This window comes from Ranitomeya imitator, chromosome 2 (genome assembly GCF_032444005.1).
Source record: "Ranitomeya imitator isolate aRanImi1 chromosome 2, aRanImi1.pri, whole genome shotgun sequence".
NCBI lineage: Eukaryota > Metazoa > Chordata > Amphibia > Anura > Dendrobatidae > Ranitomeya > Ranitomeya imitator.
Genome location: NC_091283.1, coordinates 600,483,352 through 600,627,530, shown reverse-complemented (window position 1 = coordinate 600,627,530; position 144,179 = coordinate 600,483,352). Strand labels below are relative to the sequence as shown.

The 144,179-nt window shown below is 44.7% G+C and overlaps 3 protein-coding genes across 3 annotated transcripts; 2 read left to right on the top strand and 1 right to left on the bottom strand.

The window, feature by feature from the left end:
• The first annotated feature begins 53,217 nt into the window (after positions 1 to 53,217).
• LRRC59 (leucine rich repeat containing 59) lies at positions 53,218 to 80,777 on the top strand. The gene is made up of 8 exons (XM_069752393.1): positions 53,218 to 53,319; positions 54,460 to 54,568; positions 57,871 to 57,930; positions 58,059 to 58,217; positions 58,405 to 58,509; positions 59,198 to 59,270; positions 59,349 to 59,522; positions 79,975 to 80,777. Exons 2-8 carry the CDS (start codon positions 54,464 to 54,466, stop codon positions 80,214 to 80,216), a joined length of 918 nt encoding a protein of 305 aa, XP_069608494.1. The 5' UTR covers positions 53,218 to 53,319; positions 54,460 to 54,463; the 3' UTR covers positions 80,217 to 80,777.
• Positions 80,778 to 81,731: 954 nt separating this feature from the next.
• EME1 (essential meiotic structure-specific endonuclease 1) lies at positions 81,732 to 91,572 on the bottom strand. Its single transcript, XM_069752391.1, has 8 exons — positions 91,161 to 91,572; positions 90,537 to 90,664; positions 90,306 to 90,392; positions 90,097 to 90,206; positions 89,905 to 90,025; positions 87,995 to 88,110; positions 84,138 to 84,327; positions 81,732 to 83,476 (listed from the first exon to the last, which is right to left on the bottom strand). The coding sequence occupies exons 1-8, from the start codon at positions 91,570 to 91,572 to the stop codon at positions 83,306 to 83,308; spliced, it is 1,335 nt and encodes a 444-aa protein (XP_069608492.1). The 3' UTR covers positions 81,732 to 83,305.
• Positions 91,545 to 105,111, top strand: MRPL27 (mitochondrial ribosomal protein L27). The gene is made up of 4 exons (XM_069752394.1): positions 91,545 to 91,684; positions 102,144 to 102,263; positions 102,648 to 102,715; positions 104,858 to 105,111. Exons 1-4 carry the CDS (start codon positions 91,651 to 91,653, stop codon positions 105,062 to 105,064), a joined length of 429 nt encoding a protein of 142 aa, XP_069608495.1. The 5' UTR covers positions 91,545 to 91,650; the 3' UTR covers positions 105,065 to 105,111.
• The last annotated feature ends 39,068 nt before the right edge of the window (positions 105,112 to 144,179 follow it).

The window sequence follows — 144,179 nt, the reverse complement described above, 5'->3', positions numbered from 1 at the left end:
TGACGGGGAAGATTGAATTGTACGTGTCAACGGCGTTAACTTCTGGGGTGTAGATACAGCGTGTGTCTCACTGTTGGAAATTTTTAATTCATCTAAAAGCTTCCTAGTAGCGGGGTTACCCACAACTGTAGACGGCATATTTAGCTCGGCCATAGCCTGCAGAAATGAATCCCAACCCGGCGGTAAATTTCTGCTGGTCAGAGCATGACTCTGTGTTGTACTACGTACCAAATCCAGTAAGTTAGACCCTGGTATTACGGATCCTTTGAAAATAAATTCAGCTTTATTATTCCAGGCTGTGACATTTTTATTCTGCAGCAACCTGTTTAGTAAAAATTCAGCATTCTTTTTATATCTTTGGTTTATATGGCTGACAATTTCAGCGATCTCTTGATTTTTATCAGAGTCGGTATTTGGCAATTGTTGCTGACCAGGATCAGGAGTGCTAACGAGATTTAAAGCCGCTACTTCTTTTGAGCTGTGCCTCGTATGTACCAAGTAGCGTTGTAGCACAGAGCTATACATTTTAATTTTCACATCATCGGGAATGTCACGACGCTGTAAAATGTCGCTAATTTCACCATCAAGGCGTCGAATAACACTGTCGCGTATGTTATCTGCAGCACCGGGTCTTAGTTTGTCTAGCTCCTGTTTGGGCACTAGATACATTTTCTCTGCATGCTCCATTATCTTCCGGCGAGCAGGCTTGTTATTATTGGAATTGCAAAAGCTAAAAGAGGGCCGATAAACCCGCCGGCCTGCTTTAGTAGTCGCTTCTTTTTCTTTATGGGCTGAGATCTGTCGCTCAGGGTTCTTATAGCTTTACGCCACTTCTTTAATATACCTTTTTGACGCTCTTTCAGCGGAATCCTGCCTTTTAAGATATTTAAAGCAATCTCGCCTATGGCTGTAATTAAATCATTGCTTGCATTGCGCAAAATAGACTTTCTGACAGCGGGGGTTGCTTTCACCAGAGTTTTTAAGAGAGCCCAGTTACGCCGGAGCCTCTCAGACATCTTTACATCACAACGCACACAGCGTAGAATGTCTGATACTGGGTAAAATTCACTTTTTAGAAGTGTTTTTCTTTTGAACATAGACAGCGGGCAACGCGGGTGGAAACAACCCAGTCCTTAAGCGCAGATCCTCAGGGGTATTAGCTCTCAAATCTACAAGCAAATACCCGTAAGGGTCCCGGGTGGCATCCTCAAAAGCTTCTAGGAAAAAACGTGTTTTTCCGGGATACATCTGACGAGCTACAGTTAAAATTTGTAATTTATCTCGGGGGTTATTAAAAAGCACCATGTACTTTGTGTTTAAATTTATCGTACGGCTTTTCTTACCCTGACAAAATATGTTTTGCACCAGGTAGAAAATGCTGAGATTTCTGTGGTGCACATACTTGGTAAAGGCTTTTTCTATCTCACAATTTTCACTAGCACTCTCCATGAGATCATCAACAATCGCCAAATTCACCTTCTCCAGTGGGAATAATTCGTCATCTACGAATGTATTCGGCAGACCCTCCACAAATCTGGCGTGGGGAAAAGAGAGAGAGATTTCATCATATAGTTTTTGCCAACACGAATAAAACCATACAATATTATCAGGTTTCTGAGAAAAATTAGCTTCAATATTATATAGCAGCTGTTTTACAAAATAGCTCTTTCCAGAATTAGACGGTCCTGCTAGAATGCATGAGAATGGGTGCTGCAGACGCGTATCCATCACAATACTCGACTAATATCTAAAAGGTAATGTTGTGAAATCGTCTAATAGTCGCCGCTTTGTATAAACGCACTTTTGTGTTTTGCGTAATGGCCTTGTTTCAATATCCCAGTACTTTTTATTTCTCACAACGGACGCCTGCTGTACGACAATACGTTTCTGCGTTTCTGCGGCAGAATTGCGCGGGTAGTCCAGAACTAGATCTTTTAGACTGTTGAAATTAATAGATTGAGAGTTACCGACATTTAGTGTTATTCCCTTAACTTTTAAGACAGTTTTACCGGTGTTGAGTTTGTATCCGTAAGTTTTGGGGCCCGCGGATACAAATTCTGTGATGTGTGTACCATCGGGTATTTCACTGGTCAGTTCCCCCAGGTAATCGCCTAAAGGCGGTTGCCACTCACCATCTCTCTGTACAAAAATAACTGAATCTGTGTCGTGATAAAGGCACCGCTCCTGCAGCCGGTCCAGCAGCGAATAGAGCTCTAGCCGAGCATACGCTGTTGTAAAACACGCTATAAAAATGTTTGTGTTTTTGTTGAGTGTGTGGTGGCCTTTTGCATATTTCCAGTTAACGGTTGCGGTGTCATCATCAAGGAAATGTAACATCGAAATGTCATAGTAAGGCAGGAACAAATACTTAAAAAGTTCATCTGGATCCCTAACAATGCTGGTACATGATAGATTAGATCTCTGAGCAAACTTTCCCCATAAAGAATTTAAGAAAAGCTTGGAGATCTGTCTCTTAGCAGGATTGACAGCTATATTTTCAGGCCGTAATTGGACACCTTCTTTTTCAAGAAAAGAGTCAATGTACTGGCGCTTCTTGGCGTTATCAGTGCACCAGCTAGGATAACCAGAGGCTTCCTGCTTATCCCTAAGATGTAATTTAATGTAGGGAGCAAACAGTTCATCAGTGGTTTTAGGAAAATGCCATATTTCATAGATGTGCGCGATCCGATACCCTTTTTCTATAGCCATCTCGAGCTCTATAGTGCACCAGGTCCCTGTCAACGCTCGTTCTTCATCACTATGAGAACAAATATCTGCCTGGGAATTTGCATCGCATGTGTAGCAAAGGGGAAACATTAATTTTTTGTTGAGTTTTACCGGTAGAACTGGAAAAAATAAATCTCTCGGCGGGTAGACCTTGACTCTAGCAATGCCTAAGTATTTTTTAATGAATCCAAAATTGTCATAGATGATGTCTGGATGGCCTACAGGGTATGTTTTAGTTTTGTTTACAAAAGGGTACAGACTGGTGAAATCGTAGTAATGTAAAGTCTCCCCTTCTTCCAGATGGTGATAGAGCTTAATGGCGTTAGTTCGGCCCCCATAAAGCGCATCACGGGGGTCTAAAGGAACGGGGAATTCCATCTGGTGGAGAAATGCTTGAAGGTTAGAATCATTTTCAACCATTTCATTCCACTCATGCTCCCACATCAGTCTTACTGTGTACCCGCAGCACTGTAAGTAACGCTTTTTAGCTAAAAAGGTGTAATATAACTGGCCATAGGACGTACTTGTGACCTTATTTGTGTCATTTTCATTATAGCACACGGGACATCCGTGGTAAAAACACCCCTGAAATTCAAAGGCTATGTGCTGGCCGCTAACATAGGCATAACCATCTAGAAAATACTTCCCGACCTGTTTTTCACCGCCTCTCAAAGCGTGCTGTATGTCGTTGTTCTCAGAGTGGGCTACATACATGAGCCACTGTATAGCGGGTGTCGAGTAGCGCTTTTTTGCCTTGTGATAATTATCACCAGGTAAAATGGCGATTGTCTTTTTTGGAAGAAATTTAAACCGGTACATTGTCATACACACCGAGGCCAGGGTGATGACCTGAAAAGGATCAACACATCTGCTCACTACAATCCTTTGCTTTTGACGCTTACAGTATTTTTTAACATTTTTCTGCGTCATCTGCATAATACGCTCTCTATAGATCTCGCAGGCGTGTCTCAAAATTTCAACATCTTGTTTGCAATAAGATTTTAGCTCGGCCTTGAAGTCAAAAGTTGTATTTACCTGTGTCTCATACCACTCCAGGAACTCTACCTTCTCACCAGGTGACATGTACTCCACCCCATAATATTTTACATCAGGTATGGGGCCTACATAATTATGGTTTTCTCTGGTATTGAAAAAGTGTGGAAAATGTCCTTTGCCGCCTGAAAAGCCCATGGCCTGTGGTAATTTACTGAGTTTCATGGGGATAAAATTTAGAGAGTCTATGAACCTTATAGACAAATCGGGTAGCGACACACACAAGAGACGTCCACCTTGGGTTATCAACTGTACTTGTAGTTTTTTAGAAATCAGTTCCTTAACAATAAAGTATGCGTCGTATCTTCCACCATTGTGGGCAATAAATGTATGATCTGAAAATTTGCCGCTTGTAAAGAACTGTACAAAGTCATGTGTACAGGTATCACCCTCAAACTCCCAGGAGGGGTGGCCATACAGCGTTGTAGCATAAATGTAATTCGGGATGTGCGTGCCTGTCTCCTGCATACATTCAAAATCATAAAAGATATAACAATCTGACTCATCCTGTGCTACATACTTCCGCATGTAACAAAGATGGGCATCGAATTTATTTATATGTCTGCGACATACAGGGCAACGCAAACCACTACATTTATGCTCTGTTTCACTATTTCTGAGAACAAAGCGGTTGCATTTATCACAAAATGTTTCAAGTCTGCAGAATGCTGGGTCACCTACACCCAATTGTTTGTGATAATCTAAGCACTCGCTCGAGCAGCAATAAACTCTGCAAACAGGACACCTGGGCTGCTGGTCGGCACTGCTTTCTTCACAATTCTCTCTCTGACAGGTTTTACAAAAATACTGGCAGGAGTGGTTGTTTTTGTGGTGAAACACTGAATTGCAGAGCTCACAAAAGTAATTAGCACCGATAAAACCCTTCATATTTTTGATACCGTAGTAGTGATTATCATGGAACAATATGAATACAGTTTTACCATTAGCTGTATTGCCGCTCTGAAATTAGCGCCAATCACCCTGACTATAGTACAGTACTTTAATGGTGACCCCCAAATATTTTTAAAATGCCGGGATGTCGCTAAAACTCACTAATTGACCATCAGGGATGCCCAGTGCTGTGTGTATGTTTTTAGAGCGGCTCAGTTAAACAGCATCAGTGACATCCGTGTCGTCCATCAGGGCGCACACACTAGCAGCCAAACACAGATTTGTTGTGTAATTGTTAAAATCATACAGCCATTGCCGCTTTTGTTTAATGATCTGACTGCTCGCTATAGATTTCAAGCGCCTTTTTACACCACCGCGGCGGTTTTTAATGATGGTGACGACTAGCTTTAGCGAATTGGATGATATGCATTCATTGTTACTTTGAAGTGCGCTGACAACAGCATTTAAAAAAGATTCAGAATTAAAATCTTCACGGGTTTGTTTTGTAGTGAAAATAGGGTCTAAAGTATCGCCGGCATCAAACCTTAACTGTACAAAGTCGCCAGGTTCAATGTCCCTGATGATTCTATCCAGTAATGCCTGAATACCTTCATGAACAATATTCACGCCCTCTTCAAATGATCGTACACGCTCCAAATTTACAAATCTAAAATGATCTGTATGTATATGGCCGTTGAAATTGCGGAGGGCCCTTTGATGATGATGGATGTGTTGCAAAAATACTGTATGATCGGGGCCCCGCACATTACCAGCAGCGCCCGCGGCTGAGGCTTGTGAATTTTGTGTAGATGCATGCGCGGCATCTGCAGAGCTGTCTGGGCTATGTGAATGCTGTTCTGACTCTTGTGATGACGGCTGGGAAGTCTGTAGAGGTACTGCAGGACACATGCCACCATGCCGCCTCCTAGCGCATAGCGCCCGTCTAGCGCTGACCAACAATTTTAGAGCCCTCTTTATAACTCTAGCCCTATTATACCTGGGTAGTGTTAGTTTAGGTGGTTTATGTATGCCGTAGCCGACCATATTCAGTCATAATGGGGTCGCTGTAGTTGTTATCTCGCCATCCAGTTGCAGGTTCCGGAGTGCGTATAGTTCGACCTTATTAGCATGTGTTGGGATTTGTGTTGATAATAATTTTTCAAAAGTATCACCAAAAAACATTATTTTGGGGGCCCAGAGTTTGTAGCGTAAGTAGCGGGCGAAGTGTTCCTGAAACACAAGCATTTCAGCTGTGCCCCAGCTGCGGGAATCATGCGGCAGATTTGTAGATGCCGCCTGAATCCGTGGCTTTTTACACACCTTAAGCTCTTTACACACATTAACATCCGCTGGTAAAGACCCCTTTGACCGTTTCTTAACATTAACAGAGTTAGATACACAGACATGAGATGGGCCGCCCAAATTAGAGGCTCCTGAGGGACCGGCCCCAGAGGAATTAGCAGGTACAGTTAGACATGTCGCTGCCGGTTGCATAGTGTGGGGCATACGTATAATGAGCGGTTCTACGGATGATTGCTTACCATCAGCGAGCTGATCAATCTCGCGATCAAGCTCTTCACGAGTCATCGTGGCTGTGGCACCCACGGCGCAGGATGTGGTTGGTGGCTCTGTAATATGCTTTGTTTTTTGCTTATGTTTTCGGGGAGCCTCGACCACTTCTGGATATAGTAACGCAGTGTCATTCACACGGATGGTCGATGGCTGTCCGGTACTTGAATGGAGTATTTCACGATGGTCCGACGGTACAGGGTATCCTGCGCCCTGCACCACACAGATCGGTGATAGCGGAGATGTTCTAACAGCTCCATTAGCCGTCTGTATTGCCGTCCACACTGGTACTGCGCCATTCTCGGAGAGCTGTAGCGGCTGTAGAGGTGCTGGAGGTGTTTTTCTCATGACTTTGCGTTTAGCTGCAGGAAAGATTATACATGTGTCAGATATGTGTGAGACCGCCGCAGGTCGCTGCGCTTAGTTGCAGGAAAGATTATACATGTGTCAGATATGTGTGGGCCCTGGATCACATTGGTGATGCACGTGTATCATTGATTGTACAGAGACTGTGCATGTATATCAAAATATACACTTACGGGCTAGCGGTGTGTGCTGAATGATTGCCGCGGCGTCTTCTGGAGCTTCTGTGAGGCTCTCCATTAGCTGCGGTATATTCTCTTTTGTGAAAATTCTTCTAGGCTTCAGTTTACACGCTATAAATAAAGATACAGGACTTAGTAGAGGCGTGGTGGATTTTCTCAGAGCGGTTGTGCAAAAAAAACACGTTTTCATATGATTGTCACCTTTTCCTTTCCGGCTCCCCGGTCCACGCTGTTTTTTAGGGGCTCTAGAAACAGGGCTGTTTCTTGGTGTGGGGGTCTGGTACATCAGTTCCTCAACAGGCATCTGATTGTGTTCCGAGGTGATTGGTTCTGGAAACATGTTGACATCTGTAAAGAATTAAAATATATATATATATATATTGTAGGGGTTCCACTCACTCAGCTGCGACGGCTGACACACAGGAGACGTGTTCCTTTAAAGTTCACTGGGTTTATTGCTTCATAAACCATGTGGCGAAACAACAGAAAACAAAATAGCCTTTGGTTCAGGCAAAGAAAACAAGTGTCCAGTTCATCCGGCTCAGTCCTGAAGCCGTAACACACTCAGGAGGGTTTCACCTCCACACATATCTACCTGTGTTAAGCATTAGGCTTTCTTTTATATGTCTAACCACACCCAGAACCCATCACATGACCAGACATGTGGTTGTGACATCACCACAGGTCCTGAAACACATATAGGTAGCTATGGTTACATCACAGCAGCAAGCCATCTATAAGACACATATCTCCCATCGATTAGACATCCTTTAGCCACGCTACATACCTCCCCCCTCTGCCTAAAGCCATGGGGCTTGGCACTTTCTCCCACTAGACAAGGGATTCTTGACAGGGCATCAGCATTACCATGCAGCTTTCCGGCCCTATGTTCCACATGGAAACAGAAGTCCTGCAGGGCTAAGAACCAACGGGTGACCCTAGCATTTCTACCCTTCGTTTCCCTCATCCACCTAAGTGGGGCATGGTCGGATATCAGTCTCTAAATTTACGTCCCAGCAAATAGTACCGTAATGTGTCGACTGCCCATTTTATGGCCAAGCACTCCTTTTCAACGACTGAGTAGTTCTTTTCAGACGAGGACAGCTTCCTACTCAGATAGAGAACAGGATGCTCCTCTCCATGTAGTTCTTGGGAAAGGACTGCTCCCACCCCAACATCTGAGGCATCTGTCTGAAGAATAAACTCTTTCTTGAAGTTTGGGGCCATCAGAACGGGTTGCTTACATAAAGCCTCTTTCATTTCTTGGAAGGCTGAATCTGTTTCTTCGGACCACTTAACCATTACTGATTTTGTCCCTTTTAACAGGTCAGTCAGAGGCGCCGCCATTGTGGCGAAGTTTGGGATGAACCTCCTGTAATATCCCACGATTCCCAGGAAGGCTTTAACTTGCTTCTTGGAAACTGGTTTTGGCCATGTTTGAATTGCCTCCACTTTACTGATTTGGGGTTTTATTTCTAAATGACCCACTATGTATCCAAGGTACTTAGCTTCTTCTTTACCCAATGCACACTTCTTCGGGTTTATTGTAAATCCGGCCTCTCTTATAGCATCAAACACCGCTTGGACTTTCTCCAGATGACTCTCCCAGTCCGGGCTAAATATGACGATATCATCTAGGTACGCAGCAGCGTATGCCTTGTGGGGTGCAAGGACTCTATCCATAGCCCTTTGGAAGGTGGCCGGAGCTCCCTGTAGGCCAAATGGCATCCGGACAAACTGGAAGCATCCATCTGGTGTAGAAAACGCCGTCTTCTCCTTGGCTTCCTGTGCCATGGGGATCTGCCAATACCCCTTCGTCAAATCCAAGGTGGTTATGTACCTGGCGGGCCCAAGCCTTTCGATGAGCTCATCAACGCGGGGCATGGGATATGCGTCGAACTTGGAGACCTCATTCAACTTCCTATAGTCGTTGCAAAATCTCCACTCCCCATCAGGTTTTGGGACCAGGACAATTGGGCTCGACCAACCGCTCTTGGATTCCTCAATGACTCCAAGCTTCAACATACGCTCCACTTCCTTGGAGACTATTTCTCGACGGGCCTCAGGAATTCTATAGGGCTTCACGTTCACGCGCACATGGGGCTCTGTCAGGACCTCATGCTCTATGACCTTCGTGTACCCAGGCAACTCGGAAAACAGGTCCCTGTTTTTCTGGAGTAACTCCCGGCATTGCTGTTTCTGGGACTCCGATAGCGTCTCCGCTATAGTAACCGCTCCAACCTCATCTTCTGGGTTGCTTAACAACGATGGAGTTACTGTCGGCTCTCTATCTTGCCACGGCTTGATAAGGTTGACATGGTATACTTGGAATGGTTTCCGTCTTCCTGGTTGGTGAATTTTATAGTTTACTTCACCAAGTTTCTCGACCAGCTCATATGGCCCTTGCTATTTGGCCAAGAACTTGCTTTCCACTGTCGGAACTAACACAAGAACTCGGTCTCCCGGATTGAATTGCCTCACTCTTGCAGACCGGTTGTAGACCCTGGCCTGAGCTTCTTGTGCTTGGAGAAGGTGTTCTTTCACGATAGGCATCACCTTTGCAATCCTCTGCTGCATCAGGGCCACTGTTGTGAGTCTGTTTTTGGGCTCCCTCTGGTGGTTACTGATGGTACTGGGTGACTTGTCTTTCCTGGGTTTCTGGGTTCCACCTGTTCCATCAGCATATGGGAGTTTCCTATTTAACCTGGCTTTGCTGGCATTTCCTCGCCGGTTATCAATGTATCCAGTGTGTCTTGTTACCTCTGCTCCCTGCTCCTAGAACCTTCTGGTCAAGCTAAGTTTGGATTTTCCTGTTTTGGTGTTTTGCTTTATTTGGTTTTTAGTCCAGCCTGCAGATATGTGATTCTTGCTGCTGGTTGCTCTAGTGGGCTGAAATTGCTCCTCATGTACCATGAGTTGGCACATGAGTTCAAGTAATTTCAGGATGGTTTTTTGAAGGGTTTTTCGCTGACCGCGCAGTTCACTTTTGTATCCTCTGCTATCTAGCTTTAGCGGGCCTCATTTTGCTGAAACTGTTTTCATACTGCGTATGTGCTTTCCTCTCATTTCACCGTCATTATATGTGGGGGGCTGCTATTTCTGTGGGGGATTTCTCTGGAGGCAAGAGAGGTCTGTGTTTCTTCTAATAGGGGAAGTTAGATCTTCGGCTGGAGCGAGACGTCTAGGATCATCGTAGGCACGTTCCCCGGCTACTTTTATTTGTGTGTTAGGTTCAGGGTCGCGGTCAGCTCAGGTTCCATCGCCCTAGAGCTTGTTTGTATCTGTGCTTGTCCTTTAGTGATCCCCTGCCATTGGGATCATGACAGTATAACCGGCCCACAAAGTGTTAATTGTATTGGCTGAAGTAGGAGGATAAGTAGTCTGAGGAAGTTTTTTTTTTTTTTTTTTCTTTCTCTTTCCCTCAGAGTTTGCTGCCTAGCCTTATTGCAGCCTGGCTACTTCCTCCTCCTCTTAATCTTTGAATGGCTCTGATCCCAGCTGTTTATCATGGACGTCCAGAGTTTGGCTTCCAGCCTGAATAATCTTGCCACTAAGGTTCAAAATATACAGGATTTTGTTGTGCATGCTCCTATGTCTGAACCTAGAATTCCTGTCCTAGAGTTTTTTTCTGGAGATAGATCTCGTTTTCTGAATTTTAGGAACAATTGCAAGTTGTTTCTTTCTTTGAAATCTCGCTCCTCTGGAGACCCTGCTCAGCAAGTCAAGATAATTATATCTTTCCTGCGGGGTGACCCTCAGGATTGGGCATTTGCATTGGCACCAGGGGACCCTGCGTTGCTTAATGCGGATGCGTTTTTTCTGGCATTGGGTTTGCTCTATGAGGAACCTAACCAAGAGATTCAGGCTGAAAAAGCTTTGTTGGCCCTCTCTCAGGGGCAAGATGAAGCAGAAATTTATTGTCAAAAATTTCGAAAGTGGTCGGTACTTACTCAGTGGAATGAGTGCGCTCTGGCTGCAAAGTTCAGAGATGGCCTTTCTGAGGCCATTAAAGATGTTATGGTGGGGTTCCCTGCGCCTGCTGGTCTGAATGAGTCTATGACTATGGCTGTTCAGATTGATCGGCGTTTACGGGAGCGCAAACCTGTGCATCATTTGGCGGTGTCGTCTGAACCGTCACCTGAGATAATGCAATGTGATAGAATTCAGTCCAGAAGTGAACGGCAAAAGTATAGGCGGAAAAAAGGGTTGTGCTTTTATTGTGGTGATTCAGCTCATGTTATATCAGCATGCTCTAAACGCACAAAAAAGGTTGATAAGTCTGTTGCCATTAGTACTTTACAGTCTAAGTTCATTCTGTCTGTGACTCTGATTTGTTCATTATCATCCATTTCCGTCGATGCCTATGTGGATTCAGGCGCTGCCCTGAGTCTTATGGATTGGTCATTTGCCAATCGCTGTGGGTTTAGTCTGGAGCCTCTGGAAGTCCCTATTCCTTTGAAGGGAATTGACTCTACACCTTTGGCTATGAATAAACCTCAGTACTGGACACAAGTGACCATGCGTATGACTCCCGTTCATCAGGAGGTGATTCGCTTCCTGGTACTGTATAATTTGCATGATGTTCTAGTACTTGGTCTGCCATGGTTACAAACTCATAATCCAGTCCTTGACTGGAAATCAATGTCTGTGTTAAGCTGGGGTTGTCAGGGGGTTCATGATGATGCACCTCCGATTTCTATCGCTTCATCTACTCCTTCTGAGATTCCTGTGTTTTTGTCTGACTATCGGGATGTTTTTGAGGAGCCTAAGCTCAGTTCGCTTCCTCCTCACAGGGATTGCGATTGTGCTATAAATTTAATTCCAGGCAGTAAATTTCCTAAAGGTCGTTTGTTCAATCTGTCAGTGCCAGAGCATACTGCTATGCGGGATTATGTTAAGGAGTCCTTGGAAAAGGGACATATCCGTCCATCTTTGTCCCCTTTGGGAGCAGGTTTTTTTTTCGTGGCCAAAAAAAATGGTTCCTTGAGGCCTTGTATAGATTATCGTCTTTTGAATAAGATTACCGTAAAATATCAGTATCCTTTGCCATTGTTGACTGATTTGTTTGCTCGCATTAACCCTGCTGTTCTGTTCGGTCTGGGGAGACCTATTTTGAACTTTGGTATTTTTTGGGGTGTTCAAGATGCGGTTCTTAAACTTGTGGTTGATTGACTTAAATGAGGATGGGTCGGTCGGCCACGGGTTTCAGAGCCGCATCTTGAATATTTTAAAGAATATTGAAGTTCAAAGTCGGTCATTTTTGACCAACAGAACAGCAGGGTTAAGGGGGCTAAATGGTTCACTAAGATTGATCTTCGGGGTGCGTATAATCTTATACGAATAAAGCAAGGTGATGAGTGGAAAACCGCATTTAATACGCCTGAGGGCCATTTTGAGTATTTGGTAATGCCTTTTGGACTTTCTAATGCTCCTTCAGTCTTCCAGTCCTTTATGCACGATATTTTCCGTGAATATCTGGATAAATTTATGATTGTGTATTTGGATGATATTTTGTTTTTTTCTGATGACTGGGAGTCTCATGTTCAGCAGGTCAGGAAGGTGTTTCAGGTTCTGCGGGCCAATTCCTTGTTTGTAAAAGGCTCAAAGTGTCTCTTTGGAGTCCAGAAGATTTCTTTCTTGGGGTATATTTTTTCCCCTTCTACTATTGAGATGGATCCCGTCAAGGTTCAGGCTATTTGTGACTGGACGCAGCCTACATCTCTTAAGAGTCTACAGAAGTTCTTGGGCTTTGCTAATTTCTATCGTCGTTTTATAACTAATTTTTCTAGTGTTGTTAAGCCTTTGACGGATTTGACTAAGAAGGGTGCTGATGTTGCTAATTGGTCTCCTGCGGCTGTGGAGGCCTTTCAGGAACTTAAGCGCCGGTTTTCTTCTGCTCCTGTGTTGTGTCAGCCAGATGTTTCGCTCCCTTTTCAGGTTGAGGTTGATGCTTCCGAGATTGGAGCGGGGGCGGTTTTGTCACAGAGAAGCTCCGATGGTTCAGTGATGAAGCCATGCGCGTTTTTTTCTAGAAAGTTTTCGCCAGCTGAGCGGAATTATGATGTTGGTAATCGGGAACTTTTGGCCATGAAGTGGGCATTTGAGGGGTGGCGTCATTGGCTAGAGGGTGCTAGACATCGTGTGGTGGTCTTGACTGATCACAAAAATTTGATTTACCTTGAGTCTGCCAGGCGTCTGAATCCTAGACAGGCTCGTTGGTCACTGTTTTTCTCTCGTTTCAATTTTGTGGTTTCATACCTGCCAGGTTCAAAGAATGTGAAGGCGGATGCTCTTTCTAGGAGTTTTGTGCCTGACTCCCTTGGAAATTCTGAGCCCTCTGGTATCCTTAGGGATGGGGTGATTTTGTCTGCTGTCTCCCCAGACTTGCGACGTGCTTTGCAGGAGTTTCAGGCGGGTAAACCTGATCGTTGTCCGCCTGAGAGACTGTTTGTTCCGGATAATTGGACCAGTAGAGTCATCTCCGAGGTCCATTCTTCTGCGTTGGCAGGTCATCCTGGAATATTTGGTACTAGAGACTTGGTGGCCAGGTCTTTTTGGTGGCCTTCCTTGTCGAGGGATGTGCGTTCTTTTGTGCAGTCTTGTGAGGTTTGTGCTCGGGCTAAGCCTTGCTGTTCTCGGGCCAGTGGATTGTTGTCACCTTTGCCTATCCCGAAGAGGCCTTGGACGCACATTTCCATGGACTTTATTTCGGATCTCCCTGTCTCTCAAAAAATGTCCGTCATCTGGGTTGTGTGTGATCGCTTTTCTAAAATGGTTCATCTGGTACCCTTGCTTAAGTTGCCTTCCTCCTCTGAGTTGGTCCCTCTGTTTTTTCAGAATGTGGTTCGTTTGCATGGGATTCCTGAGAACATCGTTTCTGACAGGGGATCCCAGTTTGTGTCTAGATTTTGGCGGACGTTCTGTGCTAAGATGGGCATTGATTTGTCCTTTTCGTCTGCATTCCATCCTCAGACGAATGGCCAGACTGAACGAACTAATCAGACCTTGGAAACTTATTTAAGGTGTTTTGTTTCTGCTGATCAGGATGACTGGGTTACCTTTTTGCCGCTGGCTGAGTTTGCCCTTAATAATCGGGCTAGTTCTGCTACCTTGGTTTCTCCTTTCTTTTGTAATTCGGGGTTTCATCCTTGTTTTTCCTCTGGTCAGGTGGAACCTTCTGATTGTCCTGGAGTGGACATGGTGGTGGATAGGTTGCATCGGATTTGGAGTCATGTGGTGGACAATTTGAAGTTGTCCCAGGAGAAGGCTCAGCAGTTTGCTAATCGCCGTCGCCGCGTGGGTCCTCGACTTCTTGTTGGTGACTTGGTATGGTTGTCTTCTCGTTTTGTTCCTATGAAGGTCTCTTCTCCTAAGTTCAAGCCTCGGTTCATCGGTCCCTATAGGATCTTGGAAATTCTTAACCCTGTGTCGTTTCGTTTGGATCTCCCGGCATCGTTTGCTATTCATAATGTGTTCCATCGGTCGTTGTTGCGGAAGTATGAGGTACCTGTTGTTCCTTCGCTTGAGCCTCCTGCTCCAGTGCTGGTGGAGGGAGAATTGGAGTATGTTGTGGAGAAGATCTTGGATTCTCGTGTTTCCAGACGGAAACTCCAGTATTTGGTCAAGTGGAAGGGTTATGGTCAGGAGGATAATTCTTGGGTGGTTGCCTCGGATGTTCATGCTGATGATTTGGTTCGCGCTTTTCATAGGGCTCATCCTGGTCGCCCTGGTGGTTCTCGTGAGGGTTCGGTGACCCCTCCTCAAGGGGGGGGTACTGTTGTGAGTCTGTTTTTGGGCTCCCTCTGGTGGTTACTGATGGTACTGGGTGACTTGTCTTTCCTGGGTTTCTGGGTTCCACCTGTTCCATCAGCATATGGGAGTTTCCTATTTAACCTGGCTTTGCTGGCATTTCCTCGCCGGTTATCAATGTATCCAGTGTGTCTTGTTACCTCTGCTCCCTGCTCCTAGAACCTTCTGGTCAAGCTAAGTTTGGATTTTCCTGTTTTGGTGTTTTGCTTTATTTGGTTTTTAGTCCAGCCTGCAGATATGTGATTCTTGCTGCTGGTTGCTCTAGTGGGCTGAAATTGCTCCTCATGTACCATGAGTTGGCACATGAGTTCAAGTAATTTCAGGATGGTTTTTTGAAGGGTTTTTCGCTGACCGCGCAGTTCACTTTTGTATCCTCTGCTATCTAACTTTAGCGGGCCTCATTTTGCTGAAACTGTTTTCATACTGCGTATGTGCTTTCCTCTCATTTCACCGTCATTATATGTGGGGGGCTGCTATTTCTGTGGGGGATTTCTCTGGAGGCAAGAGAGGTCTGTGTTTCTTCTAATAGGGGAAGTTAGATCTTCGGCTGGAGCGAGACGTCTAGGATCATCGTAGGCACGTTCCCCGGCTACTTTTATTTGTGTGTTAGGTTCAGGGTCGCGGTCAGCTCAGGTTCCATCGCCCTAGAGCTTGTTTGTATCTGTGCTTGTCCTTTAGTGATCCCCTGCCATTGGGATCATGACAGGCCACATGCTCAATGACGCTTCTGTGGGGCGTGACTTCGGCTTCCCAGGTTTCCTTGGCTATATCCAGGAGTCCTCGTGGATGTCGGCCATACAGAAGCTCAAACGGTGAGAAACCTGTGGAGGCCTGTGGAACTTCACGAATGGAAAACATCAAATAGGGTAAGAGACAATCCCAGTCTCTACCGTCTTTCTCTATAGCTTTTCTCAGCATGCTCTTCAGTGTCTTGTTAAATCTCTCAACAAGGCCATCTGACTGGGGATGGTACACCGAGGTCCTCAACTGGGAGATTTTCAGGGCTTTGCATAGTTCCCTCATCACCTTGCTCATGAAAGGTGTCCCCTGGTCAGTCAGGATCTCCTTCGGCAGACCTGTCCGGGAAAAGACATGGACCAACTCGCGAGCTATACTCTTTGAAGAAGAATTTCTCAAGGGAATTGCCTCAGGATAGCGTGTGGCATAGTCCAGGATGACTAATATATACTGATGGCCCCGGGCTGATTTAACTAAGGGACCGACCAAGTCCATGGCAATTCTCTCGAATGGCACCTCAATAATGGGCAGTGACACAAGGGGGTTTCGGAAATGAGGAGTGGGAGCAGTTAGCTGACATGTAGGGCAGGACCTGCAATAGTTCACTATTTCCCGGTGGCACCCAGGCCAATAGAACCTCTGCACAACCCGTTCCTGCATTTTTTCCACCCCTAGGTGTCCACCCAAGATGTGTGAATGGGCCATGTCCAACACCTTCCGTCTATATGGACCCGGCACTACCAACTGCTCTACCAACTCCTCCCTTATTTTCGTGACCCGGTACAACAACTCCCTGCTCATTAGAAAATGGGGAAATCTTGTGTCTGCCCCCGGCTCCTGTACCACCCCGTCAATAACTGTGACATTATTAAAGGCTTCCCTCAGAGTGGGGTCCCTATGTTGGGCAGTCCCAAAATTTTCACCGGATACCTCTAACTCCAGAATGTCAGATGCAGGGGACGCTTCCTCCTCATCTCCAGCCAGGACATAAAAAGGAAACCTGTCTGACTCTGGGTGTGGCACCACCCTTCCAGGGTTCACTGGTTCCCTACTCTTGCTAGGGAGCTCAGAACCTTTCCCCCACAAATCCCAAAACAAACAGAAATCCCGGCCAATAATTATAGGGTGCAACAAGTCCTGAACGACGCCGACTATGTGGGACTCCGTGCCACATGTCGTTTCAATGTTCACACTGGCCACAGGATAGTCCTTTGCATCACCATGTATGCACCGCACTCCGACCTTCTTTCCCGGGAGCAGGTGGAGAGGAAAAGTGGCCCTCACCAGGGTCACTAGGCTCCCCGAGTCTAACAGTGCCGTTACTGCTCGACCGTTCACCTTTACGGGACACGCTTGAGGTCCCTCGTTGGGCGGAGAGTTCACACTGCAGGCTGGATACGCATAGTATGAACAACGGCGTCCCATGCTGCAGTCCATCTGCTCAGTGGTCTGGGAACAACGGGCAGCTATATGTCCTGGCCCGTGGCACCTCCAACAAATAATATCACCCGTAGGGACCTTGGGCACCACCTCCCCCGCCCTTGGTGACCTTGGACGCGCCACCCCTTTTTGGGGCTCAGCTCCCTTCTGGGACCCCCAGTATGGCATGGGCTGCCTCCTGAAGGAGCCTTCCAACCCTTGGTATCTCTCAACCAGTCCGATCAGCTCGTCGGCATTCTGGGGATCACCCTGGGCAACCCAAGTCTGTATAGGCCTCGGGAGGGAATGGACAAACCGATCCATCATCACCCGTTCTACCATTTGAGCAGGCGTAGATGACTCTGGCTGCAGCCATTTCTGGACCAGGTGCAACAGATCAAACATTTGGGAACGAGGTGGTTTGTCCCGGTGATAGGCCCAGCAGTGAATTCGCTGTGCCCTGACAGTCAGTGTCACCCCCAAACGTGCGCGAATCTCGGCTTTCAACTTGTGATACTCCTTGGCATCCTGCAAGGTCAAGTCATAGTACGCCTTCTGGGGTTCTCCCGTCAGGTATGGCGCCAATACCTCTGCCCACTGCTCTGGCGGAAGTTTTTCCCTCTCAGCGACCCTCTCAAACACTGTCAGGAAGGCCTCAACATCATCCCCGGGAGTCATTTTCTGCAATGCGCGTCTTACCGTCTTCCGGACGTGGGTGTCATCAGCCAAACCTGGGGTTGGGGCGCTCGCCTTGCCCTGGATGGCGGTTGCCAGAAGCTGCATCTGCTGCTGATGCTCCTGTTGGCTCTGCTGCATCTGCTGCCGTTGCTCCTGCTGGTTTTGCTGCATCAGCTGCCGTTGCTCCTGCTGGCTCTGTTGTATCTGCTGCATCAACAGCCTGTTGGTCTATTGCTGCCTTTGCTCCTGCTGGACCAAGTGTTTCAGCAAGTCCTCCATTTTCTCCGGAAATGCTTGCTGGCTTGCAACAGCCTTGACCCAGGACATTCAAAAATAAACTCACGTCTCCGCTGGGAACGCTGCCCGCATTCTCCACCAATTGTAGGGGTTCCACTCACTCAGCTGCGACGGCTGACACACAGGAGACGTGTTCCTTTAAAGTTCACTGGGTTTATTGCTTCATAAACCATGTGGCGAAACAACAGAAAACAAAATAGCCTTTGGTTCAGGCAAAGAAAACAAGTGTCCAGTTCATCCGGCTCAGTCCTGAAGCCGTAACACACTCAGGAGGGTTTCACCTCCACACATATCTACCTGTGTTAAGCATTAGGCTTTCTTTTATATGTCTAACCACACCCAGAACCCATCACATGACCAGACATGTGGTTGTGACATCACCACAGGTCCTGAAACACATATAGGTAGTTATGGTTACATCACAGCAGCAAGCCATCTATAAGACACATATCTCCCATCGATTAGACATCCTTTAGCCACGCTACAATATATATATATATTTACACGTCTAAATACTTAAAAGCTATATACACACACACACACATACACACACACGCAGACACACAACGCACCTATGATGTCCTGAGTCAAATCCCACACAGCAGCGTCACCTTCATTAGTATTACGATACTCAGCACCAGCTGTATCACACTCCAGAGCAGGCACGCTGAAGCTGTTTAAAAAATCATCACTGATGTTCCTGATAAATTCATCTTCATCATTGGAGGTGTTCCTGATAAATTAATCTACATTATCGGGGATGTCCCTGATAAATTCATCTTAAACAAGAAAGAATAAACAATATAAAGATAATATACAAAACAGGCCTTACTTAGAATGGGACACTAACAGATACAGTTATATAAATCTTGAAACATACCTAATACCGAATCCTCAACTTGGCTGGAAAAAGTCGAAAAATTTTGGGATTCCATCTAAAATAACTTATCTGTGTAAATTTTTTGTGCAATCTATATTAACCACACACCACCACTCGTCAAACTCATTTATATACTCCAACAAATAAAACTGCGCCCCGTGTATAAATATGTTTATACTAAGCAAATCATGGGTAATACGGATAAGTCTTTCTATATTAATTATGTACCACAAATATGGTTTATGCAGTAAAACTATATTATACAGCGCAACTAAATATGCAGCTACTGTGTAAATATGACTATAAATATGTCTATGTTAAACAAAACATAGGTAGTATGTAAGCGCTGAATACGTTAGTTAAGCTGCATTAACAGCTATTAACTACTGTATTACACAAATTATGTCATAATAGCTGCCCGCGGATAAGTCTTTCTATATTAATTATGTACCACAAATATGGTTTATGCAGTAAAACTATATTATACAGCGCAACTAAATATGCGGTTAGCTTCCAGTATAACACTAACTTATTAAACAAATAATATCCTTAATTATGGTTTTAGAGATGCATAGATAAATATAATTAAGCATTTTCGAATAATAAGACAACTGTCTTATATACTTACATTTAGAATAGCACTGCTTTTAGTCCAGTCTGTCTTCTGGTGGATGTCTGCTGTACTGTAGTGGTACAGCCAGCTGTATTTATCCCGAGTGTCAGAAAACAAGCCAGCTGTTAACACCCAGAAACACACCCAGTTACGCCCCACCACATGCCTTCTGTTAACACCCAGAACACGCCCATACATGCAATTATTGCATGTATTAACTCACACATGATATAGCCGGATTAAAACCGGAAATTTTATACAGCTGAATTTCTGAAAGAAGCAGGCTGTTGATTAACGAGACACAATCATTTTAATCAATCATGACGTCTAAATCGTATGATGACATATTAGAAAAACAATATTTTACAACCAAGGCTCCCGGATCATTCTACAGAATTTACAAATTATTTAGAGCAACGAGAGAGCGCGGAATAAAGAAATCTGATGTGACTGCTTGGCTGAATAAGCAAGACGCCTACACGCTACACAAGCCTGCTAGAAAACACTTTTTGACAAATAAAATTTACGTCTCGGACATTGATGCGCAGTGGCAGGCGGATCTCGTAAGTTTAATTGACTATTCAAGGGAAAATGATAATGTCAAATACATCCTGACGGTGATTGATGTTCTATCGAGATACGCATGGTGCGTGGCCTTGTCAAACAAGACCGGCGCTAGTGTCGCCAGATCGTTCGAATTAATATTTCAAAATGATAAGCGCATACCGAAGAAACTGCAGACGGATCGCGGCAAAGAATTTATAAATTTACCACTCAAGCAACTATGTAATATTCATCACTTTTTTACAAACAATGATGTAAAAGCCGCTATGGTCGAGCGTTTTAATCGCACATTAAAAACCTGTATGTGGCGCTATCTTACGCAGCATAATACCTTTAGGTATATTGATATTTTACCAGATTTGCTGCATAGCTACAACCATACGTACCACTCAACGATCCGCTGTAGTCCCGCGTCTGTGTCAGAGAGAAACGTGATGCAAATCTGGTGCAATATTTACAGTTCTATTATTACTAATAAACCGATTAAACCGTCTTTAAAGGTTGGGTCTCATGTCAGAATATCGCGCTATAAGGGGCCCTTCTGTAAGGGCTATGAGAAAACGTACAGCGAAGAGATTTTTTTAATTACCGCCGTCTCCAATAAATTTCATAAGCCCCTTTATAAAATCAGTGATTTAGCCGGAGAGGCTGTAGAGGGGTCATTTTATAAGGAAGAGCTGCAAAAAATACCTATGGATGAGAATCGTGTCTACAGAGTAGAAAAGAGGGTGTGAGTCACTGCTTTGTCAAATGGCTGGGCTACCCCGAAAAATTCAATAGTTGGATCCCGGCCTCGGAGTTGACAGATATATAACCATGGAAGCGGGTTCGTTTTTCGTCACATTATCCAGTAATTCTTCAATTAAAATCTACCCCAAAAACACCATATCGGACTACAATACCAAGTTAGCGAGGGCCGTTCATCTTTCAGCAGATTATGAGGTGGCGTTAACGGAAATACAGTACCCCCATACGTGGAACACGTTTGATGCTTGTGAAGGGAGCTTCTACGCGGCTAAACACGACGAGCCGTTAGAACAGTATCACATAAAATCAGGATTTTACTCGACCATTCCTAAGCTAGTTGGTGCGGTCAATGCCCGAATAGAAGCGCTGTATTTATCCACGCCTGCCTACAGAATACGGTATGATGAGCTACGCCGAGAGGTGATCCTGCCCGACCCATCCCCTATACAGTTTGCTCTGGGTACTAAGCTAAAATTTATTTTCGGCCTGCAGACCGTCGATGACTCCCCCGTTGCTTTAATGCCGTGGAATCGCCGCTTTTACCCTGATTCAAAGGCTGGTTTTTATTCGCTTTTTGTATACACTGATATAATTCAACATCAGCTTGTAGGGGACAGTTACGTTCAACTGTTACGAACCGTAGAAGTTAGCGGCGATGATAATGATATTGTCACGGTGCGCTACTCACGGCCCGATTACATACCGCTGTGCAAGCAACACTTTGACTCCATAAACATTACAGTCATGTCGGACCAGGGTACGCCGGTTAAATTCAGATACGGCAAGTGTATAGTACGATTACATTTTAGACCTCGCCAGCATTGACACGAAAAAATGGTGTCTCAAAGGGTGTATGGAGATCCTGCTGTTTATGCCCGCTACTATACTGCCCAGTCGGGGCACGGGCTAGAGGGGTTCCGCGGGAGCGAGTACATGTATGGTTCTGGCCTGGCCGGGATATTTAAAGGCTTATTTCGCCGCGCCGTGCCGCTTTTCAGAAAAGGCTTAGAATTGGTAAAACCACACGTTCGGACGGCTGCCCGGAACATCGCGGCAGATGCCGTCACATCAGTATCGACGGCCCTTATGAAAAGGATAAATACACCAACCCAGCAAGACGGCTCTGGGATAATCTATGTCGCTAAAAAAGCCCAAAAAAGAAAGAGGCGCGTTTGCCCGCCTTTACCGCCGATGCTCATGAATAAAACTACATCCAAAAGACGCCCCCGTCAGAAACGAGTAAGACGCTCTGCGGACGACATCTTCCATAATCAGTTATCATGGCTTTCCTGCATGACGCTTCTGTAGAGTGCGCAAAATCTGAACTGGATATTTTTGCCGTACCACCGACGCAAACAAGTATAGAGAAATCTCTATTTGTAGAAGTACAGCCGGTTGCGGCTCTGTCAGACAATGGCCCGTTGGAATTTTACATATCTGGTAGCGGCGATTATTATTATGATCTGAACAATACGCTGCTGTACATAAGCTGTCGCATCGTGAAGCAGGATCATACGGCCATCGCCGATGGTGCGCGTGTGGCGCTCACAAACTACCCTCTAGCCACTCTTTTTAACCAGGTCGATATTACTCTGGGAGACCGGCTTATCTCACAATCGGACAATCTCTACAGCTATAGAGCGTACATAGAGACCCTTTTAAATTACAGTTCACAGACGCTGGCATCACAATTTACAGCCGGTTTGTTCTATAAAGACACTGCGGGGCATCATAATGACAGGCGCCTGGATGGCGCAAATGCGGGATTTATCAAAAGAGCCAGTGCCACTTCTCGTTCAAAACCCATCGACCTTTTGGGGCCCATTTTTGGGGATATATTTAACCAGCCAAAGTTAATATTGAATGGCCTTGACCTTAAGGTTAAGCTGTCAAGAAATAAGGATACTTTCTGCCTCATGTCCGCAGAAGCCGAGCCGCTGAAGGTACAAATCTCGCAGGCGGCTCTCTATGTGAAAAGAGTGCAGGTGTCTCCGGCTGTCCGAATCGGCCACAGTCAGGCCCTCCTATCCGCAACAGCCAAGTACGCTGTTGACCGAACATGCCTGAAAGTGTACAGCATCGCCGCAGGGACACGGATCACGAACCACGAGAACCTCTTCCTAGGACAGATACCAAAAACTGTTATATTGGGGTTTGTAGATAATGAGGCCTTCAGCGGTTCTTATACAAAAAACCCGCTGGACTTTCACCACTACCACGTCAACCACGCGGCATTATATCTGGATGGTCAGCAGATACCCGCGAGACCTTATAATCCTAATTTTAATGATGATTTATCCATCAGAGAGTATATGGCGCTTGCCCATATATCGGGCAAGCAAAAGGCTGATTGTGCCATGGCGATAGATCGTGAAGAATTTATGGCTGGATTCACGCTATTTGCTTTTGATTTATCGCCTGATCAAGAGCCTGGAGGCCATTTCTCGCTCATTAAAACAGGTAACCTGCGTGCTGAAGTCCGCTTTGCGCTAGCGACACCCCACACGATAAATATGATTGTCTTTGCAGTCAACCACACCATTCTGGAAATTAATAACAGGCGAGAGATCTTGTACGATTTTAATTAAGCAACGATGGACAGTCTGCAGCTTACAGTTGTAGCGCGGGCCGATAATTATACAGACCGCATATTCGCCGGTGTGTTTCCGTGTGATTTGCTGCCGGAAGAAAGAGTGACTCAGAGACCCGCGGCATATTTTGTGAATACAGACCCGGCGAATCAAGCTGGACGCCACTGGATATTAATCATACTCTGCGATGATAAGACGGGCATATTTTTTGATAGTTACGGCTTCCGCGCGGACAATATTATCTTTCCACGCGATTTTGTGACTTTCCTGAACAAGAATTGTTATTCTTATTGTTATCAGAGCGCCCAAATTCAGGATTTGTATAGCCGTGTATGCGGTCATTATTGCATATATGTATTATACCATTTAGCGCGAGGCTTTCCATTTAAGAAGGTTTTACAACATATCATGCCTGACTTACAGAATAATGATCGAATCGTATCAAATTTTGTGACATCAAGATTTTCAGGCTTAACCCTTTGTTCACACAGTCGTTATTAGATTCCGCAAAGATGTCGTTGTCAGCATTATGCTGTTAGCTAACTAAGCTATCATGTATTTTTATCTTCCTGCACATATGCTTGTGGCTATTTTTGCTGAGTGCGGCCAACCTCAAGTAAAAGTGTGAAATTTGTATAGCTGTGTATGCGGCCATTATTGCATATAGAAAGCTGGAATAATATATGTGGTTGTGGCCGCGCTAAAAAGTTGTACATTTGTGTAATCCACATATAGTGTGTAAAAGTGCGAATTACAGTGCCGCGTAAATACACGACTAAGGTATAAGCAGAATTATAGATAGCGCAGCCCGCTGCGAAATTAATATGTGATAAAATAATGTAGAATTAAAGAAAGATGGAATAATATATGTGGTTGTGGCCGAGCTAAAAGTTATACATTTGTTTGTTGTGCTATATTAAATCACATCAGTGGCGTATTTTCGGATTTGAAAGTAGCTATTTGGCTCTCAGATTAAGAAAAAATGTACTTGCCTTTGCCACCTTCGTTGATCTAAATGTCTGACCAGGACATAACCCCCCATTGTTAGCTAGCATCTGCTAGCAATTAGTTAAAGCTATCTTATAATGTGTTTTTCCTGTAGTTGTGGAATGTGACAATAAATATTTTAACCCACTCTGTGTGCTTCCACATCTGTTTTTTGTTGCTTCGGTCACGCTTGTGTATTGCCCCTGTTTGTGTGTAACTGTTTGATGTCTGCAGAAATTCTGAATGTCTAGTTCCCAATTTTATCGGCTGTCATGTTTAGTTTATGAGCCGTCTCTTTTGGTGGATTGATTGCATTGTGTTCATGCAAAAAACTACATCTGGTTGTAGTTATGTAAGGAGTAGCCGGATACTCTGCGTAAATGAGATGACCATCATTTAGTTAATGGTTAGTAGAGACACATTTTAGCAGATGCTAGCAGTTATAGTATCAGACTCATTCCTACTCATAGCACCTACAGCAACTTACATATAATATGAAAAATTTAATAGGATATAAAATAAACAAATTAAGAAAATCTAATATAAAAAGAATCTATATCAAAAGGGGAAATCAACCAAGGAGGGACAGCTGGCTACCAGCTGTCAGACAAGGGGAGGGGAGGGGTTACACACTTTGATACACTTTGATAGGGGCGTGTCCACCTGTCAAATTGAGTTTGACGAATAATCTGAATGATACACTACTCACATGGTTTCATCAAAGAACCATCAGACTCCCTCTGAGACAAAACGGCCCCTGCCCCAATCTCAGAGGCGTCGACCTCAACCTGAAAAGGAAGAGAAACATCCGGCTGACGCAACACAGGGGCAGAAGTAAACCAGTGTTTAAGCTCCTGAAAGGCCTCAACAGCCTCAGAGGACCAATTCGTCACATCAGCGCCTTTCTTCGTCAAATCAGTAAGGGGCTTAACCACACTGGAAAAGTTGGCAATGAAATGGCGATAGAAATTAGCAAAGCCCAAAAATTTTTGAAGGCCCTTCACAGATGTGGGTTGGATCCAGTCATGAATAGCTTGGACCTTAACAGGATCCATTTCTATAGACGAGGGAGAAAAAATAAAACCCAAAAAAGAGACCTTCTGAACACCGAATAGGCACTTAGACCCCTTCACAAACAAAGCATTATCACGAAGGATCTGGAACACCATCCTGACCTGCTTCACATGAGACTCCCAATCATCGGAAAAAATCTAAATATCATCCAAATGGGGGCGTGTCTAGCAGCCGGAGAAGAAGGACGCATGGTGGAGAGCTCCTCCAGCAAAAAGGAGGAAAAAGGTCTTCCCCCAGACCCTACACAAACGTGGACCACCAAATTTTAGTGGGCAATTACATATGGACTAAGGGAGACCCCCAGCGGGTGATCCCCCATCCACGAGGAGCCGTTGCACTGGACCCACGGGCTTGGAGCGGCCTTACAGCTCTCCACTCCGGGCACAGACTGACACAGCAGGCGGTGCAGGACGAGGTGAGCGGCGGTTGTGGGAGGCCCGCGGACCCCAGCCGAACTGAGGGGGCAGTGAAGAGGGGACCCTCCCGCCCTTGGATTCCCTGCGGCGCCCGCCGAAAGAACATTGCGGGCGAGCCCAGTTAGAATCCCCGCAGGTGAATCCCAGAGAAGCGCGCGGTTCGCGCTCCACCGGTTCCATCAGGCTCTGCAGGGGGCACGGTGCGACTCGGCGGTCTGGGCGCGGTGAGCATCTGCGGGGAGAACGCCGCGGCCGTGCTTGGTCGGAGCCCCTGCGGGTGAGTCCCTGTGGAGTGCGCGGGCTGGGCTCCACTGATCCCCTCAGGCTCTGCGGACGGCTCGAGGAGGCTCGGCAGGCGCGGTGTGCACTCACAGAGAGAGCGCCGCGAACATCCTGGAACCCCTGCTGGGAAAACCCTGAAGTGCGCACCTCACTGAAGAAGAGGACAGGGAAGGTAGGACTCCTAAAGGTGGGATAGGAGAACCTCCCCAGGGTACCCACCATTGTGCCGCCAGTGTAGATTGGTTTCCCGCCATTGAGAGGGTGGACGCCATTTTGGGGACGGGACTCCTCATAAAGAAGCACCATTTCAGGGCGGACGTGCATAAGTTACCTGGCACTCCTGCATATTGTTTTGCTTGTCATCCTTGCTGCAGAAGCGGTGCAACCACCCTACCATAGCTCCTTACAGGGTTGTCATTGTGACTTATTTACATTATTATCAGAAAAAAGAACTGCAGCACACCGTGTAACAAGCCTATAACTTACAAGCCCAGACCTCTGGTGACACCTAGTGCTGGTATTGTGTATAACAACTAAAGGTTCCTTTTCCTAGTCCAGGACATTGTATATGCCCCACTAACCTCAAGATCATAACTAATGCACCTCGGAGGGGGCTTGCTGATGGGGGGCTTTGTCTGATGTGGTGACCGCTGCACCCCCATGCTCCCCTGAACACTACCACGGGCAATTAATAGCAGCAGATACATATGGGTAAAGCTAAGAAGACTTCTGGACAACCCATAAGCTTACACAAGGAACCTCCTATAGAGGACATGGATCGATTCTTAAACCAACCACTTCAAACAAGGAACACCAGATCAGCAATGTCGCAAACACCGCACAAAAATAGTTCCTCCCCAAAAGAATCACAGACCTCACACGTCTCTCCTAAAAAAACAACAGACAATGGTGGGGGAGATGTAGACATATCGGAGGACATGAATATAGCTGAACTGAGTAAATACATTAAAGCTCTTCCAACTAAAACGGACCTGGAAAGTTTTGCGTGTAGGCTTGAGAACTCATACAAAAAGGAGATACATAACTTACAGACAGAATTCACATCGCGTATAGAAGATGTGGAAAAGACACAAGAGGATATTTCACAGGAACTTCAGGCGCACAGAGAAATTTTAATGGACCACACCATGAAACTGGAGGAAATGTCATCTGGCCTTGAGGATCTGGAGAATCGCAATAGGCGCAACAATATCCGTATACGTGGCCTCCCAGAATCTGTCAGTCCTCGGGACCTAGACCGTACAGCTCAGAGAATATTTCTGGACATTCTCGGCGACCACGAGGACAACACCATTGAGTTTGACAGGATCCATAGATCCCTTGGTCCTAAACCCACGTCTGAGGCGCGCCCTAGAGACGTCATCTGCAGGGTGCATTATTTCAGAATTAAGGAGGCCATCATGATGGCCTCTAGGAAAAAGGGATCCCTCCAGTTTGAAGGCCAACCAATTCTACTTCTATCAGACCTATCCAGGCGCACCCTATTTCTGCGCAAAGCTCTGAAACCCTTGCTGGAAGTTCTCAAGGAAAGAGATATCCCTTACAGATGGGGGTTCCCATTTCAACTAACAGCATTCAAAGGTGGCAAAAGTGCATACTTTCGCCGGATTGGGGACCTGGCTAACTTCTTAGGAACATTTGAACTCCCATTAATAAATCTTCCAGATTGGCCTCAGGCTCCGACACTTCCTGATGCTCCTCCGAGGTGGCTTAAGGTTCCCCGTTCCAAGAATCGTCATACCAACGAAGGCTCCTCAGATCCCCCATGAAGTTCTCCTCTCTTCATTTGTTCCATCTTCTTCTTAGTTTCAATTAGTTTCTATCCATTGTTGCAATATGCCCAGATACTTTGCTGCATCTGAGTGGTCCCATGATCACTTATTGTTATTGGGCTGAGTCTCCTGGCGGGGCGGTTTGTCTCGCCATGGGCTCGCCTTAGAGGTTTGATCCTAATTTTTTTTTTTTTTTTTTTGAGCACCCGAGTGCGTGGCGTCTTGTCTGTCATCGGTGAATTTATTCCCCCACCTTTTTCCCCCCTTTTTTTTTTGTGTGTTCTCTGATGGCATGCGGGACGTCTCGCAGGTGCAAGGACTATTATTCAATCAGACATTACATGTTTGCAAATCCTCATTTATGGGACATATCAAGTTCGGGGGGGTTGGGGGGTTCGGTATCTCCCTTGGCTTCCCTTATCCACCTAAGGTGCACGGGCGAAGGGAAGGGAGGAGACTTCTTCTTCTCCATTCTTTTGCCCTAACTACACAGATGCATAGTCTAACCTGGTGCGTCAATCCTAACGCACCTTCTTTTATGTTTTCCATGCTCTATTATTTCTTCTTTACCCCACCTTTTTCCCTCCCCTCCTATTGTTTCTTCCCTACTACCCTTGGCTGTCGCGGGTTCTGGCGGACGGGGCTCATGGTGTTGCGGGTTGGCGTGGGGATATTTGATAATGGATGAAATTAAATTTTGCTCCTTCAACGTTAAGGGGCTAAATATACCAGAAAAAAGACGTCGGGTCCTATTTGAGAGTCACAAACAGAGGGTCTCTGTGCTACTGCTCCAAGAGACACATTTCAAAACTGGTGTGGTTCCAAACTGTATCACGAAAAATTACCCCAAATGGTATCATAGCCCGAATCCATTTTCAAAGTCAAAAGGCGTCTCAATAGCCTTCCACAAATCCTTTGTGCCTGAGATCTTAGACTCACAAATTGACAAAAACGGCAGATATATCTTCCTACTCATCACATGGGCAGCACATAAACTTGTAATTGCTAATGTATATTTTCCAAACCAAGGGCAACAGAAGTTTGGAGTCGAATGCAAAAGACGTCTCGAGGAGTTTGCTGGTTCCTCTCCTGTGATACTTGGGGGCGACTTTAATATTCCTATGAACCCTGCGGTGGATGTCTCTTCGGGTAAGTCCTCATATCCTGCATCTTCTATTAAAAAAATAAGATCCCAGCTGCGCAACATGAGACTGGTAGATGTCTGGAGGGTTCTTAATCCAACAACTAGGGACTACAGCTTCTTCTCACAAATACACAACACTTATAGTAGAATAGACTATTTTTTCGTTTCACATAAGTTACTCGACATGCAGGTAAAGGCGGATGTGGGGTCGATACTGTGGTCAGATCACGCTCCTATTTACCTAACAATCTCACTTCATTCCGCCTCGAGACCAGGCTTCTCGTGGCGTCTGAATGAAAATCTGTTACAGGATCCCATATGTAAATCCAAGATTGATCAAACAATTACAGATTTCCTGACTGACCACGAGAAAGACACCACGTCCCCCACTGTAAAATGGGAGGCTTTGAAAAGTGTAGTAAGAGGCGTCCTCATCTCTCATGGCGCTAGGTTAAAAAAAGTAAGAGCGGGGGGCGTGGCTTCGGTGCTGATGGAGAAGCACCTGTGAAGAGGGAGCTCCTGGGGTTTTGTCCCAAATAATCTACTTCCACCGCATCAAGGAGACCCCCACGCCACAAAGACCCTTTATAACACTTGCTGATGCACCAGAGACCCCCTCCAGCCAAGCTACGGGGCAACATTTCCACTTTTAGGGCTCAAAAGCCCCAAAGCTGCACCAGCACATCTAGGCCTCAGGCCTGCCGCCCAGTGGATCCATCCGCGCTGCCAGGAGGACTCTCTGCCTCTTGTACACAGGGATAAACTCCCAGAACGGATTCATCCCCTCCTTCCAGGGTCCTCACGACCGACCCCCGGACATAGGAGCAAACAAAAGCAAGGCTCCGAACTTTTGGGACCCCAGCGCCAGCCAAAGTCCGCAACTAAAGACCACAACCAAAGTAGTCCCTTCTCCCAGACTTGCAGAGCCACCGGAGATCCGCCCTCAGCGACCGCTACTTGTAAGCAGGGAGAGCGGAGCTGCGGCGGCGTCTACAAGCAACGCACAGACGGCCGGCCGGCTTCTCCGGCGTAAGACACAGCTGCCACCCCCGAAAGACCGGCTCCGGAGCTTCGGCGACAGAAGAAGACAGAAGCCTCCCTCCACGCCAGGATCAGCGCCGCCGAGACTCCTCCGCCGGCGCCTGTCAGGAGCCGACGGATAGTACAGAGCCGCAGCGGCGGTGAGCACCTCTCCTGCAGCAGCGGCCAAAGGTCCTCCCGGCCGACGCTCCCGGGGTGACCCGGACCGCTCACACTAAAGAGCCAAGTACCGGAGCTCCGGTCTCAGACCGAGACCCGAAGCTCCGCCCCTCCAATCCCGGGCGCCGCCGAGGACTTCACCGGCGACTGAGGGGCCGAACTGAGCCGCACTGACAGATACGGAGCCGCAGCAGCTCCGTGACAGGTAAACTACACCAGCTCCTGATCCCTCCTGATCCCCCTGCTCTGAGCGCTGACACGCCAAGCCGCCCCTTCACTCTGGTGGCTCGGCTACTAGCTGTGCCCCAGCTACAAGGGAACCGCTCCATACCCCAGTAACCCAGTGATCCCCTGGAGCACAGTCCATAACACACCCTGGTGGGGCACCGGTTCGATCCCCCTTTCACTCCTCCTTTCTAAACACTAAGCCTCCCTACAAGCATAAAAACTCCCCACAACCAGAGGACATTATTATTCCTCATTACAATCGTCCACCTAATAAATAAAGTATTAAACAAACAGTAAACTAAAGACTCAAGATCCCATAATAGCTGCCTATAGAAAGTAGTCCCGGCTACACCATCCAGGAATTCATACGCAGGGGCCATTTTGTTGTTTGTTCCCTAGACTGACAACAGAGAGCAATAGCTCTAAATCTCAAGCTCAGTAAAAATTTAACCGTTTAGAGTCTCTCACAGTATTTTCCCCTCTGACCTTTTGTAATAAGAAACAGTATTTCCTACACTAATAGATAACTAAGGGGAAAAGGTTGAAATTCAGTGCCATTGTATCCAACTCTAATACTCTAAAATAAATTTCAGCCAAGGCACTAACGGCTTCTACACCTCTTATCTGCTAAAATGAGCGGCACTAAACCCAAAGGAAAAACCGCCATGTCCGCGCCACTAAGATCCCAATACAGCCAAAAACAGGAAAAAACCCTAAGTCGCAGAGACCAGGAAAAAACCAGGCATAATTCCTTCACATCTCCTAGGCCCAGATCCAGATCCCCTAGGAGAGACCTACCTAACCTTCTAGAATACGAGTCTTTTTGCAAATCTCCAACCAGTAAACCTTCCCCAACAAAAATGGACTCATCGTCTAGCCTAAAAAGATCGAACCCAGGCGCAATAAGCGAGAAGTACACATCCACAGGAAATTACTCAGAAGTAGAAGACGAGATTGACTCTAGTGACACTTCTCCTAATCCAACCCCCATGAAGAGCAAAGTTAAATACGACAACCCAGGCCCCTGCGTAAGCTCTAATCCACCAGACTACGAAAATTTACTTGACAGATTAGCATCTAAAATGGACGAAAGATTAAATATCGCCGTCAAAACACTAAAGACGGAAATGGATATTAACTTCCAAAAATACTGCGACAAATTAGACGACAAACTAGACAACATAGACAGACAACTATCCAAACATGAGGAAAGGATCAACCGGCTTGAACACAGGTCATCAATCTCATTCGACGAATTTGACCGAGTTAGCACTGAATTGAAAAACTTACGCTCCAAGATGGCCGACTTGGAGGACAGAAGTAGAAGGAATAACTTAAAAATCAGGGGAATCCCTGAAGACGTGCCTCAAGACCAATTATCTCAACATATAAAAGGCATATTTAAATCAGCCCTGCCTGACCTATCAGACTTAGACCTAACAATTGACAGGGCCCACCGTCTGCCAAAACCTCCTAAAGTCCCAGCTGATTTACCAAGAGACACCATTCTCAAAGTTCATTTCTTCAAGACTAAAGAAGCCATTCTCTCTTACCTGAGGGAGAAAAAATCATTCCCAGACCCTTACAAAAATCTGAAGGTTTTTCCCGATTTTTCCAAAGACACCCTGGAGGGTCGCAGAGAGTTCAGGCCTGTCACATCAGCCCTCCGCGACAAAGGCATAAAATATAGATGGGGCTTCCCGCTCAAACTTCTTGTTTCCTTTCGGGAAAAAATCATCCCGATCTATTCGGTCGAGGAAGGAATGGACTTCGTCAGATCACTGAGCCGTTGATCGTTTATATTATACATATGTGGTTAAGCTCTATTGTAAGGGGTCTCCTTTTCCCCTCATCATTTTTTTTGGGACAAACCCCTTAATCCCGCCCACATGTACTAACCCCCTTTCTTCTTCTTTTAGGTAGTTCTGTGGACCTACCAGTTCTGTTCTAATTTTTCTTCTCCCTAGGTACCCACCAAGTTTCGGCTGATTTGTAGATATACTAGAGAAGAGTCCTATTCAGGTCTCTGTATTACCGTTTCGATCTATGCTTGTTTCCTCCTAGGTTACATCAGTTCTTGTGGTTCTACTTGTAAAAATGTCATTTAAGATAATCTCCTACAATGTTAGAGGGCTGAATAGCCCACAAAAAAGACATGCTTTGTGGAGAGAGTTGATCAGCCTTCAGACTGACATTGCATGCTTACAAGAGACAAAATTCCTGGCGGGGAATCACCCCTACTTTAATCATCGTAGCTTTCCTCATATTTTTGAGGCCTGTAACTCCAGCAAAAAAGCGGGGGTGATTACCCTGATCAGGAATAGTGTACCTTTCGAATTCATTGAGGAATATGCTGATCCAAAAGGTAGGTACCACATCCTGATATGTAATATTAATGGCCAAGAATGCACCATAATTAACACATACGCCCCAAATAAAAACCAGATTAGCTTTCTGTCCAAGCTCCTGAAAAAAATCAATAAGGTTAAGAAGGGTAACCTCATCTTCCTAGGTGACTTTAATACCATCCCTGACAAAACGCTTGACTCTTCCTCTGGCTTGAGACCAGCCTCAGAGGCCCTGAATTGGTGGCTGGATAAAAATGAGCTCTACGACACCTTTAGATGTCTTAACTCCACATCAAGAGAATACACTCATTTTTCTTCGGTCCATCATTCAGCATCCAGGATTGACCTGATATTATCTGACATTTTCTCTCTCGATAAATTCAAAAAGGTGGACATAGGGGACAGGACACTGTCGGATCATTCCCCTGTCACTGCAGAAATTAGCCTTGGCCCCTCCCTAAAAAACTCTAAAGCATGGAAATGCAGCTCATTTATCATTCATGATCCCATCCACGCGACAACGATCCGTAATAACATCTCCCACTTTTTCAATGAAAACCCTCCAGAAATCACTAACCCCGCAACCAATTGGTGCGCCCACAAAGCGGTTATTAGAGGCACCCTAATAAGCATATCCTCTAAAATAAAAAGGGAAAAAAGAGCAAAAATCCAAAATCTTCAAAAAGACATTCGTGACCTGGAAAAATCTTTAATTAGCCTCCCTTCCCCCTCATCCAAACTCCAAACTGACTTAAACTCCCTTAGGCAAAACCTAAGATCCCTCCTGTTCTCACCCTACGAAGCAGCCCTCAATTCCTCCAAATTCAAGGTATATTCCTCCCTGAACAAGCCAACCAAATATATGGTAAATAGAATAAAAAAATTTAGAATTCACAACAAAATTAATAGAATTTCTTCCCTCTCTGATAATTCCACCTTGTCCCATCCCCAAGATATAGTTAATGAATTTTCCAAATACTACTCTAAATTATATAACCTAAATCTAGACCCATCATCACCCCCACCAAAAGATTCGGACATCAAAGCCTATCTCGCCAAAATCAACCTTCCTTCCCTTACAAAGGAAGAAATTGAATCTCTATCGGCCCCTTTCTCCTCTTCAGAAGTTGAAGAGGCCATCAACCACCTTAAATCGCAAAAATCCCCAGGGCCAGATGGCTTTTGTAATTCTTACTACAAAATCTTCGCAACAAATTTAATACCTCACCTGGTAAAATTATTTAACTATGCATCCAATTCAGGTTCCTTTCCTCCAGAAATGCTGGAGGCCTCAATCGTCCTTATCCCAAAACAAGCGGCCAACCCTATGGCCACTAGTAGTTATAGACCCATATCCCTTCTGAACTCAGACACCAAATTGTTCTCAAAAATTCTGGCCAATAGACTTAGCGTTATCCTCCCCAGACTAATAGTCAATGATCAAATGGCGTTCATAAAAAATAGGCAACCTGCTGACGCCACCAGAAGGATTTTGAACCAAATTAAACTCACTAATAAATTCAAAACCCCTACAGTTTTTGTTTCCTTAGACGCTGAAAAGGCCTTTGATCGTATAGATTGGAACTTCCTCAAACACACCCTCAAAAAATTTGGGTTTAACGACAAACTTATTCTCTCACTCATGACATTATATCAAGGCCCTACAGCTAAAGTCACCTGCAACAACCATATCTCTGACCCCTTCCATATCAACAACGGCACTAGACAAGGTTGCCCCCTATCCCCTTTGCTCTTTAATTTGGCTCTCGAACCTCTGGCTGAAAGCATTAGACAAAATTCTTCCATTTCAGGCATACTCACCAATAAACGTCACCATAAGCTAAGCTTATTTGCAGACGACATAATTTTAACTCTAACCAACCCAGTTGTCTCCACTACAGAAACTATCAAAGAACTTGAAAAATTTGCATCCCTTTCCAAATTCAAAATTAACGGTTCAAAATCCAACATCCTACCCATCCACCTCAGCAAAAAGGATACCAACTCCTTAAAAAACGTAATATCATTCAAGTGGTGCAATGAAGAATTCTCATACTTAGGGATCATAGTTAACAAAAACCTTGATAAGACTGCCTCCTCAAATCTGGGGAAGATAGATGAAATACTTAAAAAGGATTGCACCACTTTTAATGATAAAAGTTTGTCCTGGTGGGGGAGAAATCTAACAATCAAGATGTTTACCCTACCAAAAATTCTGTATATCCTGAGATGTATCCCCCTTCCTATCCCCACACCTTCCTTGTTGAAGATCCAATCAAAGCTAAATAAATACATTTGGAATGATAAAAAGCCCAGAACAAGTACCAGGTCCCTCTACAAGACAAAAATCCACGGAGGAATGGATCTCCCAAATATTATGGCCCACTATAATACACTCCTACTTAAACAAAGCTCGCCCTGGTGGTCAGACCAGAGCGACCCTGCATGGCTCGACTTGGAGGAAGAGATTAATGGAAGAAAACCCCTTAAATCCATCATCCTCAAAGCTATTTCCAGTTCCCCCAACAAAACACATAACCACCCAATTTTTCAGGCGATCTCCCTCGCTTGGTTTTCAACTCTAAAAAAGGGGAATAACACTCAAAGCAGCCCCACTCATCCCAAATTACCCTTGTCACTTGTCTACTCAATTTTGAATCTTCCCCTACCCCCTATATGGGCCGACTTAAAAATTCAAACAATTGGCGATATTTACACTGGGTCTAAACCCATGGACTTCAGTTCACTAAAAAGTAAATTTAATGCCCCCTCATCTCTTTTCTTTGAATATATGATACTGAGGGAAAACCTAAGCATGTTTCTCAACCTCAAACTGAAATTCTCGGAGTCTTCTTCAAAAATTCTATCCAATCCAAACCACTCTATTTTCTGGAGTCACAAGTTCATTTATAATACTTTCAATAAAGACGAATCATTGGTCAAAAGCGCAGCTTTCATAACCTGGGAAAAATCCTTAGGTCTCTCCGCCTCCATAGACGAATGGGAGGAGGCCTTTTCGGCATCTTACCAATCTACAATTTCAATGTCCCTTCTGGAGTCGCACTTCAAGGTGTGCTCCAGGTGGTACTACACCCCAGCAAGACTGTCCCACATCAGCCCATCCAACTCCCCCTTATGTTGGAGAAACTGTGGTCATAAAGGTGACCTTCTACACATTTTTTGGAGCTGCCCCACTGCGGCCCTCTTTTGGCTGGAAATCTCTTCAATCATCTCTAAATTGTCAGGTTCCCTTTTCACACTCTCCTCACAACTAGCCCTTCTCTCCTTGGACACCAACCTTGTTGACAGATCCTTACTGCGTATAGTCTTGCATATCTGTCTGGTTGCAAAAAAATCCATTGCATGTCATTGGAAAAAGGCCACTCTGCCCAACGCAGCTTTTGTCATCAAGCTCATGATGCAACACAGAGAGCTAGAGCTCAAATTTGCCTTACTCAATAATGATTTTGGCAGATTTTACCAAAAATGGCATATATGGGAGCAGCATTATCCTCCTTGAACAACCAACATTCTCAAATTGGTTTATGTCTACATAACTGTTCACAAGTTCTTCTCTCTCCTTCCCTTCCCACTCTAATCTTCGATTTTGTAGCTGTAAATGTTGGATATCTACAAGTTCTCTTACAAGGGTCGCCCCCTTGTATTGTTTAGATACATCGATGTTGATTCGTATTCTGCCTATTTGCCTTCAAGGGCTACGTCCCTTGCATTACTCTTCGTTGAATTGTTACTATTCTTCAAAGTTTTTGTCTTGTATTGTCTTTGCCCTCCCTTATTTTCCCTTTCTCATATCCCCTCCCTCCTCCCTCCCTCCCTCCCCCTCCCTCTCTATTCCCCGCCCCTCCTCTCCAGGTCAAGACACAAAATTCTAATAAAGTTCTTTGGAAAAAAAAAAAAAAAAAAAAAGTAAGAGCGGCAGAAATACTTAGCTTAACAGAACAAATCCACCAACTAGAAAATAAACACAAACGAGACCTTGAGGCCAGCACATTTGCTAGGCTCTCCTCGGCCAGACAAAAACTGCTATCTTTAATAGACCAAAAATCTAAATGCCTCAGAGAAAGACTCAAGAGCCGCTTTTACCAGCTAGGCAATAAAAGTGGTAGACTCTTGGCCAGAGCCCTTAATCAACGTAATCCCAATACCTACATTTCTTTTATTAAAAACAAAGAGGGGAAGAAAGTGTTTAACACCAAAGATATTCTCTCCAACTTTAGCGAATACTATAAATCTCTATACAACATAGCGGGTCACTATAAAGAGGCCCCACTACATTCTCTCCGTAACAAAATCAAATCATATTTACAGGAACATAAACTACCCACTCTGCCAGAAGGCGATCTACTAGATCTTGAAAAGGAATTCTCAGTGGAGGAGGTGTCTGAAACCATTAGCGCCCTGAAACAGGGCAAGAGCCCGGGCCCTGATGGGTTCTCGGCAGGCTTCTACAAGTCGTTCAACTCACTGCTTAGTCCAATACTTCTGAAGGCTTGTAATTTTGTCTCTCTTGGGGGCTCTTTCCCTACACAGGCACTCATCGCTCACATAACAGTTCTTCCTAAGCCTGGCAAGGACTCTTCTATGTGCGAAAATTACCGCCCGATCTCTTTAATAAATCTGGATATCAAAATATATGCAAAAATGTTAGCCAATAGATTATGCCCTCTTCTACCAAAACTAATAAACCAGGACCAGGTGGGCTTCGTCCCAGGGCGAGAGGCAAGGGACAACACAATCCGAACCATTTCTCTAATTGACAGAGCGGGCAGAGAGGGGGACCCCCTGTGTATCATGTCAATAGATGCGGAAAAGGCCTTTGACCGGGTCCATTGGGAATTTATTTCCCAGACCCTAGAGGAAATTGGCCTAAAAGAAAACATGCTGCGTAGGAACTCCGCCCTATATTCTTGTCCTACTGCCCAGGTCAAGATAAACGGTACGTTATCGGAATTGTTCCCGATCAGGAATGGTACAAGGCAGGGGTGCCCTCTCTCTCCCCTCTTATATATTCTAACAATGGAGCATCTAGCTGTGGCCCTGAGAAACAACCCATCAATCACTGGTATAAAATTACGTTCTGAAGAACATAAACTAGCGCTTTTTGCAGATGACATCCTGCTATACATTACATCCCCCTCTACGAGCCTACCAAATATCATTTCGGAGCTACATAAATTCGGCCACCTAAGTAACTTCAAAATGAATTCCCATAAATCCGAAATCCTAAACATTTCACTCCAACTCCCCTTGGTGGATCAATTAAGGAGGTCCTTTCCATTTAAATGGTGCTTTGATTCCCTTACTTATTTAGGTATTAAAATAACAAGCAAAACTTCTAAACTGTTTGAAACCAACCTTACACCAACCCTACAAAAAACAAACTCAGACTTGGAGAGATGGCACAAGCTCCAATTGTCCTGGCTGGGTAGGATCAATGCAGTTAAGATGGACCTCTTACCTCGCCTCTTATATTTTTTCCAAACAATCCCCCTATACCTACCAGCTTCCTTCTTTTCCCGCCTTAAACAAATAATTACTCGTTTTATTTGGTCTCATAATCGGGCACGTATTTCATATACAACATTAAGTAGATCTAAACTGACAGGTGGATTGGGTCTCCCGGATCTAGCGATTTATAGTTATGCATCAATAGGAACCTGTATCCTAGACCTTTATCACAGTAAAAACAACAAAAAGTGGGTAAACCTGGAAAACGATCTTAACGGATGTGACCCCCAAGTTGTTCTTTGGACAGGAGGCAGGGGGCTAGGATCGGGCACCTACATACCTTTCCTCACGCGAAACATATTGCTTCTCATTAAAAACCGGAACAAAGACCTTCAGATCACAACTCTCCCAGGCCCCTTAATTCCAATTTATGACAACTCTGCTTTTCCAGCAGGGCTGAATAGAGAGACATTTCTAAATAAGAGAAAAGACTCCAAACCCATCATCCATGATTACTTAAAAGAAACTGGGATGAAGTCCCTTCGGGAATTATTCCCGGAGGAAGAATCTCACTCTACCGATTGGTTCTTCTATGAACAACTAAAAAGTTATATCCACTCAATCTCTAAACAAACCAATATCTACAGGCCGCTAACTCCCTTTGAGATGCTTTGTACATCAGCAAACCCCCCGGATCATACTGTCTCGCTGTTATATAAAATTTTCCAAGAGGGGAGGGCTCCACTGCAGGGTTGGCCATTGTTTTTCTCGAAATGGGAGGGCGATCTGGGAAGGCCCTTGTCATCTGAAGACAGGGAAAAAATTCTTCTCTTCCAGATCGTCATTATGCGCGGTATCACAGGAGAGGAGCTATAAGATTCTAGCAAGATGGTATAGATGCCCCGCCTAGGTGCATGCGGTGTTCCCCACGACCCCTGACACTTGCTGGAGATGTTTAAAGGAAATAGGCTCTTACATGCATATCTGGTGGGATTGCCCCCCCGTAAAGGATCTGTGGTTGGCCGTCTTTGAACTTCATAATAAGTTGTCTATCACACAGATCCAACCTTCAGCAAGTCTAGCATTGCTGTCTCTATGCGACCTATCAATATCTAGGTTCAAGAGGGGTATCCTCAGACACTTTCTTACCGCAGTCAGAAATCTAATCCCTAGGTTTTGGAAACAAGAAAAATTTCCTACCCGTACAGAATTTGTGGCAGAACTTAATAGCATCTATAGAATGGAGCAGTTGATAAACCAGTCACCAGGTAACGTAGAGAAAACCTACAACATATTGGCCCCTTGGATCGCTTTTAGGGAAACTCCTGAACTGGATCTCTGGGTTTCCAGAACCCGACACACTATGTAGCTTATTGTCGTATGCCTTCGGGCCGTTTCTCGGCATGTATCCTGTCCGCTAGGCTACGGGGGTAGCCACACTCCTTCCCTGAATTCCTCACCCCCTCAATTACCCTTCTCTTCTCCTTCTTTCTACCCTCTTTTCTTCCCTCTATCTTACTTTCTATGTTTGTCCTCCTCATATCCAGTTTTGATTACACATATTATATTTTAAATATTTACAAAGGAAGCTCAGAATTGTTACCAACTGTCCCGGTAGTTCTTTAATGTTAATAATTCATAATTTCGGGATAGTCAAGAGCATTATTAATCAGAAAAGTATATCGCAAGAGATAAATGTAACTATGCTCTTCTTGTTTGACTTAAAATTATTGCCTATCATTGCACTGATTTATAAGTTTGTACGGTTTACCTTTATTCTTTACTGCTGTGACCAATAAAAATGATTTATACAAAATATCATCCAAATATACGACCATGAATTTATCAAGATAATTGCGGAAAATATCATGCATGAAAGACTGGAACACAGATGGAGCATTAGAGAGCCCAAATGGCATCACAAGGTATTCAAAATGGCCTTCAGGCGTATTAAATGCAGTTTTCCATTCGTTACCCTGTTTAATACGAACAAGATTATATGCCCCTCGGAGGTAACATAGTAACATAGTAACATAGTTAGTAAGGCCGAAAAAAGACATTTGTCCATCCAGTTCAGCCTATATTCCATCATAATAAATACCCAGATCTACGTCCTTCTACAGAACCTAATAATTGTATGATACAATATTGTTCTGCTCCAGGAAGACATCCAGGCCTCTCTTGAACCCCTCGACTGAGTTCGCCATCACCACCTCCTCAGGCAAGCAATTCCAGATTCTCACTGCCCTAACAGTAAAGAATCCTCTTCTATGTTGGTGGAAAAACCTTCTCTCCTCCAGACGCAAAGAATGCCCCCTTGTGCCCGTCACCTTCCTTGGTATAAACAGATCCTCAGCGAGATATTTGTATTGTCCCCTTATATACTTATACATGGTTATTAGATCGCCCCTCAGTCGTCTTTTTTCTAGACTAAATAATCCTAATTTCGCTAATTTATCTGGGTATTGTAGTTCTCCCATCCCCTTTATTAATTTTGTTGCCCTCCTTTGTACTCTCTCTAGTTCCATTATATCCTTCCTGAGCACCGGTGCCCAAAACTGGACACAGTACTCCATGTGCGGTCTAACTAGGGATTTGTACAGAGGCAGTATAATGCTCTCATCATGTGTATCCAGACCTCTTTTAATGCACCCCATGATCCTGTTTGCCTTGGCAGCTGCTGCCTGGCACTGGCTGCTCCAGGTAAGTTTATCATTAACTAGGATCCCCAAGTCCTTCTCCCTGTCAGATTTACCCAGTGGTTTCCCGTTCAGTGTGTAATGGTGATATTGATTCCCTCTTCCCATGTGTATAACCTTACATTTATCATTGTTAAACCTCATCTGCCACCTTTCAGCCCAAGTTTCCAACTTATCCAGATCCATCTGTAGCAGAATACTATCTTCTCTTGTATTAACTGCTTTACATAGTTTTGTATCATCTGCAAATATCGATATTTTACTGTGTAAACCTTCTACCAGATCATTAATGAATATGTTGAAGAGAACAGGTCCCAATACTGACCCCTGCGGTACCCCACTGGTCACAGCGACCCAGTTAGAGACTATACCATTTATAACCACCCTCTGCTTTCTATCACTAAGCCAGTTACTAACCCATTTACACACATTTTCCCCCAGACCAAGCATTCTCATTTTGTGTACCAACCTCTTGTGCGGCACGGTATCAAACGCTTTGGAAAAATCGAGATATACCACGTCCAATGACTCACCGTGGTCCAGTCTATAGCTTACCTCTTCATAAAAACTGATTAGATTGGTTTGACAGGAGCGATTTCTCATAAACCCATGCTGATATGGAGTTAAACAGTTATTCTCATTGAGATAATCCAGAATAACATCCCTCAGAAACCCTTCAAATATTTTACCAACAATAGAGGTTAGACTTACTGGCCTATAATTTCCAGGTTCACTTTTAGAGCCCTTTTTGAATATTGGCACCACATTTGCTATGCGCCAGTCCTGCGGAACAGACCCTGTCGCTATAGAGTCACTAAAAATAAGAAATAATGGTTTATCTATTACATTACTTAGTTCTCTTAGTACTCGTGGGTGTATGCCATCCGGACCCGGAGATTTATCTATTTTAATCTTATTTAGCCGGTTTCGCACCTCTTCTTGGGTTAGATTGGTGACCCTTAATATAGGGTTTTCATTGTTTCTTGGGATTTCACCTAGCATTTCATTTTCCACCGTGAATACCGTGGAGAAGAAGGTGTTTAATATGTTAGCTTTTTCCTCGTCATCTACAACCATTCTTTCCTCACTATTTTTTAAGGGGCCTACATTTTCAGTTTTTATTCTTTTACTATTGATATAGTTGAAGAACAGTTTGGGATTAGTTTTACTCTCCTTAGCAATGTGCTTCTCTGTTTCCTTTTTGGCAGCTTTAATTAGTTTTTTAGATAAAGTATTTTTCTCCCTATAGTTTTTTAGAGCTTCAATGGTGCCATCCTGCTTTAGTAGTGCAAATGCTTTCTTTTTACTGTTAATTGCCTGTCTTACTTCTTTGTTTAGCCACATTGGGTTTTTCCTATTTCTAGTCCTTTTATTCCCACAAGGTATAAACCGCTTACACTGCCTATTTAGGATGTTCTTAAACATTTCCCATTTATTATCTGTATTCTTATTTCTGAGGATATTGTCCCAGTCTACCAGATTAAGGGCATCTCTAAGCTGTTCAAACTTTGCCTTCCTAAAGTTCAATGTTTTTGTGACTCCCTGACAAGTCCCCCTAGTGAAAGACAGGTGAAACTGCACAATATTGTGGTCGCTGTTTCCTAAATGCCCAACCACCTGCAGATTTGTTATTCTGTCAGGTCTATTAGATAGTATTAGGTCTAAAAGTGCTGCTCCTCTGGTTGGATTCTGCACCAATTGTGAAAGATAATTTTTCTTGGTTATTAGCAGAAACCTGTTGCCTTTATGGGTTTCACAGGTTTCTGTTTCCCAGTTAATATCCGGGTAGTTAAAGTCCCCCATAACCAGGACCTCATTATGGGTTGCAGCTTCATCTATCTGCTTTAGAAGTAGACTTTCCATGCTTTCTGTTATATTTGGGGGTTTGTAACAGACCCCAATGAGAATTTTGTTACCATTTTTCCCTCCATGAATTTCAACCCATATGGACTCGACATCCTCATTCCCTTCGCTAATATCCTCCCTTAAAGTGGACTTTAGACAAGACTTTACATAGAGACAAACCCCTCCTCCTCTCCTATTTTTACGATCCTTTCTAAACAGACTGTAACCCTGTAAGTTAACTGCCCAGTCATAGCTTTCATCTAACCATGTCTCGGTTATTCCCACTATGTCAAAGTTACCTGTAGATATTTCTGCTTCTAGTTCTTCCATCTTGTTTGTCAGGCTTCTGGCGTTTGCGAGCATGCAGTTTAGAGGATTTTGTTTTGTTCCAATCTCCTCACTGTGGATTGTTTTAGAAATGTTCTTACCTCCCTTCTGAGTATGTTTTCCTGGGTCGTCTTTGTTCGAGTCTAATGTTTTTCTTCCCGTCCCCTCTTCTTCTAGTTTAACGCCCTCCTGATGAGTGTAGCGAGTCTTCTGGCGAATGTGTGTTTCCCAGGTTTGTTGAGGTGTAGTCCGTCCGTTTACTAAGGTCAATCTTAGTAAACCAACTAGCCCCCTTAGTCTGAGCAAACATCAGTAAGCAAAGGCAAGGGGTATTGGAATTTGACCGTGATCTTATTAAGAAGACGATAATCAATACAGGGTCTCAAGGAGCCATCCTTCTTAGCAACAAAAAAGAAACCCGTTCCCAATGGTGATGAAGAGGGACGAATATGCCCCTTCTCCAAAGACTCCTTAACATAACTCCGCATGGCGGCATGCTCTGGCACAGACAGATTGAAAAGTCGGCCCTTAGGGAACTTGCAACCAGGAATCAAGTTAATAGCACAATCACAGTCCCTGTGCGGAGGAAGGGAACTGGACTTGGGCTCATCAAATACATCCTGGAAATCCGACAAAAACTCAGGGACCTCAGAAGAGGGGGAAGAGGAAATTGACATCAAAGGAACGTCACTATGTACCCCTTGACAACCCCAACTAGTCACCGACATAGTTTTCCAATCCAGCACCGGATAATGTTCCTGTAACCATGGAAAACCCAGCACAACAACATCATGCAGGTAATGCAACACCAGAAAACGGCAATCTTCCTGATGTGCTGGAGCCATGCACATAGTCATCTGTGTCCAGTACTGAGGTTTATCCTTGGCCAAGGGTGTAGCATCAATACCCCTCAAAGGAATAGGGCTCTGCAAAGGCTGCAAGGAAAAACCACAGCGCCTGGCGAATTCTAAGTCCATTAAGTTCGGGGCAGCGCCTGAATCCACAAATGCCATGACAGAAAAGGACGACAATGAGCAAATCAGGGTCACAGATAAGAGAAATTTAGGCTGTACAGTACTAATGGTAACAGACCTAGTGACTCTCTTAGTACGCTTAGGGCAATCAGAGATAACATGAGCAGAATCACCACAGTAAAAACACAGCCTATTCTGACGTCTGAATTCCTGCCGTTCTGTTCTAGTCAAAATCCTATCACATTGCATAAGTTCAGGACTCTGCTCAGAGGATACTGCCATATGGTGCACAGCTTTGCGCTCGCGCAGACGCCGATCAATCTGAATGGCTAGAGACAAAGATTCGCTCAAACCGGCAGGCGTAGGAAAGCCCACCGTAACATTTTTAAGGGCTTCAGAAAGACCTTTTCTGAAAATAGCAGCCAGAGCCTCTTCATTCCATTTAGTGAGCACAGACCATTTTCTAAATTTCTGGCAGTATAACTCTGCCGCTTCCTGACCTTGACACAAGGCCAACAGGGTTTTTTCTGCATGATCCACAGAATTAGGTTCGTCATACAATAATCCGAGCGCTTGAAAAAATGCATCTACATTCAATAATGCCGGATCCCCTGTTTCAAGAGAAAAAGCCCAGTCTTGAGAGTCACCACGCAGCAAGGACATGATGATTTTTACTTGCTGAATGGGATCACCAGAAGAACGGGGTTTCAAAGCAAAAAACAATCTGCAGTTATTTTTAAAGTTCAAAAACTTGGATCTGTCCCCAAAAAACAAATCAGGAGTAGGAATTCTAGGCTCTAAAGCCGGAGTCTGGACAACATAGTCCTGGATACTCTGTACTCTTGCAGCAAGTTGATCCACACGAGAAAACAAACCCTGAACATCCATGCCAAAGCATATATCCTGAACCACCCAGATATCAAGAGGAAAAAAAAGACAAACCAGAGCACAGAAAAAAAAATGGTTCAGAACTTTCTTTTCCTTCTTTTGAGAAGCATTTAATTCATTTTTGGCCACTTGTACTGTTATGATACGGTGGTCTAGGAGCAACATGGAACGAGCTCTGAAGGAAGTGGTAACTGTACTGACCGCAGTCCCTAAGCTCAACACAACACTAGAAGTAGCCGTGGGATGCTCCTAACTCTCCCTATGCACCTCGTCACAGCCTAAGAGCTAACTACCCCTAAAGATAGAAGCAGGAAAGCTATCTTGCCTCAGAGAAAATCCCCAAAGGATAGATTAGCCCCCCACAAATAATGACTGTGAGTGGAGAGGGAAAAGACATACACAGAATGAAACCAGGATGAGCACAGGAGGCCAGTCTAGCTAAATAGATAGGACAGGATGGAATACTGTGCGGTCAGTATAAAACACTACAAAAAATCCACGCAGAGTTTACAAAAAATCTCCACACCTGACTAAACGTGTGGAGGGTAAATCTGCTTCCCAGAGCTTCCAGCAAGACAGAATTAATTCATACTGATAAGCTGGACAAACATAGAAAGCACAGAATGGATTAGTCCACAATCTATGGACAGAAAAGAGCAAGCAAAAACTTAGCTTTGCTGAACTGGTCAGGATAACAAGGAAATCCAAAGAGATGTGAATCCAACCAGGAACCATTTACAAGTGGCACTGGCTGAAGGAAAGAGCCAGGCCTAAATAGCTGAGCAGAAGAGACGATAAGTAGAGGCAGCTGATGACAGCTAACTCCAAGGAGCAGCCATACCACTTGAAACCACAAGAGGGAGCCCAAGAGCAGAACTCACAAAAGTGCCACTTACAACCACCGGAGGGAGCCCAAGAGCGGAATTCACAACATGACCCACAGTCTACAAAAGCCGAACTATGAACAAAGCTGTTCTCCACACCAAGTTCCACCTTTAACAGTATCTTTGCAAATGAAGAAAATGGTACCTGAGAGTCTGAGTGACCTCCACGATGATCACCCAGACTCAGCCGCTTGTTAGGCCGGCCTCACACTAGCGTGTTTTACGGACGTAAGAGAGGTGCTGAAAATATGGATTGCATATGGTACAATGCTTCTCTATGCCCCAGCTCCTATCAGCCGTATTTTACTGATCCGTATTATACGGTCTTCTACGGCCGTAGAAAATCGCAGCATGCTGCGTTTGTCACCGTATTGCACAAAAAATACGCCAATGAAAGTCTATGGGGGCCAGAAAAATACGGATTACACACGGACCAGCAGTGTGACTTGGCGAGAAATACGCAGCGGTGTTCTATAGAAAAGCCGGCAATTCAGTGCGGTGTACAGTAAAATCACACTGACAGGTTACAATAGAATAGCTAAAATAAATGTCTACACATAGTATAGGGGTATATATATATATATATATATATATATATTTATATGTCAGTGAGACACATATATGTATATATATTAATATTTCATGCAGCGCTAGATAGCTTAAAAGCCGGTAATTCAATTGCCGGCTTTTGCTATCTCCTTCCAAACTCGACATGATATGAGACATGGTTTACATACAGTAAACCATCTCATATCCCTTTTTTTTTTTGCATATTCGAGCGTGGGAAAATATTCTGAAAAGTTCCCAGGCTCGAGTTCATATGAGGACATCCAGCAGAGGGCGCATCACCGCAACTGAAAGTCATTGACCTACATTCCATTCATTCGCTGGGGTTTTACTGGCATGAGCACAGCTGCATTAGCAGAGCTCCTGCTTGTAAAATTAGTTAACCCCTTCAGATGGATTTACAGCGTGGGACGAGACTGATCATCGGAAGGTATGGGATATTGTTGTTTTTTTATTTTACCTTTTTTACAGAGCCAGGGTCTTCAGGTGGATTACCCGTATAATAAACTATTCCAACAACCTGTGTATTTATTTAATTAAAAGACTTTGTAATAATGTGTGTGTATGTTTTAACCATTTCATGCTATTGGATTAATAATGGATAGGTGTCATAATTGACGCCTCTCCATTATTACTCTGGCTTAATGTCACCTTACAATAGCAAGGTGACATTAACCCTTCATTACCCCATATCCCACCGCTACACGGGAATGGGAAGAGAGTGGCCAAGTGCCAGAATAGGCGCATCTTCCAGATGTGCCTCTTCTGGGGTGGCTGGGGGCAGATGTTTTTAGCCAGGGGGGGGGGGCCCTCTCCAGGCTATTAATATCTGCCCTCAGTCACTGGGTTTACCATTCTGGCGGAGAAAATTGCGCGGGAGCCCACGCCAATTTTTTCTGCGATTTAACCCTTTAAATTAATAGCTAGAGCGCCCAAATTTTGCACATACACACTACTAACATTAGTAGTGTGGAATATGCAAAAAAAAGGGATATGAGATGGTTTACTGTATGTAAACCATGTCTCATATCTTGTCGGGTTTGAGAAGGAGATAGGAAAAGCCGGCAATTGAATGACCGGCTTTTAAGCTATCTAGCGCTGTATGATAGATTAATATATATATATATGTGTGTCTCACATATATAACAGTATATATGTTTTTACGATTTTTTGAGAACAGGGATCCATTGTATGTCCGTATGTCGGTTTTGCAAGCCTGTGAGAAAATCTCGCAGTACAGATGCCACACGGATTACATACGGAGGATGCCATGCGCAAAATACGCTGACACACCCTGCCTACGGATGAGATACGGACCACTATTTTGGGGACTTTTCTGCGTATTACGGCCATAAATTACGGACCGTATTTTTATACGCTGAGTGTGAGGCCGGCCTTAGACGAAGGACAGGAGGGGCAGTCCTTTTTCCAGAGTCCGGGATCTCCACAGAAAAAACACAGCTTTCCATCACGCCGCCGTTTCCTCTCTTTCTCTTTGAGGTCGGTGGCTCCCACCTCCATAGGTTCAGATGGAAGCAAAACATCAGGGTTAGCAGGGAACAACGGAATCTCTCGTTGTGTAAGACCTCTTTCCCGTAGCCTCCGATCCATACGGATAGCCTGAGTCATAGCCTCCTCCAAAGAGTAGGGACGTGGATGGAGAGCCAGAGCGTCCTTCAAGCAATCCGACAGTCCCTTTTTGAATAGACATCTCAGTGCGGAGTCATCCCAGGATTGGGGACCCTTCCTAAGTAGGGAGATAATAATCCCTACCCGCTGAGTCTCATCCCCAGATGATCGAGGTCTAAGAGAAAGCCATAATTTACAACTCTCCCTAAAAATGTGAAATTTATCTTTTTCGCCAGAAAACGTGTCTGGAAGTTTAACCGAGGGTTCTGGAGAGTGCAAAACAACATCCACAGAGTCACCAGGTAGACTAACAACATGAGAGGTGTTTCCCTGCACGGTCATAACAGCCTCAGTCAGTTTTTTCTGTAAGTGGGTATGAGACGTGACAAGGGACCGATGTTTCACAGAAAAATCCTGCACCATCTGTGTCAAACTGGACACTTGATCTGCCAAGTTATGCAGCGGATCCATGACAAGAGGGGGGAGGGGGGAAAATACGAAGTCCTGTTTAAATGTAGGATTAGTGATAATGTCGTGAAACCTCCACCAGGGGGAGCTGGTGAGGGAAGAGAGGTTAAACACAAAGCGTAGTAACACAGAGCACAGGTGTCACAGGTAATGAGAGAAGTCAGACAAGCCAAAATCATACACAGAGATATCAGCACTGTATACAGGGGCAGTCAGGAGAATAGTCAGGGACACGCAAGAAAACAGAGCCTACCGGGAACGTGGTAACCAAAACGTGAGACGTAAGACAAAGTCGGGGTACAAGCCAAAGTCGGAACCAGGAGGGGAGCGTGGTGTCAGAGACGGAAAACAAGAGGCGAAGTCCAGAGATCAGATCGAGTCATACACGGGTACAGGCAGACAGAGACACAAGGATCACCAAAACCAGGATACAGGTCAGGGGCTCAAGCTGGGAAGCATGAACCATCACTAACTCTGATCAGCAGGCTGGGAGGGACTGAAATAGCCCAGCTAGCTCAAGAACTAGGCTGAGGAGATTAACCCCTGCATGACCAGTCCCAAGAGAGGAAAGATGATAATAAACTCCGGACTGGACCATGACACCAGCAATTTCTAATTTTTACAACAAAATCTGCAAAACCATTTTTTTAGGGACCTCATCACATTTGAAGTGGCGTTTAGGGGCCTATATGACAGAAAATACCCCAAAATGACACCATTCTAAAAACTGCACCCCTCAAGGTGTTCAAAACTACATTCAATAAGTTTATTAACCCCATATGCTTCACATAAATTTTTGGAATTTGGAAGGAAAAAATAAACATTTACCTTTCTTTCACAAAAATTTACCTTTAGACCTAATTTTTTTTACTTTCACAAGGATTACAGGAGACAGTGGACCATACATTTTGTTGTACAATTTCTCCTGAGTGCGCAGATACCCAACATGTGGGGGAAATCTACTGTTTGGGTGCATAGCCGTTCTTGGAAGGGAAGGAGCGCCATTTGACTTTTTGAATGTAAAATATGCTGGCATAATTAGCGGTTGCCATGTTGCGTTTGGACAGCCGCTGAGGTGCCTAAACAGTGGAAACTCCCCACAAGTGACACCATTTTGGAAACTAGACCCCTTAGGGAACTAGATGTGTATTGAGCACCTTGAACTCACAGGTGCTTCACAGAAGTTTATAACGTTGTAACACTAAGGAAGGATATCCAAGAGTGGACCCTCAAGGTCGTGGTACCGAACCTCCCCATGGCGAGCTAACTCTTGTTGAGCCAACCCCTATACAGAGACCGTCAGGGACAAGCCCTGGGAATTCTAATACCACGATAGCTGGTGCTGAGGAGACAATTGGCAGGGACTAGGGTACAGAGGATGGGAAATCGAGGAGTGGAAGCAAGGGAGAAGGAGGCAGACGAGACACGAGTACCATTACACAGGAGGTAGCAAAAGGAGAGAACACAGGACTGGGATGGAGGAGATACGTGGGGGACTGGATAACGGAGGATAGACACTAGACATAACAAGGAACCAGGCGGGGTTGGAGGAGCATCGGGAGACTGGAGCGGAGATGCAGAGTCCTGGGAGCACCAAGAGCACAGAGAACAGGAGGCACTGTAGGGAAGATAGGAATTAGGCAGGGTAAAACCAGATACAGGGAATGCACACAGAGAGTGATAACGGGGACCTGAACTTACTGTGCACAGACGCGATAATCAGGCATGGCCCAAGGGAGATGGTGGCAAAAAACACCTGGTACATGCTCGCAATTAGAGGAGAGACACTTCCGGGTAAACTCGCGGCAGACCTCTAGAACGCGAGAGTCGCGCACCCCCGCTTCTTCAGCCGAGCAGGGAACGCGCTTGCACACTGGAACTCAGCTGCCGGCCGGGAGGCAGGAAGCATCAGAGAGGAACAGGAACGCCCCCAGCCAGCAGCACACCGAGATGCTGGAGCAGGCGAGGAGCGGTGAGTGTCCGAGGACCTAACAAATGCTAAGCCGTGGAAATAAAAAAAAATCAAATTTTTCTCACATAAATCTTTTTTAGCTCCAAATTTAACTTTTTTATAAGGGTAACAAGAGAAGTTGCTCCATAAAATTTGTTGTGTAATTTCTCCAGAATGTGCAGATACCCAATATGTGGAGGAAAACAACTGTTTGGGCGCATGGCAGGGCTTGGAAGGGAAGGAGCGTCATTTGACTTTTTGAATGTATAATATGCTGGAATAATTAGCAGACGCCAGGTCGCGTTTGAAGAGCCCCTGATGTACCTAAACAGTGGAAACCCCCCACAAGTGACACCATTTTGGAAACTAGACCCCTTAGGGAACTTATCTAGATATGTATTGAGCATCTTGAACCCCCAGGTGCTTCTCAGAAGTTTATAACGTTAAGCCATAAAAAAATCACATTTTTCCTACATAAATCTTTTTTAGCTCAATATTTTGCATTTTCATAAGGGTAACAGTTGAAATTGCTCTATAATAGTTGTTGTGCAATTTCTCCTGAGTACACCGATACCCCATATGTGGGGGAATACTACTGTTTGGGCGCACGGCAAGGCTTGTAAGGAAAGGAGCACCATTTGACTATTTGAATGTAAAATTTACTGGAATAATTAGCGGATGCCATGTTGCTTTTGGAGAGCCCCTGATGTGCCTAAACAGTGGAAACTCCCCTCAAGTGACCCCATTTTGGAAATTATAACCCTTTGGGAATTTATCTACAGATGTAGTGACGATTTTGACTCCATGCGTGTTTTCCAGAAACAGGCAGCAGTTGCTTAGTGAAAATTGCAACCTGCGTTATAGTGACCAGTGCATTATACCCAGCTCATGCTTCTTGGGACACGCACCTGTATATTATGTGGGCTCTCTTCACTACAGAAATGCCAAACATGTGGGCACTAAATGTTGTTTAGGCACACTGGTGCTCAGAATTGAGGGGGCATTTGAATTTGGGAGCGGAGAATTTGCTGAATTTCTTTTGGCGGGTGAGGAACCATTTTGCTTTTCCAGAGCCTTTGTGCTACTAGTAACGTGGAAGCCCCCTAGATTTCCGTTAACAGATGACAGACCTGAGTGGGGACTTGCTTTTTTTGTGGATGGAGTTGAAGTTTTTATTGGCAACATTTTACATAACGTTTGGGATCACATTTATTTGGCGCTCTACACTGACCACTTACTTTGGGGTTTCCATCTAAATCTCTGAGGGATGTGACAGGTGAAACCCCTGAGGGATCCACTCACTATAATGAGGCAGCAGATTTACTCTGGACTCCGTCTGGCTTCTGTTCGGCAGTGCACAAAACTGGGCACTCTTCTGAGTGAGAGTCTCACTAGTTGGCGGGTTTAGTGTCTTTTTCTATAGATTTTGACCAGGTTTGATTAAAAAAAAATTATATTTCAGGCTGTATTTGAAAAAAAGGTCAGAATGAAAGATGATTTAAATCCAATCAGCTTGGTGTATTATTGTCATAACTGTGACGTTGTGGTTGGGAAGTCAGGTGGAAGTGGGCGACTAATTTACATCACATTTAGGAAGAGCTTTAGTGGACACCCTGAAGGATGTGATAATGGTAAAGTCATCCAGGGTGGCTTAGCTGTGAAACACAAGAATGAGGACCTTCAGTAGGGTCATTGGGGCCCCTGAAGACGAGTGGCTTTGCTTGTGTGGCAAGTTAGAGGGTGCTACCCCTGGATTGCTGTATGTCAGGCAGTGGGGGGATCTCAGGTATTCGTGAATCTCGGCATATACTTGCCTAGCATTTCACCTGACCCTTTCTACAGTCATGTGATTTTAAATAAAGCTGTGGCCTTTTGATACCAAAATAATGTGTTGTGTATTTTATTTTATTAGAATTTATTGGGCTACAGTTAGTGTAGTTTAGGTCAAGTTCTAATGAATGAGGGTCCATCCCATATTTAGAAGTCATAAATAACCTAAAACACAGACCAAACTTGTACTTAACACACTTTTACATTAGAACATAAAATGGTAATAAGCTGATCAATATTACATCATACGGAGGCAGGGAACTGTAATCCACCCACAAGTGCTGACATTCAGAATCCTGTATTAACCTTGGTTTACGGCTGATCCTGGTCTAGCATTATTACTGTGCACTTATTCACCTTATTAACATGAAAAATCTGTAGCTCCAGCTCCAGGTAGTGGTGTATCGCAGCCCGCAGTGCACTCCATGACCTGTACTACTGGAGAGTGCACGTGCTGTTTCTGCAAGTTCAGGGACCTGATTATCTATTACACAGAACTATGCACATCATGTCAGGTCATATTGTGCCTTTAGCCTACCGCTGCCGATCTCACCTAATGACCCACCTCCCCTTCCCATCACCTCATGAGTCGTCTTTGGGAGGAGTCTAGCTTTCAGCGGATTTGATATCTGCAGGGCAAAAACGCTGCGTTTTTGCTGCAGATTTATTGCGGATTTACAGCGTTTTTTTCTGCGGATTTCACTGCGGTTTTACAACTGCGCTTTTCTATAGGAGCAGCTGTAAAACCACTGCGGAATCCGCAGAAAGAATTGACATGCTGCGGAATGTAAACCGCTGCGTTTCCGCACGGTTTTTTTCCGCAGCATGTGAACAGCGTCTTTTGTTTCCCATAGGTTTACATTGTAATGTAAACTCATGGGAAACTGCTGCGGATTCGCAGCGTTTTCCGCATCGTGTGCACATACCCTAATATGTGGGATTTTCCGCACTGGTTCCCTATGACAATACGTACGAGCAGCCCCCAGTGGTTACAGTAACCACAGGGCATTTCAGGCGCTGCACTCTCCGACCAGCAGGTGGCAGTCTCCACACACCTCCGTCCTCCAGTCGCGTCTATCCCGCCCCCGTCTTGTTGGTTTGGACAGTGTAGATGTGACGTGGATCTGGAAGCCGGTGCAGAGCTGCGCAGGGAGGAACCGGGGAGAGCCGCTGTTGTTCTAGAGGAAGGGAGACTGTGAGTGGGCTGCAATGGAGAGGCTGGTGGGAGAATGGGGGCCTGAGCGGCCAGACACACAGAGTACATGGAGACACAGCACAGACATGTATATATTAGTGAGGAGTCACAGAAGAGCCCTCATTCTAATTATTGCTGCATGTGTCGGGATCTCTAATGTCTGGTATGATTAAGCCCTTAGAGGGATTTTCCATAAGCCATAAAGGACAATGAATGGAGACAAGGTGTAGCATGACAGGACTGCAGAGCACTGATCTCTTGGGATTGCTGGGGGCACCAGAGATTGGACTCTTGGCCGTCAGCAGGTACCGCCATGCCCGCAGGATAATGGTTCTTGGAGGACTCCAGCCAGTGACATGTGTCACTCCTCAGGGAGGGTCCGGCCACTTCCACTCAGGTCTCCGGTGCCGAAGATCATGACCGATAATCCGCATGTGTGGCAGCTGTCCACCCGCTATCACACATCACATTATTGGTCTATCGCCACAGGAAACCATTGGGCCTGCCATTCTTGGGATTGTTGGGTTACACATGATGTCTATGGGGATGGACTGTGTCCGCCCAGAATGACTGTACAAACCCAGTACAGGAGCTCAGGGCATCATGGCGGGGCCCATCTGCTTGGTTTCCGTCTATCTCCTCCCATCATTGGCTCAGTGAAGCCAGATCTGTCAATCAAAGAAGACGGGGGGGGGACAAGCAGGTGGGAAAGTGTCGTTACATTTGGCCCCGCCATAAAGCACCGAGCGCCTGTTCTTGGTTTGAACAATCATTCTGTGCTGATAGAGGCCCTTTATATTCCTCCGTAGATGAGGTGGTGGTTTTTTGAGCTCCCAAAGACACTAGAAAGATACTCCTTCGTGTCCGCTAGTGATGAGCGAGTGTGCTGAGTGTTTAACAAACAGGCTCCCCGCATGTGAGGCGGCTGTCGAACAGCCACGAGACATGCAGCTGCGGGGATTCGAATATAGTATTTGAGCACGCCGAAGTCACTATTAGCACTAGAGCATGCTCAGATAACACCTTATCTGGGCACGCTTGCTCGTCACTAATGTCCACCTCTCCATACCTGACCATAACTATGTGTCCTGGAGAGAGGACATCCCCTTTAAATGACACCTGTATTTTCCTTTTATGTAGGAAGATGTCTCGAGCTGCTGGAAAAGCCGGAAACCTGAGGGACAAACTGGATGGGAATGAACTGGATTTAAGTTTAAGCGATCTGAGTGAAATCCCAGTGCGGGACCTGGTAGGTTACTACTCATCTAACATGTCCCACTAACTGCGCTCCATCCCACCGACAGCCACCTCTCCTGGTATTATACTCTTACTGCTAGGAATGCCCAGCCATTTGTGACTGCAGACAGTGCTCATGAAGATTACTATATAATGACTGTAATTTCACCTCTAATTAGAGGATACAGTCTGATCAGTGAGAGTAAAGTCCTTCATCTCCATTTTCTCATGGCTTAGGCCGTGATCTGGCCATTTTGAGAAAAGGGGAATATTGATATTAGAGCTACGACTGTCTCTTGTCAGCTGGCACCAGTTGTGGCATGGTGCGTCCATGTTTGTATAGGTCTATGACTAGTATGCTTGCTTGGCCTTTGCTGTGACTATGGGGGTAGAGGCCTTGCTGGCATATCTTGGATCAGGGCTACTATTGGGAAACGAGGGACCTGCTGCGACTACTGGTGATGTTGGGTGATGGGGTCACCTGCTGTCAATGCTGCTGAAAAGGAAATGGGCACTGCTTGAAAGCAGCAGATTCCAAGAATAATAGTGATCACTGGTTATCTACTAGATTAGGAGGGGTCTGACTGCTGAGACCCCATGTTCAAACAGAGTGGTGATCCCAAATGCATGCCTCTCCACCAAATTTCTAAGGGACTGGCAGGGATAAATGGGCATTGTACAGTTGTGGCCAAAAGTTTTGAGACTGTTTTAGTGTTTTTAAATTTTTTTTTTTTGTCCGATCTTTCTATGGTTACTGAAGAACAGTTATAACATTCCATAAGTTTTACACTTTTATTGATAAATATATCAAGTTTTTATAAAAACTCAATAATTGTCGCGTTCTCCCTAATTTATGAAGACATCTGTGGTTTGTTGGACCGCTGGATATCCGCTTCTGGGCCCAATCCTGACTGATTACAACCCATTCTTGTCTAATCAGAGCTTGGAGTTTATCACAACTTCTGTAATTTTGTTTGTCCATCCACTTTTTGAGGCTTGACCACAGGTTCTCAGCGGGATTGAGATCTGAAGAGTTTCCTAGCCATGGACCCAAAGTATCAATGTTTTGTTCACTGTGCCACTTAGTTATCACTTTTGCCTTGTGACATTGTACTCCAACCTGTTAGAAAAAGCATTGTTCATCATCAAATCGCTCCTTATCGTTAGGTGAAGTTGCTCTTGGAGGATGTTTAGATACCGTTCTTTATTCATGGCAGTGTTCTTGGGCAAAATTGTGAGTGAGCCCACTCCACTGGATGAAAAGCAACCGCACACATGAATGGTGTCAGGATACTGGCATGACCCAAGACTCATGGTTGTAAAGTAAGCTGCGGAGACACCATCACGTGTTTCTCGTAAGCTTACTTTACATGCATTTGCATATTTCCCATAAGGGATGGGGGCAGTGTTCTGGATCACTGCGTTGAGAAACACGTGATGTGTCTCCGCGGTGTTGGATGTTTTGGTTTCCCCGAGGTCATTTATCTGTACCTTCACAGCCTTTTACTATGCACTGCTCCTAATAGCCAGTTTCCTACTCCACACTGATGAGGGGCAAAAACCCCGAAACAGCGATCTGTGGATGGATACCATGCTTGGCATAGGTGGTTTTCCTTTATTGGATGTTTTCCTTTATTGGATGCTGCCCTTCCCGTGGTTGTTCCTTCCCGGGGAAAGGCCTGGCTATTCATTGCTTGCGTCGAGAAACACGTGATGGTGTCTCCGCAGCTTACTTTACATGCATTTGCATATTTCCCATAAGGGATGGGGGCAGTGTTCTGGATCACTGCGTTGAGAAACACGTGATGGTGTCTCCGCGGTGTTGGATGTTTTGGTCTCCCCGAGGTCATTCATCTGTACCTTCTAAGACTCATGGTGTCCTCCTCTGGAACATCATTCTTCCAGATAGGGAATGGGTCTTCATCTGAGAAAATAACTTGACCCCAGCCCTCTATAGTCCATTTTGTTTGTTCTGATGAAGCCCGTTCAGACTGGGACATCTGGAAGAATGATTGTCTGGAGAAGAAAAGGTGACCTTTACTGTGAGTCTTGGGTCATGCCAACAGTAGAGCATCCAGAGACCATTCATGTGTGGGATTGTTTTACATCCAAAGGAGTCGGGACACGCACACAATGTGTTCCACTTCCTATTGCTGACCCAGCTAGTTTTCCCATCCTTCTTGACCTCTCCACTCCTGATCTTGGCTACTCCTGCTGATCCTTTGCTGCCTGCCCCAATATTGGACCTTCTGACCACATTTTGTCTTTGCCCTTCTGTACCATGCACCTGTGCCTCTGACCCTCCAGTCAGCTGCTGCCGTCCGGGGGACTGCTCTGGAGTGGTACCTGGCAACTACCTGTGGCCCAGCCTAACCTCACCATCAGAAGGTCTAGCGAAAACCAGGTAGTCACTTAGTTGCGCCCCATATTGATAGTGAATTTAGATTGTGAGCATCAATGGAGACAGTGTTGATGTCTGTAAGTCACTGTGGAATTAATGGCGCTATATAAGTGAATAAAATAAATATAATAAACTCCAAGCTTTGATTAGGTAAGCATGTGTTGCCATCAGTCAGGATTTGGCCCAGAAGCTGATAGCCAGCATCCCAGGGTGAAGGGCAGAAGTCCTGAAAAATAAGTCATCACTGTAATTGAGTCTTTGCATAAACTTCATGTATTTATCAATAAAAGTAAAAATGCATGGAACGAACGCTATGTACTCCTGTAACCGTAGAGACATCTGAGTAAAGCATAAAAAAACACTGAAGCAACAAACTTTGTAAGAACCAAAGGTTGCGTCAGTCTCAAAACTTTTGGCCACAAATGTAGTCAGCAGTCTTCATCAGTGTCATTGACCTGAAATTTGGCAGTAGTCCGCATATGCAACCAATGCTCCATTCACACAGAGGACACTGAGAGCCCACCAATCCAGAAGTTTTCGCTTATCTAGTGGGTAGGTTCTAATTTATTCCCCGAATACTGCTCTAGATGGGGCTCTATTCTGATTATTAGGGTCACTGCTGACTCCAAACTTTGGAAGCTGGCTTCTTAGGTTTGCTAATCTTCTGATTCTTGCTGCCTGTGATTTGGGCAGCATAATTGAGTGACAGGTACTACAAGTATATTGGAACAATCTTTTGAAGCCATTACTGGAATGACGTGAAGACACATGAAACCATTCCGGACAGAAATCGGGAAAGGTTAGGTGTCTCTTGTCAGCACTATATATACATGAGCTCGTCTTATTGTCTCTTGGAATATTCCTCTGAGTTGGAATAATTTTTCATTGATCCGTTTTCCATGTTCTGCCCTCAGGCTGCTCTTCCCAAGGCGACAGTGTTGGATCTTTCTTGTAACAAGCTGACCATGTTACCGGTAAGATGCTGCATGGTGAGAAATCATTGAGTGACGACTCACGGTGAACTGTATGTCTGCTGAAGAAAAAAAAACAATCTAGAGCGCTAGTCTACCCTAGTGTACGAATATCTTCGCTGCTTTTACAGGGTGAATTTTGTTCTCTCACTCACATTGTGAGGTTGGATCTCAGCAAGAACCAGTTGGTACAACTTCCATCAGAATTTGGTAGATTGGTGAACCTACAGCACCTTGATTTGCTACAGAACCGGCTAAAAGCTCTGCCTGTCACCTTCGCTCAGCTGAAGGTAAAGCCCAATGATTGATCTTTGTGTAAGGGGAACATCTTTTCCATTTTCTTTCATTCATGTTTGGGGGGACAAATCCACATGGTCCAGCACATACAAAAATTGAAACCGATTTTCAGTGATAACTGTACAGTGTCTGAACCACAATTGTAATGCTAGAACACTGCCATTTCTTATTGTTACATAGAGCTTAAAATGGTTGGACTTAAAGGACAATCCCCTGAACCCCGCTCTGGCCAAAGCTGCTGGAGATTGCCTAGATGAAAAGCAGTGTAAAGAGTGTGCCCAGATGGTGAGTAAGAAGCTCTACATTCAGGATAGGGGCATAGATGGCTTATTTTAAGATGTGCTACACAATAATTACTAAATATATACTATTGGTTCATAACTTAAAGGTTTGTATCAAGTTAGGAAGTTGTCCCCTATCAGATAAGGGATAACTTCCCAAGACTGCTGGGACTCCCAGCAATTCTGAGAATTGGGCTTTGAGAAGCCTGACCTGTATGTAGCGAAAAGGGAAGTGTTAAATTGTGCCAAGTTAAGAAGTTGGGATGGGAGACATCTTCCTGGTCACTGGGGGGAGTTCGTCCACTGGCACCCTCCTGTGATCCAGAGAATAGGGTTCTGAAGAGCCCCTTATGAATAGAGACGATCTGAATATACTTTTAGGCCTGTAAAATGCTGTAATAGTCTACAAAGCAATGTATGGGACTCATAACAGGCATTATCTAGTACAGCGTGCTGCCACACCAGAAGCTGAGCAACAATGGTGATGTGGCGGCTTATGTTGGTCACCTGCCAGACATATACGAGACCCGGCAAGTGGCTGATAAGCACTACTGAAGCAGAGTTCCTCACCACCTTACCTTCCTGCAATAGTGAGAGGTGCCTTTAAGGGATTTCATGCTTGTCTGTTATAGTGAACGCTGGTTGCCATGTGAATCCCGTATCGTACTCTCTAGTCAGTGTTTTTTGCACAGGTTTTGCAGTACATGAAAGTCGTCCAGGCTGAACAAGAACAGGATTTACAACGGAAACTTCTGGAAGAGCAAGGTTTGTTCATAAAGTTGTGTAGGGGATTGTGATCTGGTGTGGGCACACTTTTCAGGTTTAAAATTTGATTTATTGTAGCCCTGAAACAGAAGCGTGAGGCTGAGCAGAGGCAGAAAGAGGATCGGGAACGGGAACAGCGGCGCAAACAGAAAGCTCAACAAAAAGCCCGGAAGAGGAGGGACTACAATGCTCTGCAGGCGGCTCAGCAAGAGATGAAGAAGAAAAAAGACACTGAGCCTTCAGACAACCACAGTGAGTTAGTCTGTCACTAGTTACCATTTTGTATTCTTGTACTTAAGTGGAATCTGTCAGCAGGTTTTTGCTATTTAACCAGAGTGTTTAACCCCTTTCTACCATCAGACGTACTATTCCGTCCATGTGACCGGGGCCCTAATTCCCATGGACGGAATAGTACGTCATACACAATCAGCCGCGCTCACGGGGGGAGCGCGGCCAGGTGTCAGCTGACTATTACAGCTGACATCCGGCACTATGTGCCAGGAGCGGGCACGGACCGCTCCCGGCACATTAACCCCCAAAACACTGCGGTCAAACATGATCGCAGTGTTCCAGCGGCATAGGGAAGCATCGCGCAGGGAGGGGGCTCCCTGCCTGCTTCCCTGAGACCCTCGGAGCAACGCGATGTGATCACGTTGTTCAGAGGGACTCCTACCTGCTCCTCCATGCAGGCCCCGGATCCAAGATGGCCACGGGGCTCCTTCCGGCTCCTGCAGTGAGGTGGCTTGCTGGCGCCTGCTGAGAGCAGGCTCCGGCAAGCCTGCAGCACTGCCTGTCAAATCGCTGATCTGACGCTGTGCACAGTGTCAGATCAGCGATCTGACAATATATAGTGATGTCCCACCCTGGGAATAAGTAAGAATGTAAAAAAAAAAAAAAAAAAAAATCATATGTAAAAAATATTTAAAAAATAAATCCTAAATAAAGAAAAAAAAAATTAAATATTGTTCCAATAAATAAGTTTATTTGAGTAAAAAAACAACAAAAAAACAATAAAAATACATATATTTAGTATCGCCACATCCGTAACGACCCGTTCTATGAAACAGTCCCACTAGTTAACACCTTCAGTGAACACCGTCAAAAAAATAAGTAAACGAGGCGAAAAACAATGCTTTATCATGCCGCCAAACAAAAAGTGTAGTAACGCGATCAAAAAGACGGATATAAATTAACATGGTACCGCTGAAAACGTCATCTTGTCTCGCAAAAAACAAGCCGCCATATAGTGTCATCAGTAAAAAATTAAAAAGGTTATAGCCCTCAGAATAAAGCGATGCAAAAACAATTATTTTTTTATATAAAATAGTTTCTCTATCGCCTTTCATTGGGGGACACAGGAACCATGGGTGTATGCTGCTGCCACTAGGAGGCTGACACTATGCAAATAAAAAAGTTAGCTCCTCCTCTGCAGTGTACACCCCACCGACAGGAAGTAGGATATTCAGTTTAGCTTAGTGTCAGTAGGAGGTGGACACGGGTCTTTCATTAGACCCTTATCTACCTCAATGTGCGTCGTTCCTTTTCAGGTTTTTCCGGAGGGATACAGGGTGAACAGTCACACCTGTACTCCCACAATACAAACTATGAGTGCGGCGTGTACTGCCACCCCGTATCCTCATAGATCCCTCAGCAGGACCATGATCCTGGCACACAAGCGTGCTCAGAAGTCCGGTCCTGCATCCGTCCCCCACCCACTCGCCCACCAGAGCCTGTCGGTTGCGGAGACGAGGACGTCCATCAGCTCCCTGGACGTCTCATCCCTTGCAGGTTAGTACCGACGTGGGATGTTTGAGGTAAGTATTTCCCGCCTAGATCCACAAAGGGGGGTGCCTTAGTTCAGATGCAGGTCATCTTACCTGCAACTCAGAGGTAAAGCTTTTTCCCCGTACATTGGGTCCCATCTCCTTCAGCTCCGCACCGCTTACGCCGTTTCTGACTACGTGACCGCGCTTTCCGGCCGCTCTAACAGCGGCCACTTTGCTCCAGCGCGGCCTTCTCTGGCCGCCGCACTGCTCCGTGGCTGCGGCCGCCCTGTTCCGGCGCGGCTGCCCTTTCTACTACCGTGCCGCTTCTTACTAATTTACCGCGCTGTTTTGGCCGCTCTATCAGCGGCCACCTTGCACCAGCGCGGCCTTCTCTGGCCGCCGCACCGCCGGCGGCTGCCCGGCTCCGGCCGCTGTATGCGGCGCTTTCTCTCCTTTCTTCAGTGCGGCCGTACATCCTGTCTCCTTCGGCGCCGCTGCTCCGGCTGCGGTGTGCGGCCGCTCAGCTGCCGGCCGTTTCCTTACTCCGCGGCCTGTAAGGCTCCCTCTCCGGTCACCTATCTAATTTAGGCCCCGGCTTCTGCCCGGGCCTACTTCCGGTGCCGGACTCCGCCCCCTTTCTTCTCTCATCGGGCGGGCTTTTCTCCCGCCCGACATTTTCACTGCGGCCCGCCTTCTCTCCGCCCACCGGCGCCATCTTGGGACTCCTTTACATGCACCTCTCCTCCACAGACATCCGTCGCCACATCTCAGGAGCCCATACCGCGGTCACATCCGCAGATCGGTCCAATTTGCGGCAGGAGCCCATATCGCCCTCCTGCCTAAAAGACGACTTCTTACCAGAGGCCCATCCTATCAAGCCGAACAGCGTCCTCCGGATCCCGTTTTTCGTCTACCGTGAGTAGCTCTGCTCTGCAGACTGACACTCCCCTCTGCCCCCACCCCCCCCTGCCCCCTAACTACTCGGGCAAAAAAGGGGGCCATTCTCGTCTTCCTACTCCTGCGGCAACCCGATTCTGCCCACCGCCCAGGATCCCCCGGCCGATCCGCCCGAGAGTGATACCCCCATCCCAGGCTGGGCCTCCTCTCTGTCTCAATCGGTGGCCAATCTAACACGGGTGTCTCAACCCTGGTGTCTGTGCTGGATCGGTTGCCCCTGCAGTAGCCACTGGGTCTCAGGAAGCTCCGTCCGAGCCCTCCAAGGCTAGCTGCAAAAGGTCCAGACAGGAATGCCAGTCTTGAGTCCTCTTCTCGCTCCATCTCGACACTCGGTCCTCCTCTGCAGTCGGCGTCCTTCCGATCCTCCTCCCCTGAGTCAGGCGAGGCTTTCTCCGATACGCCTTCGGAGGATAATTTGGGGCCGGATTCGAACCAAATCGCTAACATGAGGGATATGGTTCAAAGCCTCATTGGAGCGACCAGTCAGATTTGTGGCATCAAAGATTCCTCTACGAAACCCGCAGATCAGGCGGTTTCGTTTAGACGGTCTAAGCTACCTCCTAAGGTATTTGCTCCTCATCCTGAATTCAAGGAGCTTCTGTCCAGAGAAAGAGCGAATTCGACCAGACGTTCTCAGAGACAACCGTCTTGGAGTCTCATATCTCTTTCCTCCGGATCTCATTGCCAACCGGAATGAGAGGCGTTAGAGAACGACCTCTCCCCCGTGGATCCGTCGGCTGCTAAACTTGCCACCAACACAGTCCTTACGCTGTCCGGTGGGCGGCTCTGAAAGATTCCATCGATAGGATCAGGGAATCCTTCGTGAAGTCAGCTTTCAAAACTGCCGCATCATCCCAGTGCCCAGCTTTGGCTTCCACTTGGGTTTCGAAGTCTGTATCCGAGGGGCTAAACAACTCCGTTGGGGCATTCAAGCTGGAGCTCCATCAGGCCGGCTGGCGGAACTTGCCTCCCAGATTACTCACGCCGGGGAATATGTTCCCTGGACGTCGCGTCTTCTGCCGCACAGGCACCCAGTAATGTCGTTGCCAGCTGTCGCACTGTTTGGCTCAAGAGTCATCAAAGTCCCTTACGAGCCTGCCTTTTCAAGGTTCACGTCCTTTCGGTTCCAAGCTGGACCAAATTTATTAAGGACGCCACTGGCGGCACCAGTCCCCTTCTCCAGACCTCGCCTACTTCCCCTTAGGCGGCTACTTCGGTATTTTTGACCTTCTTTTTTTGTAGTTTTGCGGCATCAGATTCCTCTTCGCAACAGCAGAGGCCACAGGCACGTTAAGAGAAGAAGGTATTCTTCAACTCACTCTTTCCTGGCGTGCCCGCTACTCCTAAGGTGGATTCTCCAGGTCCAGGACTGGAAGTTCCACCTAGGCATGACCCACGACCAGACCCCGGCCCGTTTCTCAGGCTGGGCAACCGTCTCCTGTTCCTCAGGGACGTCTGGGTCTCCTCAGTAGAGGGCGCATGGGCCAGGGCACTTGTATCCTCTAGATACAAAATCTTCATTTCACGGTCCTGGGATCGTTTTCTTCAAATCCCAACCTCCAAGAGACCCCGCTCTAGTCCCGGGTTTCTTTACAGCCATTGTTTCCCTCCTTAAATCCGGGGTAAACGTTCCCGTCCCAGAACAGGAACGGTTCACAGGCTTCTCTTCGAATCTTTCTGTACTGACAGAGGACAACAAGGTTCGTCCCAGTCCGGATCTCCATTTGCTGAACAGGAAGTTTCGTCGGAGACACTTCAGGATGATATTCCCTCGTTCAGTAATCCCTTTCATGGAGGCTCAGGAATTTCGGTTTCAGGCTCCCGAAAGTCTATCCATCTTTCCCGACATTCTAACCGTTGCGGGTGGCTCGTCAACAGGAAGAAGTTCCGTCTTGTTCAGCACCTTGTATCTCCGGGCATGTTCTTCGACACTTGTCGGACCAGAGTCTTCCTTCCCGAGGACAGGATATCCCTCCTTTGTCAGGAAGTTCGCTTGCTCCAGGGTTCTCGGCTCCCCTCCTTTCCGATGGGCCTTAAAGGCCCTAAGGAGGTTTGGTTGCAACATCGGAAGCAATTTTCCCTTCGCCCGTTTCTTTCAAGACTTCTTCAGCAGGCTATTTTATCGCAGGGGACAGGTCTGTCTTCTCCCTGCATCGTCCGATCCGGCTTTCTCCCAGGTCAAATGATTCCTCGACTGGTGGCCGAGGTCACTTCTCTTATCCCAGAGTAGATCCTTCACAGCATATCCTTCCTTCCAGTTCCCTGGCAGGTGGTGACGACGGACGCCAGTCCGCTCGGCGGAGGCGCGGAGCTTTGTCTCCTGTTCTTTCAGGGTTGTTGGTCGGCGCAGGAGCCCTCTTTGTCGATCAATGTCCTCGAGTTCCGGATCATTTTTCTGTCTTCCCTTCACTGGGTAAGGATTCTCAGCAGCCTGCCAATTCGAATCCAGACAGACAATGACACAGCAGTGGCAGATGTCTACCACCAGGGGTGGACTCGGCGTTCGCTGGTCTCGGCCGAGATTCCAGGATCCTCCTTTGGACAGAGGCAACGGTCCTGGTGAGCTCCGCAGTGCATGTCCCCGGCATGGACATTTAGGCCGCCCACTTCCTCGGCCGCGAGGGCCTCGCGGCAGGGGAATGGTACTTCAGGAGGTTTCCTATCGGATTGCTCTTCGATGGGGGACTCCTGAGGTGGTCCTCATGGCGTCCCGATTGAACAGGAGGTCCCTCGGGTCGGCCCAGGGTCCCGTGTTTCTCTCACAGTGGTGTTGACACTCTGGCCATTCCTCGGTCGCAGTTCGGGCTCCCCTATTGGTTTCCACGCCTTCCCTTGCTTCCCAAGCTGTCGAAAAAGATCAAGGCTGGATGGGTGCCGGTCATTCTGATCGTCCCGGATTGACCCAGGAGGTCCTAGTTTGCAGACATCGTCAATCCTCTCGCGGACACCCCTGGTGTCTTCCAGGCGGACCCGATCTGCTGTCTCAGGGTTCAATGTGTCACCCGAATTATCGGTCTCCCAGTTTAACGGCGTGGCTGTGGACTCCACAGTTCTAAGAGCGTCTGGCCTTTCGGCCCAAATGGGTCACTCTATAGTCCAGGCTGGGAAGCCTTGGTCTTCTTTCGGGATCTACTATCGTACCTGGAAGGCTTACTTTCGTTGATGCGAATCCAACCGCTTTTCACCTACGTCCTTTTTCCCTGCCTTCCATTTGGTTTTCCTTCAGGCAGGACGGGATTCGGGCTTCGCTCTCAGTTCCCTATAGGGCCAGGTTCCTGCGCTCTTCTTCCCTTTAAGAAGACGTTATCTTCTCAGCCACAGGTTAAGACCTCCCTTCAATCAGTAGCCCATGCTGTCCCTCCGTACAGGGCCTCTGGTTTCATGGGATTTAAAGGTTGGGTTGGTTGTGCTTAGGGGTTCCCCCCTTATAGCCTCTCAGGGAGTTTTCCCTGTCCGTTCTATCTCGGAAGGTAGCTTTTCCCAGGTCCATTTCTTCGATCCGCCGCGTTTTTGAGTTGGTGGCCATTTCTTGCCGACCTCCTTTCTTGATTTTAAACCAGGACAAGGTGGTCGCAGACCTCTGCCTGCCTTCCTTCCTTTCTCGAGGTGGTTTTCATCTTTCCACCTCAACGAGGACATCGTTATACCCTTCCTTTTGTCCAGCTCCGACTCATCCTCTGGAGTGATCGTTGAACAGGCTGGGTCTCGTCAGGGCAGTGAGGATCTCCCTGGCTAGCACAGCCGCTTTCCGAAAGATGGATTCTCTTTTCGCCATCCCTGATGGCGTGCGTAGAGGCCTGCCGGCTTCCAAGGCTACTATTGCTCGCTCTATCAGAACGGCAATTTTGGAAGCTTACCGGGTCAAGAACAAGAGTGCCTCCTGAGATAAGGCTCACTCTACCTGGGCAGTCGGCGCTTCCAGTGCGGTACGTCACGGGGTTATCGCTGACTGCTTTGCAAGCGGCAACCTGGTCTTCCATCCACACGTTTCGCCGAACTACGGCGGACTCCAGCCTGGGCAGAAGGATCCTGCAGGCGGCAGTGGTGAGTCCTCTGACCTGATGGAAGTCTGTTTTTCCCACCCCAGGGACTGCTTTGGGACGTCCCATGGTTCCTGTGTCCCCCAATGAAAGGCGATAGAGAAAACAGGATTTTTGGTTGCTTACCGTAAAATCTGTTTCTCGGAGCCTTCATTGGGGGACACAGCACCCTCCCAAGTTGAACAGCTCTGTTTACTGTTTACGTTTGAGTTCTTTGAACACTCTTTGAGTGTTTGAAACTGTTAATCTATGGAGCGCCGTAGAATTTGTTGGCGCTATGTAGATAAAGTTTATTATTATTATTATATTATTATTATTATTCTTTCTCTTTTACACGTTGCTTCTCCTACTGCTTTCTCACTAACTGAATATCCTACTTCCTGTCGGTGGGGTGTACACTGCAGAGGAGGAGCTAACTTTTTTATTTGCATAGTGTCAGCCTCCTAGTGGCAGCAGCATACACCCATGGTTCCTGTGTCCCCCAATGAAGGCTCCGAGAAACAGATTTTACGGTAAGCAACCAAAAATCCTGTTTTTTATTGTATAAAAGCGCCAAAGCATAAAAAAAAATTATATAAATGAGATATCGCTGTAATCGTACTGACCCGAAGAATAAAACCGCTTCATCAATTTTACCAAACGCGGAACGGTATAAACGCCTCCCCCAAAAGAAATTCATGAATTGCTGGTTTTTGTTCATTCTGCCTCCCAAAAATCGGAATAAAAAGCGATTAAAAAAATGTCATGTGCCCGAAAATGGTACCAATAAAAACGTCAACTCGTCCCGCAAAAAACAAGACCTCACATAACTCTGTGGACCAAAATATGGAAAAATTATAACTCTTAATGTGGTGATGCAAAAACTATTTGTTGCAATAAAAAGCGTCTTTTAGCGTGTTACAGCTGCCAAACAAAAGCCCGCTAAAAATCTAATATATAAAGCTGAGTGTGTGTGTGTGTGTGTGTGTGTGTGTGTGTGTGTGTGTGTGTGTGTGTGTGTATGTCCGGGATTGGCATCTGAACCGTCGCAGCTACAGCCACAAAATTTTGCACAGTCACACGTCTGGACCCCGAGAGCGTCATAGGCTATGTTGTGAGGTGAAATTTTAACCCTGCGCTTTCCAATTCACCAAACAATTTTGCCCCTATCTACATAATGGGGAAAAAGTGAAAGGAAAAGTGTTGGAGGCAAATTGACAGCTGCCAGATGTGAACAAGGGGAACTTAAAGAATGAGAGTGATGGCGCCAAAGAGTATATACCGTACAGTTGCTAAGGTGGGGCCTCGACATGGGATACTCACCACACACGGGGATATGAACACGCACACAAAATGCGCCACACACTACCACGTGCTTGAACACATATACCACCCTCAGCACACATTTCACCACACATACACCAACCTCGCCACATAAAAGTCGAAACACAAAAGTCGCCGCTCAAAACTCGCCACGCGCAAAACTCGCCACATGCAAAACTTGCACCCGCGGAAAAATTGCCACATGCACAAAAGTTGCAACACATGCAAAAGTTGCCTCACACAAAACTTGCACATACTCAAAAGGCACCACACATAAAACTCGCCACGCGCAAAACTCGCCATGCGCAAAACTTGCTGCACACAACTTGCTACACTAACCTGTCACATGCAACTCGACACAGAAAAAGTTGCTACACGCATGTCGCCACACGCAACTCAACACACACAACTTGACACACGAAACTCGCCCTAGAGCACACACAAGTCTGGTATTATCCTTCAAAAATAAAAATCTGATTAATAAGCAGACAAACTACAAGAGCAACAAATATACCATATAGGAAATACGCCAGCTGTCAGTCACATGACCTGTCTATTATGTGTATGTGTGAGCTAATATATACTGCCAAGGGGAGGGCTTCCTGTTGGCTGGGGATTTATCAGGCTGCCAATTTAGCTTTCAAATACTGAGGTAAAAATACTGACCAAATAACATGTGAACGAGGTCTAATACAGGAGGAGATGACATACAGATATATACTATATACAGGGGAGATGACACACAGGTATATACTATATACAGGAGAGATGACACACAGGTATATACTATATAGAGGAGGAGATGACATACAAGTACATACTATATACAGGAGGAGATGACCTACAGGTATATACTATATACAGGGGAGATGACACACAGGTATATACTATATAGAGGAGGAGATGACATACAAGTACATACTATATACAGGAGGAGATGACCTACAGGTATATACCATATACAGGGGAGATGACACACAGGTATATGTTATATACAGGAGGAGATGACATACAGGTATATACTATATATAGGAGGAGATGACATACAGGTACATACTATATACAGGGGAGATGGCACACAACAGGTATATATGTATATATATATATATATATATATATATATATATATATATATATATATATATATATATATATATATATATATAATTGTCTAAGGGTTTTTCCGTCTGTCTTTCTGTCTGTCTGTCCTGGAAATCCCACGTCCCTGATTGGTCGAGGCCGCCAGGCGACGGGCACAGCGACGATGATGTCATAAAGGACGTAGACATCCCGTGTCTCTGGTCGAGGCCTGGCGGTCTCGACCAATCAATCAGCAACGGGCACAGCGACGATGATGTCATAATGGTTGCCATGGCGACGATGATGTCATAAAGGTTGCCTCGACCAATCAGCGACGGGCACAGTCTGCCGCGAATTCTGGAATCGTCATTGTCCATATACTACGGGGACATGCATATTCTAGAATACCCGATGCGTTAGAATCGAGCCACAGTCTAGTATACTATATACAGGGGAGATGACATACAGGTATATACTATATACAGGAGATGACATACAGGTGTATACTATATATAAGGGAGATGACAAACATGTATATACTGAGGTGATGAGGTGAAAATGAAAAGGTGTGAGTGCAAAATGAGAGGAGTGAGGGAAAATAGTGGAGTGATCGGAAAATGACAGATGTGAGGTCGAAATGACAAGTGTTAGGGGGGAATGAGAGGAGTGAGGGGGAAAATGAAAGATGTGATGGGGAAAATGAGAGGCGTGATGGGAAAATAAGAGAAGTGAGGTGCTATAACTAACCACAGATATTTACTATGCCCAGGCAACGCCGGGCTCTTCAGCTAGTAGTAAATAAACCCCCCCCCTTCATCACCCCTTTAGTTAGGGAAAAATAACAACATTGAAAAAATGTATTTATTTCTATTTTCCCATTAGGGTTAGGGTTGGGGCTAAGGTTAGGGATGGGGTTAGGGTTTGGATTACGTTTACAGTAGGGATTAGGCTTAGGGGTGTGGTTAGGGTTATGCTTGGGATTAGGTTTAGGGGTGTGTTCAGGTTAGGGGCGTGTTCGCGTTAGGGTTGGAGTTAGTTGGGGGGTTTCCACTGTTTAGGCACATCATCAGGGGCTCTCCAAACAGGATATGGCGTCCGATCTCAATTCCAGCCAATTCTGTGTTGAAAAAGTAAAACAGTGCTCCTTCCCTTCCGAGCTCTCCCGTGCGCCCAAACAGGGGTTTACCCCCACATGGGGTATCGGCATACTCAGGACACATTGCACAAGAACTTCTGCGGTCCAATTTCTCCTTTTACCCTTGGTGAAAATACAAAACTGGGGGCTAAAATTCATTTTTGTGGAAATAAAAAGATTATTTATTTTCACGGCTCTGCATTATAAACTGTAGTGAAACACTAGGGGGTTCAACGTTCTTACAACACATCTAAATAAGTTCCTTGAGGGGTCTAGTTTCCAATATGGTGTCACTTGTGGATGTTTCCACTGTTTAGGCACATCAGGGGCTCTGCAAACACCACATGGCGTCCGATCTTAATTCCAGTCAATTTTGCATTTAAAAGTCAAATGGCGCTCCTTCCTTTCCGAGCTCTGCCGTGCGCCCCAACATATGGGGTATCAGCATACTCAGGACGAATTGTACAGCAACCTTTGGGGTCCATTTTCTCCTGTTACCCTTGGTAAAATAAAACAAATTGGATCTGAAGTAAATTTTTTGTGGGAAAAAAAAAAAAAGTTAAATGTTCATATTTTTTTTTTTTAACATTCCAAGAATTCCTGTGATGCACCTGAAGGGTTAATAAACTTCTTGAATGTGGTTTTGAGCACCTTGAGGGGTGCAGTTTTTAGAATGGTGTCACACTTGGGTATTTTCTATCATATAGACCCCTCAAAGTGACTTCAAATGTGATGTGGTCCCTAAAAAAAAAATGGTGTTGTAAAAATGAGAAATTGCTGGACAACGTTTAACTATTATAACTACCTAACAAAAAAAAAAATGTTGGTTCCAAAATTGTGCTGATGAAAACATGTGGGAAATGTTATTTATTAAGTATTTTGTGTAACATATCTCTGTGATTTATGGGCAGGAAAATTAAAAGTTTGAAAATTTGCAAAAAGTTTTGCCAAATTTCCACTTTTTTCCCCCCAAATAAACACAAGTAATATCAAGGAAATTCTACCACTGTCATGAAGTACAATATGTCACGAGAAAACCATGTCAGAATCACTGGGATCTGTTGAAGCGTTCCAGAGTTATAACCTCATAAAGGGACAGTGGTCAGAATTGTAAAAATTGGCCCGGTCATTAACGTGCAAACCACCCTTGGGGGTAAAGGGGTTAATCTAACACTCAGTGATGTGTCACTCATCAGGCTGTTAGCCTCATTGTATGGAAACAACAGCAATGTGCACACGTTGCGGATTAAGCTTAGGAATTTCTGGTGCAGATTCTTCCTCTCTTGGCAGAAAACGCACCTGCGGTTCCGCACCGTTTTTTTGTGCGTTTTTGCTGCGGTTTTCTTGCGGATTTGCTGCGGTTTTTACCCCTGCGGTTTTCTATAATGGAATGGGTACAAAAACGCTGCAGATTCACAAAAAAGAAGTGACATGCGACTTCTTTTAAACAGCAGCGGATTTTCCGCAAAGTGTGCACAGCATTTTTTTTTCTCATTGATTTACATTGTACTGTAAATCATTTGCGGATCTGCAGCATTTATGCACCTCAAAAAACGCTGCGGATCTGCAGAGAATCCACAACGTGTGCACATAGCCTGAGGGTTTTCTCAGAAGATTATCACTTGCGGACTGATAACAGCATGAGACTTGATCCAACCAGGACCCCTGAATTGATTAGCAGCTCACTGTCAGTATACACTGTACACAGAAAGCTGTAGTGTGGGCAATGTTGGCTTTCTGAGCTCTGCACCATGCTGCATCTAAAAACTCTGTGGCAGAACCACTTCGCCCTGTAGCTAACGGATACTTAGCTGGGTTCAGGGTCTCTTTGCCTACATTATGCTGCTCTCAGATGAGGTAGCAAAAATCTGGAGACAGATTCCCTCTAAGGGGTCATCCCGCACAGACAAGCCAATTGCAGCTAATCCTACATTTCCAGCATTCACTGATCAGAGGTAGCGGCCAGTGATTTGTTGTGTGTTAGTGTGCACGAAGCCATGAGGGACAGCAGAAGCCACTTCACTGCTGATTTTGAATAGGTATTTGAGCTAAAGTCCAACAGAAATCTGTGGGTTTAATGCAGAAGTGACTTGGTATAAGGGACACAAAATGTCTACTTCAGTAAACGATTTAGATGGAAAATAGCTTCTCAGAACATCTTTTGCCTTTCTGGCAAAGTGAATAGATTAATCATTGAGGGTTCACCTTTTCCTGGTTAATATCGTGTGTCAGAGAACACATTTGCATAGTGCAGTAACATTAAAGAAGCTGTCCAGTACTATAATTTTTTTTTCACAAATCTTGCTATTATGTGCCACTCAAAACATCCACTGTGTGTATTTTAGCAATATTACCTTTTATCATGCTGTAGCGGCACATCCTCAGTGCTGGATCCAGCTCTCATGGGGTTAATTGACAACATCCTTTCTCCTGACTTATTGTGCTAGAATACTACAAGTTCCATGATGCATTGCACTGGCATGTAAACAAGCACTACGGCTACGCAGACAGCTGCGGGCTGATATTCATAGCCTAGGAAGGGGCCATGGATTTTATGCCCCACCCCCGGCTACAAATACCAGCCCACAGCCGCGGGCGTCAATAAGACACCTATCCATTATTAATCCAATAGTAGGAAAGGGTTAAAAAAAAAACACCCGCACCTAAGACTAAAGTATTTTAATAAAATAAAACAGAACACAGTTTTCATATTTTTATTGCACACCCAGATCCAAGCCACGCCCTCGGTCTCCTATAATAAAAAGTTACCTGAGTTCAGGCTCTCATTTATAGCAATGCTGCTTGAGAATTAGGGTTATGGGACCTCTTTCCCGGCGGCAGAGGGATATACAGCGGAGGATTACCTCCGCCTGTCATTTAATCTCTGGAGGCCCTGTAGAGCACTGACCACACCCGATGTTTGTGTTCTACACGGGAGATCATCATGGGACCCTGATTATTACCATATATACTCGAGTATAAGCCGATATTTTCAGCCCACTTTTTTGGGCTGAAAGTCCCCTTCTCGTCTTCTACTCGAGTCATACGCAGGGGTCGGCAGGGGAGGGGGAGCGGGGGCTGTCTAATTATACTCACCTACTCCTGGCGCAGTCCCTGCAGGTCCCTGGCTTCCCCGCCACAGCTTCTTCCTGTACTGAGCGGTCACATGGTACCGCTCATTACAGTAATGAATATGCGGCTCCACCTCCCATAGAGGTGGAGCCACATATGCATTACTGTAATGAGCAGTAACGGGGACCGCTCGGTACAGGATGAAGCTGTGGCGTCGGGGAAGCAGGGACTGCACAGCGCTAGGACCATGTGAGTATATCGGGGAGCGCAGCGCTGCGCGATAGTCACCTTTCCTCGTTCCGGGCGTCGCTCTGTCTTCAGCAGTGATGCTCAGGTCAGAGGGCGCGGTGACGTGGTTACTGCGCTACCTCTGCTGAACGTCAGTGCGGAAGACAGAGCGACGCCCGGAACAAGGAGCAGGTTACTATTGATAGTGCCAGGGGCCTGAGCGACGAGAGGTGAGTATGTGATTTATTTATTTTTTATCGCAGCAACAGCAAATGGGGCAAGTGTCTGTATGGAGCATCTATGGGGCCATAACATTTGTGCAGCACTATATGGGGCAAGTGTCTTTATGGAGCATCTATGGGGCCATAACATTTGTGCAGCACTATATGGGGCCATAACGTTTGTGCAGCACTACATGGGGTAAGTGTCTGTATGGGGCCATAATTAACGTTTGTGGAGCATTACGGTATATGGGGCAAGTGTCTGTATGGAGCATCTTATAGGGCCATAATCAAGGTTTGTGCAGCACTATATGGGGCAAATATCTTTATGGAGCATCTTATGGGGCCATAATCAATATTTGTGCAGCATTATATTGGGCAAATGTGTCTATGGAGCATCTTATGGGGCTATTATTAACCTTTATGCAGGATTATATGGGGCATATTTTAATATGGAGCATCTTATGGGGCCCATCATGAACTGTATGGAGCATTATATGAGGCTCCTGATTCAATATGGATATTTAAAAACACTTAACCTACTGATGTCTCAATTAATTTTACTTTTATTGGTATCTATTTTTACTTTTAACATTTACCGGTAGCTGCTGCATTTCCCACCCTAGGCTTATACTTGAGTCATTAAGTTTTCCCAGTTTTTTGTGGCAAAATTAGGGGGGTCGGCTTATACTCGGGTCGGCTTATACTCGAGTATATACGGTAATTGGACTACAGCGGAAAGGTAAGTATAGGTTGGTTTATTATTTTTATGAAAGGAAACGATGGCTTTGGGGAATTAGGTGATTGGTAAGCATGTAATCTATGTTGTGTTGTATGTTATATGTATCTGTATGTTTGGTTTTTTTTTTACACTCAACACATTGGCCAGATGATGGAACTACTACTGTCCCATGATTGGCTAATGTGTCACTCACTGACAGTGTAGCAGGCATAGCCCGATGGGACTCGTAGTCCCATCGGACGATGCCTACACACACACACACAGCCTGCAGACCCCAGCACTGCCCACAGCCCAGTTACTCTTGATGAGTGACCGCTGTCTGTGGCGGCTGGGTCACTCCTGCTGATGATGTCACGTCAATTTCCAGAATCAGGAAATTGACTTGATGTCGGCGGTTATTAGCAGCGGCTGCAGCCTGGGGGTCACGTGACCCGGACTCAGCCGCCGGCATAGCGCCGCTCACAGGCAGTATCAGCAACAGAAGGTATTTGCAAAATTCATTGGGGGTTAATTGAAAGTAGTGGACAACCCCCTTTAATAAAACGCCATCCCGATACTTTAGTGTATATGTTCACTGGAGGCAGGTGTGAGAAGTGTTTGTATCTGTCCACTTGTATGTGACTGTGCTCCAGCCTGCAGATGTCCTCTAGACAAGATCACAAATCCTTATCTGTGCTATTACACATACTAATACAAGTACCATTTCTAATAAGCATTATTTTAGCACTATTGTCTTGCGTTGTGGTTTTATTCTATGGAAGCGTCCATGAAAACCATGCGTTTGTGTGTCCTGAGTACGGATGTGGATCATCTCCGAAGAGCTGGTACACCTTAAAATGTGACTGCACTTTTAGAAAACTCTTCACCTGTAATCAAGACCAGAGAAAAGTTTGGTCATTAGGGATCTGCATCCTGAGACCCCCACTACTTGGTAAAATGAAGCACTCCACTAAGCACCGTTTTTCTCCAACATGAGCTAAATACAGCTCTGACAAAAATTATTCTATAAACTACTGACAACATGTCTCCGAAGTTCCAAACAATACATTTTTTATTTTCTGAAAATGAGAAATGGTCAAAATAACAAAATGCAGTGCTTGCAGGCCTCAAATAATGCAAAAAAAAACAAGTTCGTACAAATTTAGAAACAATACTAATGTTTTAACTCAGGAAGAGATCAGAAATCAATATTTTGTAGAATAACCATGATTTTTTAACCCCTTTCTGCCAGCTGACGGAATAGTACGTCAGCTGGCAGATCCCTGCTTTGAGGTGGGCTCCGGCGGTGAGCCCACCTCAAAGCCGCGACATGTCAGCTGTTTTGTACAGCTGACATGTGTGCGCAATGAGCGTGAGCGGAATCGCGATCCGCTCGCGCCCATTAACTAGTTAAATGCCGCCGTCAAGCGCTGACAGCGGCATTTAAAGGGAACCTGTCACCCCGTTTTTTTCAGATTGAGATATAAATACTGTTAAATAGGGCCTGCGCTGTGCGTTACTATAGTGTATGTAGTGTACCCTGATTCCCCACCTATGCTGAGAAATACATTACCAAAGTCGCCGTTTTCGCCTGTCAATCAGGCTGGTCAGGTCGGGTGGGCGTGGTGACATCGCTCTTTTCTTCCCCAGCTTTCCGTTGGTGGCGTAGTGGTGTGCGCATGTCCAAGTTCCGAATTCCCTGCGCGCACGTGAAGACACAGCGCGCGATCTGCGCTGTCATCCCTTTCATCGGTGGGGGCGGCCATCTTCCTGGGGCCGCGCGTGCGCAGATAGAGTGCTCTGCTGCACGGGGCTTCAGGAAAATGGCCGCGGGATGCCGCGCGTGCGTAGAAGAGATCGCGGCGGCCATTTTCCCAAAGCCGAGATGCAAACTCGGCTTTGGGAAAATGGCCGCCGCGATCTCTTCTGCGCATGCGCGGCATCCCGCGGCCATTTTCCTGAAGCCCCGTGCAGCAGAGCACTCTATCTGCGCACGCGCGGCCTCAGGAAGATGGCCGCCCCCACCGATGAAAGGGATGACAGCGCAGATCGCGCGCTGTGTCTTCACGTGCGCGCAGGGAATTCGGAACTTGGACATGCGCACACCACTACGCCACCAACGGAAAGCTGGGGAAGAAAAGAGCGATGTCACCACGCCCACCCGACCTGACCAGCCTGATTGACAGGCGAAAACGGCGACTTTGGTAATGTATTTCTCAGCATAGGTGGGGAATCAGGGTACACTACATACACTATAGTAACGCACAGCGCAGGCCCTATTTAACAGTATTTATATCTCAATCTGAAAAAACGGGGTGACAGGTTCCCTTTAACTAGCGCTCCCGGCCGCGCGGCCGGAGGTGCTCGCACCGCTGACCCCCGTCACATGATCGGGGGTCAGCGGTGCATTGCCATAACAACCAGAGGTCTCCTTGAGACCTCTGGTTGTTGATGGCCGATTGCTTTGAGAGCCACCCTGTGGTCGGTGTTCAAAGTACACCTGCCTTTCTGCTACATAGAGGTGATCTGTGCTTCACCTCTACGTAGCAGAGCCGATCGTGTAGTGCATGATTCTAGCCTCCTATAGAGGCTATTGAAGCATGCCAAAATTAAAAAAAAAAGTGTTTAAAAATATAAAAAAAATAAAACATATAAAAGTTCAAATCATCCCCCTTTCACCCCAATCAAAATAAAACAATAATAATAAAAAAAAAATACACATATTTGGTATCGCCGCGTTCAGAATCGCCCGATCTATCAATAAAAACAAAGGATTAACCTGATCGCTAAATGGCGTAGCGAAAAAAAAATCAAAACGCCAAAATTACGTTTTTTTGGTCGCCGCAACATTGCATTAAAATGCAATAACGGGCGATCAAAAGAACGTATCTGCACCAAAATGGTATCATTAAAAACGTCAGCTCGGTACGCAAAAAATTTTTTTTTAGCAAACTTTGGAATTTTTTTCACCACTTAGATAAAAAATAACCTAGACATGTTAGGTGTCTATGAACTCGTACTGACCTGGAGAATCATAATGTCAGGTCAGTTTTAGCATTTGGTGAACCCCGCAAAAAAGCCAAACAAAAAACAAGTGTGATATTACACTTTTTTTGCCATTTCATCACACTTGGAATTTTTTTCCCGTTTTCTGTTACACGGCATGGTAAATCCAATGATGTCATTCAAAAGTACATCTCGTCCCGCAAAAAATAAGCCCTCACATGGCCATAGTAACGGAAAAATAAAAAAGTTATGGGTCTGGGAAGGAGGGGAGCGAAAAACGGAAAAAGCTCCGGGGGTGAAGGGGTTAATCACAGCTTTCATGCGTTTGGCATTCTTTCCACTAGTCTTTCACACTGCTTCTGGGTGACCTTATTTCACTCCTGGTACAAAAATGTAAGCAGTTCTTCTTTGTTTGATGGCTTGTGACTATCCATCTTCCTCTTGATTACATTCCAGAGGTTTTCAATGGGGTTCAGGTCTGGAGATTGGGCTGGCCATGACAGGGATTTGGTGTGGTGGTCCTACATCCACACCTTGATTGACCTAGCTGTATGGCATGGCGCATTGTCCTGCTGGAAAAAACAGTTTTCAGAGTTGGGGAACATTGCCTGAGCAGAAGGAATCAACTGTTTTTCCAAGATAACTTTGTATGCGGTCATCTAATGGTTAGACCAGGGGTCCCAAACACGCGGCCCCTCCTGCTGCTTCATGCGGCCCGCCTGCACATAGACCCCGTGACGATCGTGCTTGCTCCAGCAGCCGCTGACATCCGCGCTGTAGTGCAGTGTATTGCCGCGCAGAGACCGGCTCTCTGCACAGCAATACTAGTGTCAGCCGCCGGCCTATCAGGGGCCAGCAGCTGACATCTGTGCATGGCAGTGACGTCATACGCCGCTGCGCCGGGACGCAGATGTCAGCTGCCAGTCTCTGCGCGGCAATACACTGCACTACAGCGCGGATGTCTGCGGCTCCTGGACCCTGCTGCTATCATCAAGGGGATGTGCCGCCGAGGGAACGGAGGACAGGTGAGAAGAATTTTTTTTTTCTGTCTGTGAAAATGGGGGGGACAAGTCTGCAATATGGGGGGACCTGGATGGGGCACGTCTGCAATATATGGGGAACCTGGATGGGGTACATGTCTGCAATATATGGGGGAACCTGGTGGGGCACATGTCTGCAATATATGGGGGAACCTGGATGGGGCACATGTCTGCAATATATGGGGGAACCTGGATGGGGTACATGTCTGCAATATATGGAGGAACCTGGATGGGGTACATGTCTGCAATATATGGGGGAACCTGGATGGGGTACATGTCTGCAATATATGGAGGAACCTGGATGGGGTACATGTCTGCAATATATGGAGGAACCTGGATGGGGTACATGTCTGCAATATATGGGGAACCTGGATGGGCCACTTGTCTGCAATATATGGGGGAACCGGGATGGGCCACATGTCTGCAATATATGGGGGAACCTGGATGGGCCACATGTCTGCAATATATGGGGGAACCTGGATGGGGCACATGTCTGCAATATATGGGGGAACCTGGATGGGGCACATGTCTGCAATATATGGGGGAACCTGGATGGGGTACATGTCTGCAGTATATGGGGGAACCTGGATGGGGTACATGTCTGCAATATATGGGGGAACCTGGATGGGCCACATGTCTGCAATATATGGGGGAACCTGGATGGGCCACATGTCTGCAGTATATGGGGGAACCTGGATGGGGTACATGTCTGCAATATATGGGGGAACCTGGATGGGGCACATGTCTGCAATATATGGGGGAACCTGGATGGGCCACATGTCTGCAATATATGGGGAAACCTGGATGGGGTACATGTCTGCAATATATGGGGGAACCTGGATGGGGTACATGTCTGCAATATATGGGGGAACCTGGATGGGCCACATGTCTGCAATATATGGGGGAACCTGGATGGGCCACATGTCTGCAATATATGGGGGAACCTGGATGGGCCACATGTCTGCAATATATGGAGGAACCTGGATGGGCCACATGTCTGCAATATATGGGGGAACCTGGATGGGCCACATGTCTGCAATATGGGGACATAACAAAAAAATGGTATCACTAAAAATGTCATTTTGTCATGCAAATAATGTGACCCCCGAAATTAAATGTTTTTCTGTGTGCAGCCCATATACCCAGCCAAGTTTGAGACCCCTGTGTTAGACGGAGACCTGGAGAGGCGTTCCAGCCACAGTGTCTTGCACCCACTGTGAAATTTTGTGGAGGACCGGTGATGATCTGGGGATTCTTCCGCAAGGCTGGAATTGGGCAGGTTAATCTTTACAAAGGACGTATGAATCAAGCCGCATACAAGGTTGTCCTGGAAAAACAGTTGATTCCTTCTGCTCAGGCAATGTTCCCCAACTCTGAGGACTGGTTTTTCCAGCAGGACAATGCGCCATGCCACACAGCTAGGTCAGTCAAGGTGTGCATGAAGGACCACCACACCAAATCCCTGTCATGGGCAGCCCAATCTCCAGACCTGAACCCAATTGAAAACCTCTGGAATGTAATCAAGAGGAAAATGGTCACATGCCATCAAAGAACTGCTTAAATTATTGTACCAGGAGTGGCATAAGGTCACACAAAAGCAGTGTGAAAGACTGGTGGATACCATGCCAAGACACATTAAAGCTGTGATAAAAAATCATGGTTATTCCACAAAATATTGATTTCTGAACTCTTCCTGAGTTAAAACATTAGTACTGTTGTTTCTAAATGATTATGAACTTGTTTGTTTTTTTGCATTATTTGAGGTCTGGAAAATCAATGCATTTTTTATTTTGACCATTTCCCAATTTATTGCTTGGAACTTCAGAGACATGTTGTCAGTAGTTTATAGAATAAAAGAACAATTTACCTTTTACACAAAAATATACCTATAAAGAGAACAATCGGACAAACTGAAAATTTTGCAGTGGTCTCTTAATTTTTGCCAGAGCTGTAGTGTCTTCTCCGTTGTAGCAAAGTTTTTGCAGATTAATAAGATTAGTTTTATCTGAAAATATAGTGACCATTCAAATAATCCCTGTAGCAAAACTGCGAGGCAGGATTCAGTTTATATGGAAGATGTGCTGTCTTATTAGGCTAATTTACACAAATATAACACTTCATTATTTATTTTTTTAGAAATTCCACCGAAGCCTGCACAGAAGCAAAAACCAAGGCCGAGATCAAGGCTCGGAGTAGTGATGAGGATGATCCTTCTGGTGTTCTTCGTGCTCCTGGGCGGTATAGTAGCGTGCCGCTACACTCAGCTGCAGCGTCAGAGCATATGCACCAGCGTCAATGTCGTGTATGAGGAAACAGTAAGAACGCTGAGAAGTGGTCACGTACTGGAGAGCATTGTACAGCTCGCTTCTCGGCAGTAATGGCCAAAGACATTTGTTTCTTCTTTTGTGAAGAAAAGGGTCATTCCGTTTTGAGGGTGTTTAAAATCTGGGGGCTCCTCCATGCCGTTTTATGTATTTTTATATATTTAATAAGACTTGACATATTCCCTTATGTCTTAAAGAGGATTTTGGTACACCTGAGAAGTGGGGAAGACTATGTCTTTACCTGCTCAGTTTTACGATGGAGGTAAATTATGGTCGTCCTGCAACATTTCTATGGCCTTTCTTGGCAGAAATTGGTACCAAACTGTCACCTTGTGTGTATATATATTACATATATAATGACCCTCTATATTTTTATATGGATCAGACAATACTTTGCTTCATCTAAATGGATGCCACTGCCAATTGACCATTGTCCATTGCTGGTTCTTGGAATGGTTTTATGAATTCCGTACTTGTAACCAAACTGCTGAATGCTTTATCTGTAACTGTGGTGTAACAGTGTAAAGTTTCTATGTAAAATGCCATAATGTTGCCTTTTGACTCCAATGGATCCCAAATTTCTACGAAAATAATAAACAACACCCTGTCCGTTTACTACAGTGGTTTTCTGATAGCTACTAGAATTTTACATCCATTCTATATTGTCATTTAAAAGGACTGTCGGCACTCGATGACTGTTCAAACGTGGTCCTGCCGCTCGGTGATTTAGGGTGAGGCCAATCATTTACATGCACCTTCCCACCCGCTTGTTTTCCCTCAATCTACACCCCCCTTTTCTTGGAAGAGCTATAGAAAGGTGGTGAAAGATTGAAAATCAGCAGGTGGGAAGGTGTATGTAAATGATTGGCCACCATGATGCAATGAGTGCCTGTACTTGGTTTGAATAGTCCCTTTAATCAATGCTTGAAAGACCCCGAGTTTCATTCCCTTATTGTGCAATTGCATCTAAAATGAAACAACTTTACAAACAGGAGCTGTGTTTTTTTTTTATATGTCCATTATTCCGTGTCCATAGTAATAGACCACACCATAGCCCTTTGCAGTCTGATTCCAAAGATATGACAAGACTTAGTTTTTCTACTGTGTTTGTTACTATGGGGTCATGTCCATTTTTAATGGCTCTATAGACACAAATTAAAGCTAATTGCAAATTTGGTAGTTTGCTTTTGATGCATCACAATAATAGGTGGGAAGGTGAACCCTGCTGTTGATGACACAGGCACTATGCCTTTCTGCTAGTTTGGCCATAACGTATAAAGAAATGCCTAAATTATAGCTTTATTCATCTGTCTGCACCAGGCTCCCTTGCAGGATCATAATGCTAGAATTTAGCTGTTTAAAAGGAAGCAGGGAATTTGTAGACTCTGGCAAAAGGATAAAGCTCCAACCGCTGGAAGAATGTATGGTGAATAATTCAGGGCCTACTTTCTGCCATTATCCTTTATAGGGAGTACGCTAATGGCACAGTCCTTGGGTTGTGGCTCGTGGTATCGATCAGGGACACAAAGCCATAATGAATATGCTAGTTAAAAAAAAAGTTTGGTCATATTCAGAAATTATGTTTTAATCCCCAACTCTGCAAGGTATTTAAACTTTACTGCATAATAAATAGTTTATAGGATTTCCTGATACCTCAACTTATGGGAGTCGGAACTTGTTAAGATAATGTGCCACGTGGCCAAGCTGCATGCTGTTTATGGCTATGTGACTTATACAGAGGTTGTTATAGCGGAGTCACGTACACAGATCAACATAGAAATAACATAGAAAAAACTTTGTCTGATCACAATGCACAAGCTGGCAGTACCATCTCCTGAGCCGAGCGTGACAGCTTCATAGAAATATATGAAGCCAGCCTGGGCATTGTGATGACATCGAACCGATTATCACAGATATCTGAAACAACACTAAGCATCATATGGGAAAAAAAGTCCTAAAATGATGCAATCTCTTCATCCAAATGTATTCCCACATATAAAATATAGCATGTATGGTAAGTGACAAGCTTGATCCTATAAAAGTGAATCGATTAGACACAGGACACATGTGACAGGTAAGAGGTTGATACAACACAACTTCCAATTGTTATTGGTCACAGCATGAATTTAAACATGGCTGTGCACAATATTGGCCTGGATGATATGGAAGGGTAGGTAGTTCACTAGAAATCATGTATGTTAGAAATTCAACAAAAGCATAATGAACATTTTTTTCTAGAAATGTTTGTGTTTCGGAGATGGTAAACTATTGATCTAGACTACCTGCATTATAGATCAGAGATGGGTTATTCAGCATCTCCTTAGTCTCCACTGTACCTTTCATCTCCGACTGCAGGAGATAATCTCTGTAAAGGGAATCCTCTGCACCCCGTGAACGCAGGTAAGCCAGCGACAGTCACGCTGCTTGTCCTCTCCGTTACTTGTATCTGCAGCAGTTTTGGAGACAAGCTGATGCTGCATCAATGAAGAAAGTAGCTATTTTCACACTGCGGAGCACTCGACGTGCAGTGGCTGCAAGCGCATCCACCGAATAACTTCTCGGACATCTGTCTCCATTAATAAAACGTGTGGCCAGTTGTGTGAGCTCAAACACTGCATCTTTTTAATGATGAGCGCACATGCTCTTGTGCTAACCGGGCGTCTTTGGCGACCTCGACAAGTGTTCGACTTCCCGAAGCTGCATGTGTTGGCGCTACATGCAGCCGCAGGGACTTGAACATATTTTTTGAGCACACCAAAGGCACTCTGTTAACACATGAGCATGCTCAGATAACACCTTATCCGAACAAGTGCACTCATCACTACATTTTATAACGTGTACATTTCTCAAACTACCGCCCAGTGTGCACGGAAAATACTTAATAGACCATGAAAGGTGCTGACGTTACTTTTTAAAAGGTTTTTTTTTTTTCATCTTTAGATTTGATAGAGTGCAGGTACTTAATTTGATGATCTGTGATCCACAATGGTGACGTTAATTAATTCACTAGTCGATTCCATCCAAAAATTGTAGGAGTTACTGATCATGAAGCAGTGTGATGTATCCCATAGCAACTAAGTGAAAATATTAACATACAACTCTCCGTGGGTTACATGTTCATCAGCAAACATTGTCCAGTTGTGTTATAAATCAAGTGATAGTTCTGCTTCTGCTGACATAAGCTGCTGATAGATCCGCTTGGACAGTTCAGGTCCTACACGTCTGGAGGTAGAGGTAACGCCTTCACCGCGGCGCACAAGTATATCACTGAGCAGGTTGTGCCTCTCTGTATCTGTCCGACAGCGATGATAGGCCTGAGGAAGAAAGTTGCTTAATAAATGAGAACCATAAAGGAGCCTCCGCAATAGAATATAGTACTTACAAGTCAGAAGTGACTATAGGTGGCTAATAACACCACGATTTGTCTCTGACCTAGGTACAATACATACTGTAGCCCGGTGTTCCCCAACTTCGGTCCTCAAGAGCCACAAACAGGTCATGTTTTCAAGATTTCCTTAGTTTTGCACAGGTGATAATTGCATCCCCTTCACAGGCAATAATTCCATCACCTGTGAAATACTAAGGAAAACATGACCTGTTTGTGGCTCTTGAGGACTGGAGTTGGGTAACACTTCTGTAGCCTCTAAGAAAGACAAGAGTTATTTCTATTTCTACCTTTTATGGCTGAAATTTATAATAACGGTAGTATGTCCTGGCTAGCAGTGGCAAAGTTCCCCCCCAAAAAAAGTGTAACTGCACTATGCTGTTTGTCTAGCGCAGAAATTCTGGAAAGCGCATAGCGCAGATAACTACGCCATTTCCATAACTCACATTCATTTCTACAGCAGTTACACAAACAACATACATCAGATCTGTTCTCTGCTGCTTGTGTAGCCAGGACCCAAGAGCAGTTATTCCTGTCCCGATCATGAAAGGCAGAAATGGGGAAAAAGCCTTTAAAAAGGCACCACTCACCTTAACCAGTAACTGAGGAGAAGGATAGACTCCCACTATGGCGCTAGCCACCTCCACACTGACCCTATTGAACTGCTGTATCTGCCTCTTCCATACTTCCAACAGACCCTTTCCACAGCGTTCGACTTTCACCCCTCCGGCCCACTCCCCATCCAGGTAGAATGAAAAAGATGAATTATCTCTCTGCCTCCTGAAAGCAAAGAAAATACGTAAGGAAGATATTCACCATGCCAGACATTGGATATGGACAGTTTTCCTATGGGTATGTTACACTTTTGCATTGAGGTTCCTGGTAGTTATAAGAATCATTATCCAAACACAAGAGAGAGTTATAAAGCACTATGAAACAATAAGAAAATAAATACCCATTTTATATGATAGGAATCAAGATTTTGTGCTATCGGAACAAGCACATAAGTTGGCAAATATGCACATGCAACTGGGTGACGTCCCATGGGGACTAAAATAGGCGAGTCAAACTAAAGGAAAGGCTCCCATACTCATTAGAATAGTGTTAGCCAAACCCGCTGACAGTCTTAATGGTATGGGAGCCGCATGTTTCTTCCCTGCCAAATGATGTTGGGGAAGGCAAGAATCGGGGGTGATAACTCATTGTAAGGAGTCTGGTAACGACTCTCAAAACACAGGACCACTCAACCAAGCCAAGTATTGCTGAATATGGGGAGTCAGAAACAGCAATTTGTGAGAAAGAAAACATAACAGTGCCACCATATAGAAGAAAGACAACATACAGTTATATGAAAAAGTTTGGGCACCCCTATCAATCTTAAGCTTAATGTTTTATAAAAATTGTTTTTTTGCAACAGCTATTTCAGTTTCATATATCTAATAACTGTTGGACACAGTAATGTTTCTACCTTGAAATGAGGTTTATTGTACTAACAGAAAATGTGCAATCTGCATTCAAACAAAATTTGACAGGTGCACAAGTATGGGCACCCTTATCATTTTCTTGTTTTCAATACTCCTACCTACTTTTTACTGACTTGCTAAATCACTTTTTTTTGGTTTTCTAACCTCATTGAGCTTTGAACTTCATAGCCAGGTGTATGCAATCATGAGAAAAGCTACTTAAAGTGGCCACTTGCAAGTTGTTCTCCTGTTTGAATCTCCTCTGAAGATTGGCATCATGGGCTCCTCAAATCAACTGTCTAATGATCTGAAAACAAAGATTATTCAAGATAGTTGTTCAGGGAAAGGATACAAAAAGCTGTCTCAGAGATTTAACCTGTCAATTTCTACTGTGAGGAACATAGCAAGGAAATGGAAGAACACAGGTACAGTTCTTGTTAAGGCCAGAAGTGGCAGGCCAAGAAAAACATCAGAAAGGCAGAGAAGAAGAATGGTGAGATCAGTCAAGGACAATCCTCAGACCACCTCCAGAGAGCTGCAGCATCAACTTGCTGCAGATGGTGTCACTGCATCGGTCAACTATACAACACACTTTGCACAAGGAGAAGCTGTATGGGAGAGTGATGCGAAAGAAGCCATTTCTGCAAGCACGCCACAAACTGAGTCGGCTGAGGTATGCAAAAGCACATTTGGAGAAGCCAATTTCTTTTTGGAAGAAAGTCCTGTGGACTGAAGAAACCAAGATTGAGTTGTTTGGTCATACAAAAAGGCGTTATGCATGGCGGCCAAAAAACACAGCATTCCAAGAAAAACACTTGCTACCCACAGTAAAATTTGGTGGAGGTTCCATCATGCTTTGGGGCTGTGTGGCCAATGCCGGCACCGGGAATCTTGTTAAAGTTGAGGGACGAATGGATTCCTCTCAATATCAGCAGATTCTTGACAATAATGTTCATGAATCAGTGACAAAGTTGAAGTTATGCAGGGGATGGATCTTTCAGCAAGACAATGATCCAAAACACAGCTCCAAATCTACTCAGGCATTCATGCAGAGGAACAATTACACTGTTCTGGAATGGCCATCCCAGTCCCCAGACCTGAATATCATTGAACATCTGTGGGATCATTTGAAGAGGGCTGTCCATGCTCGTCGACCATCAAACTTAACTGAACTGGAATTGTTTTGTAAAGAGGAATAGTCAAAAATACCTTCATCCAGGATCCAGGAACTCATTAAAAGCTATAGGAAGCGACTAGAGGCTGTTATTTTTGCAAAAGGAGGATCTACTAAATATTAATGTCACTTTTCTGGTGGGGTGCCCATACTTATGCACCTGTCAAATTTTGTTTGAATGCAGATTGCACATTTTCTGTTAGTAAAATAAACCTCATTTCAAGGTAGAAACATTACTGTGTCCAACAGTTATTAGATATATGAAACTGAAATAGCTGTTGAAAAATTTATTTTTTATAAAACATTAAGCTTAAGATTAATAGGGGTGCCCAAACTTTTTCATATAACTGTACAGAAATGCAGAATTATCTAGTCAAAATCTGTAGGTTTGTCCTTCTATTATTTGTCTTTTTACAAATTGTAACTACCCCTGCAGTATGGAAGTTACTCACTGTGGACAAAGACAATTATCCATGTGGGTGAGTATAGGAGATAAAGTAAATCAAGTCCTATTGATCTGAACTGTCAGCTTTCCTCCAGCTCACAGATCTTCCTTATCTGATCTATCACAATTAACAACATCACACTTTCCGCCATCGTGGTAATCCGCTGCCTCAGAGTAACCCTTGACTCTGCCCTGTCCTTCAAAGCGCACATCCAAGCTCTTTCCACCTCCTGTCATCTCCAGCTCAAAAATATCTCCAGAATCCATCCTTTCTCAATCTACTAAAATGCTCGGGCATGCCCTCATCATCTCCCATCTTGACTACTGAAACATCCTTTTCGGTGGCCTCCCTGCTAACACCCTCGCACCTCTCCAGTCCATCCTTAACTCTGCTGCCCGACTAATTCATCTCTCTCCTCGCTACTCCTCAACTTCTCCCCTGGCTCCCATTCCCTCAACATATCCAGTTCAAATTACTAATACTGACCTACAAAGCCATCCACAACCTGTCTCCTCCATATATCTCTAAACTAATCTCAGGATATCTTCCCTCACGTAATCTCCGGTCCTCCCAAGACCTCCTTCTCTCCTTCACACTTATTCGCTCCTCACCCAACCGCCTCCAAGACTTCTCCCGAATATCCCCCATTCTCTGGAATTCTGTGCCCCAACAAGTCCGACTATCAACCACATTTGGATCCTTCAGACGGAACCTAAAAATTCCCCAAAAATTCCTGCCCTGGCAAGGGCAGTCCACAGCTAACCCTAAGTTGGAGGCCCTGCACTCTCCCTTCTTGGGTGTTTCGACGCGTTTTGTCCAAGCAATTCATCAGGGACTGACTTGTCTAAAGTATTCAGTTACTAAAGTGCTAGGTGCATAATAAATTAGGTCCCTCCACTCCCTGCCCTGTTCTGTAGAGATAGTAAGGTTCCTTCTGGTCAACAGCTAATAGGATAAGGCTGGAGTCACACTACAGCGAGATACGGCCGAGTCTCGCAGGTTAAAAACAAGTTCTGGCACCGGCACTCCGGAGCGGAGCGTGCGGCTAAAATGTATTGCTATGCGGCCGCACGCTCCGCTCCGGAGTGCTGGTGCCAGAGCTTGTTTTTAACCAGCGAGACTCGGCCGTATCTCGCTGTGTGTGATCCCAGCCTAAGTCACATTCACACGTTCAGTATTTGGTCAGTATTTTACCTCAGTATTTGTAAGCCAAAACCAGGAGTGGAACAATCAGAGGAAAAGTATAATAGAAACATATGCACCACTTCTGTATTCATCACCCACTCCTGGTTTTGGCTTACACACACTGAATTTGTGAACGTGGCCTAAAACTGTATTGTGAGATGCGCAAGTTGGGCCCTTACTTGGTGGGAGCCTCTGCCACTGCTTTGCTAAACATACAGACAAAGTCTGAAAACTCCTTCCAGTTTTCCAGGAACCAAACATGGACATCTGTGTGGAGCTGTAAAACCATCAGAGCCTGTGAGAAAGATGATGACAAATGGGAAGTCAGCCATGACCAGAGAAAAAAAAATAAAAATGTATATACTCTAGTATAAGCCGAAATTTTCAGCTCAAAAAAATGGGCTGAAAGTGCCCCTCTCGGCTTATACTCGAGCTCGGCGGGTGAGGGAGAGCGACGCCTGTCAAATACTCACCTGCTCCCAGAACTCCTGACGCGGTCCCCGCATGTCCCACGGTCTTCGGGCGCGGCAGCTTCTTCCCCTGTTCAGCGGTCACTGGTACCGCTCATTAAAGTTATGAATATGGACTCCACTCCTATAGGGGTGGAGCCGCATATTCATTACTGTAATGAGCGGTGCCACGTGACCGCTCACTACAGGAGGAAGCTGCCGCTCCCGGAGACGTGTGACATGCGGGGACCGCGTCAGGAGTTCTGGGAGCAGGTGAGTATGTCATAATCACCTTTCCGTGTTCCACCGCCGCCTCGTCTTCCGCGTTGTCTGCACTGACTGTTCAGGACAGAGGGCGTGATGACGTATTAGTGTGCGCGCCGCCCTCTGCCTGAACAGTCAGTGCGGAGAGACGGGATGCTGAGGAGCAGCGGGCAGCGACGAGAGGTATGTAATTTTTTTTTAGTGCAGCAGCAGCATTACATGTGGCTATATGGAGCGTCTATGGGGCCATGAAGAACTGCATGGAGCATTATATGGGGCCACAACTGCATGGGGCATCTATGGGGCCATAAAGAACTGCATGGAGCATTATATATAGCATCTATGGGGCCATAACTGCATGGAGCATTATATGGGGCATCTATGGGGCCATAACTGCATGGAGCATTATATGGGGCATTATATGGAGCATCTATGGGGCCATAAAGAACTGCATGGAGCATTATATGGGGCATCCATGGGGCCATAACTGCATGGAGCATTATATGGGACCATAAAGAACTGTATGGAGCATTATATGGGGCATCTATGGGGCCATAAAGAACTGCATGTAGCATTATATGGGGCCATAAAGAACTGTATGGAGCATTATATGGGGCATCTATGTGGCCATAAAGAACTGCATGGAGCATTATATGGAGTATCTATGGGGCCATAATGAACTGCATGGAGCATTATATAGAGCCATAAAGAACTGCTTGGGGCATTATATGAGGCATTATATGGGGCCATAAAGAACTGTATGAAGCATTATATGGGGCCATAAAGAACTGCATGGAGCATTATATGGGGCATCTATGGGGCCATAATGAACTGCATGGAGCATTATATGGGGCATCTATGGGGCCATAATGAACTGCATGGAGCATTATATGGAGCATTACATGGGGCCATAAAGAACTGCATGGAGCATTACATGGGGCCATAAAGAACTGTATGGAGCATTATATGGGGCATCTATGGGGCCATAAAGAACTGCATGGAGCATTATATGGGGCATATTTGTATATGGATATCTTATGGGGCCATAATGAACTGTATGGAGCATTATATGGGGCCTATTTTGTATGGAGCATCTTATGGGGCCATAATGAACAGTATGGAACATTATATGGGGCTCCTGATTCAATATGGATATTCAAAAACACTTAACCTACTGATGTCTCAATTAATTTTACTTTTATTGGTATCTATTTGAATTTTTGACATTTACTGGTAGCTACTGCATTTTCTACCCTAGGCTTATACTCGAGTCATTAAGTTTTCCCAGTTTTTTGTTACAAAATTAGGGGGGGGTCGGCTTATACTCGAGTATATACGGTATATAGTCACAGGAAGGGGCCCAAGAAGCGCCTTACCTCTTCCACATCCACCTTGCTCAGTTGTGGAGGTTCTTCCTTGCGTTTCCTTTTATTTCCCTTAGGAGCTTCCCGGCGGACAGCGTCCTGAAGCTTCTTCCGGCTCTTCGTCTTCTGATTCCTGATTAGGAGGAGGGTGAGACAAAGCTCTACATTGCCTTAGTGTATTTCTTATCCCTTCCAAAGACCTACTTGAAGTATTTCTCCATCTCCATTACCACCAGTGTGGGGATGGCGCGTGACTTTTTGGATACAACGTGTGCCACGAAGCTGCTTAAAGTAGCGGTGTTGTCACCATCTTCCTGTAATTCCAGAAACAAACGGGGTCAGTCCACGAGGGCTAATGGAACTTGTGACTTGTTTGATCTGAAAGGTGAAATGGAATAACGAAACGCCCTCACCATTTTACTGCTCCAGATCATGGCAACAAAGTCTTCTGCTGGCACAAGGACGAGAATTTCTGCTTCTTCTTGGCAGAATGTATCTCCCTGGGTGAGAATATGTCATGTTAACCTCACACATGCAGGTTTATTTTTATTTATTCTCTGTGTTTCACCAGAAAAAAAAAAAACGCTTAAAATTAATAAACAAATTTTACAGCCTTAGTATGGATATCTAATAATGCCACTCACATCTATGCTCTCCCCGGCTCGGCTCCAGGTAATGCTCCTTGGCAGCGGCTGTGCCTGGATGACACATGGAGTTTCCTGCGCCTGCAGAGCGCTTAGCACTTGTCCACCAGATCCATCCTGCAGGAGAACTGGAAAATAGTACGCTGGATTACAGATCGCACCGGCACTTCTTGTGAGAGAAACATACTGTAGGGGCAGAGACTCTAATTCCAGCGATGTGTCACTGGTCTGCTTAGGTAGTTTTTTTTATAAGTTCTGCTTTATCAGTCGGAGATTATGGCTAGAGGACTACTTGGTCTGCTGCAGGTAGTCCGGTCACATCCTCACCACTGATTGGCAGCTTTCTGCCTATGCACAGCCAGTGGTTTAGGTGTGGTTATACAGAGTTCAGTATTCAGAGAAAGGGTGGGTTTGATGCAGATAAAACATTTTTTATATATAAAAACTGCAGTAAGTAGCCCAGTAAGTGACAATTCTAATTGGGGGTCTCAAGCTGCTCTCAGATGGGGTACAAAAAAAATCTGGTGACAGTTCGAGGTCCAACATATAGTTCTCATACACCAGCCGGCCACACTGATAATGCCTGCTGGTGCATATACAGAAGCAATGCCACAACCCAAGTACCGGTGTCTATGGTAACCGTCACCACATCAGCGCTCTTCTTCCCCTTCCGGGGCTGGGAGACCTTGGCAGGGTCACGTGACGCGGGGCCCCGCACAGGACGGTTCCGCTGGTGAGTGGGCGCTAGTGCTGCTGGGAGGTCACGTGAGGACGACGTCTTCGGAGATGCGCCCTCTAGTGGTCCACTGGGGGAAACACTGGAAGGCGAGCTTCTTTGGAAAGCGGGTGGCGGCGCAGCGACCCCTAGAGGAGGGGCGCAGAGACGCTGAAGCAGCGGGACGTCTGCCAAGTGGTGGTCGTCGTCGCTGTCATCGCTGCTACTGAGGACCACAACATTGGTGTGACGCGTGGCTGACAGCCGAAAAGGCAGCGGCGGCAGGTGGTCCGGCTCACTGGCCTCAGACCCGGAGCTCATGGCTGCTACGTGCCTTTTCTATTTAGCGCCGGATATGCGGAGAGGAAGCGGAAGTGACGCTGACTCCAGGTGGCCATCATGTCGGTGGTGTGCGGGGCGGCTCGCCTGCTCGGTAAGTGCCTGCTCATAGCTGTGACCTTCCACACAGGATGTGACCCCAGCACTGCCTGCAGCCTCTAGCCCTATGGCAGTCACTGGGGTCCTCGGTGTCCATGTAAGGTCCTGTTCACATCATGTTGTACGTGTTTTCGGCACAGGTTTGGGGAAACGTTGTCAGTCTTCACCCACCAAGGCCCTGATTCACGAAGACCAGCGATTCCCCCCTGTCTGAGGGGCTTGTCAGGGTCAGACGCTTGGTTCCTTCAGAAGAATCAGTAATGACCAGCGCCGTGCTTCTCCCCATAAATCTTACTCCCTTCAGAGACTGGCATCAGGGGCCCCAGTGCTTGTCCTACCACTGTCCTGCCTCGAATCCACAAATTTTGGAACTTTTCGAAGCTTTTTGCCCCAGTTTCCTGGCCTAGACGCCTTGATGCAAACAGAGGGCTTAAAGGACGGTGTCAGCGCTGAATGACCGGCCGAGCCAAGCACAGGCGCTCGGTGCATCATGGCGGGGCCAACCCTTTACATACACATCCCACCTGCTGCTTTATCCCTTTTCTCCTCCCTTCTCTGGAGCTATTAACTCAAAGCTTTCAATCTAAAGAACTAGTGTGGAGATAGATGGGACGGTGTATGTAAATGATCGGCCCCGCCATGCCGCACTGAGCTCCTGTGCTAGGTTTGAACAGTCATTCTGTGCCCACAGTCCTTTTAATGTACACATTGGAAGCTAAGATTGTTCTTTTATTGTGAATACAGAACAATGTCGCTGTATAGGTATAAGATGGATTGTCACAGCCTTCCACCGTCAGGATCTGCTCTCAGCATGTAGATCGGAGGCCAGAAAGCTGATCTAAACAAAGCCTTCAGGTTTATTCACATTTCCAGTATACATTGTACGTATCCCCTTGTTCTCAGCATTTTCTTTTATGTTAAAAATGGACCTATAGTGGTTATAAATTGACTGTTCAAACCTAGTACAGGTGCTCGGAGCACCCTTAGTGTGGCCAAACGTTGACATGCACCTTCCCATCTGCTTGTTTTCTCTCCATCCTCCCCCCTCCACCTTTCTTTGACAGCTCTTGGTTCATAGATCCAAAGAAAGGTCGATGCTGGGAAGGTGCACCTAATTGTCTGGCCACATCAAGGGTGAACAGAGACTTGTGCAATCATCTGTGCGGATAGGTTCCCTTTAATGTAAATATGTCAACAGATTTGGCTACGGCATCATAGAGCAGCATAATGTAGGGTCAGAATCCCTGATTCCAGTGATATCACTTGTTGCAGTTTTGATAAAAAATCAATTTTCTCTGCTGCAGATCTAGCAGTTCTCTGAATGCTGAGCTCTGTATGTTTTCCAGACTGCTAAGACCCCCAGAGATCCCAAAAACGAGGCTGTAGCACTGGACTCTGCTAAGTCCTGTCTTCAATGGAGCAGAGGTGTGCATGTACGACCTTCACTCTATTCATTGTCTGTTTGACTGCTGGAGTACAGCACAAAGCCATTTTCTACAGTCCCAGAGGCAATGGAATGGATGTCAAGTATACACATCCCTCGCTCCATTCGAGACAAGTCTCTGCAGAGTCCAGAACCTCTTTTTTGGGATTTCTGGGTCTCCCATGTTTAAAGATGTATAATTGATACGCATACAAATAAGGTAATGACACATTTGGCATCCTTTGGGTGAATGTGACCCCGTGAGCACATTTGCATTGTGAATTGATATATGTGTGTGCGGTCCTACTGTATCCTATATGTACAGATGCTTCTCACAAAATTAGAATATCATCAAAGTTTATTTCAGTTCTTCAATACAAAAAGTGAAACTCCTATATTATATAGAGTCATTACAAACAGAGTGACCTATTTCAAGTGTTTATTTCTGTTAATGTTGATGATTATGGCTTACAGCCAATAAACACCAGTCATTATCTCAATAAATTAGAATACTTTATAACACCAGTTTGAAAAATGATTTTAAAATCCGAAATGTTGGCCTACTGAAATGTATATTCAGTAAATGTCCTCAATACTTGGTCATACTTTGCATCAATTAAATCATCAATGCGGTGTGGCATGGAGGCGATCAGCCTTTGGAACTGCTGAGGTGTTATGGAAGCCCAGGTTGCTTTGATAGCAGCCTTCAGCTCATCTGTATTGTTGCATCTGGTGTCTCATCTTCCTCTTGACAATGCCCCATAGATTCTCTACGGGGGTTAAAGGGAATGGCACCTCATTTTTCGCCTATAAACTGCGACCACCGCCATCAGGGGCTTATGTACAGTATTCTGTAATGCTGTAGATAAGCCCCCGATGTAACCTGAAAGATGAGAAAAACAAGTTAGATTATACTCACCCAGGGCCGGTCCGGCGCCTCCCATCTTCATACGATGACGTCCTCCTCCTTGCTTCTGTCGCGGCTGACGCGCAGGCGTAATTCTCTGCCCTGTTGAGGGCAGATCGAAGTACTGCAGTGCGCAGGCGCTGGGAAAGCTCAGAGAGGCCCGGCCCCTGCGCACTGCAGTACTTTAGAGAAAAAGAGTTTGTAGCCAGCTCACCGGTAAATCACCGCAGGTGCACGGAACTCCGCTGCAGGAAGACGATCCAATCATCAGAGAAAAGAAAAAAAAAGTTGAATTCCAGCTCCTTAAAACATGACGTTTATTATATCCAAATAAAAAATCCAAATGTCCATGGTGTGCAACCTCCCACCGGTAAGTGCCTGGGATGACAGAGATAAACGGCTACGCGTTTCGATCGGAGTGATCTTTATCAAAGCCATACTTGGATCAGGCAGCTTCTCCTACTTATAAGGAGGCTCACCCAACCAGATCATTCATTTGAGTCACATGGCAATTTGACAAGTCCTTTCATCTAAAATCATTGTTCTATATGTAACAACATAACAAAAATAAAGGATTAAAATCACATTCAGCAATAATGTAACATAACTTCATGTCTTTTATTCAATCCTGTTGGGACGCAGGTGTTCAATTGGAAAATCCAATATGCTTCTCGTGTGAGAAGCCGGCGTCTAATGTCACCACCCCGACTGGGGGTATTAACCCGTTCAATGCCCTGAACCTGAAGAGTGACAGTGCTGCGTGCATGGTGCATAACAAAATGTTTGGATGCTGCTGATATATTCCTGTTATTATTCTGAGTGTTACCCATGTCATATAAATGTTCCCTAATGCGTGTTTTCAATTTTCTGGACGTACAGCCCACATACGACAGGTTACACTCTATACATTTGATTTTGTATACCACATTGCAAGAATTACAATTGATGTACTGCTTTATATCAAATTTGATAGTTTCATCCGCATTATAAAATGTCTTTTCAATACTGGCGAATTTACATGTGCTACAATTTCGTGTGCCACACCTGAAAAATCCTGGATAATTTAACCAGGTTCTGATGGATTTATTTTTGGAGCAGAACAAGCTAGGGGCTATTTTATTACCAATGGTCGGGGCTCTTCTCGACACCACATTAATGCCAGAATTTAGTATGTTATACAGCTGCGGATCTTCATATAAAATAGGTAAATATCTGTTGACAATATCTCTAATTCTAGCGAACTGCGGGCTATATTGAAAGCATATGTATGGCTTTTGTTCCATTTGTAAATTTCTATGCTTTTGTGCTGTAACTAGTTCTTTACGATCTTTTCCTGCTACTATTTTTTTGGCCCGATTAATTGTCCATTGAGGGTATTGTCGATATGTTAATTTATTTGCTATTTGCTCGATTTCACCCTTGAGATCTTTTTCTGAACTGCAATTCCTTTTAATCCTGGTGAACTCACCCACTGGAATTGATTTAATTGTATGCCTGCTATGGCTGCTTTTGGCATGCAGTATTGTGTTACCCCTCACTGGCTTGTGATGTGTTCTGGTGACGATATTTGAATCTATTTGCCCCATGAGCTCCAGATCTAGAAATGATATACTTTTACTATCTGCCCTATGCGTGAATCTAATATTGTACTCATTCTGATTCAGGTACTCCATGAAGCGCGGTATGGCAGACACATCACCCTCCCATATCATGAGCGTATCATCAATGTATCTGCCATACCACGCCACAAAAATAGCAAAAGTATATCATTTCTAGATTTGGAGCTCATGGGGCAAATAGATTCAAATATCGTCACCAGAACACATCACAAGCCAGTGAGGGGTAACACAATACTGCATGCCAAAAGCAGCCATAGCAGGCATACAATTAAATCAATTCCGGTGGGTGAGTTCACCAGGATTAAAAGGAATTGCAGTTCAGAAAAAGATCTCAAGGGTGAAATCGAGCAAATAGCAAATAAATTAACATATCGACAATACCCTCAATGGACAATTGCAGTTCAGAAAAAGATCTCAAGGGTGAAATCGAGCAAATAGCAAATAAATTAACACATCGACAATACCCTCAATGGACAATTAATCGGGCCAAAAAAATAGTAGCAGGAAAAGATCGTAAAGAACTAGTTACAGCACAAAAGCATAGAAATTTACAAATGGAACAAAAGCCATACATATGCTTTCAATATAGCCCGCAGTTCGCTAGAATTAGAGATATTGTCAACAGATATTTACCTATTTTATATGAAGATCCGCAGCTGTATAACATACTAAATTCTGGCATTAATGTGGTGTCGAGAAGAGCCCCGACCATTGGTAATAAAATAGCCCCTAGCTTGTTCTGCTCCAAAAATAAATCCATCAGAACCTGGTTAAATTATCCAGGATTTTTCAGGTGTGGCACACGAAATTGTAGCACATGTAAATTCGCCAGTATTGAAAAGACATTTTATAATGCGGATGAAACTATCAAATTTGATATAAAGCAGTACATCAATTGTAATTCTTGCAATGTGGTATACAAAATCAAATGTATAGAGTGTAACCTGTCGTATGTGGGCTGTACGTCCAGAAAATTGAAAACACGCATTAGGGAACACTTATATGACATAGGTAACACTCAGAATAATAACAGGAATATATCAGCAGCATCCAAACATTTTGTTATGCACCATGCACGCAGCACTGTCACTCTTCAGGTTCAGGGCATAGAACGGGTTAATACCCCTAGTCGGGGTGGTGACATTAGACGCCGGCTTCTCACACGAGAAGCATATTGGATTTTCCAATTGAACACCTGCGTCCCAACAGGATTGAATAAAAGACATGAAGTTATGTTACATTATTGCTGAATGTGATTTTAATCCATTATTTTTGTTATGTTGTTACATATAGAACAATGATTTTAGATGAAAGGACCTGTCAAATTGCCATGTGACTCAAATGAATGATCTGGTTGGGTGAGCCTCCTTATAAGTAGGAGAAGCTGCCTGATCCAAGTATGGCTTTGATAAAGATCACTCCGATCGAAACGCGTAGCCGTTTATCTCTGTCATCCCAGGCACTTACCGGTGGGAGGTTGCACACCATGGACATTTGGATTTTTTATTTGGATACAATAAACGTCATGTTTTAAGGAGCTGGAATTCAACTTTTTTTTTCTTTTCTCTGAGCACTGCAGTACTTTACTCTGCGCAGGAGCCGCGACACGAATCAAGGAGGATGATGACATTGTATGAAGATGGGAGGCGCCGGACCTGGACCGCACCTGGGTGAGTATAAAATAACTTGTTTTTCTTATCTTTCAGGTTACATGGGGGGCTTATCTACAGCATTACAGAATGCTGTAGATAAGCCCCTAATGGCAGTGGCCGCAGCTTATATGAAAAAAATGAGCTGACAGATTCCCTTTAAGGTAAGGCGAGTTTGCTGGCCAATCAAGCACAGCAATACTGTTTGTAATGACACTATATAATATGTGAGTTTCTCTTTGTGTTGAACTGAAATAAATTGACTGTTTGATGGTATTCTAATTTACGCACGCACTCACACACGCATACAGTTCTGGCAATAATTGAGAGACCACCTCATCAAAACCCTGTCACGGGCAGCCCAATCTCCAGCCCTGAACCCCATTGAAAACCTCTGGAATGTAATGAAGAGGATGATGGATAGTCACAAGACATCAAACAAATAAGAACTGCTTACATTTTTGCACCAGGAGCAGTGTGAAAGACTGGTGGAAAGTATGCCAAGACACATGAACGCTGTGATTAAAAATCATGGTTATTCCACAAAATATTGATTACTGAACTCTTCCTGAGTTAAAACATTAGTATTGTTGTTTCTAAATGATTATGAACTTGTTTTCTGTGCATTATTTGAGGTCTGAAAGCACTGATTTTTTTTTTTCTCCTAATTTTGACCATTTCTCCTTTTCAGAAAAAAAAATACAGTTTATTGCTTGGAAATTCAGAGGCATGTTGTCAGAAGTTTATAGACCAAAAGAACAATTTACATTTTACTCAAAAATATACCTATAAAGAGGAAAATCTGACAAACTGAACATTTTGCAGCGGTCTCTTAATTTTTGCCAGAGACATAGAGATTATCTAATATATAAAGCTGAATGTGTGTGTGTATGTGTGTGTGTATGTCCGGGATTGGCATCTGCACCCTCGCAGCTACAGCCACAAAATTTTAACCCCGCGTGTTCCAATTCACCAAACAATTTTGCCCCTATCTACATAATGTGGAAAAAGTGAAAGGAAAAGTGTTGGAGGCAAATTGACAGCTGCCAGATGTGAACAAGGGGGACTTAAAGAGTGAGAGCGATGGCGCCAAAGAGTATATACCGTACAGTTGCTAAGGTGGAGCCCCGACATTGGGATACTCACCACACACGGGGATATGAACACACACACAAAATGCGCCATACACTACCACGTGCTTGAACACATATACCACCCTCAGCACACATTTCACCACACATACACCAACCTCGCCACATAAAAGTCGAAACACAAAAGTCGCCGCTCAAAACTCGCCTTGCACAGAACTCGCCACTTGCAAAAACAAGGCTCACGCAAAACTCGCCACAAGTGCAAAACTCACCTCATGGAAAACTCGCCACACGCAAAACTTGCACACGCGGAAAAATTGCCACATGCACAAAAGTTGCAACACATGCAAAAGTTGCCTCACACAAAACTTGCACCTACTCAAAAGGCACCAGACTTAAAACTCGCCACGCGCAAAACTCGCCATGCGCAAAACTTGCTGCACACAACTTGCCACACTAACCTGTCACATGCAACTCGACACACAAAAAGTTGCTACACGCATGTTGCCACACAAAACTCATCTCACAAAAGTCGCTACATGCATGTCGCCACGCAACTCAACACACACAACTTGACAAACGAAACTCGCCCTAAAACACACACAAGTCTGGTATTATCCTTCAAAAATAAAAATCTGATTAATAAGCAGACAAACTACAAGAGCAACAAATGTACCATATAGGAAATACAGCAGCTGTCAGTCACATGACCTGTCTATTATGTGTATGTGTGAGCTAATATATACTGCCAGGGGGAGAGCTTCCTGTTGGCTGGGGATTTATCAGGCTGCCAATTTAGCTTACAAATACTGAGGTAAAAATACTGAGCAAATAACATGTGAACGAGGTCTAATACAGGAGGAGATGGCACACAGGTATATACTATATAGAGGAGGAGATGACATACAGGTACATATATATACAGGAGGAGATGACATACAGGTATATACTATATACAGGAGGAGATGACACACAGGTATATACTATATACAGGAGCAGATGACCTACAGGTATATACTATATACAGGAGGAGATGACATACAGGTATATGCTATATATAGAAGATGACATACAGGTATATACTATATACAGGAGGAGATGACACACAGATATATACTATATACAGGGGAGATGACACACAGGTATATACTATATATAGAAGAAGATGACATACAGGTATATACTATATACAGGGGAGATGACACACAGCAGGTATATACAGGCGAGATGACATACAGGTATATACTATATACAGGAGATGACATACAGGTGTATACTATATATAAGGGAGATGACAAACGTATATACTGAGGTGAAAATGAGGTGTGAGGTGAAAATGAAAAGGTGTGAGTGCAAAATGAGAGGAGTGAGGGGAAATAGTGGAGTGATCAGAAAATGACAGATATGAGGTCGAAATGACAAGTGTTAGGGGGGAATGAGAGGAGTGAGGGGGGAATGAGGAGTAAGGGAGAAAATGAGAGATATGAGGGGGAAAATGAGAGGCGTGATGTGAAAATAAGAGAAGTGAGGTGCTATAACTAACCACAGATATTTACTATGCCCAGGCAACGCCGGGCTCTTCAGCTAGTATATATATATATATATATATATATATATATATAATCTCAGTATCTATCTATCTAAATGTGTGTGTATGTATGTATGCACCGTCGCAGCTACAGCCACAAAATTTTGCACAGTCACATGTCTGGGCCCCGAGAGCGTCATAGGCTATGTTGTGAGGTGAAATTTTAACCCCGCGCTTTCCAATTCACCAAACAATTTTGCCCCTATCTACATAATGGGGAAAAAGTGAAAGGAAAAGTGTTGGAGGCAAATTGACAGCTGCCAGATGTGAACAAGGGGGACTTAAAGAGTGAGAGCGATGGCGCCAAAGAGTATATACCGTACAGATGCTAAGGTGGGGCCCCGACATGGGATACTCACCACACACGGGGATATGAACACACACACAAAAGGCGCCACAAACTACCACGTGCTTGAACACATATACCACCCTCAGCACATATTTCACCACACATACACCAACCTCGCCACATAAAAGTCGAAACACAAAAGTCGCCGCTGAAAACTCACCACGCGCAAAACTCGCCACATGCAAAACTAGGCTCACGCAAAACTCGCCACACGTGCAAAACTTGCACACGCCGAAAAATTGCCACATGCACAAAAGTTGCAACACATGCAAAAGTTGCCTCACACAAAACTTGCACATACTCAAAACGCACCACACATAAAACTCACCACGCGCAAAACTCGCCATGTGCAAAACTTGCTGCACACAACTTGCTACACTAACCTATCACATGCAACTCGACACACAAAAAGTTGCTACACGCATGTCGCCACACAAAACTCATCTCACAAAAGTCGCTACATGCATGTCGCCACATGCAACTCAACACACACAACTTGACACATGAAACTCGCCCTAAAACACACACAAGTCTGGTATTATCCTTCAAAAATAAAAATCTGATTAATAAGCAGACAAACTACAAGAGCAACAAATGTACCATATAGGAAATACGGCAGCTGTCAGTCACATGACCTGTCTATTATGTGTATGTGTGAGCTAATATATACTGCCTGGGGGGAGGGCTTCCTGTTGGCTGGGGATTTATCAGGCTGCCAATTTAGCTTACAAATACTGAGGTAAAAATACTGACCAAATAACGTGTGAACGCGGTCTAATACAGGAGGAGATGACACACAGGTATATACTATATACAGGGGAGATGACACACAGATATATACTATATACAGGAGAGATGACACACATATATACTATATACAGGAGGAGATGACACACAGGTATATACTATATACAGGAGGAGATGACACACAGGTATATACTATATACAGGAGAGATGACACACAGGTATATACTATATACAGGAGGAGATGACTTACAGGTATATACTATATACAGGAGGAGATGACTTACAGGTATATACTATATACAGGAGGACATGACACACAGGTATATACTATATACAGGAGGAGATGACACACAGGTATATACTATATACAGGAGGAGATGACTTACAGGTATATACTATATACAGGAGGAGATGAGACACGTATATACTATATACAGGAGGAGATGACACACAGGTATATACTATATACAGGAGGAGATGACACACAGGTATATACTATATACAGGAGGAGATGACAACCTGGTATATACTATATACAGGGGAGATGACATACAGGTACATACTATATACAGGAGGAGATGACACACAGGTATATACTATATACAGGAGGAGATGACATACAGGTATATACTATATAAAAGAGGAGATGACACATAGGTATATAGAGGAGGAGATGACATACAGCAGGTATATACAGGGGAGATGACCTACAGGTATATACTATATACAGGACCGCACATTATTGGATGGATGCTTTATTATTTTTAAGTTCTTTTGCTCCTTATATAATGCCAATATTCTACAGCCCTGTACAGAGATTGTCATCATTCATGGCGACCAATTGTGGGGGTCTCGGTTTAACACCCCGATCTCTCACACGGGCTAAAATTTCCTCGGATGCTAATTGTTGCTGTAGAACAGGTATCTGTGCAGATATTGGCAATGGTTGGATTAATGTGCAAATCCTCAGTGCTGCAAGAAGCAGCTAACCACTCCTTCTCCCTGCCGCCCATTCTGCTATAGATCCTGACAATAAATGTGTATAAAATTTTCAGTTTATAAACATATTGTCTGTTTTTAGTCTCCCCGACCCCTGCAACATGGATTCTGGCCAGGGGGGCATCAAAGAAAGCGGGAACCAGTTCCAAGAACTTAGGAGGAAAAAGTCCAGGCAGGAGATACGGCTTCAAGAAATTGGATGGTGAGTTTCTTACTGTTGTGCAGTGACGCCTTCAATATACTATTGGTAATATAAAAAACCTTTCAGTCCTGTGGACTGCTAAGTCTCTGTCCCGTGCTCAGGATTTGCTTCCATTTTCCTAGCATTGTATTGATGCTCCCCACACATAGACCCTAACATATATTGAAACCTCTGAGACGTTCACCTAAAATTCCTTGGCAGAATCCTTTATTTGTGCCATTATGCCCAAAGTACGATGATACTGAGAATTCATTACAGAATATTTGTTCTGGGTAGTGATATTTTTTTCGGAGATGTCTCAATGTATGTCCTTGCTGAGCGCTCTACATCTCATGAACGGATGCTATGGGAGAAATGTCATTCAGTTATTTCTTAATATTTCAGGTGAATTTGTCCATGCTGGGAACATCCTTGCTACTCAAAGATTTATACGTTGGCACCCAGGATCTCAGGTGAGACCGTAGTTCTATAATTCACGAACATCAGCGACTCCTATACCACCCCCATCCTTCCCATACGCCGGTGCGCCCCAACATATGTGCAGGGCCATTAGAGCGTCATCTGCTCACTTCATAGAAGTAACATTTGTACCCTCTACCAGCCCCTAACGCCACTTTACTAGTAGGCACAGCGGGCCCTCCTGTCCACTAGAGATCACAGCATTCTCCTCCCGGGTGGAATGGTCTGTGACTATTTCTCCCAGAGAAGATGTCATCAGTGACCAGCAGCAGCTCCTTGCATTCACCATCAGGTGGCAGCACCCATCTGTCGCTGACATGAAGAGCATGGGCGCCAGGGATGATTCTTTTATTTGACATGCGCCATGGTGCAATATATTTAGTGGCTATCATTTGAGGACAAGGAACTGAGCACGTTGATTTTAATAATGCATTTTCCATGTTTGCATAGCTTACAAGTGTATCTTTTCTAATTTTTATTATCCACATTTTTTTCACAACTGGGAAAATGCAAAAAAAAAATGCGGTACCTAATAGGTTAACAAATAACAGAACATATACAGACGTAATACGAACAACATGATGCATGAAGCAGAACGAACGTTCATACGCAAATGTGAACGGGCCCTAAGGATTATGTGAAGACTTGCTGGCAAATAGAAAGGCAGCCTTCAAAATCAGTGTCTCAAAGTTCGTAGAAGATCTGTCAGCAGATTTTTGCCTCCCATCATCTGCTGTAACTTAGTCCTCGATATTCATGAGCTTTGGCAATCTCTGCCCTCCATCATTGATTGGCAGCTTCCTAGTCTATGCCCAGTGTAAGCAGAGATGCAGGTGGGCTAATACAGAGCTTTTCATTAAAGGGATCCTGTCAGCGCTGTTATACTGATTAAAATATCTGGGTTGATGAAATCCATCTTGTGGTTGTTAAATCTTTTTTATTTATAGTTTTCAGTTAATGAGATTCTCGTGCTCTGGGCAGCCTGTGGGGGCTTCGGACGAGGCTTTATGTAGTGCTCTGGGGTGGGGGGGCCTTTATGTGGTGCTCTGCTTACATATGCATCCCTATGGGCTTATGACAGGTCGCTAGTCCCTCACTGACCTGCCCCCTGTTTTACATACTGAATATAACATGGTTTGAAAAAAAAAAAGTCACATTCAGCAGGCAGGCGGTGGCGCCTGCGCTGTAGCATGATCGCATCTATAATATCCATTCAATTATTTTATTTAGTGATATAAATTTATTCTGAGAAAAAAAAAATTATTTCACAAAAATGGCGCCGGCAAATAGATGCGTAGGCGCGTCCTCTAAATAAAATAATTAAATGGCTATTATAGATGTGATTATGCTACAGCGCAGGCGCCACCGCCTGGCTGCTGAATGTGATTTTCATTTATTTATTTTTTTTTAATTGTCATAAGCCATCAGTATGAAGACCCCCACAGGCCGCCCCGGAGCACGAGAATCTCATTAACTGAAAATAAAGTTTAAACAGCCACAAGACAGATTTCATCACCCCAGGTATCATTTTATTCAGTATAACGACACCGATCTGACACTGTCTGTAGGTTACTGTGCACAATCCTGCTGACAGGTTCCCTTTAAGGGGGAGTAGCTGCGCTAAAGCAGTCATTTTATCAAAACTACATCAAGAAGCCCAGAATGTGACACTCCACTGGAATCCGTGTTTCTGTCCCTATGATGCTTTTAAGCATGACCTTGGTGACAGATTCCCTTTTACCCAAGTTACAATCACGTGCTACATTTTAACAAACAGCGTGTACCTCCTAGGAATGTGGTGTGTGCCCCTCACATATACCAATCCCTGGGAGGCTGAGCTCTAGAGATCAGGTGCATTAAGGCCTCTGTTTATATTGGCATCAGATGCAACAAACCACATTGGGATCCATCAGCTTTCATGTAAAGGATCTGTTCCTATAAAGTAATTTCTGATGCAGAGGTGAACCCAGCTTTATACATTGACCTGCCCTGATGAGTTAAGCGACTTCTGCAGTCTATGTATGCTTGAGTTGTGGAAACGTAACTGTGAGCAGGGAAGGGTGTGAATGAATGGTTCTGTGAATTACCATGGTGGTAAACAATTGTGAAGTCTGACACTGTTCTGTATCTTGTAGGTGGGAATTGGACGTAACAAGACGTTGTTTGCGTTGGAGGATGGAATTGTGCGCTACACAAAAGAAGTCTACATCCCGTTCCCCCGCAGCAGCGACACCTTCAATGTAGTCAATAAACTGCCTTTTGGCGCCGTCCTATACAAAACCTTTATAAATGTTATTCCTGAGCAAAAAGAGCACAGCTTTAAACTTGTGGAAATGATGTGATGACCTGATTTTGTACATAGTGTAATAAATGAAACTATTAGACACCGCTCTGTTCTGTCATCACTGATGTACAACCAGAGCTCCAAGCATTGAGAAGGTGCTACCTACTTAGGGATGAGGCCAGCCCTGAATCCCATAGAGATAGTGTGGCCTGCATCCATGCCATGTACACCACTGACTATAATGGTAGTAAGCAAGTGGTCTGATCTGGCAGCATCATCTGATGGAGCAGGAGGAGCTAAACAGACTAGTATACACAGTACTGTGCAAACATTTTGGGCACTTGCAAATAGTTTGCTGAAGGAACTTGACAGTGAGTGAGGTTCCACACATCTTGGAGAACTAACCACAGATCTGTGGACGTAGACCTGTGCAAATCCCTCTGTCTCTTCATGTAATCCCAGACAGACTAGATGTCGAGATCAGAGCTCTGTGGAGGGGCACCATATCTTCATTTCAAAAACAGCTTGTTCTTTACTCTTAATCTGGATTTTGCTAAGTAAACTACAGGCATTGTCTTTGCAGTTTTCTGTTAGAGATTCTCGTGCTTTGGGGCCTGCTTGAGAGCGTAGCTTTGTGTTGCTCTGGTTTCATAGTCATCCTTGTGGGCTTAAATGACAGGTCACTGATCCTTCTGTGACTTGCCTCCTATTTTAAATCCTGTTCTTTTGCTAGGGCTGTCGAGTAAGTAAGCCAAACCTTCGACTCCTCAATTTCCCTGACTTCCGACTCCACAGCCCTGCCTCCCTGCTGAGCATGTACTTAACGTGCAGCACAGATTCATCTCCTCTAAAAGCCGAGAACCTTCTATCAGGGACAGAACAGACATTTAAAAAATTTACAGCACATCCTGCACTGAGCTACTGTACCAAATTTTTTATATAGCAGTAAATCCCTGACATCTATAAAGAAGCCGACCAAAGATCACGATAAAATCAAATATTTATTACAGAAGAAAATATATACAAACAATGCACAAACATCTAAAAAAGAAAGCTACAACAAATCATCCTGGTAATACCCCATGGGAAGGCGTGGAGGATCACATAAAGAAAATACCATAAGAAAAAGTAATAAGTATAATAGACCACCTATGTTGCATATTAAAGTATAGGTGCAAAAAGCATCCTTTCTAAAGCATCAAGATCTCCTACATAAAGGCAGTCCTACAACCACTCTCATCCCCCCATATTATAATAAACCTATTCTGAAATACGTGCAGGTAACAGGCAAATAGGGAGAGAAGAAGAAGCCAGGGCGAAATGCGCGTCGGGGCGCTGGGAAAGTGACGTGGGAGGACGCACTTCATAGAGTATACCATCGGTAATTATTTATATCTTCTCTCCCTATTTGCCTGTTACCTGCACGTATTTCAGAATAGGTTTATTATAATATGGGGGGATGAGAGTGGTTGTAGGACTGCCTTTATGTAGGAGATCTTGATGCTTTAGAAAGGATGCTTTTGCACCTATACTTTAATATGCAACATAGGTGGTCTATTATACTTATTACTTTTTCTTATGGTATTTTCTTTATGTGATCCTCCCCGCCTTCCCATGGGGTATTACCAGGATGATTTGTTGTAGCTTTCTTTTTTAGATGTTTGTGCATTGTTTGTATATATTTTCTTCTGTAATAAATATTTGATTTTATCGAGATCTTTGGTCGGCTTCTTTATAGATGTCTGGGATTTACTGCCATCGTGTGGTTTATGCATATGTGGTTAGGAAGTACCATTTGTTACTTGATTGGACTCTTTTGATATTACAAATTTTTTATATACTAGATTGTGGTCCGATTCTAACGCATCGGGTATTCTAGAATATACATGTCCACATAGTATATTGCCCAGCAATGTAGTATATTGCCCAGCCACGCAGTATATTGCCCAGTCACGTAGTATATTGCCCAGTCACGTAGTATATTGCCCAGCCACGTAGTATATTGCCCAGCCACGTAGTATATTGCCCAGCCACGTAGTATATTGCCCAGCCACGTAGTATATTGCCCAGCCACGTAGTATATTGCCCAGCCACGTAGTATATTGCCCAGCCACGTAGTATATTGCCCAGCCACGTAGTATATTGCCCAGCCACGTAGTTTATTGCCCAGCCACGTAGTTTATTGCCCAGCCACGTAGTTTATTGCCCAGCCACGTAGTATATTGCCCAGCCACGTAGTATATTGCCCAGCCACGTAGTATATTGCCCAGCCACGTAGTATATTGCCCAGTTACGTAGTATACAGCACAGAGCCACATAGTATATTGCGCAGCCACGTAGTATATTGCCCCGTGACGTAGTATATTGCAGAGCAATGTAGTATACAGCACAGAGCCACGTAGTATATTGGCCAGTCACGCAGTATATTGCCCAGCCACGTTTGTCACAGGTTAAAAAATAAACATATACTCACCTTTCCGAGGGCGCCTTGTAGTCCACAGCAGCTTCCGGTCCCAGGGTTGGTATGAGCGCAGGACCTGTGATGACGTCGCGGTCACATGACCGTGACGTCATGGCAGGTCTTTCTCGCGCAGGGCCTGTGATGACATCGCAGTCACATGACCGTGATGTCATGGCAGGTCCTTCTTGCGCAGGGCCTGTGATGACGTCGCGGTCACATGACCGTGACGTCATGGCAGGTCCTTCTCCCATACCATCTTTGCCACCGGAACCTGCAACGGAAGATGGCGGCCGGCGCGAGCGGCTCAGCGGACTACGGAGGGTGAGTATAGCAGGTTTTTTTTTTTATTATTATTATTTTTAACATTACATTTTTTACTATTGATGCCGCTTAGACAGCGTCAATAGTAAAAAGTTGGGGACACACAGGGTTAATAGCAGCGGTAACGGAGTGCGTTACCCGCGGCATAACGCGGTCCGTTACCGCCGGCATTAACCCTGTGTTAGCGGTAACCGGAGGGGAGTATGCGGGCGCCAGGCACTGACTGCGGGGAGTAAGGAGCGGCCATTTTCTTCCGGACTGTGCCCGTCGGTGATTGGTCGCGGCAGCCATGACAGGCAGCTGGCGAGACCAATCAGCGAATGAATATCCATGACACACAGACAGAAGGACAGACGGAAGTGACCCTTAGACAATTATATAGTATATTTTAGGAGTCGGTCTATTTTATACAGACTCCACCAAAATGGACACTGACTCAAAGTCCACAGCCCTGGCACCGTTAATATTGTGGTCTTTACCAAAAAAAATTAACTCCAGCAAGATATTGGCAATGCCTGTGCAGTAGCATCTCTTCAAAGACTTGTGGAGCAGCCCCTTGACCGCTTGCCCCCCAGCCACCAGAGTCACCCAGTGCCCAGTCAGCGAGATGTAACGCCCCTGCCCATGTTTGCTCTTCCAGTTGTCATTGGTGAAATGCACCTTGGCAGGCATAGATATTTTTTCAGAGAATGGGTGATGTTGTCTGCAACATGCTGGTGTAGTGCACGCACAGCTGTTTTTTAGAGAAATAATGGCGACTGGGGGACTGCAACGGCAATCAACTTTCAGAAATCGTCCGTATCCAGCAAGCGGAAAGGCAGAATTTACGTGGCCAACAGATTGGAGATGGTGGAGCTCGCTCTTAGCTTGGCATGTGTAGGAGGAAACATTTTTTTACGTAACCACAGCTGCAGGACTGAGGGCAGGGTGCTGTGCTGAGAGAGGGTGGAGTAGGGTGAACAGGACAAACTGCAGGACTGTCATTGAGATGCAGGCGTAGATGTTATGGTGGATTCAGAAAGATGTGTTTTTCTAGGTGACAGAAAAGCAGCAGTCAAGCCTACTTCCATAACCGCTGGCTGGCTCTCACTCACCCCAACTGTGGTGGATAAACAATTGTAGCTCCTGCAGCCTGAGACCTGTGTGTGAAGACTTGGAATGATGGAGGAGGAGGAAGAAGCAGCAGATGGGATTGGTGGGACGGCCGGTGATTGGCGAGGCGAGCTTGTCCATATTTTAGTGCAGTGAGATTCCCACACTGAGGCATGTGTAAATGTTTAATCATTACATAGTGGAATGTGTTTAGAACAATAAAACCTAAAAATGAACAACGTAAATCATAACTAATATCCCACAGAGGTCTGGAGTTGGAATGATGATGAATCAAAGTGGAAAATGAAGTTACAGGCTGATCCAACTTCAGTGGAAATGCCTCAAGACAAGGAAATGATGCTCAGTATTGTGTGTGGCCTCCACGTGCCTGTATGATCTCCCTACAACGCCTGGGAATGATCCTGTTGAGGCGGCAGATGGTCTCCTGATCCCTCCCAGAATCCGCCAACTCCTGGACAGTCTGTGGTGCAACGTGATGGTGGATGGTGCGAGACATGATGTCCCAGATGTGTTTCAATCGGATTCAGGTCTGGGGAACAGGCGGGCCAGTCCATAGCTTCAATGCCTTCATCTTGCAGGAACTGCTGACACACTCCAGCCATCTGAGGTCTGGCATTGTCCTGCATTAGGAGGAACCCAGGGCCAACCGCACCAGCATATGGTCTCACAAGAAGTCTGAGGATCTCCTCTCATTACCTAATGGCAGTCAGGCTACCTCTGGCGAGCACATGGAGGGCTTTGCGGCACTCCAAAGAAATGCCACCCCACACCATTATTGACCCACTGCCAAACCGGTCATGCTGAAGGCTGTTGCAGGCAGCAGATCACTCTCCGCGGCGTCTCCAGACACTGTCACATGTGCTCAGTGTGAACCTGCTTTCATCTGTGAAGAGCACAGGGCGCCAGTGGCGAATTTGCCAATCCTGGTGTTCTGTGGCAAATGCCAAGTGTCCTGCACGGTGTTGGACTGTGAGCACAACCCCAATCTGTGGACGTCGGACACTCAGACTATCCTCATGAAGTCGGTTTCTAACCGTTTGTGCAGACACATACACATTTGTGGCCTGCTGGAGGTCATTTTGCAGGGCTCTGGCAGTGCTCCTGTTCCTCCTTGCACAAAGGCTGAGGTAGCGGTCCTGCTGCTGGGTTGTTGCCCTCCTACGGCCCCCTCCACGTCTCCTGGTGTACTGGCCTGGTAGCGCCTTCAGCCTCTGGACACTACGCTGACAGACACAGCAAACCTTCTTGTCATAGCTCCTCGCATTGATGTGCCATCTTGGATGAGCTGCACTACCTGAGCCACTTGTGTGGGTTGTAGAGTCCGTCTCATGCTACCACAAGTGTGAAAACACAACCAACATTCAAAAGTGACCAAAATATCAGCCAGAAAGCATTGGTACTGAGATGTAGTCTGTGGTCCCCACCTGCAGAACCACTCCTTTATTGAGTGTGTCTTGATAATTGCCAATAATTTCCATCTGTTGTCTATTCCATTTGCACAATAGCATGTGAAATTGATTGTCAAACAGTGTTGCTTCCTAAGTGGACAGTTTGATTTCACAGAAGTTTGATTTACTTGGAATTATATTCTGTTGTTTAACCCCTTAGCGACCGCCGATACGCCTTTTAACGGCGGCCGCTAAGGGTACTTAAACCACAGCGCCGTTAATTAACGGCGCTGTGGAAAAAGTGAATAGCGCCCCCCAGAGGCCGATTTTCTCCGGGGTCTCGGCTGCCGAGGGTAGCCGAGACCCCAGAGAACATGATTCGGGGGTTTTTTAACCCACCCCGCATTTGCGATCGCCGGTAATTAACCGTTTACCGCCGATCGCAAAAAAAAAAAAAAAAAAAAAAAAACGCGATCTCTTTTTAATTTCTCTGTCCTCCGATGTGATCGCACATCGGAGGACAGAGAAAAGGGGTCCCAGGTGGCCCCCCAATACTCACCTGTCTCCCCCGATGCTCCTCGTGTCTCCCGGTGGGCGCCGCAATCTTCAAAATGGCGGGCGCATGCGCAGTGCGCCCGCCGGCCGGCCCCGCGAGAATCTTTGGGGTCTCGGCTGCCGGGGGTAGCCGAGACCCCAAAGAGCATGATCGGGGTCGGTTTTACCGACCCCTGTTTTGCGATCGCCGGTAATTAACTGTTTACCGGCGACCGCAAAAAAAAAAAAGTAAAGTGTAATTCTCTGTCCTCTGATGTGATCGCACATCAGAGGACAGAGAAATAGGGGGATTCGGGGACCCTACAATACTCACCTGTGTCCCTGGATCCTCTTGCTGCTCCTCCTGGCCGCCGGCAGAAGAAAATGGCGGGCGCATGCGCAGTGCGCCCGCCATCTGTCTCCATCTGCCGGCCGGCAGGAGAACAGCAGGTAGGGGTAGGGTTAGGGCTAGGGTTGGGGCTAAATTTAGGGTTAGGGTTGGGGCTAAATTTAGGGTTAGGCTTCTTTCACACTTACGTCGGTACGGGGCCGTCGCAATGCGTCGGCCCGACATACCGACGCACGTTGTGAAAATTGTGCACAACGTGGGCAGCGGATGCAGTTTTTCAACGCATCCGCTGCCCAATCTATGTCCTGGGGAGGAGGGGGCGGAGTTACGGCCACGCATGCGCGGTCAGAAATGGCGGATGCGACGTACAAAAAAAGTTTCATTGAACGTTTTTTTGTGCCGACGGTCCGCCAAAACACAACTGATCCAGTGCACGACGGACGCGACGTGTGGCCATCCGTCACGATCCGTCGGCAATACAAGTCTATGGGCAAAAAACGCATCCTGCGGGCACATTTGCAGGATCCGTTTCTTGTCCAAAACGACGGATTGCGACGGAATGCCAAACGACGCAAGTGTGAAAGTAGCCTTAGGGTTAGGGTTGGGGCTAAAGTTAGGGTTAGAGCTGGGATTAGGGTTAGGGTTTGGATTAGGGTTGGTATTAGGGTTAGGGTTGGCATTAGGGTTACGCTTGGGATTAGGGTTAGGTTTGGGATTAGGATTAAGGTTAGGGTTGTTATTAGGGGTGTATTGGGATTAGGGTTAGGTTTGAGGTTAGGGTTGAGATTAGGATTAGGGGTGTGTTGGATTTAGGGTTTTGATTAGGGTTATGGTTAGGGTTGACATTAGGGTTGTTTTGGGGTAAGGGTTGTGATTATGGTTAGGGTTAGTGATTAGGATTATGGATCAGGTTGGGATTAGGGTTAGGGGTGTGTTGGGGTTAGGGTTGGAGCTAGAATTGGGGGGTTTCCACTGTTTAGGTACATCAGGGGGTCTCCAAATACGACAGCCAATTTTGCGCTCAAGAAGTCAAATGGTGCTCCCTCCCTTCTGAGCTCTGCCGTGCGCCCAAACAGTGGGTTACCCCCACATATGGGGCATCAGCGTACTCGGGATAAATTGGACAACAACTTCTGGGGTCCAATTTCTCTTGTTACCCTTGTGAAAATAAAAACTTGGGGGCTACAATATCTTTTTTGTGAAAAAAAAAAAAAATTTTTATTTTCACGACTCTGCATCCTAAACTTCTGTGAAGCACTTGGGCATTCAAAGTTCTCACCACACATCTAGATAAGTTCCTTGGGGGGTCTAGTTTCCAAAATGGGGTCACTTGTGGGGGGTTACTACAGTTTAGGTACATCAGGGGCTCTGCAATCGCAACATAATGCCCACAGACCATTCTATCAAAGTCTGCATTCCAAAAAGGCGCTCCTTCCCTTCCGAGCTCTGCCGTGCGCCCAAACAGTGGTTTACCCCCACATATGGCGCATCAGCGTACTCGGGATAAATTGGACAACAATTATTGCAGTCCAATTTCTCCTGTTACCCTTGTGAAAATAAAAACTTGGGGGCTACAATATCTTTTTTGTGGAAATTTTTTTTATTTTTTTATTTTCACGACTCTGCATTCTAAACTTCTGTTGAAGCACTTGGGCATGCAAAGTTCTCACCACACATCTAGATAAGTTCCTTGGGGGGTCTAGTTTCCAAAATGGGGTCACTTGTGGAGGGTTTCTACTGGTTAGGTACATCAGGGGCTCTGCAAACGCAACATAATACCCGCAGACCATTCTATCAAAGTCTGCATTCCAAAACGGCGTTCCTTCCTTCTGAGCTCTGCCGTGCGCCCAAACAGTGGTTTACCCCCACATATGGGGTACCAGCATACTCAGGACAAATTGGACAACAACTTTTGGGGTCCAATTTCTCTTTTTACCCTTGTGAAAATAAAAACTTGGGGGCTAAAAAATCTTTTTTGTGGAAAAAAAAAATATTTTTTTATTTTCACGGCTCTGCATTATAAACTTCTGTGAAGCACTTGGGCATTCAAGGTTCTCACCACACATCTAGATAAGTTCCTTAAGGGGTCTAGTTTCCAAAATGGGGTCACTTGTGGGGGGTTTCCACTGTTTAGGCACATCAGAGGCTCTCCAAACGCGACATGGCGTCCAATCTCAATTCCAGCCAAGTCTACATTGAAAAAGTAAAACGGCGCTCCTTCACTTCCAAGCTCTGCGTTGCGCCCAAACAGTGGTTTACCCTCACATATGGGGTATCGACGTATTCAGGAGAAATCGCACAACAACTTTTGTGGTCTAATTTCTCCTGTTACCCTTGTGAAAATAAGAATTTGTGGGCGAAAAGATCATTTTTGTGTAAACAAAAGCGATTTTTTATTTTCACCTGCTCTACGTTATAAACTTCTGTGAAGCACTTGGGGGTTCAAAGTGCTCACCACACATCTAGATAAGTTCCTTAAGGGGTCTAGTTTCCAAAATGGTGTCACTTGTGGGGAGTTTCCACTGTTTAGGCACACCAGGGGCTCAGTAAACGTGACATGGCGTCCGATCTCAATTCCAGCCAATTCTGCATTGAAAAAGTCAAACGGCGCTCCTTCACTTCTAAGTTCTGCGATGCGCCCAAAAAGTGGTTTACCCCCACATATGGGGTATTGGCATATTCAGGAGAAATTGCATAACAAAATTTATGGTTACATTTCTGTTTTTACACTTGTGAAAATAAAAAAAATGGTTCTGAATTAAGATGTTTGCAAAAAAAAGTTAAATGTTCATTTTTTCCTTCCACATTGTTTCAGTTCCTGTGAAGCACGTAAAGGGTTAATAAACTTCTTGAATGTGGTTTTGAGAACCTTGAGGGGTGTAGTTTTTAGAATGGTGTCACACTTCATTATTTTCTATCATATAGACCCCTCAAAATGACTTCAAATGTGATGTGGTCCCTAAAAAAAAATGGTGTTGTAAAAATGAGAAATTGCTGGTCAACTTTTAACCCTTATAACTCCCTAACAAAAAAAAATTTTGTTTCCAAAATTGTGCTGATGTAAAGTAGACATGTGGGAAATGTTATTTATTAACTATTTTTCGTGACATATCTCTCTGATTTAAGGGCATAAAAATACAAAGTTTGAAAATTGCAAAATTTTAAAATTTTTTGCCATATTTCCGTTTTTTCATAAATAATCGCAAGTAATATCGAAGAAATATTACCACTAACATGAAGTACAATATGTCACGAAAAAACAATCTCAGAATCAGCGGGATCCGTTGAAGCGTTCCAGAGTTATAACCTCATAAAGTGACAGTGGTCAGAATTGCAAAAATTGGCCTGGTCATTAAGTACCAAATTGGCTCTGTCACTAAGGGATTAAGTGTTTCCTTTATTTTTTTGAACAGTGTATATACACACATATTCATTCACATACAGCTCTGGCAAAAATCCAGAGACCACTGCATAATTTTCAGTTTTTTTTTCTTTATCAGTATATTTTTGAGTTAAATGTAAATTGTTCTTTTATTCTGTAAACTACTGACAACATGTCTCTGACATTCCAAGCAATACATTTTGTATTTATTTTCTGACAATGAGAAATGGTCAAAATAACAAAAAATGCAGTGCTTGCAGACCTCAAATAATGCAAAAAAAGCAAACAAACAAGTTCATAATCATTTAGAAGCAACAATACTAATGTTTTAACTCCGGAAGAGTTCAGAAATCAATATTTTGTGGAATATCCATGATTTTTAATCACAGCTCTCATGCGTCTTGGCATACTTTCCACCAGTCTTTCACACTGCTTTTGGGTGACCTTATGCCACTCCTGGTACAATAATGTAAGTAGTTCTTCTTTGTTTGATGGCTTGTGACTATCCATCTTCCTCTTGATTACATTCCAGAGGTTTTCAGTGTGGTTCAGGTATGGAGATTGGGCTGGCCATGACAGGGATTTGGTGTGGTGGTCCTTCATCCACACCTTGATTGACGTAGCTGTGTGGCATGGCGCATTGTCATGCTGGAAAAAAACAGTCCTCAGAGTTGGGGAACATTGCCTGAGCAGAAGGAATCGACTGTTTTTCCAGGATAACCTTGTATGCGGCTTGAATCATACGTCCTTCGCAAAGATTAACCTGCCCAATTCCAGCCTTGCTGAAGCATCCCCAGATCATCGCTGATCCTCCACCAAATTTCACAGAGGGTGTAAGACACTGTGACTGTGAGACGTTGGAACGCCTCTCCTGGTCTCCGTCTAACCATTAAACGACCAGGTATTGGGCAAAGCCGAAAATTAGACTCATCAGAGAAGATTACTTTACTCCAGTCCTCTATGGTCCAATCCTCATGGTCTTTGGCAAACTTCGGCTTGGCCCTCCTTTGCTTCTCATTGATAAAAGGCTTTTTTCTAGCTTTACATGAATTGAGCCCTGCCACATGGCACTTAGCCTCGCTCTTCCCACTTGCCCTGTAGCAGTGGGGTAATATTTGTGGGGTTGATGTCACCTTTGTATTTTCCGGTGACATCAAGTCCACGGATTAGTAATGGAGAAGTGTCAATAAGACACCTATCCATTACTAATCCTATAGTTGTATGGTAAATAAAGACAGCCAGAATAAAGTCCTTTATTTGAAATAATCACACATACTCTTTTATTGAATCTTAATTTACCATACCTCCCGTCTCTCCTAATTCCACCAAAGCCCTCGATCTCCCGTAAGAAAAATAAAATAATCCAACATAAATACTCCCTGTCTGACATAGTCCATTACCGAGTGTCCCACGACGATCTCGTGTAGAACAGTCTCATCGGGAGATGTGTCAGCTCTACCCAGCCTCTGTTGATACACTGCAGGAGCGATTATCTCCTGTCAGTGTATCACTGAGCGTTCACCGGACTTCGTTCTCTCACCTACGGCACCACTGCGTGAGAATTTTCTCACGCAGCGGTGCCGGAAGTGACAGCACGAACTCCGGTGACCTATCTCATGGAGGCACAGTAATACACCCCAGGAGGATAACCTCCAGTGTATTACTGGAGGCCGGGTACAGCAGTCACATCTGCCGATGAGATTGGCATGGGACACTCGTTATTAAATGGACTACGGCAGAAAGGTAAGTATATGGTGGTTTATTATTTTATTTTTGTTGCGGGAGATCCTGGGCATCGGGGATTAGGTGTTTGGTGAGTGTGTTTTTTTGTTGCTTTAAATTGAACACAGTTGCCGGAAGATGGGACTGCTATCCCATCATCTGCTCATGCTGTCACTGTTATATGTGACGGCAGACATAGCCGGGTGGGAGTAGTAATCCCCTCAGACGATGCCTGGCTACACACAGACACCCCCAGACAGACCCGCACGTATTCTCTGCTCACACATAGTCTCCGCCCACACACTCTCCCTCCTTCCTTTCCGCAGCGTTTTTGGCACACAGATGCGCAGCTAATCTGCAAACCTTTATACACCTGCCATTTAGCTTAGTGTAAGTCAATGGGTGCAGAAACGCTGCGGATCCGCAAAAAGAATAGACATGCTGTGGAAAATAAAACGCTGTGAATCGGTGCGGAATTTTCCACAGCATGTGCACACCAATTCTGGATTCCCATTTATTAACATTGCTTGAGCTACCCTTTGCGGATTTGGTGCAATTCTGCACAGAAAAAATGCTGCGGATCTGCAATGTGTGCACATAGCCTTATTGTTCAGTTGGCGAAAGGCCTCTTTTTCCGTAGAGAACCTTAGGCCACACCATGATGTAACCCCTCTTGTCCGCAGGTTCAAATACCAGATCAGGTAAATTCTGAAGGATGCGCAGACGTCCCCGCTCCTCCTTAGTGAGTTTATCATGATAGATATGATGATAGAAATTCTTTAGTGACGATCTGCACAGAAAGATCGACATTAGGACGGGGGGGGGGGAATTTTTGGAGTTTGGACGAATGGATGGAGGTACCTTACCTCCTTCAGTAGTATTGTGTTCGGTGGCTAGATCCTCCTAAGTGCGTAGTGTTATTTGTTCTTTCTCTGTGGAAAATAATTGGAAAAGATTGTCATCAAAAAAATATTTCTTGAATATCAACGACCAGGCAAACGTGAAGGTCCTTGATGGCAGTAAATACATCAGAGGCAGCTGCTGGTGACAATGATAACCTTTTATTGAGAAGGAAGAGATCGGTAGCTGTAAGGACGTTCTGGCTAAGGTTAATTACCTTGTTATCACGTCTTTTATATTCAGGTGATCGATATTCATGACGTCTATAAGGGTTAAAGTTGAAATCTTTTTGTCTCCTTGATATAGCTCCTGACCTAGTGGTCATAGATATGCTAGATTGTGTACGTCGTAGATGTTGACCCTGTGATACAGGTTTTCTCGAGAGATAAACGTTATTAGTTTGATAGTCACGCAAGTCTCTGCTAAATTTGGTTGTGTTTCATGAATTTTCTTTACAACAGTATCAATAGTTCTTTCCATCTGATTATTAAAATTAGAAAGTTTCTCAGGAGTACCACAAACCTTAAAGAGAACCTGTCGGCAAGGTTGTGCACAGAAACCTACACACAGGGTCAGGTCGGCTCCGCTATACTGAATAAAATGATACCTTGGGTGATGAAATCCGTCTTGTGGCTGTTTCTTAATCTTTATTTTCCGTTTGTAGTTAATGAGATTCTCGTGCCCTAAAGTGGGGCTGGAGTATGTGGTGCCCTGATTATATATTCATAATGCAGACTGCTGATAGGTCACTGATCCCTCACTGACCCGCCCCCTAGTTTGCTTAATGAATACATCACATACTGAATTTAAAAAAAAACGCTTCTGCGGGCAGGTGCCGGCCGTGGCCCCTGCACTGCAGCATAATCGCATGGTTGCTGTGCAGTTACTCCCTTTGGCAGATTTACTTGAGCAAGGAAATTAAACAAAATCTTTTTGAAAATGGCGCCCGCCGTGCCTGCGCAGTAGAGGCTATCGTTTTGAATAGAGATCCGGTATCTGCTGTTACGGCGCCATGTTGCTGGAGAAAAAAAAACTTCCTCCACCCAGATGGAGCTGCCCGCACCTGCGCAGTAGCAGCTCTTGGAGATCGTACCGAACTATGGGGGTACACTGGTGTGTAAATGATGACGGATGCACATACTCTTGGCGTTCCCCAGACAATTCTGCTCGGCGCTAAGTCCGGGCATTCATTGCTTTTTCCACCTTGCATATCAGTCCTCCTGCAGGATTGTGCTGTGGACTTCGCTATACTAATATCCGCAGCATACTATGGAGTTCTGAATCTCCTATTCACATGTAATGTACAGTACAATAAATCCCTCAGTTATTCCATGTTTTTAAAATTTCTTAGAAAAATGCAATTTTCTATTAGTGGCATCAGCCAAAACTTTGGTTAAGAACGCTGTAAGTTTCAATGTGTCCTAATTTGAATTATTTTAGATAAATATCCCTCTGATATGCGACATACAGAAGCTGAGCCTGCACCACTAGGGTTGATCGATCACCCTAAAAATAGGATCGGAAAGGATCGGTCCGATCACACTTGAAAATCGGCATTCGGGAATTCCGATTTCCGATCCTCATTGAAGTCAATGGAGATAAAAAAAAATCGGAATTCCTAAAACACCTATTTTACATTGTGGTGTTTTCTAAATGACTAAAAACGCCAAAATAACATGTAGAATTGGTAATCGGAGGCAGCGGAGCCAGAGAAATCAAATAATAATGGGTACAAGTACTGTTTTTAGTATGAATAGTAGGGTTGCTCGATCCGATCATGTAAAATCGAAATTATACCGATTTTCACTATGATCGGAATTCCGAATCCCAATTCCGAGCTTTGAATGTGATTGGAAATCGGAAGTGCGTATTTTTTTTTCCACAATGCTTGTGATTGACACATGAACCACCCAATGAAGAGCCTGTGTAGTGTGGGCACATCCAGTTCGGGAGGGGGGAAGAGTGTGGGCTGTGCGTGTCTGTGCGGGCCTGCCGGGGGTCTGTGCGGGCCTGCCGGGGCTCTGCGTGGGCCTGCCGGGGCTCTGCGGGCTGCCGGGGGGGGGGGGGGGTCTGTGCGGGCCTGTCGGGGTTCTGTGCGGGCCTCTTGGGGGTTTGCGGGCCTCTCGGGGGTCTTTGTGTTTGTGCAGGCATCGTCCGATGGGACTACAAGTCCCATCGGGCTATGCCTGCTACAATGACAGTGATTGACACATTAGCCAAAGATGGGACAGTAGTAGTCCCATCATCCAGCTAATGTGTTGAATGTAAGAAAAAAAACACAAACATACATACTACATACAACTACATACATACTACATACATACATACAGTACATACTACATACATACAAAATACATACAACTTACTACATACTACATACATACTACATACATACAGTACAGACCAAAAGTTTGGACACACCTTCTCATTTAAAGATTTTTTTCTGTGATTTCATGACTTTGAAAATTGTACATTCACACTGATGGCATCAAAACTATAAATTAACACATGTGGAATTATATACTTAACAAAAAAGTGTGAAACAACTGAAAATATGTCTTATATTCTAGGTTCTTCAAAGTAGTCACCTTTTGCTTTGATGGCTGCTTTGCACACTCTTGGCATTCTCTTGATGAGCTTCAAGAGGTAGTCACTGGGATGGTCTTCCAACAATCTTGAAGGAGTTGCCAGAGATGCTTAGCACTTGTTGGCCCTTTTGCCTTCACTCTGCGGTCCAGCTCACCCCAAACCATCTCGATTGGGTTCAGGTCTGGTGACTGTGGAGGCTAGGTCATCTGGCGTAGCACCCCATCACTCTCCTTCTTGGTCAAATAGCCCTTACACAGCCTAGAGGTGTGTTTGGAGTCTTATCCTGTTGAAAAATAAATGATGGTCCAACCGGATGGAATAGCATGCCGCTGCAAGATGCTGTTGTAGCCATGCTAGTTCAGTATGCCTTCAATTTTGAATAAATCCCCAACAGTGTCACCAGCAAAGCACCCCCCACGCCATCACACCTCCTCCTCCATGCTTCACGGTGGGAACCAGGCATGTAGAGTCCATCCATTCTCCTTTTCTGTGTCGCACAAAGACACGGTGGTTGGAACCAAAGATCTCAAATTTGGACTCATCAGACCAAAGCACAGATCTCCACTGGCCTAATGTCCATTGCTTGTGTTCTTTAGCCCAAACAAGTCACTTCTGCTTGTTGTCTGTCCTTAGCAGTGGTTTCCTAGCAGCTATTTTACCATGAAGGCTTGCTGCGCAAAGTCTCCTCTTAACAGTTGTTGTAGAGATGTGTCGGCTGCTAAAACTCTATGTGACATTGACCTGGTCTCTAATCTGAGCTGCTGTTAACATGAGATTTCTGAGGCTGGTGACTCGGATAAACTTATCCTCAGAAGCAGAGGTGACTCTTGGTCTTCCTTTCCTGGGGCGGTCCTCATGTGAGCCAGTTTCTTTGTAGCACTTGATGGTTTTTGCCACTGCACTTGGGGACACTTTCAAAGTTTTCCCAATTGTTTGGACTGACTGACCTTCATTTCTTAAAGTAATGATGGCCACTCGTTTTTCTTTACTTAGCTGCTTTTTTCTTGCCATAATACAAATTCTAACAGTCTATTCAGTAGGACTATCAGCTGTGTATCCACCAGACTTCTGCACAGCACAACTGATGGTCCCAACCCCATTTATAAGGCAAGAAATCCCACTTATTAAACCTGACAGGGCACACCTGTGAAGTGCATCTGCGTCAGTCCTGTTTGTGACTGATCGCCTCCATGCCACGCTGCATTGATGCCAAAGGAGCCCCGACCAAGTATTGAGTGCATTTACTGAACATACATTTCATTTTAAAATCATTTTTTCAAGCTGGTGTTATAAAGTACTCTATTTTTCCACTGCCACCATCATTGCCTTCTTCCCCACCACCAACATTATTGCCCATTCCACCACCTCCATCATCTCCTCCCCCACCATCCCCCTCACTGCCCTTTCCAACACTACCATCATTGTCCTTTCCACCACCTCCATTATTGCCTTCTCTCCCACCACCACCATTATTGCCCTTTCCACCACCCCCATCATTGTCCTTTACACCACCTCCATCATTACTTTCTCCCCCACCACCCCATCATTGCTCCGTCCATCACCCCATCATTGCCTTCTCCCTCATCACTCCCATCATTGCCCTCTCCTCCACCTACACAGTCACACACAGCACCAATCTTCCCCCTCAGCGCTGCACACGCACACACACACCACCACTCATCTCTATACACACACACGTACACACACACAGCATCTCTCACCTCTCTACAAGCTCTCCCGCAGCCGCAGCATCACCATCGCCGGCAGCTTCCTCTCTGGCACAGCCGTGGCGCTGAATGATGATGTCATCCAGCCACGCTGCTGACTGCTGTGTGAGACAGGAAGTGCGGGCAGGAAGCAGGACAGATCGCTGCTGCTCCGCTCCTCTGTCATTTTGTTCTTGTAGGCAGTGGAGCTGCAGGGATCTCTCCCAGCCCACCGCACATGAGGGCAATCTGGCCAGGGGCCTCCCGGAGCCTCGGGGTTGGATAAACAGGCCAGATTGCCCTCATTATTAGTCGCCCTGCAGGGGCCCCCCTTCACCTCCGGGCCCCGATGCAGCCGCACCGGCTGCGCATCCGGTATGTCCGCCACTGTGTTCTGACAGCTATGACTGTGAGTGAAGGAACAAAAAATAATCCACAGGCCCAACTAGAAAGGAGCAGGATGCACAGATGACGTCGCACCAGCACTGGGCGAACAAAAGCCATGCCAGAGAAGCCGGAAGGTTAGAGATTCATTGCCTCGTGTCCAGCAACCATATACCACTGATCTGCACGCTGGACTAGAGATCCATGAATCCATCTGCACATCTCTAGTCCCAACTGTCCTGGATACAGTGGACAGTCCCGGATTTGGGTCTACACCGTGCAGTCTCGAGTATCTGTTGAATTTCCCTCACTACCAACTACCCCTGACATCTCCTCCTGCCTGGGGAGAAAGAAATGGTAAATGTGTGTGGATTGGGGTGTGGCCAAAATTTGCTGCCGCATGCATGATCTATCCCACTTTCTGTTCCTAATAAGTTGGGAGGTATGTTATTTGTATCCAAAGCCAAATGTTGATTAATTTGTCAGAACTGTAAAGGGAAACTGTATACTGGTCTAATACAAAAACAGTGCAACCACTGAGAAGTATGATTTTCTCCAACTATTGCCTTCAGCCTGAGTTTTTTCAGATGTGTGTGACATTTTACACCTGAAATGTCAATGCACGCAAATGCCATTTATAGGCGAGTCTCGATTTCTAGTTGACATAGTGCTGCCAGCATTGCATTCCTTTATGATTATCCGCTAAATCCGCCTTTCAGGTAGCATTCTTAATGAATACGCCCAATCTGCCCTTCTTACCTATAAATGACAGTTTCAGATTAGCACAGAGCCGTGGACAATGGTGGTGGCATCTACTGGAATGCTGCTAGGCAAGCACTCTATTTGCAGACAATTTTATTATTCAAAGGTAACTGAGACACTGAGATCAGGTTATTTTACCTTGTAGCTGAGGGTCCTACAAATGCCCCAGTCACTAAAAGGACTTTTTTGACCACTTAATGGGGGACTCAGAAAAGATTGTAGTCATTCAATGTCCCAAAGGAGCTCATGATGTATGTAAAGTGCTGCCGAATGTTGGTGCTATATTAGCATAAATATGAACAAAACATATGAAAAACAAGTAAAAAAAACACACAAAAGGATTAATTCAAATCTTTGCCCACATTCTCCTAATTTATTGCCATAGTTGCCCTGTTCATCCAACACTAAATCTAGTGCAAATCAAAAAGGCTGTAACAACACGACAACCCAACAAATGTTACGCCTCTTAAAGGGAATATGTCACCTCCAAAACTGCTATTTACCTGCAGACATGGTAGAAATCTGTGGGTAAATTGTATTTGTCATGTAAGACTAGTTTACTAACAGAGCGGATACAGAGAGGAAATGAAGTTATATCTTCCCAGCAGCCGCATGCTCACAGTTATTGGGATGGTGCCAGAAGCGTTGGCAGTCACTACACTATCATCGTGCTGTACTTACTTCCCTGCATTTTGACGGACATCCTGCTCTCTATCATAGCATAGTGACCGGTGACTTTATGACCCCCATGCACCGCCCCGATGACTGGAAGAAGCATAACTTAATTTTCTGCCTGTAGCTGCTGCTCCAGTACACCAGAGAAACATGGTTTAATCTTATTTACTTGCAGATTACTACTGTATCTCCGGGTAATAACATTTTGGAGGTGGCAGGTTCCCTCCATATGTAAAAATCACTAAAAAATGTCTGGTCATTTGGGACTAACCACTCTGATCGTTAAGAGATCAGTGTGCAAAACACAAAAGAACAAGATTTTATGATTCAGAACTCTGGTCGTAAAATCTTTAAAAAGTCTTTAAAAAGTCACAACTTGGAGCTTCTCCTAAATTTTGAGACTTTTGGCATTCTCATGCCAGTTTCTCCAAGCTCCGAAAAAATGGGCAGAAATGAGGTCTTGCGACAGCCAAGGCGCCATAACGAGCGGTGGCGTTTGCTACACCACAAATCTTACTCCAACAGGGACTGGAGTAGGATTTGTAGCGAGGTGTACACTGCTCGTCCAGTGCTCTTGATTAATGAAGAGTAGTAGACCATTTCATGAGTCAGGAACGTCTGACTCCAGCACGCCACCTCAGGAAGACGGGCATGAACAACGCCAGTCTTGAGGTATCCAGCCCTTTATCTTTGTATAAATGGCCAATTCTCCACTGCAGAACTCTAATCTGTATATAGATGGTCAAGACCCTGGGTAGGATTTGTAATAACAGTACTTACTGGATCTTTAACCCCTTCATGACCTGGAGATTTTTCATTTTTGCATTTTACTTTTTTCCTTCCTTTCCTTCAAGAGCCAAAACTTGTTTTTTTTTTTATTCTTGACTTTTAGGATCGATGATTCTAGTGCTTTCTATCTGAACAGGGAATTTGCATATTTAATATCCCAGAGGAGCATGCATGGCTTATAAATCTCCTCACTCTGACATGCCAGGCTTAGCACCACAAGGAGGAACGTTGCCCCTTAGGCCCCAGTCCAGAGCCTCTCACCTAGCCAAACTAGCTCTAGTACTTTGCACTAATGAGAGGCAACACCCTGAAACACTGTATAATACAAGATCACTAGGACATGTATACCCCTGAAACACTGGCTCTGCAAATTAGGATTCTGGTTTGGCTTTTATCCTACGTCATATGGCAAGGCTCGTTAAAGAGTAGATATTGACTTTTAGGATCGCTACTTCCAATAGAGTTCTAGTGCTCTTCTTCTCTGGAGAGACAATTTGCATATTTATATTTCCTTTGAAATAGTTGTATAAGGGTTTGTTATTTTGCAGGACAAGTTCTCGTTTTGAATGAAACCCTTCATTTTACCATAGTATGAAACTGAAAAAGTTTAAAAATGTTAAGTGGGGTGAAATATTTTATTATTATTATAATCATTATGCAAGTCTTTTTCTTTTTTCTTCATATTTTAGTTGTTAAAAAGTCTGAACTTTATGTATATTAAAAAAAAAGGTGGTTTGCGTCATCTATTTCTGAGACCAGGAGCTTTTATATTTTTCCACAGGAGTTATTTGAAGGCTTGTTTTTTGCATGCTGAGCTGTCGTTTTTATTGATTCAATTTTTGGATACAGATAATTTTTCTTTCTTTATTGCATTTTTGGGGTGGATTGGGGTGGTGGAAGTGCACGAATCAATAAATGGCAATTATACCTTTTCAATTTAACTTTGAGTATAATGGTAGGACAGCATTGGAGTGGTATTAACCTGCAGACTAACTCTATATGTGAATAATAGCGTTTGAGGACATGAAAGGTTCCCATTACTGTTATTTTTTAGTTCCCTTAGGGGACCTGAAGCAGCAATAGTATTGCAGTGTATGGTGTAACTGATGTACTCCTATGGATCCCAGCCCAAGGAGAATCTCCATACACGACCTGTGATGAAAATATATGAAACTGTACGTCACGTCATGTGTAGCGGTAAAACACGATTATAAATAGTGTGTTTACAAGTACATACATGGGGAAATTCTAATTAAAGAACGAGGAGAAAGTAAACATAGTAGGAGAGGTTAGATGGGAAGACAGGAAGTGCTTAAATACTTGTGTTTTTTTATCTTTCATATATCCGCCACACACTCACACTTAGCCCACGTTAGGTCCATCCATGTAACACTCTCACACAACTATCCAATAATGTAATTCTCCTTAAGGCTTCTTTCACACTAGCGTCGGAATCTCCCCGTCGCAATGCGTCGGGGAGAGATTCCGACGCTAGCGTTTAGCGCGTTGCACAATGGAGGCAGCGGATGCATTTCTCCGGCGCATCCGCTGCCCCATTGTAAGGTGCGGGGAGGTGGGGGCGGAGTTCCGGCCGCGCATGCGCGGTCGGAAAAAGCGGTCCGTCAGGAGCAAAAAACGTTACATGTAGCGGTTTTTGCTCCCGACGGTCCGCAGAAGCACGACGCATCCGTCGCTTGACGGATGCGACGTGTGGCAATCCGTCGCAAATGCGTCGTCAATACAAGTCTATGGGGAAAAAACGTATCCTGCAAGCACTTTTGCAGGATGCGTTTTTTCTGCAAAACGACGCATTGTGACGGATTGCAGAAAAGGCTAGTGTGAAAGTAGCCTAAGATGTTCATTGCTGCTGATGTTAATAACTTCCTGAACTTGGCACCCTTTGGCTCAAAACGAGAAATGCTGTATTTACATTATCAAAGTTTTTCTCAATTTATAACGGATCCCTTATTAACCCCTTTACCCCTAATCGGTTTTCACCTTCCCGACCATGCCAAATTTTACAAGTCTGACCGCTGTCACTTTATGTGGTAATAACTCTGGAACGCTTCAACTGATCCCACTGATTCTGAGAATGTTTTCTTTTGACACGTTGTACTTTATGTTTGTGGTAAATGTAGGTTGAATTTTTTGGCGTTTATTTGTGAAAATATGAGAAATTAGGCGAAAATTTAGAAAATTTAGCCATTTTCAATTTTTCAGTTTTTACATTCTTAAATCAGTTAGTCATGATGTATAAAAGAATTTATAAATAACATTTCCCATGAGTCATCAGCATCATTTTTGAAATATAATTTTTGTTTGTTAGGAAGTTAGAAGGTTAAAGGTTTATCAGCAATTTCTAATTTTTCCAACAAAATTTACAAAAATGTTTTTTTTTAGATACCAACAAGACATTTGAATTGACTTTGAGGGGCCTATATGACCGAAAATACCCAAAAGTGACACAGTTTTAAAAACTACACCTCTCAAAAAGTGGATAATCTGCGCTGCTGGTATACCCTTCTAACAGATCCAAGTCCAAACAGAAGGTATTATCGGTGTTTCTCTATTTAGTCAATGCGTTTCAAAGTACTACAGACTTTAATCGGGACAAAATTCAGTACAGATTATTAACGAATCCTCTCAATGTGTGTTTTCTTGGTCTGATGACTTGTTGGACCTGAAGTAGCTGGATTGACATGTCTTTTGAATATTGTGTATACGCACCAAAATTAGGTTAGCATAACCTTGTTATTAAACATTCTTATCACCTCCAGATAAGACCCTATTGTTCTGTTTTTCTCCTCCTAGTTTCTCAAAACCACATTAAAGAAGTTTATTAACTCCTTAGGTGCTTCACAACAATTAAAGCAATGTGGAAGAAAAAAAATACAATTTTAATTTTTCCCACAAAAAAATTCATTTTTACCCAAATTTTACATTTTTACAAGGAAAACAAGAAAAAAATAAACAATTTGTTCTGAGTCTGCTGATACGTGGAGAAAAACTACTGTTTGGGCGTTGTTGTGAATTCTGTTGTCGAGCTCCCTCCTGTGGTCGTGAATGGTACTTCGGTGAGTTCTGTCCGTGGACTCAGAGGGTGACTGTGAGTGGAGCTGCTGCTTCTGAGGTTCCTTACACAGGTGACGTGGTTTATCCTTTGGTTGGCTGCTCTATTTAACTCCACTTAGATCGTTACTCCATGCCAGCAGTCAATGTTTCTGCATTGGTTCAGTTCACTCTTGGATCTTTCTGGTGACCTGTCTACTCCAGCAAAAGCTAAGTTCCTGATAGTATCTAATTCGTTCATTGTTTTCTTGTCCAGCTTGATATCATGATTTTGTCTTGCTAGCTGGAAGCTCTGGGATGCAGAGTGGCATCTCCGCACCGTTAGTCGGTGCGGAGGTCTTTTTGCACACTCTGCGTGGTCTTTTGTAGTTTTTTTGTGCTGATCGCAAAGCTACCTTTCCTATCCTCTGTCTATTTAGTAAGTCCGGCCTCCCTTTGCTGAAACCTGTTTCATTTCTGCGTTTGTGACTTTCATCTTTACTCACAGTCAATATACAGTGGGGCAAAAAAGTATTTAGTCAGTCAGCAATAGTGCAAGTTCCACCACTTAAAAAGATGAGAGGCGTCTTTAATTTACATCATAGGTAGACCTCAACTATGGGAGACAAACTGAGAAAAAAAAATCCAGAAAATCACATTGTCTGTTTTTTTAACATTTTATTTGCATATTATGGTGGAAAATAAGTATTTGGTCAGAAACAAAATTTCATCTCAATACTTTGTAATATATCCTTTGTTGGCAATGACAGAGGTCAAACGTTTTCTGTAAGTCTTCACAAGGTTGCCACACACTGTTGTTGGTATGTTGGCCCATTCCTCCATGCAGATCTCCTCTAGAGCAGTGATGTTTTTGGCTTTTCGCTTGGCAACACGGACTTTCAACTCCCTCCAAAGGTTTTCTATAGGGTTGAGATCTGGAGACTGGCTAGGCCAGTCCAGGACCTTGAAATGCTTCTTACGAAGCCACTCCTTCGTTGCCCTGGCGGTGTGCTTTGGATCATTGTCATGTTGAAAGACCCAGCCACGTTTCATCTTCAATGCCCTTGCTGATGGAAGGAGGTTTGCACTCAAAATCTCACAATACATGGCCCCATTCATTCTTTCATGTACCCGGATCAGTCGTCCTGGCCCCTTTGCAGAGAAACAGCCCCAAAGCATGATGTTTCCACCACCATGCTTTACAGTAGGTATGGTGTTTGATGGATGCAACTCAGTGTTCTTTTTCCTCCAAACACGACAAGTTGTGTTTCTACCAAACAGTTCCAGTTTGGTTTCATCAGACCATAGGACATTCTCCCAAAACCCCTCTGGATCATCCAAATGCTCTCTAGCAAACTTCAGACGGGCCCGGACATGTACTAGCTTAAGCAGTGGGACACGTCTGGCACTGCAGGATCTGAGTCCATGGTGGCGTAGTGTGTTACTTATGGTAGGCCTTGTTACATTGGTCCCAGCTCTCTGCAGTTCATTCACTAGGTCCCCCCGCGTGGTTCTGGGATTTTTGCTCACCGTTCTTGTGATCATTCTGACCCCACGGGGTGGGATTTTGCGTGGAGCCCCAGATCGAGGGAGATTATCAGTGGTCTTGTATGTCTTCCATTTTCTAATTATTGCTCCCACTGTTGATTTCTTCACTCCAAGCTGGTTGGCTATTGCAGAATCAGTCTTCCCAGCCTGGTGCAGGGCTACAATTTTGTTTCTGGTGTCCTTTGACAGCTCTTTGGTCTTCACCATAGTGGAGTTTGGAGTCAGACTGTTTGAGGGTGTGCACATGTGTCTTTTTATACTGATAACAAGTTAAAACAGGTGCCATTACTACAGGTAATGAGTGGAGGAAAGAGGAGACTCTTAAAGAAGAAGTTACAGGTCTGTGAGAGCCAGAAATCTTGATTGTTTGTTTCTGACCAAATACTTATTTTCCACCATAATATGCAAATAAAATGTTAAAAAAACAGACAATGTGATTTTCTGGATTTTTTTTTCTCAGTTTTTCTCCCATAGTTGAGGTCTACCTATGATGTAAATTACAGACGCCTCTCATCTTTTTAAGTGGTGGAACTTGCACTATTGCTGACTGACTAAATACTTTTTTGCCCCACTGTATGTGGGGGCTGCCTTTTCCTTTGGGGTATTTCTCTGAGGCAAGGTAGGCTTTATTTTCTATCTCTAGGGCTAGCTAGCTCTTAGGCTGTGACGAGGCGCCTAGGGAGCGTCAGGAGCGCTCCACGGCTATTTCTAGTGTGTGTGATAGGATTAGGGATTGCGGTCAGCAAAGCTCCCACATCCCAGAGCTTGTCCTATGTGAGTTTTAACTATCAGGTCATTCCGGGTGCTCCTAACCACCAGGTCATAACAGGGCGTATGGCAGGGCTTGGAAAGAGAAGGCTGTAAAAGATAGCAGCCGCCATGTCATGTTTGTAGAGCCCCAATGTGCCTAAACAGTGGAAAGCTGCCACAAGTGACCCCATTTTGGAAACTACAACCCTCAAAGAATTTATTTAGAGGTGTCGTGAGCACCTTGAACCCACAGGTGGTTCAAAAAAATTTATAATGTTGAGCCTTGAAAATCAAAAACATTTTCCACAAAAATGTTGCCTTATCCCCAAATAGTTCATTTTCACCAGTATAAGGGATCATACTCACTTGTGCGAGACTCGGATGAGTCTCGCACGGCAATACACAGCACTGCTGCCGGCACTCAGATCGGAGTGTGCGGCCGCATAGGAATACATGCAGCTGCACGCTCCGCTCCTGAATGCCGGGTGCAGTGCCGGGTATTGCCGCGCGGGACTCATCCGAGTCTCGCACAAGTGAGTATGAGACCTAACGAGAAATTGGACCATATAATGTGTTGTGCAATTTCTCCTAAGTGTGCCGATATTTGTGTGCACAGCAGGGTTCAGAAGGGAAGGAGCGCCAATTGAATTCTAGACCGTAATTTTCACTGGAATAGATTGTGGATGCCATGCCGTGTTTGATGAGCCACCAACATGCCAAAACAGCACGACCCCACACGTGACCCCACTTTGGAAACTACACTTCTTGAGGAATTCATCTACAATTGTTTGCAGACTCCTCAAGTGACCTCATTTTGGAAATAACACCCCTCTGGGAATTTATCTACCGGGGCAGTGATGATTTTTACTCCGTTTATCAGAAACAAGCAGCACTGAATGTTGCTGGGTGAAAATTGCAAATCTGCCACTGTAGTGCCCATACATTGTAGTGCCTATACATTGTAGTACCCAGCTTGTGCTTCTGGATACATAGTCCCCCATAAATTAAGTGAGCTCTCATCGCCACAGAAATGCAAAATATGGATGCTAACTGTGGCACACAGTGGGGCTCAGAAGGGAGATTTAGGAGTGCATAATTTGCTGGATTTTTTTGGGGGGCGAGGTGATATAGCGTTTTTCCAAAGTCTTTGTGCTATTTATAATGTGGAAGCCCCCTAGATTTTCAATGACAGACCTGAGTGGGGACTTGCTTTTTTTTGTGTGGATTGAGTTGAAACTTTTGTTGGGAACGTTTTACATAACATTTTGGATCACATTTATCCTGAATTCTTACATCAGGGTTCCCATCTCATCTAAATCTCTGAATGACGTGATTCAGATGAAACCCCCGAAGGAGCCTTTCACTATAATGAGGCAGCATAATTACTCTACACAACGTCTCACCTCTGTTCAGCGGTGTCCTTCTTTTCACAAGTGCACAAAACTGTGGCTGACGACATTTTTATGCACGTTTAAAAAAACGGACACCACCGAATCATAGGCCAGATTGCTTCCACAGTGTCTCAATCTGTCTCATAATAAGGAATCTTCCTTGTGCGGTATAAGTGATTAAATGACTTTATTCTTTGGGTTGGTGCGATTACAGGGAGGGAGGGAGCAGGATGGAGACATATGGGGGGAATGGATGTGAGGGGCAGGATGGAGCCGTATGAGGGGATATGATGGAGACATATGAGAGGGCAGGATGGAGACATGAGTCAGCAGGATGGAGACATATAGGAGGCAGGATGGAGACATGAGGGAGCAGAATGGAGACATATGGGGGCAAGATGGATATATATGAGGGAGCAGGATAGAGACATGTGGGGGGCACGATGGAGATATATGACGGAGCAGGATGGAGACATGAGAGGGCAGGATGGGGACATATGGGGGGCAGGATGGAGGCACATAGGGGTCAGAATGGGAGGCCATATATGGAGCCATGATGAGAGGACATATGGGAGCAGGATGGAGACACATGGAACCAGGAATGAGACAAATGGTGGCCAGGATGAGTGACGCTATTACTGGAAGGTGCCAGAATGTAGAACATTATTACTGTAAGGGCTAATTAAGGGATATTATTACAGCTGTGATGTGTTTTACTTTTGAGGATACTGTTTTAAAGGGGGTCCTGTTACTGTGTAGGGCAGCACTGGCACTGTTGTTGTTTTTTTCTTTATCTGGTGTAGTATAGAAGTTGGCTAAAAATTGGGGAATGTGCTCAAGATAACTGTTATTTTCTGCAGAGATGAAGTGGTGGCGTTCTATACTAGATGAAGAAGAAAAGCAAAGATGAATATATTCAACTACAGATGTCACTGGTAAGTCGGTGTGTTACCTGTACACTTACGCTATACACTATATACATTATATAATGTCACTGGTAATAACTGTATTACCTGCACACTGACTCTATATACAGAGTTCCTGTGCATACTGTCACTGGTGAGTCACTATTACCTGTACACGGACACTATACCATAGTATAGTGTCCGTGTACAGGTAATAGTGACTATTAGTATAGAGCTCCTGTGTATAATGGCACTTATGCAAATATTAGTATTGCTTTTTTTTTTTAACGATCAGTATTGTAGTATTCCGCCACTCTGTGGTGGTAATATGTGGTCGAGCCATGGTGTAGTGAAATTTGTCCCCTGTATGCGGTGTTAGTCATTCACTATGTGGTGGTAGTATGTGGTCTGGTCATCGTGTGGCGGTATTTGTCTCCTGTATGTGGTATTATTCGGTCACTAGGTGGTGGTATTTTTTCCTTGTATGTGGTATTATTTCGTCACTAGGTGGTTGTAATATGTGATCTGGTCATGGTGTGGCTGTATTTGTTACTTGTATGTGGTGGTAATATATAGCCTCGTCATGGTGTGACAGTATTTGTTCCTTGCATGTGGTATAATAATAATAATCTTTATTTTTATATAGCACTAACATATTCCGCAACGCTTTACAGACATTATCATCGCTGTCCCCAATGGAACTCACAATCTAGATTCCCTTTCAGTATGTCTTTGACATGTGGGAGGAAACCGGAGTGCCCGGAGGAAACCCACACAAACACGGGGAGAACATACAAACTCTTTGCAGATGTTGTCTTTGGTGGGATTAGAACCCAGGACTCCAGCGCTGCAAGGCTGCGGTGCTAACCACTAAGCCACCTTGGTATTATGCGGTCACTATATGGTGGTAATTTGTGTTGTGGTGGTTTTGTTTCTTGTATGTGGTATAAAATCTGGATGAAACCTGGGCGGAGTCACTAGAGAGCCCAAAATTTTTGCCAGTTTGGGGCCCTGAAATTACTGATGGCAAACCTGGCTGTCACTATTGACAGTGACAACAGAGAGGTTAACCCCACAATGTCAGCTCACATATAGCGCCGACACTGGCTTTTGATCACGGTGGTGCTCAGAATGAGCCTGCAAGATCGTCACGCCAAACACGTAAGACCGTCTGCAGGAACGCACCTCGCGCAGGGCCGTATATGTATGGCGGATGTTGTGTAGAGGTTAAAAACATTTTTGCTTTCCCAAAATGGATTGTAAAAATAAATGATTACTGGATATCCAAACAGATTAATGCCAATGCACATTGAACTAAATATCGATGGACCTGATGATATAGACAGGTTCAACCAACTAAAGTGTATGGGAACTACTGAGAACTGATTGTCGTAGGAGACATAAATTTGTTCTCCAGGGAGAGATGTCTGGCAGAGGCTCTCTCAGAGAACACAGGAGCGAATGGCTAATGCAGCATTTGGGTAAAAACCATCTCATCTGTATGGCAGACTGGTAATTTGTACGTCATTGCACAGCTTTCTTGGATTGTTGATAAAACACTCAAGGCCATGCCATTGTCCCGTAAAGATCAGCTTTAATCTTAAAGCCACTTCATTCCTCAGGAGACAAAGTTGTTTAATAAGTAAGAGGCCATTTCAAGATATTCAGGTTTGTCTTCTAACAAAGGGACCTCTTAATATGTAACCTTTTAGTTACCAGTTATGAAGATTAGGCCTATGCTGGCTCTGGCCACTCTGGTCCTCCCTGAACTTCAATGGTCACGATGTACAGATCTGATTTCATTTGATAAATCAGCAGTCTATAAATCACTGTATTTAAAATTTCACCAAAGACCGTACATCAGTATTCTGTCAGAAAAAGCATTGAAAAGTCACCAAGTCTTGGAGGAACTGGAGTCACTGATAAGACTTTGCGACTTTTGGCATTCTCACCTCACGCCATTTTCGCCAAGCTCTGATAAATTGGAAAGGGGAGCAGATTTCAAATTCAAAATATGTGGTGGTATTCTTTAGGTCTCAGATCTTACTCCAGTCCATACCGGAGTAAGATTTGAGGAATGGCACACATGAAGGCGCAGACCACTTCTAAGTTGAGACAGAATCAGGACCAGCCAACTCAAGAACGTCTCCTGATCAAGATCGGCGTTAACACCACAAGACTGGATGAATCGGGGCCTATGTTCTTATCCAGAACCAAAGTGCCAACCACTTCTACCCGAGGTGCCCACTACTTGTTGTCAAGTGTAACTTGTCTCTTGACAGCAAATATGCCAAAATGGATTATAGGAAGTGAAAATTGTACAGCTGTGATAAGGTAACGACTGCATACAGGCATAACAGGCAGGCAAGTGACTGGATATCAGCTGAAGTAATCCATGCTGGGAAGTGAGGGGAAAGAAGATTCAGCACCTCCGGTGAAAAATCTTTAGCATACATATAAATAATGGACAAACAAGAATAATTATGCAGGATATAAATGATCATGAATTCAATAACACATATCACTTTTATTAGATAATAAAAAGTCACATAAAAAAAAATGTGCAAATGCAGACACATGGAAAAATAATGAGGACAGAAAGTAGTGAGATTTACAGAATGGTTTTTCTCTCTTGAAGTGAATCCGATCACTTAACACGCGTTTCACAACAGCTTCATTTGAGGTTGTTGTGAAATACGTCAGGTACTCGCTGGGTGAGCTCTACTTTCTTGGTATAGTATTTATGTTGACAGTGGATGAAAGGAAGAGCTTGAATAGACTTAACAATATTCGTGATGTTGTGTATAAGCCTGCGGACAAGGGTGGGAATATAGTGATATGGCCATGCAAACTCTATGAGACAGAGGCCTACCGCCAGTTGCGCGACAAACAATGCTATCAGAGACTGTCTTTCAATCCGCTTACATCTTATATGGAAGCATTCCTTAAGATTCTTGATTCAGCATGTGAGAGACAAATTATTTCTAAACAACTACATTTTGCAATGGTTGTGGCAGAACCTAGGATTCCAACTTTGTACCTTTTACCTAAGGTTCATAAAGATTGTATAACACCTCCCGGTAGACCCATCATATCGGGTAATGGCAATTTCCTTGAAAAAGCATGCAAATATATAGATGCACAATTGAACTCTCTAGTTGAAAATTTGCCATCTTTTATTCGGGATTCCGGAGACTTTCTCCGAAAAATTGATTCCATCAATATTGATGAGGAGGCAGTTCTTGTCACTTGTGACATTAAGGCTTTGTACACAAGTATATCATAGAGAAGAAAACGGAGTATATGTCCATAAAAACATTCGCCTCAGCTTCGTCAGGGGGCGCGAAACACGCGTTGGGGCCACGGCGTGGATCTCCTCTGTTGCCACTATATGGGTAAGGACTTGGGGTGGGTTTCCCTTCAGTACAACTGTCCAACCAATTCAAATAGGGGAGTCTTCAACAACGTGCCAACCAAAAAAGTAAACCTACCCCTAAAAACATCAATCTTTATTAATCACCTATTAATATACACATAATTTATCAAAAATCTAGATAAAAAACATCCATGTTAGGGACCAAACACCTGAAATAAGGGACACAGCATATAGGCATTTATATAGAGGCCATTTTTCACCAAAAGAAAACACAATAGAAAAAATCAAGAAAATATGAAAAAATAACACCAAAAAAACAAAAAAGATGAAAAAAATATAAAAAATGAAAAAGTTATTATGCCTCTTCTGACCCTAATAGGCCCTAAAGTCTGATAACCTTCCTAACAGCGGAGGTTGCCACCCTAAATTGCAATATGGCGCCCTCGCTCCACGGTGGCTGTCCCTTATATCCCTAGGTGGTCAATAACCATCTAACCCCCACAGATACACAAAACACATACGGTATATGGATCAAGATAGATCCATAGTACCTACCAAGCACTAATCTATAAACTATATACTATGACTAAAAACTAAGGGCTTAGATTATAACTTGTAGACCTATATATCTGGAATGGTGCCAGGTCTACACCCAGTAGGAAGCTCAAACCACTACTAGGCTGCCCTGTATATGTATAATAGCAACAGGTATATTACTTAGCATAACCCAAATCTGTTGTCCTACACCTATATCTCTGCATGAACAGATAGTTCTAGAAGTTTATCCATATATCCATAGTTAATCACAGGGAAGATATCTCCACCAAAAACTGTTAATAGCTGATGGTCTAGTATGAAATAGTGCTCAATAAACCATTTATGCACCATATATTATCTGTTTTTATAGATCATAACATATACCTCTTGCCAAATTCATAGTTTACCATCATGGTGATAACTCCAGTCAAAAAATTGTTTATATCAAACACCTTAATAGATCAAGTGCTTAGTATGCTATAATTGCACCATATATAAAAAAAAACTATAACTAATAAAGGTTATCCACTTAGCTCTTTGCTCCTCAAATGTTCCCTCATGACCGTCATGTAAATACATCGTTTCATGTTAACGCTCTCCCACATAGTTTTTTATATATGGTGCAATTATAGCACTACAACAAAAGTGATCAAACTGTGCTTCCTTTCGCACAAACCCATAGAAGTAAATGGGGATGTTCCCCTTGCGGAAAATGTGTAGCCTGCCCCAACATTGAATGCGCTACCACGTTCCACTCCTCAGACGGCAGCAAGGAATTTAACCCCTTTACCCTTTGCACGTCAATGACCAAGCCAATTTTTACAATTCTGACCACTGTCCCTTTATGAGGTTATAACTCTAGAACGCTTCAACGGATCCCAGTGATTCTGAGACTGTTTTCTCATGACATATTGTACTTCATGATAGTGGTAAAATTTCTTTGATATTACCTGTGTTTATTTGTGAAAAAAACGGAAATTTGGCGAAAATTTTGAAAATTTTGCAATTTCCCAACTTTGAATTTTTATGCAATTAAATCACAGAGATATGTCACACAAAATACTTAATAAGTAACATTTCCCACATGTCTACTTTACATCAGCACAATTTTGGAACCACATTTTTTTTTTTGTTAGGGAGTTATAAGGGTTAAAAGTTGACCAGCAATTTCTCATTTTTACAACACCATTTTTTTTAGGGACCACATCTCATTTGAAGTCATTTTGAGGGGTCTATATGATAGAAAATACCCAAGTGTGACACCATTCTAAAAACTGCACCCCTCAAGGTGCTCAAAACCACATTCTAGAAGTTTATTAACCCTTCAGATGTTTAACAGGAATTTTTGGAATGTTTAAATAAAAATGAACATTTAACTTTTTTTCACAAAAAATGTACTTCAGCTCCAATTTGTTTTATTTTACCAAGGGTAACATGAGTAAATGGACCCCAAAAGTTGTACAATTTGTCCTGAGTGTTTGGGCGCATGACAGAGCTCGGAAGCGAAGGAGGGCAATTTGACTTTCCAATGCAAAATTGACAGGAATTGAGATGGGACGCCATGTTGCGTTTGGAGAGCCACTGATGTGCCTAAACATTGAAACCCCCCACGAGTGACACTATTTTGGAAAGTAGACCCCCTAAGGAACTTATCTAGAGGTGTGGTGAGCACTTTGACCCACCAAGTGCTTCACAGAAGTTTATAATGCAGAACCGTAAAAATAAAAAATAATACCGTATATACTCGAGTATAAGCCGACCCCCCTAATTTTGCCACAAAAAACTGGGGTGGAAATGCAGCATTTACCGGTGAATTTCAAAAATAAAAATAGATCATTATTTCCCCATAGCTGTGCCATATAGTGCTCTGCACCGTTCATATTGCCCCATAGATGCTGCACAGATGCCCCATATAGTGCTGTGTGCCGTTCATACTGCCCCATAGATGCTGCACAGATGCCCCATATAGTGCTGTGTGCCGTTCATACTGCCCCATAGATGCTGCACAGATGCCCCATATAGTGCTGTGTGCCGTTCATACTGCCCCATAGATGCTTCACAGATGCCCCATATAGTGCTGTGTGCCGTTCATACTGCCCCATAGATGCTGCACATATATCTGTGCCATGGCCGCTGCTGCTGCTGCAATAAAAAAAAAAAAAACCACATACTCACCTCTCGATTGCAGCTCCCAGCGTCCGGTCCCGGCGCCTCCATCTTCCCGGCGTCTCTGCTCTGACTGATCAGGCAGAGGGCGCCGCGCACACTATACGCGTCATCGCGCCCTCTGCCTGAACAGTCAGAGCGCAGACGCCGGGAAGATGGAGGCGCCGGGAAGATGGAGCGGCGGCTGGAACGTGGACAGGTAAATATAACATACTCACCTAGTCCCAGCGATCCTCGCGCTGTCCCTGCCTTCCTCCCCGTCTTCTGTGCTGCAGCTTCTTCCTGTCAGCGGTCACCGGCACCGCTGATTAGAGAAATGAATAGGCGGCTCCACCCCTATGGGAGGTGGAGCCGCCTATTCATTTCTGTAATGAGCGGTCCCACGTGACCGCTGAAGAGGGGAAGAAGCTGCAGCACAGAAGACGGGGAGGAAGGCAGGGACAGCGCGAGGATCGCTGGGACTAGGTAAGTATACCTCAGCGCCCTCACCTGCCGACCCCACCGCTACCGTGACTCGAGTATAAGCCGAGAGGGGCACTTTCAGCCCAAAAATTTGGGCTGAAAATCTCGGCTTATACTCGAGTATATACGGTATTTTTTCACAACAATTATCTTTTCGCCCCCCATTTTTTTTGTTTTCCCAAGGGTAAGAGAATAAATTGGACCCCAAGAGCTGTTGTACAATTTGTCCTGAGTACGCTGATACCCCACATGTGGGGTAAACCACTGTTTGGGTGCATGGGAGAGCTCGGAAGGGAAGGAGTGCCGTTTGACTTTTCAATGCAAAATTGACAGGAATTGAGATGGGACGCCATGTTGCATTTGGAGAGCCACTGATGTGCCTAAACATTGAAATCCCCACAAGTGACACCATTTTGGAAAGTAGACCCCATAAGGAACTTATCTGGATGTGTGGTGAGCACTTTGACCCACCAAGGACTTCACAGAAGTTTATAATGCAGAGCCGTAAAAATAAAACAAAAAATTTTTCCCACAAAAATTATTTTTTAGCACCCAGTTTTGTATTTTCCAGAAGGTAACAGGAGAAATTGGACCCCAAAAGTTGTTGTGCAATTTGTCCTGAGTACGCTGATACCCCATATGTGGGGGGAACCACTGTTTGGGCGCATGGGAGGGCTCGGAAGGGAAGGAGCGCCATTTGGAATGCAGACTTAGATGGAATGGTCTGCAGGCGTCACATTGCATTTGCAGAGCCCCTAATGTACCTAAACAGTAGAAACCCCCCACAAGTGACCCCATATTGGAAACTAGACCCCCAAAGGAACTTATCTTGATGTGTTGTGAGAACTTTGAACCCCCAAGTGTTTCACTACAGTTTATAACGCAGAGCCATGAAAATAAAAATAAAACATTTTCCCCCAAAAATTATTTTTTAGCCCGCAGTTTTGTATTTTTCCAGGGGTAACAGGAGAAATTGGACCCTAAATGTTGTTGTCCAATTTGTCCTGAGTACGCTGATACCCGATATGTGGGGGGAACCACCGTTTGAGCGCATGGCAGAGCTCGGAAGGGAAGGAGCATCATTTGGAATGCAGACTTAGATGGATTGGTCTGCAGGCGTCACATTGCGTTTGCAGAGCCCCTAATGTACCTAAACAGTAGAAACCCCCCACAAGTAAACCCATATTGGAAACTAGACCCCCTAAGGAACTTATCTAGATGCGTTGTGAGAACTTTGAACCCCCAAGTGTTTCACTACAGTTTATAACACAGAGCCGTGAAAATAAAAAATCTTTTTTTTTTCCCACAAAAATTATTTTTTAGCCCCCAGTTTTGTATTTTCCCAAGGGTAACAGGAGAAATTGGACCCCAAAAGTTGTTGTCCAATTTGTCCCGAGTAAGCTGATACCCCATATGTTGGGGTAAACCCCTGTTTGGGCACACGGGAGAGCTCGGAAGGGAAGGAGCACTGTTTTACTTTTTCAACGCAGAATTGAGATCGGACCCCATGTCGCGTTTGGAGAGCCTCTGATGTGCCTAAACAGTGGAAACCCCCCAATTATAACTGAAACCCTAATCCAAACACACCCCTAACCCTAATCCCAACCCTATTCTTAACCGTAAATGTAATCCAAACCCTAACCCTAACTTTAGCCCCAACCCTAACTGTAGCCTTAACCATAGCCCCAACCGTAACCCTAACCCTAGCCATAACCCTAGCCCTAACCCTAGCCCTAACGGGAAAATGGAAATAAATACATTTTTTTAATTTTTCCCTAACTAAGGGGGTGATGAAGGGGGGTTTGATTTACTTTTATAGCTGGTTATTTAGCGGATTTTTATGATTGGCAGCCGTCACACACTGAAAGACGCTTTTTATTGCAAAAATAATTTTTGCATTACCACATTTTGAGAGCTATAATTTTTCCATATTTGAGTCCACAGAGTCATGTGAGGTCTTGTTTTTTGCAGGACAAGTTGACGTTTTTATTGGTAACATTTTCGGGCACATGACTTTTTTGATCGCTTTTTATTCCGATTTTTGTGAGTCAGAATAACAAAAAACCAGCTATTCATGAATTTCTTTTGGGGGAGGCGTTTATTCCGTTCCACGTTTGGTAAAATTGATAAAGCAATTTTATTCTTCGGGTCAGTACGATTACAGCGATACCTCATTTATATCTTTTTTTTATGTTTTGGCGCTTTTATACGATAAAAACTATTTTATAGAAAAAATAATTATTTTTGCATCGCTTTATTCTGAGGACTATAACTTTTTTATTTTTTCGCTGATGATGCTGTATGGCAGCTCGTATTTTGCGGGACAAGATGACGCTTTCATCGGTACCATGGTTATTTATATCCGTCTTTTTGATCGCGTGTTATTCCACTTTTTGTTTGGCGGTATGAGAATAAAGCGTTTCTTGCCTCATTTTTTTTTTTGTTACGGTGTTCACTGAAGGGGCTAGTGATATATATTTTTATAGGTGGGGTCGTTACGGACGCGGCGATACTAAATATGTGTACTTTTATTGTTTTTTTTTATATATATTTAGATAAAGAAATGTATTTATAGGAACAATATTTTTTTTGGGGGGGGGAATTTTTTTTATTTTTTTTTTACACATGTGAATATTTTGTTTTTTACACTATAACAATGCCCCAGGGGGGGGGCATCATGTTATAGTGTAAGATCGCTGATCTGACACTTTGCTGTGCACTGTGTCAGATCAGCGATCTGACGTGCACTTTTCCTATGCTTCCCGGCGCCTGCTCTGAGCAGGCACTTGGTAAGCCACCTCCCTCCCTGCAGGACCTGGATGCCGCGGCCATCTTGGATCCGGGCCTGCAAGGAGGAGAAGGAGGTAAGAGACCCTCGCAGCAACGCGATCACATCGCGTTGCTGCGGGGGTCTCAGGGAAGCCCGCAGGGAGCCCCCTCCCTGCGCGATGCTTCCCGATCATGTTTGACCGCGGTGTACCAGGGGCTAATGTGCCGGGGGCAGTCTGTGACCGCTCCTGGCACATAGTGCCGGATGTCAGCTGCGATAGGCAGCGGACACCCGGCCACAATCGGCCGCGCTCCCCCCGTGAGTGCCGCCGATCGCTATGACGTACTATCCCGTCGAGGGTCAGATAGGCCCAGGTCACCTCGACGGGATAGTACGTCAAAGGTCAGAAAGGGGTTAGGATCACTCAAAAAATTACATGTTCAACGAGGGCTGTTATTTATCTGGCCCGCTGTCCATGCAATAAAATTTATATAGGCCTGACAACTAGGGTATTAAAAATTCGAACAAGAGAGCATGTTCGTGATATTGCTGCCGCCAAAGAGGAGAGGGATGTGGATTGTTTACGTACTTTGCCAAGACATTTCAAATTGTTTCATCAATGTGACCCGACGGGTCTTCGGGTAAGGGGAATAGACCGCATTGTGTTAGGGGCTAGGGGAGGGGAAGTTAGTCAGTCTTTGGCTCTCCTGGAGACGAGGTGGATCTGGATCCTGGGGTCAATGTATCCAAATGGGTTTAATGAAGCCCTTAGCTTTGTTCCTTTCCTCTGATCATTCCGCATCATTTTTAATCATGCCTGTATTATATTTTTATTGTATTCATTTTTGTTTTATTTTTTTCAGAGTCAAGTGTTTATTATGTATGCACCCTCCTATGTGCTGACTGGCTGTATTCGGGGCTTGCTGTTATTCCTTTTATACCTTGCCTTGGAGGCATCATTCATTATTTTTCTGAACAGATGAAGATGTATTTGAAGAATCCATATTACATTATATGTATTTATGATATTTTACTTGGACTTTTGTAGCATATGTGATGCTCACGATGTACGTGTGCAATGTTGTTTTTTCACTTATCTTATCACTGCACTACTGATGTTCACTATATTATATACAGTGGGGCAAAAAAGTATTTAGTCAGTCAGCAATAGTGCAAGTTCGACCACTTAAAAAGATGAGAGGCGTCTTTAATTTACATCATAGGTAGACCTCAACTATGGGAGACAAACTGAGAAAAAAAAATCCAGAAAATCACATTGTCTGTTTTTTTAACATTTTATTTGCATATTATGGTGGAAAATAAGTATTTGGTCAGAAACAAAATTTCATCTCAATACTTTGTAATATATCCTTTGTTGGCAATGACAGAGGTCAAACGTTTTCTGTAAGTCTTCACAAAGTTGCCACACACTGTTGTTGGTATGTTGGCCCATTCCTCCATGCAGATCTCCTCTAGAGCAGTGATGTTTTTGGCTTTTCGCTTGGCAACACGGACTTTCAACTCCCTCCAAAGGTTTTCTATAGGGTTGAGATCTGGAGACTGGCTAGGCCACTCCAGGACCTTGAAATGCTTCTTACGAAGCCACTCCTTCGTTGCCCTGGCGGTGTGCTTTGGATCATTGTCGTGTTGAAAGACCCAGCCACGTTTCATCTTCAATGCCCTTGCTGATGGAAGGAGGTTTGCACTCAAAATCTCACGATACATGGCCCCATTCATTCTTTCATGTACCCGGATCAGTCGTCCTGGCCCCTTTGCAGAGAAACAGCCCCAAAGCATGATGTTTCCACCACCATGCTTTACAGTAGGTATGGTGTTTGATGGATGCAACTCAGTATTCTTTTTCCTCCAAACACGACAAGTTGTGTTTCTACCAAACAGTTCCAGTTTGGTTTCATCAGACCATAAGACATTCTCCCAAAACTCCTCTGGATCATCTAAACGCTCTCTAGCAAACTTCAGACGGGCCCGGACATGTACTGGATTAAGCAGTGGGACACTTCTGGCACTGCAGGATCTGAGTCCATGGTGGCGTAGTGTGTTACTTATGGTAGGCCTTGTTACATTGGTCCCAGCTCTCTGCAGTTCATTCACTAGGTCCCCCCGCGTGGTTCTGGGATTTTTGCTCACCGTTCTTGTGATCATTCTGACCCCACAGGGTGGGATTTTGCGTGGAGCCCCAGATCGAGGGAGATTATCAGTGGTCTTGTATGTCTTCCATTTTCTAATTATTGCTCCCACTGTTGATTTCTTCACTCCAAGCTGGTTGGCTATTGCAGATTCAGTCTTCCCAGCCTGGTGCAGGGCTACAATTTTGTTTCTGGTGTCCTTTGACAGCTCCTTGGTCTTCACCATAGTGGAGTTTGGAGTCAGACTGTTTGAGGGTGTGCACAGGTGTCTTTTTATACCGATAACAAGTTTAAACAGGTGCCATTACTACAGGTAATGAGTGGAGGAAAGAGGAGACTCTTAAAGAAGAAGTTACAGGTCTGTGAGAGCCAGAAATCTTGATTGTTTGTTTCTGACCAAATACTTATTTTCCACCATAATATGCAAAAAAAATGATAAAAAAAACAGACAATGTGATTTTCTGGATTTTTTTTTCTCAGTTTGTCTCCCATAGTTGAGGTCTACCTATGATGTAAATTACAGACGCCTCTCATCTTTTTAAGTGGTGGAACTTGCACTATTGCTGACTGACTAAATACTTTTTTGCCCCACTGTATTTGTAGCGCAGCCATATTGTATGGCCTTATAATAATCTTATTGTATGTATTTTTTCATTTTATTTTATATTATGTATTTATATTATTTTATAGACAACTGTCACCTTTGCATAAGCACAGCAACTTTGCAAATGCACAGTCACCCCCCTTCTTTTCCAAGGCATGGTGATTTACCCCATGCTGAGGGTCTTCCTAGTAGAGGTATGTATGTGAGTGATTGGTACATGATTGTGAGCATGCATGTTGTTTGGGTACCTTGGTAACTTACCTTTCGATCTTGCACTGTTCATAGTGTGCAGATGTGCGCACGTGCTGTCGCCGTTGCGGTTTGGGAGCATTGCGGGGCGTGTCTTTCGACTCGGCGCTCCGGTCATGTGACCTGACCTTCGCCCACGTGGTGG

Excerpts from the sequence above, each read along its gene's own strand:
- MRPL27 (XM_069752394.1), top strand. The coding sequence starts at position 91,651 with ATGTCGGTGGTGTGCGGGGCGGCTCGCCTGCTCG. Across the intron at positions 91,685-102,143 it reads CGGGGCGGCTCGCCTGCTCG|TCTCCCCGACCCCTGCAACA; the intron begins GTAAGTGCCTGC and ends GTCTGTTTTTAG. Across the intron at positions 102,264-102,647 it reads CGGCTTCAAGAAATTGGATG|GTGAATTTGTCCATGCTGGG; the intron begins GTGAGTTTCTTA and ends TTAATATTTCAG.
- EME1 (XM_069752391.1), bottom strand. The coding sequence starts at position 91,572 with ATGAGCTCCGGGTCTGAGGCCAGTGAGCCGGACCACCTGCCGCCGCTG. Across the intron at positions 90,026-90,096 it reads GAGATGGAGAAATACTTCAA|GAATCAGAAGACGAAGAGCC; the intron begins GTAGGTCTTTGG and ends CCTCCTAATCAG. Across the intron at positions 83,477-84,137 it reads CTCCTCAGTTACTGGTTAAG|GCCTATCATCGCTGTCGGAC; the intron begins GTGAGTGGTGCC and ends TTTCTTCCTCAG.
- LRRC59 (XM_069752393.1), top strand. The coding sequence starts at position 54,464 with ATGTCTCGAGCTGCTGGAAAAGCCGGAAACCTGAGGGACAAACTGGAT. Across the intron at positions 58,218-58,404 it reads TCACCTTCGCTCAGCTGAAG|AGCTTAAAATGGTTGGACTT; the intron begins GTAAAGCCCAAT and ends ATTGTTACATAG. Across the intron at positions 59,271-59,348 it reads GAAACTTCTGGAAGAGCAAG|CCCTGAAACAGAAGCGTGAG; the intron begins GTTTGTTCATAA and ends GATTTATTGTAG.